The following is a 144179-nucleotide window of genomic DNA, read 5'->3' as shown; positions in this document are numbered from 1 at the left end:
TTTGGACGTCCTCCACTAGCTGTTTTATTGTAGAGATCACTACAGTATCTTCTTGATATTTTCTATTCTATATTTCTATCATTGACCTTCTACCTTCCCCCTATTTTGTATGTACGCTACTCTTAATATTTAAATGTTTTCATCAAATAAAATATATTCAACAAAAAAATTCAATAACGTGCTTTAACCACTAGGCGGTGCGGGTTAAAAAACTGTCAAATTTACAGTGTTAACACAATAAATTATACTTTGCAGTATAAGTTTAGTTTATGACGGATTTATTTTGTCATCCAAAGATATATTGTTTTGATATTTGTAACACCAAACATGACCCAGTGGTCTAGTTAATAAAACATAATAATATCAAACATAATATTACTATTAACTTTATTGTGAAATGAAAACAGAACGGTAATAAAAAATACAGTTTCAGTCTCTCAATTTGAAGCTTATGCATTGTACCATGAACCTGTATACACCTGTAACAGTCAACTGCATGAGGAGTTGGAAAGGTAGTTTCTGAAGATGTTACAAATAACACACAGCATACAATGTCATAATAACTTTGTATTATTAGTGTAGGACACATATGTATAACATCTGAAGATGTGTAGTTTTATTCATGTTTTCACATAATTTTACAGGATATTGCTACTTTATTTCACATATTTTAGTTCTACAGTACACATTAATATCTGATTTGTAAAACATCACAGACAGAAAGGTATATCCGTCATTTAATGGTAAGCTATTGAAATTCTGATTCCATAGACGACAAGTCCTTTTCTATCAGCTGTGCACCGTTATGGGGTAAATATAACCTATCTACCAATTGGATCAAATATAAAAGTCAGCCGAATTAGTGTTGATACTGCAAGGAGACGTATTGTGTGAAGAGAAATTGAAGATGTTGTTTAATTGCTGATATATTTATGATCCACATCACATATTCAGTTTTGGCGGCAGTGCTTCCTGTTTGTCCAGAAGTCTTCTCATCAGGGCTCTATAAATAGAGAACTACGGCAGATGTGTAATATTTAATGCAGCCGAACCGTGTATTACAATGCCGTTATGTGATGACTTCCAAAGAGAAAAGCAAGCGCACTCGGAATAAAGTATTAACTTATTTTCTTTTTTATGTTTTCGGATTTCATATCGCATAAACACCATATCCCAACGTGCATTGCGGCTAAAACATCCAATCACCGAGCTTCAACGATAGCTGAGGATTATGGGTAGTTCGATGTTTTAGCCTATCAAAACCTCGCAAAAAATAAATGTGTCTCTCAGAATCGAAAGGGAAAAACCTATGGGAAAAACACTAAAGCTGTGTACACAATTTAAACCAATTAACGTTGTGTAATTAACAAGGATAAACTGATGTGTTTTAGTGGATGAGTATGGCAGATATCACTTTAAAATCATTTGACAGTGAGGGGAATACGGTATTATTATGAAAGCTTCGAGACCGGAAATACTGTTTTCACCCCGTGAGGGTTGACGCTAACTTTACATGGACGCTGCCGTTACACGTTCTTCTGGCGAGACCTCAAATCATCTTCGGAATATCTATCAAACTATAGATCCTACACATCCACTGGACGTGGATTCTAAAAGTACAATAAACACTTCTCGCTAGAAATCGAATCAAAAAGCATTTTAATGGCCAAACTATCCTACAATTTATTTCATATCAAACTAATATAGGCTGGTGATTTCTTCTTTCACAAAATAGTTAATTGTAACATCAACAATGCAAGTCAATGGATTGATTCCTTATCACAGATTTAATAATAGGATAGCTACTTAATTTGATGTATGATATGTCTAATACTGGTAGAGAAGCAAAGATTCAGTTGACTAATAAAATAAATCTGCGGCCTGTATGCACCATGAGCTATCAATCAACACCTAGCGGAACTTAGCTCTTGAATGCTACGCATTTTGCCAAGAAAAGTAGCTGGAATTACAATCAAGCCACATTCCCAGGTTCCTTCCAATGTGTATTACATTCAATCATACATATTGGGGGTGCACTCAATTCATTAGCTGAAAAGCAAGAAGACATGATTGGATACCGATAATTCCCTGTTGAAAAAAATGCATTAGGTGACGCAACGTCATACGAATCTCAAAAATCCCACAGTTAGATAAAAATGTTTGTATATAAATTGTCGATATTTTTTAGATTTTTATAAAGCAAGAAGTGTATTTGTGTGCATCAGAAATATAATGATGTGAAAATGTGTCCATCTAGAATTGAAAAGTGGGTAGAGGCTGAGTGGATCGTACTAGGCTTATCTTAGTGGCGCTGTATGAAAGTTTGCTTTATGACCGGAAAACACAGAGAGGACAAACAAATTCTGCTTATTTGATTGTTTGCTGTTGTGTGTATGGTTTGTTCCACAGCAACGACACCGATTACTTACAGGCTTGTTAGCTGGCACCACAGCTGTTAAGCTCACCTCCCTTCCAGATATAGTGGGATGCTTATAGCTTCAACAGAAATGTAGGCTATTATCTGCTGTTACTTTGTCAACCATCCACTATTGTGCTTGTAGGGCTAAAACCCTGAAGCACATTGGTGCTATTAGCTGTATTGCTAGTTTAACTTGACATGATGAGGAAATTGTTTAACGCATAGCTGAATTTGTGTTCATTTTGTGTGTGTTTGTCCCTGTTAGTTATTTTTGCATGCTTATGAAAGCAAAGCCTTGCTATCAGCAAAGCTGCAGGGAGCTGGAGGTCTGTGGGATTGTTTGTGACGGCTGCTGCTTTTTTTTCTCTTAACTCAAAACATTAGTGTAGTTGGCTGACTGTATTTCATCGTTTCAAACATTGGCATGAATGTGCTAGATAGTTCACTGATGGATTGTCATGTTTAGGATACCATGCTAATCCTTAAATACTCACAATGCTGATGTGTGAACTGTGTACAAGCAACAAATCAAAGATCAAAAAGATTAAATACACAGAAATATGCCCCTTAAAAAAAGCTTGACATATATCGTATACATTTTGCCGGGAGTGTTTATACTAAAAGCTCAATTATGTAACATTTTGTCATATTAAAAGTACATACAATGAGTGTGTGAGGAGAACAGTTGCTGTACTCTCAAACCCACAGCTTATTACACACCACAATTTAGCTCCATGGAGCTTTTGGGCACTTCTATTTTACTGTTGGTTTTTCAGCCCACACACTTTATAGTTGGCTCCCAAAAGCTCTAACCAACTGTAACTTTGGTTCGGAAGATTTAATAAACTTGTGATGCCGTACATTGCCAACTGCTATAAACTGCACCCTCCTGCTGACTAGAGAAAGGAGCTACATGTAGAATGGCATAGCTGTTGGTAAATGAGAACTTTAAAGATACTTGAAATCGATAAGCAGCATACATGTTCAACGCAATGTAATACAAGCTTACTGCTGTACCCCTCCTTTTTTGCAATAAATTAGACCCTAAAAGGCCTCACAGATGGATGTGAGAGGTAATGTGTCTGAATGCCTTCCCTTCCCTTTTATCTTGAGTACATTTGAATGTGCAATATTCCACATTTCTGAATTTTGCATAATTTAGCTGATCTAAGACTTTTTAATAAACTGATTAAGTGCATGCTGAGAATCCACTGCCTATGGTGCTTGCCTTTTTAACTAGGAATCATTAGATTAAATGGCCAAATTACCATCTGGTGGGTGGATGTGCTGGAGTTGTCTTATCAGCAGTGACAGCCGACCAAAAGATGACACATGCCCTTAAAGCCAGCAGCTTTACTCAGTCAGCAAACATAATGCTTTTAATTACAGTAACATATCTGAAATGGGCCAATACTGTTTGATTGTTGCTTCCATTTCTCTATTCATTTATCAAATTAATTGTTCAATTGAATGAAAAACACAAAAAACACTGACTGTTGTTTCCTATAATGTGCACCATCCGAGTATGCAATGGACCATATTAATTGCACAATGCTTATTCCAGTGTTAGTTAACTCAATATACAGGACTATAAAGGGTGCATAGGATTGTGCCTAAAAGTAATACAACAAAAGGAAATAAAGGCTAATTAGTTGAGCTGCCAGTCAAGAGCTCACACAAAGGAGGCTTTCCATGTTGGTGCCCATGTTAAATGTGCATGTGTATGCGCATATGCATATTCTTGTCATGAGCGAAAGGGTATTAAATGTATTTCAATTCCACACTTCACTATCCAGTCCAACAGATGGTATCAACACATTGTGAAAAGACGGGCTTTTATGAAAACAGAAATAACTTGTGTTTAAATATTTTTATTAAGATGTAGACATATTCAACTTGATGTCAAGATGTTCTTTTGTGGACTGCAATTTTAAAGCCTCGAGTTCGACAATTTGGTCTTCAACACCTTGGCTTTTTTCAATTATATGGAAGGGTGGTCACTGAACAAAACTTGTTAAGAAGGCAAAATTAACTTTCTGAGATGAAAACACAGACAACTCGGTGGTAGTGACTTATTAATCACGCAGTAGGCACGCCCTAAAACATTTCTTTATTTTGTTCTATTTTACTAGATGCACCTGAATTAGCAATCAATTCGGACCATACATTCATTAGAAAATGGCAAATAGGGTACTATTTTCATAGACTTTTGTACAATCTGACATCATTGTGCAAGCACTCTGCAGAATGTTAAGGAAGATGCAAGTTTAAGTCACTTAATTCACTGCTTGGTATACAATTGCACTTCTTATATTTTTTTAGCTCAGCCCAACAATATGTTAACACACAGTTGACATAATTATGACCAGTTAAACTTTTGACCAGGTCCATCTGTTTGTTTAAACTGCCTAAAACACCTGGTTATGGTTTTCAAACTACTACTGCATTTTTTATGTTACACGACTTAGATCGGAGATCAAAATCAGCGTCACTCTATGTTTCTTTTAACAGTCTTTTCCTGGTATGATAATGATCTTTTACAAACAAAAAATAGAAACCACATTTTGATTGTACAACCCACAAAATCAAATAGCTTTTAGTACATTGAGCACATTTACATAAGGCAAACAAGATGTTAATTAAATGAAAATGATATGCCGCCAAATCACAAAATAACAGATAGTCCTCTGTGATACTTATTAGCGAGTAAGAAGTGTTGCACATTGGCATTCATGCATGAGATGGAAAACTTTGAAGACCATATACAGTTCAAGCCTTTTTATTGACAATGTTTTTGAACCCTGCATAGACTTTTCAGGGTCAAAACATCAGCTGCTTTGCTGTCCTTGAAAAATCCTAGCAACATCAACAGAGAAAGTGTCCTTCATCTATCTTATTACAGTTAAGATTTTTTTTCTAGTTTTTGAACTTAAACAGTCAAATCTTATTTTTTTTTCAGCTTTAGCAGCAGTATAAAGTTGCAGCCAGCATAAGGGAAAGTGAACTCTGGTGTGTAAATGAGCACGTAAAAGGACCAGCTAGTTTTTACAGTGTTTCCACTAGACAGCGTACAATTTTATTCCAGTTGTTAGACTAGTCCCTTGCGAAGTTGCTTCAAATGATACAGTACCTGTCACCTGTGGACGCTCATTAGTGACAGAACAATTAAGCAAGTCCGTAACACATTTTAATTGACTTTAGCCTTCGCGTCAAGATTTGAGAGAAGTGACATATTAGCAAACACAGATCAAGTTTTGACAGAGAGCCAGGATCAAATGTGAGAGTAAATCATGAGTTGCAAGATACATTGAGGCAAGTTTGAACATTTGAACTGCCAGCTATCTTCAAAGATGCATATTGCACAGTGCAAGTATTTTAGTTTGTGTTCCCCACATGAAAACTCTGGCTGAGAGATGAGAAAATCCATTTGGGTTGACCTTGAAGTATCGCCCTACACCCCTGGTTTTACAGTAAGTAACATCAGACTTGGCGCTCCCTCAACATATTCCGTCAATAAGACGTGCTGAAAGAGATGTGTATAGGGTTTGTTGAAATCAAAATGTGTTGAAAGGCACCTTCTCAGATTCCCAAGTACTCAAAAGGACTGCTGCTGATATTGACTTCTGCCAAGGAGGATTTGTTTGCTTCTCTGTGTGTCCTATAGGCTGTTTGTCTATTTGTCAGCTTGATAAATGAAAAACTACTGGACCACTTTCCTGAAACTTTGTGGAATGGTGTAACATGGGACAAAGAAGAACCCATTACATTTGGGAATGGATCCCAATCAAAGGGAGGATGCACAAAAGTTCTGCAAGTTAGAACAACAACTCGGATCTGCTTCATTTGCCTCTTCGTGGTCAAGCAAATACTGGAACCTTTTGTGTGTTCAAGTTGTTTTTACACTACGACTTAAAGCTCATGAACACACCAAAGTTAGAAGAACAACTTCCCAAGTCGGGAGATGGTACCAGTCGAGACGCTTGTGAATGCACCGTTGGCCTTGGATCTCTGAGTGCTATTCTTGTTGTTTTTGCTTTGTGAGTTCTCAGGCAATTTTCACCTACAGTAACACTGCCTACAGTATAATCACAACAAAAGGTGAGGCATTGCTTAAAAGCCAGCACAAGTGTGACATTGTTATTGCTTACATTTGCGGTGTTAATTTAAAGGAACAAGCTTATAAAGTTGGAAACAAGGAAGAATAGTAAAGGCTTGAGAGGAACGGGCAAATGAGGCGCAGGATTAGGAGCATAGTAATGAACACAAAGAGAGCTGGGGGACAGGAATAAATTAGAGGAGCAGAGGAACACAAAAGGAGCAGGGAGGATGGAGCGGAGAATTACAAGAGTAAAAGGAAAAGAGCGGAGAAACAAGTGAAAGAATAAACCAGGAGGAAAACAAAAGAGAGCAGAGAAGAAAATTCAAAAAGGGAGCAGGGGCAAAATATTACAATTAACAGAGTAAGCATAAGGTGGGAAGACTAACAACCAGCACATACTGTATTAGGACATGTGTTAGTTAAAATATAGACAAGATAATCCACAAGACAGAACTGAAAGGAAGTTCGTGAGTGGCATGAAGTTATTTTACACTTGTGGATGTCATTATACACAAACCCAGGAGCACATATGATCAGTAAATTAGTGTGGTTATTAGCCTCATGTGCTGGATGTACAATTCCTGTTCCATCATTTGACAATTGTTTGACACTTAGACGTATAGGACCCATATGGTGCTATACTGAAATGAATAAACAGCATGTTCTGTGTTTATACTTTTAGTTTTTCACACGTGAGGTCTCTCCATTCTGGGTGTAGACTTTGATGTTGATGAACGTGAAAAGAAAGCTATTTGAAGTCTTTGTCAATTCAAATAATGGTGGGTAGATTTGAAGTCGAGTTGTACCATGACTTTCCTCAATACGATCATTTTAAGCCTCTGGTTCAATAGTTGGACATTTCCCATCTGACACAGCTGGAAAACGCCCATTTGACTGATACAATTCAAAATTGGTGCGTCTGACAGTAAGGTTGGAGGATTTCTTCAGTCACTTTTAAAACATTGTTTATGAAACTTTTTTTATTGATTGTTGATGGAACACAAGAGTTCAGAGTTGCTTCCTCAATGTCAGCCTACCATTTTTAATTATTTATGTATGGATAATGGAATAACATCATTGTAGTGATAGCCAATTGAAATTCATGGAGATTGGCTTTGTCATTGTTGTCTCTATTTTCTCCAACTGTATAACCCAACACAATTCTGCTGCTGTCAACCTTGTCTTACTCACTCGTGTTTTAACATTTGATTATTTACCTTTTCTTCATCCAGAATTGTTTAACTTTGAAGGTATCACTGCTGTAACGGTGAGATTACTGTGAGCTTGTCCAATTGGACGTACATAAAGGATGATGATATACCAATCACGCATGAAACCGAAGTGTCCAAAATATGCTGTGTCAGTGTGAATTATATCCCCTCTTTGTAGATGAAGGTTATTTTTTGATAAAAAACTAAATGTCAAAGCAATTTGGAGCACTTTGGTGAGTCCAGGCCATTTCTTCCACTTTGCTCTCAGTTGGTTTGGTTAGACACACACAGTTGAAAATAGCTGGCACAAGGAAGTGGTTAAGTGTGATTCAACTCCTTCTGGAGGAAGGTGAAGTTGGATTTGTCTCGAGTATAGTGTTAAAGTTGGAGCATCAAAGCTGTGGATGTGTTGATCATTACTGTATGTGCTGAGGATGATTGATCGCCCACCAATATTCTCTGAATACCAGAATGTCCAAATTAAGCCTTTTCATGTTTCTGGTAATTCAAGCAGACTTTTGATATCCTGGGCTGGCCAATACAAATTTGATCAACTGAAACATCTGAGATTGAATCCGCTGTTATAACTCAGAGTTAGCATGCCACTCCATGTGTGTCTGTCTTGGTCGGAAGTTTCTTAATTACGGGCCTCTGAGGTTGCTGAAAGGCAGCATAAAGTACCCAGTATTCTGTCTTCTCCAACGCTGTAGGCCATGACTGCTGGTTGAATTAATGATTGGGCTCACGCATGAAAACGAATCCGGCTCACCCAAAGGGTACACCATCCTGTCAGCTGGAATAATGACTGGAGCGGAGCAGATCACTAATGAGAACAGTAAACAGTCAATTGTTTCATAGTATGGCCAAGAGATAAAAGAGGTTATATCTCTCACAGGCTCCGCCCTCTACTGGACTCTATGGGTACTACCCCTTGATCATATCATGCAAGCATTCATCCACTGAGACTTCTATAAACGTAGCTGCCCCCGGGGCGGGCCTACCTGAATGCGTGTACATCTCAACGTATAAGTAGAGGGCTCCGCCTGTGCTTATATAACAAGAGTTACTATACGTAACCCCTCGTTATATCTCTCACAGGCTCCGCCCTCTACTGGACTCTATGGGTACACCCTCCTTTACCTCGGTTGTGACCGTGGAGAATGCGTGCGCATCTCACCGTATAAAAGGAGGCCTCGCCTCCCGACTGTCATCCTTTTCTCTTCAGTGAGCAGGAGTGAACAACCTGAGCATAGACGAGAAGAAAAGAAATAGAAAGAGCATGGAACCACTCCTCGATCACCGGACTTGTCCGACATGCCCTGGCCTAATCGCGGGGGCTGATCCGCACCGCCTGTGTTTTCAGTGCCTGGGGCCGAGGACGGCCTAAGCCAGTCGCCGGCCTGTAACGCCTGCAGAATGATCCCTCGGCTAAGCCGCCGACATCGTGGCGATCATTTCCGGGTGAAATTCGGCCCGCAGGAGGAAGCAGAGGATCAGGACCTCGAGGTGGTGGAGATGGCTGAACAGGATGACGAGGTACCATTTGTGTTCACCCTCCCGAGGGGCCGGGTGGCCACGTGCACGGAGGAGGAAGACGACGAGGACGCCTCATTGTCTGGTTATTTTGGGTCCGGCGGCCAGGAGGGTCCAGCACAGGTCTGCACGTCTGGACTTCCCGGCGGTAATGACCCTGGCGCTGCCACCGAGGCCAGTAAGCCGCCTTCAGCAGGGGTGTTACGGCGCGGTGCATCCGGCGCAGCCGGCCTTCGTCTCGCCCCCGTTGCCAGATATCTGGCAGTGTGTGGAGGCGACGTGGCGGCAGTCATTGAGGACGAAGGCCCCAATAGCAGCCATGGCGGGTATCATCAGGGTGCAGGGCCGCTCGGACACGGTGTGTCCCGGTGTGCCCCCTCTCGATGAGAGCCTGGCGGCCCATCTGCTTCCGCAGGCAGCTGGTTGGGCGGAGGGAAAGAAACCTCTGCCCCGGCTGCCGCGGGACCGAGGCACCTTGGAATATTTGGACAAAATGTTCAGGCTCGGAGCACAGATGGCGGCTGCGGCTAATAATCTCGGCGTGTTGGGTGTCTCCCTGATTACCACTCAGGCGGACACCCTCGCCCTCCCGCTTCAGGACGGGAGCGATTATCCGGACCGCTGCATTGGTCAGATGAATAATCTGATCCTTGGAGTGGCCGCCGCAGCGGGGCGGGTGTTGTCCTTGGCCACAGTGGCGTCGCGTCACGTGTGGCTAGGACTCACCGCCCTATCCAAGAAGGACCAAGAGGATCTCCTTGGAGCCCCCGTGTCCACGGAGGGGCTCTTCAGGTCGATATCCTCGGTTACCCAGCGCTCTTTCTCATCGTCTGTGCTTGCTGGGACAACACAGGACTGGTGAGGAGGGGGGGGGGCTGTGGGTCAGTGGACATCTGACCCCCTCCCCGGGCGTAATGCGCTTACGCTTTTCCGGGCCCCCTGGAGGGTCCCGGGGGACGTAGTGCGCGCTGGGCCCATACGGGGATGGAGGGCTCTCCTCGCCTGCCTAGGGGCAGGAGGGGAGAGCCCTCCACACTATAGTCCACATACACTCTGCGGGGTCAGTATCTGAGTGTGGGGGACATGGGGCACTTGCGCTCTCCCTGTGCTCCTTAGGGACTCGGGAGAGGTGGTGCACAGTGAGCCCATACGGGGCTGGGGACTCTCTCCGTCTGCCTATAGGCGGGGGGGGGAGAGCCCTGAGCACTGTTTTCCGAGCACACTTTTCGCGAGGTAAGCGTGTCGGAGTGTGCTCTGTCAGCCGCGGCCCAGATTTCTCCACGGTCACAACCGAGGTAAAGGAGGGTGTACCCATAGAGTCCAGTAGAGGGCGGAGCCTGTGAGAGATATAACGAGGGGTTACGTATAGTAACTCTTGTTATATAAGCACAGGCGGAGCCCTCTACTTATACGTTGAGATGCACGCGCATTCAGGTAGGCCCGCCCCGGGGCCGGCTACGTTTATAGAAGTCTCAGTGGATGAATGCATGCATGATATGATGACAAGGGGTAGTACCCATAGAGTCCAGTAGAGGGCTCCGCCTGTGCTTATATAACAAGGGTTACCATACGTAACCCCTCGTTTTGTTACAGCCTGGTTCAATTGCAACACAGTGCTAGCATGGTAAAAAAAGAAAAGCATTGAGACGACAAGCCAGTGAGCCATTTAGGGAAAAGGGAGAAAATTAAACACCAGAACACCGCGTAGAAACAATGAATTGTCAGACAATGCTTCACACTCCAACAAGCTAGTATTAGGGACACTATAAAAGCAGAGAAAACTAAAGGGGTTGACACACTACAACAAACACAGACAAAAGAAGAACATATTGATTTAACTTGATGGAAAAATTGAATAATGATAGTTGTTGGTTGAAAATTCATAATTAGAAACAACAATAACAATGGGGAAACCATCTGCAGGTAGTTGACTGGTATTCGGAGAGACGGACACATTGAAAATGAAAATAAAAGAGAAGTCTGAAGGGAAAAAGACAATGCAAATGTTTATACTGTCCATTATTGTCAGCTCTAAAGAGGAAGACAAACAGAAACAAATTATATGCCATGCGCTTTACAATTATTACAGTTTTTTATCAATTGCTTTGATCATGTTTTGAAACATTACAGACTCTGGACTGAAAAGGGTGGTAACTCCCCAAGACATTCAATTCATGCTCTAAAAGCAAACACATGCAACAGAATACATTTTGTGGTAGTACGAGTATATCCTGTTGTTTTTGTTTTTATTGTCAATGGTAGACACTGGCCCTTTCTCATGTCATCAAATGTCCCTCCTCGACTCCTCGACTCCTCGGTCCTCCGGTAGTGACCCGGAAATGAATTTTAGCGCGCCATGTTGAAGGACATCTCATTTCTCGAAATGCACATCGAGGACCGAGCATCGAGCGTCGAGGAGGCTCTCTGGAGGAGCTATAACCGAGGATACACTGATGGGTCCTCCACGGTCCTCCACGGCTCCTTCGTGGATGCATTTCCGGCAACAGTGATGTTTCAAAGAGTCGAGACGCACGGCCGGACTTATCTCAGCCAATGACAGCTCTGCATGCATCCCCTGGATATTATTTTATTAACTGCTTTCATCGCGACGCGATGTTTACAGTGAGAACAGCTGTGAGGTCCGTGCAGAAAGCAGAGCAGTGTGTATCATATATATCACTCAGTATAACAGGCCTACTCTCTTTATTTGCTTTAGTTTAGTAGATATCTACAAACAAAGTCGATATTTTTCTAAAACCATTTAGTGCTTCTCATAATAAAATACACAACGGCTGTAGCCTGATTATATGCTTTAGGAGCTGTAGGTGCATGTGTGTGGTGTAGGTGTGTGGTACAGTGTGTGCGTAGATGCAGCGGACAGACAGGTCTCAGTTGGTTTGGTGTCCTCTGCTTACTTGTAATACTTGTAAATAAAACTTTTGGCCCGTCATTTATTTCCCTCATTGTAGCGACCAGAGAGGGGGGGGGGATATATCCAGTCTCTGATAGTGTTACGTTATTATGAGAGTGCTCTGTTTGATTCTGAAATTGTATATACATATATATGTGTGTGTGTGTGTGTGTGTGTGTGTGTGTCTGTGTGTATGTCCGCATCTGTAGCCTGTTATTGTCTAATTATACCGCACTGTGAATGAATCAAAGTAAATATATAAGTCGTCATGAACACATCTGTCCATCAGACAGAGGGCTGCTGTGCCTCCTGTCATCATTAATGGACGTCTCTTTAAAATGACCACTCAGAGGAGAGGAGTTCTCATTTCTCTAACCGCCTGCTGCTTCCCCTCCTCTCTCCTCGGCTCCCCTCCTCGGCTCCTCCGCTCGCATCTCCTGTGGGCGGGACTAAGTCTCGAGGATAGGAGTCGAGGAGGGGAGTCGAGGAGGGACATTTGATGACATGAGAAAGGGCCACTGTGTTACTGTGTTGCACCATGTACCAAAACACAGGCAATTTGTTTGACTGAATGAGATGAGTCAATTGAACAGAGATCTGAACCACTTGCTTAACATAACAAATATTATTTTTCAAGAATTGAGCCAATGCAAATAACAAAAACTCTAACCTCAAAAGTGAATTTGACTACTTGATATTTTACTAAAATATATAATATACCACAGTAGTACTTGTAAAATGTGATTGTGCATGATGTTGAGCGGTCAGGGTCAATGTGAGACTGAAGTGCATTGCATAGAGTGTGTTTGTGTTCGCACTGTTGGCCTTTGGAGGGTGTGAACAAGTGATGAAGGCATGGAGAAACATTAGCCGCTTCTTCTCATCTGACTGTGAGAAGCTTTACTGGGAAGACCTAATCCACACAGAGCTTCATGGCACACTTTCCACCCCGAAGAACCCACTCTGTTTAAACAGTAGGAGTTGTGACTGCAATGAAGAGGATCCCTCACTGACTTCTCACATTCGCACACTGCAAATATTTTTAGTTTTGGCGTCTTAACCAAGCCTGAACCGTGGTATCTGCAGTAGTGAAGAGGGCTTTAGTTTGCTTGTTTTCAGTATATGGATGGTAATGTCCATTGGTAGGCCAGTCCTCGGTCATGCTGAAATATCTGAAACACTATTGGATGGAATCCCATGAAATCTTGTATAAACATTGAATGTTCCATGGCAATGTGTTCTACTGACTTTCTACCCTGACCTTTCCTTTAGTGCCAGAATTAGGTTCACTGCTGAAAGAAGATTGGGTGGTTTGGCACTCAAAACCTTAACAAATAAATAAGGATTGTCAAAAAACAGGTCGGAAAAACAGGAGTCTTGCGAAAATGTGTCAAGTGTTAACATAAAGGTCACTAAAACGAAGGGCAAACATGAAACTCAGAATTCTAATGAAAGTAAAGAAAAAGAACACCAGACAAAATAGAGCTGCATCCTCACAGTAACCTTTTTCTTTCCCTTTACTCCAGGCATGGCATTTTACCTTCCCAGCCTCACCGGGGTGGAACCTACCACCTGCCTAGGTAATAGGTAAGGTATTTAACAAAAGGTTTAGAAACAGTTTAGCCAACCATAATTAAGAACCAGTATGTCTTTTAAAATAAGGCAAGGCATGCTTTTGAGCTTTGCTACGTTGGGTGTTTGCCTTTCACGGTTGAATTGCTAAAAGAAAGTCTTGTTTAACATGTATTTTACAGCCAACAATCCAGATGGCAATTGTGAAAATGCTATATTTAAGGCTTTAAATTGTAGTCCACAAACCAATGGGTGACGTCTCCTTACACTCCTTACACAAAGTCTTACATATGAGTCAGACCTATAATCAGTCAACCAACCATTTAGGCAATGGAAAAAGAACATCTCCAGGTTCAGCCTACAAAAATATCTTATTTGAAACAGGAATGTTTCCATGGCCAATGATATTACTTGTACCAAATATTCCATCATATTTGTTGATAAAGGAGTGAAAGCTGAATTTTATATTCATAAAAGGGGGTGTTTTAAAACGGATACAAGTTTTAAATGTGCATGTCGGATTAAATGATATTGTGTATTATGTTGTGCTTAAGAGGAGACGCTCTGGGTTGTTTTGTATAGTGTATGTGAGTCTCTTAAAGAAAGGTTCTCATTTTATCAGTCCTTATGAGACTGGTCCTGTTAGGCAAACCTTGCTGCTCTTTCATGCCTCGCTCATATCACCATGGCAACACACCAGCCCCTGCAGGCGTCTGCCAAATTGACAGTGTAAAACAGAGCGCACACATCCACCCATTCATCCAACCCCCTCTCTTTCTTCAGAACAGAGACACTGCTTATGTAGTTAATTAGTTGATGTAAACCTTTTTATACTGGTAAATCATCAACTGGTTTAAACTGTCATATGTAAGATATAAAATAAGGATTCCTTTTTTCCCTTTTTCAAGACTTAATTTGTTGGAATTCAAGAGAAGTAAATTGCAATGACTGTTGCTGACCAAAAGCCTTGCAGGGTGAGATAGAATCAGGCGTAGGAGCAGGATCACGGTGTAGGAGGATTTAATAGACCCTTACCTGCAGGGTATACAGGCATTTTCAACAATTGAGCTGTGATGTTAGTAAGCTGTTAGAAAGCAGGAGATGACACACACTGCGACAGTTCACCACTGTCTCTCTACATAAAACCCATCCATGTACTTTCATCACACTGTGTGCCTCAATGGATGTGCTTTATAGCATTACAAATCTATTATTTTTGACGTTTTGCATTCAGATGAAAGCGCAGAAAACCCCAATGTGGATAATGGGCATGACTGAAATTGCATATAATAATACAAAAATACGTGTTTGCAAATGTCCTTTCTGTGATGTGATTCAGTGAACAACAGATGTACAGCGCCAGCTTGTTTGAAGATTTCTTTTTTCCAGACCTGTAAGCTGTGAACTTATAGCCTGCAGACAGCGAGGTCTTTTTAATAGACAGTCCCACAGGATCATAGAATGCCCAAATGTTCTGAGGCTATGCATGATGCATCTGTTAGTCTCGACTCATTTTCACAGCAGCAAATAAGTCATTAAAATTAAAATATGTTAGAGTGCAAAATATTTAACCTCAGAGATACCTCATTATATTCAAAATGTTATTTGGAAACACAAAATATAATTTAGAATGTGACGGAAAGATTGCAAAATTGAAAATCTGTTTTCTCATTCATGATTTATGTCCCAATTGCAATCTGAGCTAATAACATTTAATTTGAATTTCGAATACTTAATTAATCAACAATTCATTTTAAGTATTTGATTAAAAACATTAATGCAGAATATACAAATCATTTTATTCATGTATAAAATGTGCTTCTATTCATGTATGTATGTATGTACATTTCTATAATTACAATTGTATTTTTTTAACAAGGCAATGGTTGTAGCTAGGTTTTTGTGTCAATAATTTTAGGATAGTGTAGAGTGATTTTTATGTGAAGAATTCAATAAAAAGTATATTCAAAACAAATCTGACTTCATCTGTTTTGTTTAAATAAGTATCGATTTTAGCTTTTTAACGAACAAGTCAATGAATTACCAGTGACGTGTTCTGTTTGAAAATATAGTCGAGATTGAGTCACACCTTATGCTGCATACAAACATATGAAAAATAGATTTCCGCATACATGGTCATAGGCGGTTGGTGGGGGCCTGCTGTGCTAAAGATTGAAGTGATCTATGCTCATTAACAGTCCCTAGTGCAGTCTAATTAGCATGTTATTACATGGACAGCAAATCCAGCACAGGAGGCTTGTTATTTAAGGATAAAGCTCATCTCTCATTTGAATGCATTTTTCATAAGCTGCTCTAATTAAGTTTCATTAGCATTATTAATTAAACATGAAAAGCTTCTCATTTCCTCTGTATCTTGGCGTCTACTTCAAAAACAGCACAGTGACATTTCTCATGGTAATGACAATCTCAATCATGTATCGTATGAATCAAAGTGTGATCTTGTACGATTCTTTAAAAATATTCTGTTTATAGTGACTGCTTGTGTCTGCCTGCGTCCTTATAGGTTCACCAGGCTCGGTATGTTCATTGTCATTTTAAAGATGAAGTACCATCATCCGTACCTTCCTGAAGAAACCTCGTGAAACCATCTTTATTCTGTTTCTCTGTCACTCGTAAATCATGCATAGTTACAGTTGTCGAGCCCATCTGGCGTTCTGGCAATAGCTGGCCTTGGTTTCAGGAAGAACTCATTCTTTCTTTGTCACTTGAACTAGCCATTTGACTCATTTCACAGATGATATCATTACAGTATTTGCAATAGTATTTCAATTAAGGAATCTTATTTGTCAAAAGTACACTGATGCTATGACATAAATACAATTAAAACATAAGTAGAAATTAAAGGATTGATTGTCAATCATCTGTGTCAATATTGTCCGTGTTGATGGCATATACGATGACATTCACTGAGGGCAGTGGCTGATGTTAATGCATTGTTTTGCATACATTTTCCACCAGATAAATGTTGTGTATGTTAGTTACTCAGAGCTAAAAGATTGCCATGTTTCTAATCGGTTTAAAATGTACAATGTTTGTGGGTCTACATGTAAGAACTGAAACATTGTTCTTGTTGAGTATTGTTTAGCAGGCTAAAAATACTTTTGAAGCAGCTATTTAAAAAAAAAAGGAAATGTGTCATGTACAGTAGGAGTTTATTTATGTTTCATGAATATGTGCTAATTCAAAGATATGTATTACATGAATGAATGCATAGAGTACACCATTTAATAGTTCACACAAAAAGAGAGATGAATAAAACAAACAAAACAACTACCAATATCGGAATCAGCCGGAGTTCCAGAATTAGTACATCTATTGACAAAACAAATATATATTACAAAAATTGATACTTTTCTGTTTTATGTCAGCATTTGAGGAAAACAACCTGCCATGATCAGATGAGATGAGCAAATGAATTTGGCAAACAAGTGTGATGTTTCACTGCTCCACTTTCATAACATAAAAATGATACCACTGTGCATTAAAGAAACAGTGTTCACATTGCAAATTCTCCATGAGTCCAAAATTGTACTTACATTTTCATGTATCACAAACATGCATTCTTCCCTGAGTCCAGTGAATATGATCTGGTCAGTTTCCATTGAGGTTCAGTTATCAAAAGCACAGTTATTTCCCTGATTCTTTCTGCATTACATGTAAAACGATACACATTTTGGTTCAAGTGAAGGTTGTTTGTAGTATGCAAATTAATTAGGTTGTAATTTTTGCTGAAAGGGGAAGTGAAGCATCCCTCCACATCAAATTGCAAACTATAAAAGTGTTCAGTGTACCTATAAGCACATTTCCAATAGTCCTTTCAGTTCAAACATGGACGTTCTTTCAGGTCAAATTCTGATCTAATGCCCTGAAAACAATCTGCAATGAGTAGTGGAATGGCATACAAGTGACGGCAAAACAAAAATAAGTGATTGAAGCTAAATTGGGACAAATAATGAACAAGGCAAACATTTTGTGGTTTGATACATTCAAATCAAATCAAATCAAATCAAGGTTTATTTATAAAGCACATTTAAAAGCGATTTTTGGTCGGGCCAAAGTGCTGTACATGTAATAAATACTACAATCACATAAAAACACATTACTACAATCACAATAAAAGACAATAAATTACAACAGATATATAAAAAACACAGGGAAAAGTCAGGAGTCGTGCTCCGCTCTGACTAAAAGGCCAGGGAGAAGAAGTGAGTTTTAAGAGTAGATTTAAAAACCCCTAGGGTCTGGGCCGACCTCACATGGAGGGGCAGAGTGTTCCAGAGCCTAGGGCCAGCTGCTGCGAAGGCTCGGTGCCCTCGGGTTTTGAGCCTGGTCTTGGGCACTATCAGCAGCAGCTGGTCAGCAGACCTTAAAGCTCTGGCTGGGGTGTAGCGATGGAGTAGTTCAGCTATCTAGGCCGGAGCCAGCCCATTTAGTGCTTTAAAAACAAATAAAAGGATTTTAAAATCAATTCTGAACCGAATTGGAAGCCAGTGAGGCCAGAATTGAGGTGATGTGGTCACGCTTTTTGTGGCCAGTGAGTAGACGTGCAGCTGCGTTCTGCACTAGCTGCAGGCGTCTAATTGACGCCTGGTCCATACCCACGTACAGAGCGTTGCAGTAGTCCAACCTTGTGGTTACAAAGGCGTTTATAACCCTTTCCAGGTCTTTAACCTGTTAAGCCCGAGAGACCCCGGTACCGGGGTACTGCCGCAACATCTTGCAGGAAACAGTGTCTGAGGGCATGTTCATTTAATAAAACTATGAATGTTTTATATCCATGTAACGGGAAGAAACTCATCTAACTGATCTTTTTTTTTTTTTTTCAAAAGAAAACCCACAATGCTAACACTGAGCCTCTGAATTAGCAACGAGCGAAAAATGCTAACACCTTATTGCACCGAAAATCACTCACAAAACCTTATTATTTATCTTTTCACCACATCTAACACATCGATTCACATCGTGAGGTGACACAGAATCTATTGACATGCTAATTTGCTAATTTGCTAATGCTAACATTTTTACCTTGGCTCTGTAGTCTCTCCAAAGTGGTCTTCAATGGCATTAAAACGATAAAAACGCTGCTGAAGTTAATCCATAGGTTAATCTAATGTGTCTGTGTCCCTTTGAAATGATTTCTGATAATCCATGCATTAAAACTGCTTTTCCGTTTCCAGATGTCAAAGCTAGAGATAGGTTCACTCTGATTGAAAATAACATGCGCGAAGCCCCCACCTTTTCTCTTCACAACGTGTGTGTGGGGGACTCCCCCTTCGATTCTATTGGCTCTAATGGTCAGAAAGAGGTGTCAACCATCAAAATCGAGCAAGGGGGGCCAGAGATATGGAAAATCCACCCAAATGACCCCAGAAGTGGTTTCTTTTTGCTAAATCTCTCTAAAAAGGTCAAATGTCACTTGTTTTGCATCAATCTTGATACAGGGTACTTATTATATGTTGTACTTTGGATTCATAAAGCTTTTAGTCTACTAACCCATCATCCAAGGGTGGTTTTCACTATAAGTAAAAAATAATTTTTGGACGGACACTATAATTTACAGTTTTTTACTATGTAAAATCTGAATTTTCTTTAAAATAAAAAACATCTATATTGATTCTGACTTTTCTACATCCAACTCACATGTTTATCATTACTTTGAGAAAAAAGATTATTAATTTAACCCTTTTAGAAGGGAAGATATGGTCATTTGTTCTGGGAATGTCCTTTTCGAGCCTGAGACCTGAAAAACAGGCTCAGGGCTTAACAGGTTAAAAGATAAAAACGACTTCAAGGTTCAAGGTTCAAGGTTCAAGGTTCTTTATTGTCAATCTGACATAGCTACAGAGTAATTATGCAGTTGAAAATCTTATGTCACAGGCTTCTCCAACAATGCAACATAATAACATAACATAATAACAATAAGAGCAAGAGCAATACAAAAATAATAATAGTTATAAAAATGAAATAAAGTTATGATGTGGAATAGTGCAGTATGAGTCTATATACAAGTTATTGGAATGATATATATATATTAGGTATTAGATACATACTACTGAGTAGCAGTTGAATGTTTGAAGTTGTTTCAACAGTTCAATTTTTTAACAGTCTCACTGCCTGCGGGAAGAAACTGTCTCCGAATCTTCTTGTCCTTGCCAGGATGCTGCGGTAACGTCTGCCAGACGGCAACAGAAAGAACAGTTTGTGGCTGGGGTGATGGGGGTCTTTGATAATCCGTAGTGATTTCTTCCTGAGCCGCTGGGAGTAAAGGTCCTCCATGGATGGCAGCTCCGTCCTGGTGATGTGCTGTGCAGTTTTCACCACCCTCTGTAAAGCCTTACGATCGAGGTCGGTGCAGCTGCCGTACCAGGCCGTCATGCTGCCAGTGAGGATACTCTCTATCGTGCACCTGTAGAAGTTGCAGAGTATCCTGGAATCCATTTTGAACCTCCTCAGCCTGCGGAGGAAGAAGAGCCGCTGTCGAGCTTTCTTGGTGATGGTGGTGGTGTGAAGAGACCATGTCAGGTCCTCAGTGATGTGGACCCCAAGGAACCTGAAGCTTTTGACTCTCTCCACCGTAGTCCCATTGATGGCGATGGGGGCGTGTCCCTCTCCCTGCTGCTTCCTGTAATCCACAATCAGCTCCTTTGTTTTGCTGATGTTGAGATGGAGGTTGTTCTCCTGGCACCAAGATGTCAGGTTTTCGACCTCCTCTCTGTATGCCGTCTCATCATCGTCTGTGATCTGGCCGATGACGGTCGTGTCATCAGCAAACTTCACGATGGTGTTGGAGCTGTGTGTGGCCACGCAGTCGTGGGTGAACAGGGAGTAGAGGAGAGGGCTGAGCACGCAGCCTTGAGGGGCACCGGTGTTAAGAATCAGGGTGGAGGATGTGATGTTTCCCACCCGCACTGCCTGGGGTCTGCCCGTCAGGAAGTTCAGGATCCAGTCGCAGAGGGCGCTGTTGAGCCCGAGGTCTCTGAGCTTGATGGCCAGCTTGGAGGGCACAATGGTGTTGAATGCTGAACTGTAGTCAATGAACAGCATTCTCACATATGTGTTCCTGTTCTTCGGGTCCAGGTGTGAGAGGGCAGTGTGGAGGGTGAGGGCTATGGCGTCGTCTGTGGACCTGTTTGCTCTGTAGGCAAACTGCAGGGGGTCCAGAGATTCAGGGAGGGAGGAGGTGATGAATAATTTGACTAACCGCTCAAAGCACTTCATTATGATGGAGGTGAGTGCTACTGGGCGGTAGTCGTTGGGGCAGGTGATGATTGTCTTTTTGGGGACAGGAATGATGGTGGAGTGTTTAAGACATGTGGGGACTACAGACTGCAGCAGGGACCTGTTGAAGATGTCTGTGAACACCTCTGCCAGCTGAACTGCACACACCCTGAGAACACGGCCAGGGATGCCATCAGGTCCAGGAGCCTTGTGTGGGTTAACCCTTTTAAAGGATTTACACACATCTGCCCTATTTAAAACAAAAGGGCAGTGTAGCTCCTGGTCCCTCTGTACCTCCACAGCCTGGCTGCTCTCAAAGCGTGCAAAAAAACTGTTTAGCTCATCTGGGAGAGATGCGCACGCAGACACTCCCGCAGCACCCCCCGCTGCTCCTTTGTAGTCAGTCATTGTCCTTAGTCCCGCCCACATATTCCTAGTGTTACAGCCTTTGAAGTCAGATTCCACCTTCTCTTTGTACTGTCTCTTTGCATTTTTTATTGCTCTCCGGAGATCATACCTAGACTTCCTGTACTCCTCCAAATCTCCCGCTGTGTGCGCGAGAGTGCGCGCTTTCAGTTTGCCGCGCACCTCACCGTTTACCCAGGGCTTTTGATTTGGGAATGTCCGTACAGAAACCTTCGGTACCACGTCATCGATGCATTTCCCAATGTAGCAGATGACAGTGTCCGTGTGTGTGTTGATGTTATTGTCCTCAAACACACTCCAATCCGTAGATGCAAAGCAATCCTGCAGTGCTGAATCTGACTCCTCGCTCCATCGTTGTACTGTCCTTGTTATCGGTCTGTCCCTTTTAAGTTTCTGCTTGTAAGCAGGCAACAACAGTAGTGAGATATGGTCTGATTTGCCGAAGGGAGGGCGAGGGAGAGCCTTATATCCATTCCGGAAAGGGGAATAAACATGGTCCAGTATGTTTCCCCCGCGCGTCGGGAAGTTGATGTGTTGGTAATATTTTGGCAAAACCTTCTTCATGTTGGCGGTGTTGAAATCTCCGGCCACAACGAACGCCGCATCTGGCCGTGAAGTCTCGGTTTTATCAATAAACCCAAACAGCTGATCGAGTGCCGTGTTGTTGTCGGCGAGTGGCTGCGGCGGGATATACACTGCTGTTATCACAACAGATGTGAATTCCCTCGGCAGATGGAAGGCCCGACATGAGATCATGAGGTGCTCTAGCTGTGCGGAACAGTCCGATGAAATAATCTTCACATCTGAGCACCAGTTGTTGTTAGTCATTACACACACACCGCCTCCCTTACTTTTCCCCGAGTTTGCAGTCCGGTCCTGACGAAAAATAGAGAATCCGTCAGGGACAATAGCGGAGTCCGGGATAGCGGGGTTGAGCCAAGTCTCAGTGAGAATTAACACGTTACAGTTCTTAATGTCCCGTTGAAAAGCAATCCGGCTTCTGAGTTCATCTAGCTTATTTTCAATGGATTGAACATTAGCCAGAAGAATACTCGGAAGAGGGGGCCGATTCTCACGTTTTCTCAGTCTGACCAGCAACCCGGCCCGGCATCCTCGCTTTGTCTTCTTCTTGCGTCTCTCAGGTAGAACAGCAACAGGTAGCCATGGTGAATCTCCATTGTCTGTCGGAGGGTTAATATTGTCCACGAAGTTTCGCAATTGGAAAAGTTCCTCTCTGCTATATTGTATGGCAGAGTAGGTGCGGTCGGCTAGCATGTTGCGAACCATGTTAAAAGTAAAACGGCAAAAGTAAAAGAAATATGCACAAAATACGAAAATGGGCAAAGTTGGAGAGGAGCACAAAGACAATGCGGCCATCTTCACCGGCGCATCTCAACATCAGACTTGGTCTTGGCCAATAGTCGTATTTAAAGGTTTTGACTACGCTGCTGACCTGCTTATCGAATTTAAAAGCGCTATTGAAGGTCACTCCAAGGTTCGTGACAGAGGGGAGGATATCATTTTTGAGGGAGCCCAGAATATCAACCTGGGAGGCTGGAGGTTGGGGTCCAAAAAAGATAACCTCAGTCTTGCTCTCGTTGAGGTTGAGGACATTTTGGCTCAGCCAGGATTTGATCTCTGCTAAGCAGTCCATCAATAGCTGTAATGAGTTGACATTTGAATTGAGTGGCAGATAGATCTGTACATCGTCGGTGTAGCAGTGGAAGGGGATGTTGTGTTTTGTGAGAATTGAACCTAGGGGCAGTATGTACAGTAGAAAAAGGATGGGGCCCAGAATAGAGCCTTGGGGAACCCCACATGTAAGAGGGGCTTTGGCAGAGGAGAAGGCACCTAGCTGCACTGAGAAGCTACGGTCTGTCAGGTAGGACCTGAACCATGCAAGGGCAGAGCCTGTGATGCCAGCGGACTGTTCAAGCCGTGACAACAGGATGCTATGGTCCACAGTGTCGAAGGCAGCTGTTAGGTCAGGTTAACAGCACCAGGACAGCTGGGCTACCTGAGTCGGCGGCTAGGAGCAGATCATTAAAAACTCTTAAAAGGGCTGTTTCAGTGCTGTGCATGGGTTTGAAGCCAGACTGAAACTTTTCATGGATTCCATGCGTGATTAAGAAAGACTGCAGCTGGGCGTAGACTACTCGCTCCAGGGCTTTCGATAAAAAAGGTAGATGGGAGATGGGCCTAAAATTTGCGAGAATGGAAGGGTCGAGATTTTTCTTTTTAAGTAGTGAAGTAAAGTCATTAATAAACACCCTAACAATTTTTACTTTTAAACGCTGTTTAACACTTCATATATCTGCACACATTAAGGTGTAATGTTTTATTACAAATGTGTTTTTTCAAGTCTTCGTGGTGCAATTATAAGCACTAATTGCACCTTATCTCTATTCAGAAACGCATTCAAAATAAATGAGTATGTTTTCATAACAAGAAAGCTGACAGGAACAATTAAAGGGAACATATGGTTTCAAGATGTTTTGATAATTTTTCTAAATTTCTATTCATCCCAAACTGCATCTCATAATTAGGGAGATATACTACCTTTATTTCAGCTTCTCTGGTCTCTGTGTGTATGTTTTCGCTGTAGGAGTTACATATTTGAGTACTTTATGCTGATTTTGTTACTTTGTACTGATCACTTTTCACACTCTGGTATATTTGAGTGAAGCTGTCTCAGATCTTAAAACATGTCAAGTATATAACCTGACAACCTTAGGAGCCCTTTGGCCATTCTGTAGTCTAGACTAAAGACCAAAGGTTGTTCAGTCTTTTCCAGACCCTCAGGCTTTGAGAAGATCCCACCTGGGGAGTTTGAATCTGTGAGGTAAATGCACCTCATGGTTTCTTATCTGTGCACCAAAACATTTATAACTTTTCTAAAAAATACATGTTTGTGTTGGTTGTCTTATATATTTTTTGAATGTAGCTTTAAATTGTAACATTTAAAGGAGCTTTATTGTGTTGTTTTTTTCTGGTTTCATATTTCTATTTTCTGCTTCTTTGACAGGTTTGTGACATGTGATTTGTTAGCGGGCTGGCACTGTTATGATTGGTCGACCGCTTAGATATATCATGTCCTTTAGCCTATCACCTACAATGGGTTGGAGTGTTAGCCAATAGGAGCGTGAGTATAAGGTTTTATTTTACCTTTATTTAACCAGGATAGGTCTCATTGAGATTTAAAAAAGAGAGTCCTGGCCCAAGATAGGTAACAGCACAGTTACAGACAAAGGTATTGATGCCACTTTGTTATGGAAGTAAACAAAGGAGTCCAATGGAGGCGTTTCAGGCAGGGGGGGAGTGTGCGTGAAAGAAACTCCCTCTGGAGGGAACTTTGGGATGTTAGCCTTTGTATTGAGCATTTATATAGAATGATGAAATACAACTTTAATATTAAAAGTTCTACCTCTTTTATTCTATTCTATTGTAGTATGTGTGTATCTTCTCCTCAATGACATATGAAATAGAATGAAGGCAATATACTCAAATGGATGGAAATCAGTAGTACTTCTACCTCACATCACCATAAGTTAACACATGATCGGAATCATGATATGGAGTAATACAGGGACTAAGCAACCGTTAGCAAGGCCGGCCCCCTAACTGGTGAATTGCCTGTGGGAAATGAATCATATAACAAACTATTTTTAGTGCCTGCCCACATATCACACCAATCAAGCACATTGGCGGTTGGAACTAACATTTCACAAGCTTTGGAGATCAGAAATATAAGGGACCGGTGACACCAGTGTCCGGTGAAATGAATGCATTATTCATATGTGTAAGTCAGCAGAAAAAGACTCATGACTTTGCACTACTGAGCATTATAACCTCGATAGTAAGGCTTACCACGCCAGTGAACTCAAGGCACGGCTGGCTAGTCCTGGAATTCACTGTACAATGGTGACTGAGGAATGCTTGGAATGGAGAGAGATCTTCAAACTTCCAGGGCAGTGATGCAGTCGCTTTCCTCCCTAAATGATATGAAGTCACGCTGGGGTGTTCTTTATAGAAATCAGTACATTTTCTGCTTTAGTGCCAGTTACACTTCGGTTGTACCATGTTTTTTAAGCATAACAAATCTTGAATCAAACAAACAAACAAACTGACAAAATAACACTGCTTGTTTAAAGTGTAGCTTCAAATATTACAGTATTGTCCCAGTCTCTGTCAGCAATGACCTGGAGTAAAATGCTTCAACAGTCATTATTAAATCAAATGCAGGTTTTTTCGATTTGCTGTTGTAGATTGTTCTTGAGACGGAATCCTAAATAAAGGGTGTTTCACTTTAAATGAATAGTTTCATTGATTTCCCCATCATGTGTTCAAGTATACCTCAAGGAAAAGATCGAGTACCCTCATACGTAATATGAAAGAAATCCCAATGAGGTCTTATTAAAATGTGGAGGCCAGATGTTTTGCCTTTTCTCTTTTCCCCAAAGTATTCTATTGGCAGCCTCCAGCCTCTCGATTTTCAAGAAGCTATTTGGATGCACAATAAAACAAGAAGAATGTATTTCATTTTCAGCCAGTGGATATTCTTATATAGATGGCATTTGCTGAATGTTTTTCATCCAAAATGCCCTTTAAGACAACAAGGGTATAAAGGCTTGCTCTCTTATTATGTATTTGTGCTTTATTACCAACATGGTCAACAACAATGAAAACAATGAATTTGTGTCTCTTCTTTTGGATATCGGCCATCTTGGTTGAAGAGAGAAAAACAGATGGTATAACCCTCAGTGACACTAGATTACATACCAAGGCTTCTATTCACTGTGCTATTATGTTCAAGAATAGCTAGAGCAATTATGTTTCACCTTTTTGAAATCATAAAGACTTTAACACATTAAAGGTCAGGACTGATTGAGCTTACATTTAGAAAAACAACAGCCTCAGAGATGTTCATAGAATATAAACTAGAAATTAGAATAACACTTTCCAAGATGGTGTGCATTGAAAGGTAATGAGATGGCATTATGCTGTTATCTTTATTGTGTCCAGCCTTTGAAAATAATCAGTCTGCAACACAGTTTTAGTTCATGTTCAACATTAGACAACAATGACCTTATTAGTAGTCAAGAAAGCGATGCCGGTATTGTAATCTGTGTGTTATCATGGAGAAATGTGCTCCTGGAGGGCTATTATGTAAGAGGGAAATACCACAGAGAAGGTTTTCTGTTTGTGTTTTTGTAATTTGAGCAGACTGGGCTCTGGTTTCAGACAGAGGGTGAAAAGAGGTTCTGCAGCACAGGCAGTATGTGAAAGACCTTTTTGAACATTAAAGCATGTATAGGGCCCTTTTAAGAGCATGTCAGTATGGACATAATATGTCCTCTTTGACAGGTGTGTAGTGAAATGAATAGCAAAAACAATCGACAATGTAAAGCCAAGGACTTAAGCTTTCAAAACAAATTGTTATGAAAGTGGATAACCATGATGATGATGTGCTTAAAGCCATAAGATGTTAATACATTTAAAAACATATTTTGACGGATTATTCATTATAAGGATACCAGTGTCTTTGATATGAATGAAGTACTTATAAAACAAATTCAATTGATCAGATGAGAACAGTTTTTATATGTAAAAGGCTAACATGAATACCAATTTAAACTGAACCTGGTGACCTGGACACAACTTGATGCATGTTTTAGTACAGTGGTAGTTCACTGTAGCATATAGGAATATTACTTGTGTTGCATTATCAACAACTAATCTATTTCAAAAGACCTCTGGGATAAGTATTATTAAAGAATTTAATTCACACCTAACCTGAGTTGGAGTAAAAAGCAGTCGTATATGTAGGTGCCTTTTGAGGTCAAGATCAAGTTTTTAAAAATAATGTTTGAAATAATTATGCCTTAACCTTGCTACAATGGCTTTGAATAAAGTTGCGTGGGTATGCTTCAGATATTTCAGATAATTTATTCTCACAAAAGCCAATATCTACAGCCAGCTGAGGCAATAAGTGGATGTAGCATTTTTAAAACCAATGAACCAGGGAATGAACTTCTTTCATCGGTGGGGTCTAAGGATGCTATTCCTAAGGAGACGCCTCATCTGTTCCTGTTTAAGTGCAAGCAGCGGGGTCTGTGTGACAGGCAGGCTGACTGACAGACACACACACACACACACACACACACACACACACACACACACACACACACACACACACACACACACACACACACACACACACACACACACACACACACACACACACACACACACACACACACACACACACACACACTCTGCCATTTTGTCATTGTGCATCCAAATAGGAACACATATTGTATTGTATGTATTATAGATATGGTGTCATTAGGTTGGCTTTAATGATAAAAAAAAGAAGAATGATTTCCTGCTGGAGCCCTTTCCCAAAGTTCTTTAGAAGCCTGAATCAGATTCTGACGTTATTAAACTCATGGAAAAAAAGATTCCTTTTCCAACATCCAATATTGAAAATAACAATACAGTTAATACAAACACATTTCTTCTGCTTATTGGAGTCTTTTGCCTTTCAACCCTTATATTTCCCAGACATATTACAGGTTTATAAAGAATATATTGCTTTAATATATCGCTTTTACACATGTTCAAATATTTAATATAAAAAGTATATCATTCCTGCATTCCTCACTTAAAGGAAGATGCATTTTGGCAAGGGGATGCAGATCTTCTATATTTTATTATTTTCCGACTGCCAGCTGGATCTTGCCTTTTTTTTCTCATTACCGTTATACCAATATGAGCGAATAGACTTTTGATGAAATGTGTCGAGTCTGTTACCTCCTTGAACACTTGAACCTTTATTTTCCTTTATTCAATCATCCTTTTGGACTATGAAGTTACCCAGTGAGGATCGGGCCAAGTGGATGATACTGCACTTATATTGAACATCAGTCTGCAGCTAAGAGCCTAGAGAACTCTGTTATTTTCCTGAAATTACATCAACTAAGGGATAAAAACCTTGGATCCTTTCGACTGCCATTAGAGTGAGTCTGTAATCAGCTAAACGGTTTGGCACAATACAGTAAACAATGAAAGTTTGGAAAATAAGACAGAATAACTTCACTTTCCACAGATCAACAACACAGTGCAGCCCCTGAATCAGACTGCAAACCTAGAGGAATGCCACCATTTGCTAATCCACTCCCATCTATAGAATGTATTTATTACTTTTTATATAATTTAATCTTTTTAAAGAGCAGGACCAAAATGCTAAGTGGCTCTATTTGCTCTCCGTCTCTCTCTGGTGTATAGGGTTTGCAGCTGTGCAGTGCAGAAAATGACTGCAGGAGTGTTTAAAACCTACTGTTTCTCTATCACACATGTTGTTGTGGCTGCTATTGCGTGCCTAACTGTCAGGATCATGTGGATATAATCCCAACCCAGTGGCAAACATAAACAATAAACTGAAAACGGGAAATGCAAACGGTAGCTCCTGGCATGGTTAAGCCCATACCCCCCCCCTCCCAAACCCTTTAAGCACAATACTGACAACCCTGCACTGCTGCATATGATCAATGTACTGAATATCATAACAAGCAGTGGCGTTTTTATATGTACAAAAGTGGTGGGGCACAAAAAACGTAGATGTCTATATATAAGCTTCTGCAGTGACGTGCAGTGAGGTTCATGGCTGGTGAGGCACTGGCACTGACTCTTCAGGTTTACAAATATTATATTTTGACCTAAACCAAAATATAATATTATTTTCAAAAGCTTTTTTTGTCTGATGCTTCGATTAATTTTAAACAGACAGTTCAACAAAAGGATACCCAAAAAATGTAATTTTATCATTTAAATATTGAATTGTTCTCTCTTAGTAAGATCCCATTTTCAATCAAATTGCGGTCTTACCTTGACTTGAAGATGAAGTCCATTTGCCTATCCTTCTGGACAAAAATGTCTATAACTTTTTTGTAAAAGTCCTCCTTATGTTCTTGTAGTTTCAAAAGTCTATCATAAATCTAATCCATAGATTTATGATAAAAAAATTATAAAAGTAGGGTAGACATGTGGATGTTATCCGGCTAATCAAAACGTGCATTTATCTAACAGGTACGTTTCCCACAGATCTTATTTCCAGCTATTTTCTAAAATCCTCTGGAGAAATCTCATTGCTTTTTTGTCGAGGGAAGCCATGCGCAGCTTACTTCCTGGTTTTAGGACGCGTCACTGCAGCTCTCTCGTCTCCTCTTCACACACCACACTTTTCGCGGCACACGTACTTACAGCCAATCAGCTCTGAATGATTTGAGATGACGTATGGTGGGGATGGTAGCTCCATGCCCCTCTGGTCATTATTTTTTTGCCACACACATTTCATTACAAAATACTCTGAGCATGCGCAGTGTAGTTTTTACAGTCACCGTTGACTTCACAGCGAGAGGGAGGGGCATAATCAGGTTTTGTCCCACATGGCTCTAAACAGCTCAATAGGCACACACTGTGACTGTAGACACACTAATTAGAAGAACACAGACTAAAACAGCAATGTACAGACGAATCAGATGATTAAACATGATCTTAAAATATATTTTATATATTTTTTTATTTATTTTTTTGCATTTTTGTAATCATTATTTGTAATACTTTCTGCTGACACTAGGTGGGGCTGTGCCCCACCTGCCCCTAATGACCAGTCGCCACTGATAACAAGGCACGAGTTTAAGACATAGAGGCATGTTTACATGACATTAACAGGATTACCTAGCACAATGTACACAGTGTGTCAAATTAATATTCTTTTAAAAATTGCTTGATTGTAGACCAGTATTATTGAAGATGAAGGGACGTTTTCAAAGCACCTTTTCTTCCCATGTTCTGATATTGCATTTCCTACAAGAGGGAGGAGTGATGCGGATCCTCCCACCTCTTAACGCTCTCTGCTTCCTAGAGAACCCTTTCTGTTAATTAACTAAACCACATGGGGCCAAACACAAGTCCAAATGCCTCCTTGTTTTGATTTAAGTTCACCGTATTCTCTTCCAGTGAAAAAGAGAAGGGGGCAGAGGCTGCTTCTAGAAAACAGTTCTATATATATTTCTATATATACCATTAAGTGGGAAGCTAAGGGGAATATAGGGTCAGACCAGACGTCAGAAGACTAAAAAAACCTTTATCAGGTTAAAAACATATCGTTTAAAACAAGTAAGATCCTGTGAAAATGTGGCTGTAAACTTGATAATATGTCTTTGATCCAGAATCATGCCATGGTTGTGAATACATGTTGAGTAAAGTTCGCGTAATAGCTAAAAAAAATAATGAAACAATATACTGTAGCTTCCAAGACTATCAATAATTTTGATAGTATTGAATTGAGAGGTATTGAAAGTAGTAACCGCTAACAACAAAAAAAATGGGTACATGTAAACAAAGCAATAGATGGTGTTGGAACTGGGTTGGTCACCATTAAAGGCAATATTTAATATAATATATTTTATACAACCACCCATGTCTCAACCCAGTCTCACGGCATTTCGTGTTATAGTCACGACATTTAATCTATTGATTCGTGTTCATCAACACGATTTTCCCCTTTTTTCCTTCTAATTTGTTATTCTTTTCTAAATAACACACTGTTATTTACTCAACAATAAAGTTAAAGTTAAAGCCTTTTATTGTCATTGTACACAGAGTACAACGAGATTCAGAGTGCAACTCTGTCCCGGTGTGCAAAAAATACAAACACATAAAGAACACTAAAAAACACGGCCATAGGACAGACACCATAAACAATCATACGGGGGAATAAATAGTTACAAATATTGATATAAAAATAGTATATAAAGTGCATTAAAAGTGTGTGTATGTGTGAGACTGGTTACGGTTATTGCATTATGTGTGGTGGTTAAGCAGCCTGACGGCCCAGGGGTAGAAACTGTTTTTGAGTCTGTTTGTCCGTGAGTCGAAGCTCCTGTATCTTCTCCCAGAAGGCAGGAGAAAGAACAGACTGTGACCTGGGTGAGAGCTGTCCTTTATTATTTTGTTAGCTCTGTTGCGGCAGCGGGAGGTGGAGATGTGTTCCAGAGAGGGCAGGGGGCAGCCGATGGTTTTCTCTGCCATCCTGATCACTCTCTGCAGGGCTTTCTTGTCCGCAGCTGAGCATCCTGCATACCACCCAGAGATGGAGTATGACAGCACGCTCTCGATGGTCGCCCGGTAGAAGGACACCAGCAGCTTCTTGTTCAGTCGGTTTCTCCGAAGCACCCTCAGGAAGTGTAGTCGCTGCTGGGCCTTCTTAACTGCTGCAGTGGTGTGTGCTGTCCAGCTAAGGCTCTCCGAGATGTGAACCCCCAGGAACTTAAAAGTGGAGACCCTCTCCACTCTCTCTCCGTTGAGGTGAAGGGGGGCGTGTTCTGGACGGTGCTTTCTGAAGTCTATGATGATTTATTTTGTTTTGCTTGTGTTCAGATGTAGGTTGTTAGCAACACCACGCAGACAGCTTCAGGATCTCGTCTCTGTATGCCGACTCGTCGGCTCCCTTGTATATTTGGCCGACCACCGTGGCGTCATCTGCACATTTTATAATGGAGTTGGAGGGGTGGGTGGGAGAGCAGTCGTGTGTGTAGAGTGTGTAGAGTAGCGGGCTCAGCACGCAGCCCTGCGGGGAGCCAGTGCTGAGGGTGCGGGTGGAGGAGCAATAAGGGCCTATTTTCACTGTCTGAGGACGGTCTGTTAGGAAATTATTAATCCAGGCGCATTAGATGGAGGGGAAACCTAGGCTTGACAGTTTTTCCACTAGTATGTCAGGTATGATGGTGTTAAAAGCTGAGCTAAAATCGACAAACAGCATCCTTATATAGTTGCCTGGGCCTTCTAGGTGGCTCACAGCTGTGTGAAGGACCGTGGCGATGGCATCATCCGTGGATCTGTTGGCTCTATAGGCAAACTGATGAGGGTCGAGGGAGGGTGGGAGGCTGGCTTTGATGTAGTCGGCTATCAGTCTTTGGAAACATTTCATCACCGCCGATGTTAGGGCTATGGGCCTGTAGTCGTTGAGCTCTGTGACTGGTGTCTTTTTGGGGACAGGAATGATGGTAGCCGTTTTCAGACAGGATGGGATGCAAGCTTGTGACAGGGACAGGTTGAATATCCTGGTCAGGACCCCTTAAAGCTGGTCAGCACAAGTTTTGAGTACTTTGCCGAGTACTCCATCGGGTCCTGCGGCTTTTCCAGGATTCACAGACCTCAGCGTCTGCTTCACCTGATGTTCTTTGAGAGTGGGAGGTGGTATGGAGCTGGTAGTTTGCAGGGACAGAGGCAGAGTAGAAAAGTGGGGGGGTCTGCTGGCCTCAAAGCGGGCAAAGAAGTGGTTTAGCTCCTCTGCGAGGTGGGCGTCAGCTCTAGTAGTGCCAGGTGTTTTGCCCTTATAGTTGGTTAGCTGTTGAAGGCCCTGCCAAACGCACCGCGCGTTGTTATGAGCAAAATTCTCCTCCACTTTTCCCTTGTAGTCCTCCTTCGCAGCCTTGAAGCCTCTCCTCAGGTTCGCCCTTGCCGTGCTGTACTGGGCTGCGTCCCCTGACCTGAAGGCTGTGTCACGGGAGCTCAGGAGAGACCGCACCGCTCTTGTCATCCATGGTTTTTGGTTTGGGTAGACCCGAATGCGTTTTTCCACAGTTACAGTGTCTGTGCAGAACTTGATGTAGGATAAGACAGCCTCTGTGTGTTCCTCCAAGTCTGTCGGTTCAAATATGTCCCACGCTGTATGTTCAAAGCAGTCTTGCAGTTGTGAGAGTGCCCCCTCGGGCCAGGTTCTGATATATTTGACCACCGGCTTGGTGTTACTTCTGAGGGGGGTGTAAGCTGGGATGAGAAGTGAGAGGTGATCAGATAGACCTAAATGGGGGAGTGGTACCGCTCTGTAGGCATGCTTCAGGTTAGAATACACCCGGTCCAGTGTATTCTTTCCTCTGGTGGTACATCGTACATATTGTACAAATTTGGGAAGCACCTTTTTTAGACATGCATGATTGAAGTCTCCAGCTACAATATGAACTCCGTCGGGATGGGACCTCTGTTGATTATTTATTAAGCTCTGGAGGTGGTGAAGTGCAATGCTGGCGTTAGCATCAGGTGGGATATAAACAGTGTTAATTATCACCCCCGTCAGCTCTCTGGGCAGGTAAAAGGGTCTGCACAGGATAGACATTACTTCCAGGTCAGGAGAGCAATGTGTATGTGTAACCCTGCTGTCCATGCACCAGTCGTTGTGAATGTAAACACACAGACCACCCCCTCGGGTAGAGCGGCCTGGTAGCTGCACTGCTGCGTCCGGAATCCGCGAGTGTAGCCAGGATTCTGTGATGATCAACACACAGCAGTCGCGTATGTTCGAGTTAGCAGCTAGTAGTATCTCCAGTTCGTCAATTTTATGGACGATGGACCTGGCATTTGCGAGGAAGAGGCTTGGTAGTGCTGGTCGGTGCGGCCGCTTCCTTAGCCTAGCAAGCAGGCCCGCACGGCATCCACGCTTCTGCTTCCTCTCCCTCCGGCGCCTGCGTTGCTTCACAGGCCCGAAAACAATCCAAGGAGACCCGAGCGGTCTCGCTATGTCCTCCGGGATGTTGTTAGTCCGGTGGAAATCGGCTGTGATGTCAGAGCGACAACTCATCCCTATGTCAAATAAGTCCATGCGACTGTATATGAAATTGGCCTGTTCTAGGGTGTTCACGCACACGAACAAAAAACAAACAGTTCACAACCAAAACAGAGAGCCGTGAGCCGCAGCATCTGAGCGCGCCGCCATCTTGCCCGTTTTAGTCTGCAAACACACAATTATCCTTGTTTTTATTTATTTGTTTAATTCTATAATCTCTGGCTTTTTTGCCGTCCGTCAGGAACTGAATTTCAAAATAAAGTCACCGGAAACAGACGTAGGCGATACACACCCACTGAACTGATTACCCAAGATCCTATATGGTTGAAGCTCGGTGATTGGATGTTTTAGCCGCAATGCACGTTGGGATATGGTGTTAATGCGATATGAAATCCAAAAAACATAAAAAAAAAAAGAAAATAATACTTTAATCCGAGTGTTCTTGCTTTTCTCTTTGCAAGTCATCACATAACGGCATTGTAATACACGGTTCGGCTGCATTAAATATTACATATCTGCCGTAGTTCTTTATTTATAAAGACTGGGTTGCATGTCTTCGTACTTGGGCTGGCTTTGTGCCAAGTGTCTTCTTCTTCTTCTTTCAGATTTGTAATACATCAGTTCCCGTCTCACCGCTGAGCTCCCCACCTTTCTCATGTATGATTGTGTTTGCAAAAGATAAACAAGTGTTGAAGAGTCAACTGATAACGGGAATGGACAGCTGCTGGTGGGAATATTAGCCGGTAAATTGTTCAGCCTTTGTAACTGCCAATCAGAAATGCACACATACACACACGGAGCTAAATCATGACAGGGATGACGGGAAGTTGCGCTGACAGCTTTATAAACACACCTCTTTAAATCTCCTCAGATGCCAGGGCCATTAGAAAATCAGTTGTCCATTAAGACGTCTCGTTTCGTCGGCATGTCAACCTTCAGAGAATGATGTTGTTATTTCTTCTCTGTCTTTGTTTTTCTCATTGACATGACGAAATGACAGAATCATTAGGCGTACTGAAAGTTGTGCTATCATAACAATACAAACTACATGTTAACATACTTAAGGTAGAAAATAGAATCGAAAGTATGTACGAAACGTTTGTGTAACAGAGCATACAGTAAGTCCCATTTAAGACATAATGTAATATATTGCATTCTTATAGTGGTATTAATACCTCTATTATTATGTATCAACATGTTCATTATGAAGGTTTACAAACCTGCTTTACACCCAATATAATGTAAATATTGGTGGTAAATCTGCTCTGATTGTATAGCTCTGCTGTCCTCTATTAAAGAGACCTTAAAATGATGAGTGACACCAAAATAAAATCAGCTTTATGTTGATATCATGAGTTTTAGGACCAGGCACAAATAGAAAATTGAGTTGAAAATTCAGATTTAGTTTGTTTTCCATTTTGAGAATCATTTTGAAATGTCGAGAATGAAGTTGAAATGTCAAGAATGAGGGTGAACTTTCAGTTTTATTGCCAAGCATGAATTAATCAGATTTTTGTTCAAAGTCGAAAACGTGTTCATTCGTGGAGAATAAAGTTGCAACACAAGTTCTTCCTCTTAATTTCTTCAACTTTTACCTGCACCTACAGTAATACTTATGTACTCAAATATTTTCTTAGAGGAGAAGAATAATGTTTGTATTAGACCATGGATGAACACGTACATGGGGTTATTTCATCAAATTCGGATCAGAAAGCACAACCTTAAAGTGGACCTATCATGCAAGATGCACTTTTGTACGTCTTTTATACATGAATATGTGTCCCCGGTGTTCCAGGGAACTCACCAAGTGTCAGAAAACACAACCCTCTCTATTTTCCTCCATACTCAAATCTCTAAAAAAGGGGCTGCAACGGATCTGATAAAAACTGATCCAGATTTGAACACTTTACTGACGTCAGGACAGTGGCGCTACGGCTATTGGGCCAACTCCACCAATCAGGAGGAGACAGCCACGGCCATTGCCGTTCGAAAGCGCTGGAGACGCTGTAGTACATATGCCAGGCCAGTAGATGGTGCTGTTCTCACTGAATCTGCCCTTGCTAAAACAGCTAGAAATTGTCAAATTGAGCAAAATGAGGCATGGCTAAAATGCATGATCTGTTTGGTATTTTGAAAAAAGAAAAAGTATAAATATGCCTTACAGTATATAGGTATGGTCCTACACTATATTATTCAAATATAGCATGATAGGTCCACTTTAAGTTTAACTGAATTGGGCCGTGTACAAAAGGGAGTTGCTTTTATGATCAAACTTATAATTCATATGGAACACGATAAATACAAAATAAAGATGATGACTGGCTCTGAATTCAACAGTTTTAAAGTTTTCATTTATAGCCGACCACTTTGGCAGAAACTGGACATTTCAACCATTTATGTGTTACTTTTAGCTTTTTCTCTATTTTGTTGTTGACCTTTTTGCTGCTTGCCTGCAAGCCAGTTTTCACACTCTCTCAATTTCATAACAAACTGTTCAGGTGTTAGACTCAATAAGTGGATTTATTTTTTTCTGGTGAAAATGTATTTTACGACTTACTCAAACGAGTTCGATATCGTTCCATGTACACCCTGGCAACTGTTGAAGTACCCCATCGGGTAAAATCACTACTCCACAGTTTAATGTCTCATTAAATGTGTATAAACTTCTTATATTTTAAAATATAAATTCAGCACTTTTTTTGCATCTTACTAGTTTTTATATTGGCGGTTGTTTACTTTGATGTATTCCCACACTGTCATTTTAATATACACTTAGAACTCCCTACTCCCATTACAGAATCAATGCCTGCATTTAGAAATATGAAATGATTAGATATTCTTTTTAATATGTATAGATTCACAAGCAAATGGAAAACCTAATTCCAGTCGTGATGAAAACTATTCACTGATCACATTTACAGAGCATCAGTGCCAACTCTTCTTCACAAACTGCTGACTCCGTGGCTTGGCTTTGCCTCGGGACTGAACAGTTCAGGAATCATAAAGTTTTCTTTTCGCATCACTGCTCTGTCTTTTCCTCGCTTGACCCATCTGTAACAGCTCCTGCTCCACAAGTGGATGTGCTCCAAATTTAAATGCAACATGTTCTTCAACTCTGTGTCTGTGTCTCTTCATATCTGAGGATGATATATTGCAGACTCTGTTTTTTATTGTGGTGATGTTTAAAGATTATATCCGGACCAAATCACATATGGCAGAACGATGCTGCTGCACTGACTGATGACTGCGGAGCTTAAATGCTGTTTTATGTCTTTCTACACCGCGTGATGTCACAGTTGGCATTTTAAAGCAGACGACAAAATACAGTTTCTAAAAGTTAAGCCAAAATGTGAGTGCTTTAAACTTCCCTCCTCTCTAATAGCTAGCTCTCTACTAGTTGCTAAAATAAGTCTTATTGTATAGAAGTCTAAGAAAAAATGACCATACTTCTAAGTTAATGTATTACCCTCTTAGACATTTAATTATTGAGTTAATGGTCTCAATAGCTAGTTTCAAGCCATCTTTAGTACAGCATTGTGTTCATTTTGTAAATTATCTTCCAATTTAGACTAAAACAAGACAATGTCCTTGAACCGTTTTAGATCTGTGACCCATTCACAGTGTGGTTTCAGTTCAAAAAAGTAAATTGTAAGATTTTAATTGGCTTAAAATGTCTTGCTCATTTGGTTATACTAAACTCACCTCTTGAGTAATTGTACAAAATAGCAACAACTAAATTGAGGTTTTCAAAATGTTGCCCACACACCAATGGGTGACTCGTGGTGACTACATCCAATACTATTCTTCTGTATTGCTTGTACAAAATGCCAGATAGTAGTCACCAACTCAACAAAATAAGTAAATATATAAATAATTACATAAATGAGGACAATTAAACACCTAAAAAGACATAAATGAACTTCATAAAAATCCAATTAAAAAGATAAAAAGGATAAATGCTTCTTCTTTTCGTCCACTTCCGTGTGTCAAAGGCGAAACACCAGCTGTGACATCAGTGACAGGGATGTGAATCGAGCCTTTGAGTAGAGCCTTTGTTAACATTTCATCCTATAGAGAGCAGTGCAGCAGCAGGAATCTCTCCTATTTTCCATTCAGTGTGGAGTTGCTCTTCAAAGTGTCGAATATTGCTGCAGCTTTTTCTATATTCCCTCATTTCCCTCTCCTTAGATGTATCCCCATTTCTGATTTGTATGTGTGCGCGTCTGTATGTGGTAGAGTCTGTACGCCTCCTGTGAAAGTGTGTCTGTTTGTCGAGGGGGGGACCTTCTCCAGGTGTGGTATGTGATAAGAGAATAGATGTAAATGTATACAGATCACATTCACAAGCCGTGTTGCCGCAACAGTAAACAAACCATGAGCTTAGAATTAAACAGCCTGTCTGCCTACAGAGTATTCAGGCAGCTTTAAAGTCTTCAGCGTCAATTGATGAAAATAGAGATGGGTCTCAAACATATTTTTTATTTAAGAAAACTTGCTTAATTGATGCTCTTGACTGTGATTATACAACTAAATTAGGAATTTGGAAAAGGACATCTGTAAATATGAGGCTATAATATTCAGGGCACCGGCCATGAAAATGTGCTGGATAGATACCGCATGGTGGGAAGAGTCTTTTGGGGAATTTGGGAGGGTTTGAGGGCATTTTCTACCTTTGTTCTGATGCACCGGTTACTCTTGCTTTGTCCTCATTTTACCTCTCTCATATTCAAATATGGCCAACAGGAAAAGGTGAGTGGGAATCAAACAGGCCTGTCATCTTTGAACTGAATAAAGAGATCAAATGAAGCAGTATTTCTGCTCACTCAGTCATATCAGAAACGGACGTAGCTGCTACATTGTACTGCCATGTGGTAAATGCTTGTGTATGCTGCTCTTGCTCTTTTTACATATCATGTATTTATTTGTTGCTATGTTTATAAATGTCATGTTCTTATATGTTATATGTCAGGGACTACGGATGGAAATGAGCTCAAAGCTCAAATCCGGCATGTTTACACTTGAAGCATTATTTGTCTTAAGTGTTCATTATTGTGCATTGTCCCTATTCAAATAAACTATTAAATGAAACGATTAAATGACAACACACTGAACGTTGACCCAGACTGTCTGTGCTGTTTGGTTTAGGACAAGCACACATTTCAATGAATTCATTCTATGAGAGCCAAAAACCGATGACAATACTTGTAAGTCAGTATAAGTGTTGTTAAAACTGCTTTAAATTCTCATTTTGTATTAATTGACATGATTAAAAAGAGATACTCAAGGCATAAAACATTAATTTTTTTCATGCACTGGTCAATGTTGACAGTTTGGGCATTTTGCAACCATAACATGTTCCAAATATCCCATATACTCTAGACATTTGTAAACATCACATTTTAGAAAAATGCCAAACTAAACTGGGAAAGTTTAATCCTGGTATTTATTAGTCAAGTTATTTTACCCAATTTTTCTGTAATGTTTTGCACAATCTATTGAATTTTACAATACACATCTCGGAAGGCTGTTTTTCTCAAAAATAATTGCTCATATATCATTTATAGCCTGATTAACAGAGTTGTTTATTCCTCAAACATGACAAAAATGGCCTGCTAACAATATTTTCAGATTTATGAAGTGATACAGAGATATATCCATAATCCCCTGTAGCAAAACCTTTGACTTATATTTCAACAACTAATGCATTAACATAATATTAATAAGCAAAAATCTATGAAAGCAAATGTATTCAGAAGCAACATATTGTCAAATGTTGTTCTAGAGCAACAAAAAGCCGTATAACATGTACACAAATCAAAATGATCTTGCTGCAAATAATTTGTTGTAACATTGACTTGCTTTATGGTTTTGACCCAATAATAGTTTTCTAGTATAGTATTTGTATATACTAATACAACTTTGTTCCTCTCACATTGTGTTCTTCTCTCTTTCTAAGTGACTCATGAGCCACCTGTAAAATAATACACTTAAATCGTTATTAGTATGGCTGCAGAAGAGCAACATAGCAGTGGCAGTGCGTGGGCGGGAGCTCTAATATGATTGGCTGAGGGACACTGTAAGCCTGAGTGGCAGCTCTTAATGGGAGCCCTGGAGAGGTAACCCAACAGCTGTGTGTTTGCAGCTAATGAGAGATGGGGGAGGAGTAAAGGATCACAGACGGGAAACACTGTGATAAACTCTTGCCTCAGAATGGCTGGGGAAGATAGGAAATCAAGTTTTCTCCGGAGGGGACGTTGCTCAAGGCTTTCCTTTGTTACAAAACCCGCGTTTGACTCATTGCTCCTGGTCCATTGCTTGTGTTTTAAGCAGTTATGATCACTGGCATCATCGTTGTGGAAGAAAGGAGGAGAATAACTGTGGCGTGGGATGGGTTTGCTCCCTGCTGAGCCATGCTGATTTATAGCCCACAGCAAAACCATTGTTTTTTCGTTTTTTTTGTAATTACACTGTTGCAATTTTTAAACAGATGATGTTAGTTAATCCAAATGTACACCAACAGCATTTCCATTGTCTCCAATCGCAGAAAAAAGGAAGAAGCAACAATAGGCCTATAATGTGCTTTCCTCAGACTTCAATGTTATCATTCAATTTCCCTCCTAATTCCCTCAGCTAAACAGTGTTATTTCCCCTCCTTATTATAACCGCCTGAGGGTGGCGCCAAATGAATAAATAGTGGCAGCACCAGCTTCCATTTTAGGGCCATTCATTTTGCTACATGGAATGCATATCAACAAGTAAACTGTCAGTGCTACCTGTTACATCACGTTTGGACACCTTTGTGTATGTTTTGTAGCAGGGGTTGGTTTTTGCAGCAGCAGTGTAACACACGCACACAGACTGCAGGAATATTCTCCAAGGTTGCATTGAATTCGCCCCATTTGAGGTGACCCAGTTTGATGAGATCTTAAACTGTTGGAAATCACACAATTTCGTGGTAGGCAGCCCGGGCATAATGTGATGTTGAGTGTGAAGTTGCTGTGTGCTGCGGTGGATGAGAGCCCCACCTCCTCCCACGCTCTGATGAGTAGGAAGAGAGATAGGGAGAGAGGGGAGAAACTAACGGAGCCACAGCATCTCCACACTTGCTCTCTGGAAATGCTTCAGATTGGCTTCTTGTTTTAGGGTTGGTAAGCTTATTCCGTTGCACAAGAAAATAAATACAAATAACAGTCGTTCAGACATCCAGTGCGTCCTTAGTTCTCACATCAGAGGAAGCGCTCTGGAAACTTGGAGCAAAGCGATGCGCCACCGGGTGCGTATCTTGGCAGGAATCAGTTCTTAAGGATTGGGAAATAGCACACAGCGGGCTATCCCTGTGGAATGATTGACCCCGCGTTTTCCAGTTCTATCTTAATATTAAAAAATATATCGATCAGCTCATAACTTCTAATATTTTCCACGGACAGAATTCTACCGGGACGACACGGAATCCGGTGATTTTTTTGGAAGTTGCAAATTGCTGTGAGTGGATTTTGATGCTGCTGAAGTTATTCTGATGTGACGGAGGTTTGAGGGTGAGACACCTGCCTCTGGGATCACCGGCGGACACATCGACTGCGGACAGATCGGCGACGCGCTCATAGAGAAGTCTCTGGCTCAGGTAATGACTGCGAATTAACGGAGAAAGTTGTCGCGATTAGTCGATTTTGTCTAGAATTTTTGCACCAGGGAAGTTTCCTTCTGAAAAGACTCCTAATACAACGCAGCCCATTATGTCAAACGGACTGTTTTTTTCCTACAACAAGTTGTCACAGGCGAGCTCTGTGTTACAGGTTGATGGACAGATATATGTCAGCCACAGTAACGATGCCCTGCTTGATTAAAAACGCATATAAATCGAGTAGAGTTCTAGCCTCCTTGCGTAATGGCATTAAGTCATTATCATATATCATTGCACTTCACCCACGCTTTAATATGATGTGTGCTGGCAATCGTCTAATTGCATCTCATATCATGATTCCTTGAACAATCTGATCCATTCGCATCATTCCTTCTTCGCAAACATCACTAATTATCTTCTTTATTTGGAGTATTTTGTTTTCCATTCTGACGCACAGGCAACTCATCGCCCGTATTTTCTGTATGGAGAGACACTCGCGCATATAATTGAAGTGGGGGGTGAAAAAATAAATCTTTGATCAGCGCATCCGCACGGGTAATCTCTCCCCCCCACCCACCCACATCCGCTGAGAGTCTGGGGTGTTGTTTCTCGCCACTCCATCGACCACCAGGCACATTTGTAATAGTCTGCTCCGCGTACTGATGCAGGTCTAAGTTCCCCCACACACTGGAGGCTAAGTTGCCGGTAAAACAGAGCATCAAAACAGGCCTAAATTACCCAATTGTGCCCCGTATCTGACAGCCTGCCTATGAGACATAAAACTGATAAATGTGAGGGTGGAAGTCGGTCGATTATGAAGCAGTCGTGGGAGATGGGAGTTTGGAAAAAGACAGACTTAATTGTTAGTTCTGCCAATAATTCTTACGGACAAGTAGCCTTCTATCTATCTAAAAAAAGTGCAAGATTATGCCTTTAAATGTCCTGTTGTGAAACCAAAAGATAATCATTTTAATATGATATAAAACAGAGAAATTCAGAAACATCCATATGTGAAAGGCAGAAACCAGCATTTTCTGCAATTTTTCATGAAAAATATCTTATCTATCTATCTATCTATCTATCTATCTATCTATCTATGGCTGTCAGTTCCATTTCCTCTATTTTCCCCCTTTTTCTAATTTTGTTTCCCTTGCCATAGTTGATCAATGGTGAACTTTACACATGTCCTTTCCTCTAGTAAAGGAACATGGTTCAATTACATGCATTGTGTCATGTAAGCCCATCTGTTTGGTAAACAATTCATCGAAAGGTCACCAGCAGGGTTTTCTGACATGACTGATCAAACTGTTATTTGAACTTGAGAGCGTAGACCTGTTACAAATAATTCAAAAGCAGAGAATACTGAATCAGGTTATAATGAAATGCATAGCCTGAAAAGGAATACAAAGTATAGGACCTACATCTATAGTTGTAAGAATAAGACAATAGTTGATCAGTGGGCATTTCAATGAAAAGTTACTACATATTTCATTAACTTGGCAGAAAATCCTGGTTACAGCCTGTCTAATGTGGATATTTTTTTATTTCTCTATCATACCAAACGGATTATCTTCTGGTTCCACAACAAGACATGTAAAGGCATCAACTTGGATTTGCACTTTCTGACAATTTATAGATTAATCTAGAAAATAATAAGTCTGCAGTAAGTTGAGTCAACTGTTGCAGGTCTATACATTTCCCTCTTATGTCGTAATGTCTGAATGCAACCTCCTTGATCTAAGTGCATTTAATGGCATTCTTTGTGGAGCAACCCACATGAATAGCTAAAGACTCCTGCCCTTAGCAGGTGTTTCCACCCAAAGGCTATTCCTTTCTCATTACCAACAGCCAGGGTTTACTGTCTCTAGGAGTGCGCAGTGTAACATTTTGCAGTAAATTCTTTTGGAAGATCAGCTGTAAGGGGACCTAAGCTGTGATACTAGCCATCATAAATCATGCTGGTGGGAGGGTAATGGGTTTTACCTGTTATACTAGCTAAAGGCGCAGAGTCAGCCAATACATCAAATCACCTCAGTTGAGAAAATCATTAAATCATCCGTTATCTTTTCGCACACTACCACAGCTCGGAAGAGCAGATCTTACAGACATTCATGAGCTTGATCTGTGACCAAGTAACAGGTGACAGTTCAGATTCTACAGAGGAACAAAAAGCTGCTGCCGCACTCTAATCATTTTCTTTGACATTATTATTAATTTGCAATTATACCTCAGTTGATTCTACCCGTGAGTCATTTCCGATGTACCTGTGGAGCGGCCAACTTAAAGAGCAAGTGTCACCCAGTCAGTCACTGAGTTGACTCAGTCAGTAGATAGTCTGTCTCTATGGTAACCAGGATGGGCGCACATGCTCTGCAACACAATTATACCGTTCATTCTTTTTAGTTACCTTAAATTATGACAATATACTAACATGTATGCAGCCACACACAAATATTGAGTTACTTATTATGTAACTATTCTAAATATCTGATGGATCTTATTATCATTATTTTATCCCCTTCAGCACCTAAACATATGGATTGCAAATCATTTAGCTTTACAAAAAAATTGTGAAATGCTCATAAAATAAATATACAATGTTGTGGCAGTAAAATAACTGTATAAATACAGGATGCTTGCCAACTTAGACACACAACATTACTTTTAAATAAATAATCAGTTTTCAACTTTTCATAACTGAGCAAATATCATGTTAAAATTGCACTTTGGTTTTTGACAACACCCGAGTGCCTGCATCCAAGAATGTAGCCAAGGAATATAAAACAAACTGCATATTTGTTTATAGCTGTAAATATTTATCATTTTCATATATATTTCATGTCACTTTAAACTTGTTCATGTTCAAGTTGCTAATGAAAAGAGAAAATACTTTACCTATATCGTAATATTTTGGCCATATTGTGCTATTCTTAATTATTAACATTAATAATTGATGTCATATCAAAACTGTATCTGGTCAATACAACTAGTAAGTAGCAAGACATGATAACCAAACTGCTATAAAGATTCAATGAATTCATGTATCCAACAACTTCATCAATCATAGCATTAAATGATTAAAATGCAACGTCAACCTCATTTTTCTTGTTCCTTCTAACTTTTAAAAGTCAACATACCCAAAGACTGTTTGAAAACTGCCGGTGGTGCAAAAGGATTTTTTGCAAAACACATGTGGAGCAGTTTTGGAGGGAAGTTTTGAAATTTAGAGTGAATGAAAATGACCCTGCAGGTGCAGATATTTCTGAGTCGTACACTGACCAACATGCAAACAGATGGTGGAGGAGTGTGTTTGTAAGCCAAGACGGAACTAGTTTTTCAGAGGTCATTCTTATGGCTGGGTTCAGCCCCCCTTGCTTCATTAAGTCAGAAAACGTTTCTCTCTTGGGAATGGCAAAATGTGTAGGGTCAGTGATTGTAGACTTGTAGAAATTGAAATGTTCCCTTCCACCGTGGGGTCAGCTGGGTGGTGTACTGTGTGTGGGCTCCAGGTGAGAGTCAATCAGACCTTGCCGTTTGACTGATGTTTAGCTGCCAGAGAAGTCTTTCACCATCTCCTCTGTGAGGAGCACAGCACTGGCACTGAGCCTTCGGGGAGAGCTGGGGGGATAGAGGATAGCAGGCAGTTGCTAGCAGGAATTTGGGAGATCAATGTCATTCAAAATGGCAGTGGAGGAAATGAATAGATATGAGGTGACGTCCTTATTTCTGCTTCCGCCGGTGAACCTCCCAAATGTTCTGATTGTGAATTCTTATTTTGTCCAAAAAGAACCCCAAAATGTATATAAACAACATTAATCCCAGCAAGTAATGTTGGTAAAGGTGGAAAAAGCTCTGTTAGGATTAGGGTTAGTTTCAGAACTTCTGAATAATTGGGATGTTGCAATATACCTTTATTATTATGATATTGGTCTTATTACAAACATTACATTATGATATAATTTAAATAATAAACATGGTAATATCATGTAAATAATCAAGATTAAAAAATGAAAAAGCACATAATAAACCAAGATTAAGATGAATTTGACTGAGCAGAGTATTTTTCTATACATATCCCGGTAATATTGTCACCATGAATTCTATTAGCCTCGATAAGGGTGTAGTATACATCTGTAATTTGTCCTGGTTTTAATGGTAAACCCGGCCAGTAAACACATTGTTTTCCCTTAAATAAAACAGTTGAACAGTTGTTGTCAATCACATCACTATATTTCAGTGAAATTTGACAGTGACAGCAATCTTCCAGGCACAGTATGCAGGAGTGGGAATAATTTCCCCCGCTCTCTTATAGCCGTGCTTATCTATAGAGGTCGATGGCAGGTGAAGGGGTATGCTCGGGTAAATTTCTCCCGCAGGTTGTAAGTCTGTAGGGTGATGGCCATGCTGAGAAGGAGCGATGACCCACAGACTCTCTGGTCTAGTCTTGCATTAGACCTGTGTCCCCAGATGGTCTTTATAGGCTTGGTTTTGGCAAGGGAAGAGTTCTTTCCGCGTGGCGGCCCGTAGGGGTCGTAAACTTCATTGTTGAGTAGTTTTGCTTTGACTGCATTCTTTGTTTCAAAGTTTTCAGAGAAGATACAGCAAATGGAGGACCCATCAGACAGTTTGAGTCTTTGAAAGTCCACCTCCATACTGTGGTACAGGCTGCCTTTAGTTTTCCTCTAGGTTGGAACCATCTGGACCATTGCATGATCACAGCGTGAGGCATGGTGTGAATGCTGCTTCACTGGTAGAGTTAAAGTGTTCTCCTCAGTACGAGTGGATGCGTTGATTTTATTTAGATCGAATTTTCCTCAGAATATCTGTTGCTCTTTTCTGTGCAGCTCAGTGTGTTTGTGCAGGAGGTTTTTTGCAGTGCACAGAGCTTATAGGAATTACAGTATGAGCCCTTTAGGCCGTGCAGAGCCCTAATAGCTCTGCGTAAAGGAAGTACAGTGTGCTGCACTCATTCAACTAGTAGTACAGCGGGGGTCATCCAAGAATTAGCCAAGTAGATTGTCCTGTGGTGTAGCTACCACAAAGTACATTAGCTGGAAGTTTTTGTTATAATTATATTGTGTTTATTATTTATAATTCAATTTACGAACAGAGAGGTTTCTGCAGTGATTCTGTCAGCAGAGTAAGTTTATAATAGACAAGGGGATTTTACTTAGCAATTCCTGAGGATTTCAGTGTTGGGATGCCTGATCCAGTGCAAGTATCTGCACCACACTGGTATTCTAAAGCCCCTTTCCCATTAGATAAAAAAACTCTCTGACACCCACTAACATCTGTTCAGTGGGAAAGGTTGTAATCGACATCCTATCCCAGTAGTCACTGGTATGTATCGGCTCCAGCTACAATCGACAGTGATGGATTTTCACACTTTTTCCCGCTCAATGCAATGATGCACTTTTAAATTAATATATAATAGAACTTAAGGCAATCATTATAATATAGTTGCATACAAAAACTACAGAAAGCATGCTTTCCTGAAAGCCACCAGAATCCATTGTTGGAAACAGTATTTTTACCACGCTGTTTATCGTAAAACGCACTTTCAACCATATATACTGTAACTCATAGGAAACTAATCCAAACGTTCATTTTTAGTCTTACAGCTGTTAAGGAAAAGCTAAGAGAATGTTGCAATTGGCATACTCATCTACTGGCAATGGGAAAGGAGTTTACTGCCTAATTTAAGTGGGTTTTCAATGTTTATGCACACATTTTGGTCGAAAAGGAGTATAGTTGTACAGTTAAGTCCTTACAAAAGGAGTGTTTGGAGTGGTTAAGCAGAACTGATATATCAAAGACACATTGAACACACTGGAAAAGCTAACTTCTTCTCATTTTATGCTGAGTTATGTTTTGTGATTTGCCTGAATCAGCTAGTAGTCTTGTGGGTCTACCACACCATCTGGGATGGCAGATGATAACCAGGTTTTTTTGAGGATAAAACGCTGAGATGCAGGAAATGACATTCCTTGTTGTATTCAGCTGCTTTCATTCATCCATTTTGCTGCTCAGGTAGGGGACTCTTGCGAGACTTGCAGTAGTCAATGTTGAGAAATCTCAGCACATCATATGTTCCCCTTCGCCACCGCCATGCTTTGAGATGAAGGAAAACATGCTGTCAAGCTTTTGATAAAATATTTGTGAGATAGAAGCCCATGTGCACGGTGTCAGTAATATTCACCCGATAAGAGATGCTCACTGGGTGATGGCAAAATGCGTATTTCACAGATAACATTCATTTTAATGTCAATGTAAACAAAGAAAAAAGAACACCAATTCACCGTGGCTGCCAGGCACGGTGCCATCTGGAAGACAGGCATGAGGCCAACTGGAAGACATTAAGTCATGAGTGTCATCAACCATAACAATCATGTCACTATCAAAGCACGCCTATTCATTCTAGAAGTGGCTGTAATGGTAGGGGGACAGTTACAGCAAAACAAATGTTACAACCTTTATTAAGGTTTTCATATAGAAATGGTCATTTTATGGGTAAAACATTTAGCAATCTTGAAATCAGTATACAAAAAGAGACAGGGAAAATATAATAAGTGATCATTGTCCAATGTTAACTTTCAGTTTTTTAGTAGCACTTGGATGTATCCCCTGATTATGTTTTTACTCCTGCCTGCCTTTTTTTCCCGTTTACACTTGAACACACAGAATGCACACTCACCGTTCACGGCACATTGACTCGAGGCTCCCCCTGCAAATGTAAAAAGGGACACATCGATAACTGGACAATTAGTGCATCAATAACCTGCACTTCCAATTTTAATGTATTCAAAAGGAATTGGATTTCTCATTGGTTTTCTGTATATTTGTTTTCTGCTGTCTCGCTTAGTACACATTTGCTTTGCTCCTCTCTGCAACATTGTTTCATGTGAGGAGATGCAGAATGTATTTGAGCTCACAATAACACCATCTGACCATGTGTATTTCTATCTTTCTCACAAGCACACAAACTAAGGCTGCACTGATCTTCGCTTATCTTTCCCCAAGGGTCCCTCAGGGAACTGGCTGATTTTCGATCCAGAACCTGTACTCCTTTTTATTCTCTTTAAATTATTCTATGTGAACTGCAACACACATGTATTTGTATCTACGTGGTGATGTAGACGCTCACAAACGTGCCCAAACACACACTATAAACTGGTGGCCATTACTACGCTTTCCTGAGAACCCAAACGTCTGCTCTCTTTTAAATTAACAATAGAACTCTACACACAGGGAGACAAAAATAATTGTATTCTAAAATCGACGTAGCATGAACACACCCCGTATTCTTTAGCTGGAGGGAATACAGATCAAAGAAGACGCTAAAATAATGGGTTGTAATTACGGCGTTGAAAGGTTCAAAATCAAACATAATGATACAATGTTTGAGTTAGCCAGTAGCAATAGAGCGCAGATGGAGAATTCTGCATTGTTTCAACCTGCATGTGATAGTAGTTGCTTAGTCTACACACAAATACCTGTTCTCTATACCTCTCTTAGAAGGCAAGCCCTCGTTGTTAGAGGCCTCCTGTAATGAAAACGATCAATCGCCTTCATCAATGGACACTATATTGGCAAGTTTGTAAGGTTTCATGTGTGAGGGTTTTTTTTTTTACCATCGGTTCCTTTTAAGCAACATTTCTTCCCCGCTCAATGTCTACAGTAGGAGTGTAATACCAAAATAATGAGTCTCTTAGGCAATTTGATTTTGTAGTACACTTTTATTTGATTACGCAGCTGAAACAATGCAATCCACACCGGCCCTCGAGTTTGTTGTGTGTGTGTAAGCTCACAAGATACAATTTCTTGTTCCTACTGTAATTTACACGGAATTTTTTTAAGGCTGAGATATTCATTGAAGTTATTGAAGCTCTGGGACAGAAATGAAACCAAGCCGGGAAATAGTCATCATGCCTCTTTTCCCTTTCTTGTTATTATTGTCTAATTATTATAAATCTGTTGCAGATTTTTCTGTTATAATAAAGAAAATACACTAAATATATTTTTTCTTTACCGACCGCATGTATCTGTCTGGTTTTAATAACCTGTTGATGTGAGTTCCTTGCCTTTATGTAAATATAAAAGTTCAGCAAATGTTTCACCAGGTATTTAATAGCTTAATCCGAACCAAAAGAGACAACATTTTGACCGAAATACTCTTTGTCATTTTACAGGCAGATCTTCTGATGACCTAATGGAACCAAATGTACGACTAGTGCTGTTGTGGGTCCTGGTGCTGCACTGTGGTTCTGCTGAGGGTGGCATCATGTACAGGGTCCAGGAGGAGCAGCCCCCCAACACTCTGATTGGTAGCCTGGCAGCAGACCAGGGCCTACCAGACTCAGGCCATCTCTACAAGCTGGAGGTCGGGGCACCCTACCTACGTGTTGATGGGAAGACGGGGGACATTTTCACCACCGAGATACCCATAGACAGAGAGACCCTGAGGGACTGTCGAACCCTGGTTAAGGGTAAGCCTTGCTACCTTGAATTTGAAGTATCGGTGACGGACCTGATACAAAACCAGAGCCCACGACTGATTGAAGGACGCATTGAGGTACAGGACATAAATGACAACACTCCACAATTTCCCTCTTCTGTCCTCACCATCTCAGTCCCTGAAAACACAATCATGGGGGCGCTATTCTCCATACCTCTGGCTACTGACAGGGACTCAGACAGGAATGGGGTGGCGGATTATGCTCTGACTGCAGGGCCAGATGCAGCAACCCTATTTGGCTTACAGGTGGCTGACGACAGGGGGGGGAAGCTCCCGCAGCTTATTGTCCTGGGCAACCTAGATCGCGAGTTAAAGGATTCCTATGACCTCACCATCAAGGCAATGGATGGAGGAAATCCACAGCGCTACAGCAGTGCTCTGCTGAGAGTGGTAGTCACTGATGCCAACGACAACTCTCCCAAGTTTGAAAGGTCCACGTATGAGGCGGAAGTGTCCGAAAACAGTCCACCGGGGCACTCTGTGTTGCAGGTAAGATTTGGCAGCATATAAACTTGACTTCAAGAACTTATTTTCTTTCAAATAAGAAATTGAAATTGCAAAGAAAATTGTTTTTGCTGCTTGATGTACTATATTCAGCAACTAAGAAACACAGACTCAAAGAAAGAAACACTCAATAATACATAATGAAATACACAATTTATCAAGATGTTTTTGAAAAATGAGTCTGTGCGTCATGTTTCTGCAGTGCTTATTCCTCAGATACAGAACTCTATTGAACATTCTATTCAAAGAGAGATATTGTATTCTGCCATTGTGCTTTAAAATACTTAAAAGTAGCCCTACAACTCTGAATGTTCAAAATGTTCTTGGGAATCAAAGGTCCAAACTTAGTTCTTGTCAACAGATAATCATATTCACATTTAACAAATATGTTATTTATAAGTTGTTTCAATCCCATTACTCGTATGTGCATTTTGATATTTGTATAACACAATATACAATTATGTATATACAGGTAATTAAGCTGCATATTGTTTTTTGTGCTATTATACTTACATGAAAATAATTAGAGATACACAATGACTGTACTCAAAGAGTGTATGATTTGTTCTGCTTACCACTGGGAACTTGTACCAACTGTCATGAAAGAAAAAGCAGCCCTTATATTTGGTAACACTTTATTTTGATAGTCCAGAGTTAACACTCTATAAGTCATCAGTTGACATTCAACAACACTGTTTCAACAGACAAGTAACATGCATTCAACTAACTGCCAGTAGAATGTAAGGTACATCTCAAGTGTTGATCTATAGATTTTACAAAAAGTCTCTGTTGACTGTCAACATGTTTTTTGCAACAGGTTATTAACTGATATTCAACCTTACTATCTGTAGATTGTGTCAACATCTTCAAAATTGACAATCAACTACTCAAAATCAATCTGTCAGTTGAAAGTCAACAGGGTCATGTCGACTATCTGTTGAGAGTCAAGATGTCAACTAAAGATGACATTAACCATTAGTTGATGATCAACAGAAAAGCAACTTTAGAGTTTAGTTGATTATTACATTAAGCATTAATAATAGTAATACATTTAATTTCAAAGCGCTTTTTCAGGTGCTCAAAGACGCTTTACAGTGGTGATAAAACAAGATAAAATAGAATAAAACATATTAAAACAGCAACACAACATAATTCACAAATTAAAAGCCAATCTGAAGAGGTGTGTTTTGGTCAGTGTTTTGAAAGTGGGGGGGTCTTTTCTATTCCCTATTTCTGTAATAAAGGGAAGGGTGGGGGGGTTGGAAGACCCATCAAAAGCACAGAGGAAGGGCAATAATAAAACATGCCTAAATAAAGCTGTTCACTTGCTGTGCTTTGAAGTGATCAGGCACCTGTTGATTAATTTATTCATTCATTCATTGACCAATGATTAGTAGAGAAAATCCTACACGGACTTCCTTTAATTCAACCACACAGCGCTGCACATTAATCACGCCTTTAACCACAGAATTCCTTTCATTTCAGGTCAAAGCAAATGACTCTGACATGGGCCCTAATGGAGAAATTGAGTACACCCTTCACCAAGCACTAGACCCAGTGTCGACACTCTTACGAATTGACCGGTCCACCGGCATTATCTACGTTAAAGGATCCCTTGACAGGGAAGAAATCAGCAGCTTGTCTTTCTATGTGGTGGCGAGGGATAAGGGTCCACAACCTAAAAGCTCAAAGACATTTGTTACAATTGAGGTGACTGACCAAAATGACAACGCCCCAGTTGTGGAGATTCGTGGAATTGGTCTTGTGACACACAGCGAAGGAGTGGCCAACATTTCAGAGGACATGCCAGTTGGAACCGCTGTTGCTTTAGTGCAAGTGTCTGACAAGGATGAGGGAGAAAACGCTATGGTCACTTGTGTAGTCGCAGGAGATGTGCCGTTCCAGCTTCGCCCTGCCAGCGACTCATCCATTGACAGTAAGAGGAAGTATTTCCTACAGACAACCACTCCCCTGGACTACGAGAGGATTAGGGATTACCGAGTCGAGATTGTCGCTGTTGATTCTGGAAATCCGGCCCTCTCTAGCCAAAATTCTCTGAAGGTGCAGGTGACTGATGTGAACGACAACTCTCCAATATTCTCCCCAACATTGTTTGAGGTCGATTTTGCCGAAGAAAACCAACCAGGGGAGAAGGTTTTGGATGTTATAGCTTCAGATGCTGACAGTGGCACTAACGCTGAACTCCTTTATAGTATTGTGGCAGACTCATCCATCAAAGGTCTGTTTGAGATTGATCCAAATACGGGCACAGTAAGAGCCCGAAGCCCCCTTGATCGTGAGCATAAAGAACGCTACGAGTTCCGGGTCACGGCAGCCGATAAAGGGTCACCTGTTCATAAAGGGACAGCAACTGTTGTAATAAACGTCCTTGACCGCAACGACAATGACCCCAAGTTCATGCTGAGTGGCTACAGCTTTTCTGTTTTGGAGAACATGCCTCCTCTCAGTCCAGTTGGCATGGTGACAGTCCTGGATGTGGACAAAGGGGAGAACGCCCTAATTGATCTGTCTGTAGAGCCTGATGGAGGAAAGTTTGTCGTTCAAAATGGAACAGGCACCATTCTTTCAAGCATCTCGTTTGACAGGGAGAAAGAAAGCAGCTATACTTTCCGTCTTAAAGCAGTGGATGGAGGAGAGCCCCCTCGGTCTTCATATGTGGCCGTCACGATCAATGTACTGGATGAAAATGACAACAACCCTGTGGTTACCAAACCCTCCAATTCCTCCTTCAGGCGTTTGTCACCTCTAGCTTCCCCAGATAGCCACGTTGAGATAGTGGAAGCCGAAGACCTGGATAGTGGGCCCAATGCCGAGCTGGTGTTCAGTATTTCTGGCGGAAACCCTTACCAGTTATTCCGCATTTCACCGTCCAGTGGGGAGATCACTCTAGCAAAAGAAATGACCCGAAAACATGGCGGCCTACATCGCCTAGTAGTGCGAGTGAGTGACAGGGGGAAGCCTGCACGTCATGCCACTGCCCTGGTCCACATTTATGTCAATGACACCATCTCAAATGTCAGCTTAGTGGAGGCTCTAGTAGGACACAGTCTTTACACTCCACTGGAAAGGGACATTGCTGGTGATCCTGACTATGGTTTCGCTGCACAGCGTAGTAATATTTTGTTTGGAAGCCTTGCCGGAGTGGCAGGTGTTGTCATGTTGATCCTGGTGGTGGTATTTATCCGACACCGCATCCAGAGAGAAACTAAGAGTGGGTATCAGGCTGGCAAGAAGGAAACAAAAGACTTATATGCGCCCAAACAAGCACCAAAAAATGCCAAAGGCAAACGAGGAAGGAAAGGAAAGCCCCAAAAGTCCCCAAAACCACTCGGGGAAGATGAAGAAGTCAGCCTTCAAAAGAGTCTCAAGTTCAACCTCGATGGAGTGAATGATAGCCCCAGGATACACCTGCCCTTAACATATTCTCCAGGAAGCCCTGATATAGGCAGGCACTACCGCTCCAACTCCCCCTTACCCTCCATCCAGCTGCAGGCCCAATCCCCTTCAGCCTCACAGAAGCACCAGGCTGTCCAGGACCTTCCTGCCGCCAACACCTTTGTAGGAACCGGAGGAGACGACAACTCTACCGGCTCCGACCAGTACTCAGACTACAGCTACAAGACCAGCCAGATGAAGTACAGCAACAAACAGGTAAGAACATGACTCACAAAAGCTGCTGTGTAAGTGTTAGAAAGTGTGTCTTATTGTGTTAGGATTTGACGAGAGATAATTAACTTTAAGAAATCACAAACATTAATCATCTTGTTGCAAACATTGTAATACATCTGATAGAATGAACAACTTATACTATATGAAATGCTATACAGTAACATGTCAAGATCTACTTGAAAAGACAATAACATGATCTCATACATGAAATGTGTTACCGTCCTTTCATCCTAATTAAAAAAATGTGTTCTCTGCAGAACAGTACATACTGTGTGTCGTGGCAGATTAAGGAACATATATACTCCCATTAAAAAAATATACAACTTGTTAAAAATTAATTAAATACTTCCCTTTTGAGTTGGCAGAAAGGGAAGTATGGACGACCATAGTATTCTTTAGGGAAGAATGTTATTATGATCCAGTTATAGATATAATGATCAATTTGTTCTCTTATATTAAGTGCAGTGAAAGGCTGCCATAATAGTTTTTACTGTTTTTGCTCCAATGTAACATCTCTGGAGGGTGACATTTGATACACTGGAAAGAGTAAGTTGCTGCACATATTAACTTCAAGTTTGTGGTCAAATGTTGCACTTCGACAGAAAACTTTGATGGCCCTCCATATTTGTTTGCATGGGGTTGTCAGTGCAGTTGAGCAGGGATGGTCCATTTCTCAGTAGCTTGCTTCGGCTCTTCTGCCTGACCTCTGGTGCTCTGATCTCAGCGGGTCACTTGCTACACTTATCTCTCTGCTCCTTATGCTCTTATCTCCTCTTATCTGGACAACATTTGGCAAGACCCGAATCGCCATGGAAACAGAAATATTAATAGACTCAGAGGGGATTATGAGAGAAAAAATGGTGGAGTCTAGGGATACAAAGCTATTGTGTCTCTAGGTTTCTGTGTCATCTGCAAGTGCGTGCATGTGCGTCTTGGACTAGACACGTGTAGATTTGTATTGGTGTGTGTTTCTTAAAGCAGACTGCCGTCATACTATTATCTTTAAATAATAAATATTGTTATTCCATCAGTTTTTTCAGATAGCTATACACTATTGACATTTAGCTCCCTTTTTCCCGTAATTACTGTATTAAACTTCCAATTTACTTAAGAAAATAATCCAGTAGGTAAAAAGGAGGTAGTTTAAAACAACTTCAAAGAACACCCAAATCCAAAGACTGCCTACTTCAAAGGCATTCATTCTCAAACAAACATGCTGCATCCACAATCAGTATCCTAATGTGACTGATAGTTCTCGCCACCGCTGAGTGAAAACTGAATTATTTGTGAATCACACAATAATGACAAGCTCTAACAGTGCAATATTCTTGTTGCTACAGGGCCACATTTTATGGAAAGAAATATTTGACAGTGATGTAAACAATTCATTTTCATCCAAGACAAGTTGACATCGGCTTTCAAGATGCTTTCATATATCAAATCACAGTGTCATGCACACAAAACTGTTTGACATTCTCCTAGGGCTTTGCAGATAAAGTTTGACACATGGAAAAAAATTAGCAAAAATAGAAGTGGAAAATATGCCACCGGGTGCTGAACATGTGTAGGTGACACTTTTTTTTTGGAGATATCTTCAGAGCCACTATCACAGTTGGCTGGTTGGTGATTTCAGCAGATGCTTGCTGACAGCTTAGGTGATCACAAGCCTTTGTGGGTGGAGTCAGTTTATAGAACAGTCACCACTGTCTCCTTGATGGACAACATAAGGGACCAAAATGACTGCAAGCCACGGGGTGTGTCTGGGTATTTGTGTGTAGTGCCAATCTCTGTGTTTGTGTGTAGATTCACCGCTCAGTAATAGACTGTTAATTGTAACTGTGGCACAGATGTACGCTCGCAGCTCTTGACAGTGTTTGTGGTTTCTCAATATGATAACATTAATGCGTATGAGACAGATCTCAAGTGATTGACAGGCAGTGTAAAAAACATGGACAGATGTTGAAGCTCATGTGACACACCTCAGCAGATGCTGTCTCATGTATGGCATCCCCTCTTACATCAGGAAGAACAGATTGACCAAAATATATAATTAAAGTTTCTGCCAAGTGATGTGACAGATGTAGAGTGGTGCCCTTGCTTTAATTAACTGTGCTACACTTGACAATGGCTTTTCATTGGGAATTTGGTCAGGTGTCTGTGTTTCTACTAAACCGCTTCATGTCTAAATGTATCTGCCAGAATGTTTATAGATTATGTTCACATGGAATATAAATAGCCTTTCTAGTCAAACTTTTTTGTACTTTACCGTTTAGCTTTGTAACTATCTGCAGCCTTGGCTTTACTCCAACTCCCTAAATAGTAATCCATAAATGGGTGGAAAGAAGTTTAAATTAAAGGTGGGGTAGGTAATTTTGGAGAAACCAGCTCGAGTTCGCTAGAATTTGAAAATACACAGCCGGAAAAAATCTGCCACTTCCTTACAGAGCCCCTCCTCCAACACACAAGAACGTGCACATGACCAATGAGGGCATGAGATAAGTTTGTGCCCAGATGGAAGGCTGACAGGCAGGTAGGCTGTTAAGAGCATTCCATGGAATATAACAAAAAGTGTATCTCGAGCTGGTTTCTCAAACTTACCTACCCCATCTTTAAGACACTTATATTTTGTACATTATTAAAGATGGGGATGTTTTGCACAATGATGCACCTACGGGTGTAGGTTCAACTGAAAATAGGTTCAGGGTTAGGGTTGGACATGATTTAATTAGGGCTTAGGTTAAGTGTACGGACTAGTGCAACACACTTTACAAAAAGAACCCTCTTTGCAGGGTTGTAGTATTTAAGATCCGGCTTGGTCTGGAGAACCTCTTTTTGCTGGGATATTCCTAAATTGCCTTTGCATTGATTTATATGTTAACACCATTACTGTGATTGGATGAAAAACTTTGCTTCAAACCAATTACTTGACTAATTTATCATTTTAAAATGTGGTTACTGTTATCGGCTGTCAGCACTCCCGCCCCCCCCCCCAACACACACCACAATACAGAAAATAGCATTGTTTTAAGTGGGTGGTAAAAAATAGAAAAGGAGTGTTGAGGAAAAATGGTTAAGTATATTTTTGCTTCTTAGGGCTTGTTAGTATTTGTTTGCTTGTTGAAAATGAAACATAACACCTGCACCAACCCCTTTGCAATGCCTTTTGATTATTTTACTTACATTTAAGTAAACATTTTTTACTTGAAATGTTGCAAGGTACACTCATACCTATATACATATGTATTAATAGCAATAATGAATATTTGTTTTGGGTGCTTTTTGGAGAATGTTGGTTATTTGATCAGGTCAATTTGAAGAGTTCCTTTGGTTTGCATGTTCCCTATTGATTGTAAGTTTGTCATGCATGATCTTTTCAAGGTCTTGACTCTCTCTGCTTTGGTCTTTTTCAGTCTAAAAACATCCAATGAATTAATTAATTAATCGGAGGACCTTTTCTTATTAGAGGAACATCCACACCTCTAAATGGTAGCCTTGATACCAGACTGGCTGAACAGCAGAACATATAAATATTGTATGATGTATGTCATGAAGAGTGGAGCAGGTGCACCCAAATGCAGGATGCTGCAGGCAACATGAATTTGAAGACATTACTTTGAAATAAAGGTTTGGTGAAGGCACGGCACAACTGAACAGCATTGAACACAACCAAAGCAGGTGTTTAGATGGGAAAAGGAGGGAGAATACAGAAAAAGAACAAAAAGTATCATCAAAAAGTCTGAGGAACTATGGATATAAATCCACAATGTGACACTGTAAACTAAAGAATGGTTTGCTGAGAGTGCCAAACCCAAATAGATGTTTCAAATGTCCTATTTATATCCCAACATTATTTGTATAAGTCTGTGTCAGCTATATTTGTTTTGTTTACAGTATGGGCTAATACTGCTATCAATTCAGAAACATTTTGATCGCCCTCCCCCAGAGAGATTTTTCAGCCCTCTAATTGATTTAGATTAACCCACTTTCAAAAAGAATTCTTGAAATGCAGTTTCCTGCGTATAGTGTATTACAACAGCCTCTAAACATAGTTGTGCACGAAAATAAACATTGCCTCACAAGAAATCCGACATAAATCTTTTTCTTCCTAAATTACTTGTTCTAAAAACAAACCAGTCAAATGCCTAGAATAGACACATGCATCCAAAAACAGTAACCACAACTGTAACCAATGCTTTCATGTTCTGTCTGTGTCTAAATCCAATGAAATTCGAAAACAATGGATCGAGATTTCTTCAGTGCAGATGGAGTACAATTTCATGATGAGCAGAGAGTAAGACGGACTGTTTAAGGCTTATTGAAAGACTCCGTTCACAACCACTAGCCACACTAAATGTTTACAATTCTAAATTTAAGTGGATAAAGCCCACCAACACCTAGAAAATAAATACCTGAGCCAGTTTCTCTGTCTGATAGGAACAACTATTTCTTCTTGGCAAGAAGAAACAACATAACAAGTGCAATTGTACCAACAAACAAACCCAAACTGTTTTTATTCTAGGTTTGAACACACAGGATGAGCTCTCTGCATGAATGCTGTAGCTTCCCTGTGCACGAACAAGGCTCCTTACAATTGCTTTCATTCCGCTTGCACCTGTTTGGGTAATATTATAATTAAAGTGGGGACATTGGGAATTTTCCTCAGGGTCTTGGCAAGTCAAACCACTCTCATGTGTATGTCACACTTTTGTTATATAGCCTGTTAGGCTTTCACATACAGAGAAGTAGGGATATGTCAAAGGAATATTCATTAATATGGGAATATATGTTTACGTGGATAATGCATGCTTGTGTAGTGTATCAATTCCAGTAGAAATTGCAGGTAATAGTTGTGTTTTAAATGTAACACCATTCACAATATAATATATACATATGAACAGTATGGTCACACAAACATGCACTAAATTGCTGTTTCAAAATAAAAAAAGTATAATTAACCAATAAAGTTTCCACACTGCTGCTTTAAAATCTTATCTAGAAAAATCTTTTTCTAACAGGACTGCTGAAGGTTTTGGCACTCTTTACAGTTTTTCGTTCCCCCATTTCATCACCTTTGAATGTGTGATATTGCATGATGGTTGCTGGAGAAACCAGAGCCTCACATAGTCCATTAGAGCCGATAATTAGCCCTTTTGGGTACAAGAGCTGGCACCTTTGTTCACACTTTACTTAATGAGAATCCTGCTATTGAACAAAACACAATGCAAGGGGTATGAAATGCGGATATTCTGTGTAAACTGGCAATCATGACTTCCTGAAAAGCTGTAAACGCACCCGTTATACACACGCACGCGGTTTATATACGTTATTTATCACACAGATGAGTGTTGTCCCCCTGAGGCCTGTCGTTCATCTCCCTTCCTGTCTGCATGTAACCTAAAGCCATTCTTTAAGCAGGAAAGGGGACAGAATGAGTCACTGCGAGTCTTAATTAACCTGCTTCTTTGTTAAGCAGGGCCCACACTTTGTGAACTTTAGGCATCCCTTTGAGCTGGGATTAGCCCAATTTAGCCCAATGCTGCTGTTTGAACTCAGCAGAGGTGCATTACAGACGAGGCCGGAGGCAACATTAATTGTTCTCCAAGACTGTGACACATTATTCTCTCTAGCCTGCACTCAAGACCAGTGAAACCTTGAAATCTTCGAAAATATGTCATCTGCATAGTGAGTAGTTGGCCAAACAAGGAGTGCAGCTGACTTATTTTCCCCATGTTTTCCTATCTTGGTTTCCAATCTGCCTTCCAGTATTTCTCAAACAGGCACGACACACAAATATATACAGACAAACACACACACACGGCTCTCCGCGCACCACATATTTGCCCTAGCTTATTACACAGAAAAAGAAGGCTAGAAGGAAATTGAGGTGAAAAGCATTGTAGAAGCTGGAATAATTCACCCTGCCTGTACTGTACGTTTTTCCTGCTGTTTTATAGCATACAAGCGTGATTCAATACATTGTGTCGCATGTTGCTGCATTATTTTGAACGTACTATGTATATCGTTAAAGTCCCCATTGTTGTTGCCATTATATATCTTAACAGCACCCTTTCAAAGGTTTGCCCATTGTATGTTTTGGTTGTGTTCCAAAGAATAGTGACATTAGTTCATAAAAGAGTACATAATATGCAACACATTTGTAGTATTACAACATTACCTGTAAGAAATGCTTAGTTACAGTTATATAACCTAACATCCTAGAAAACAGTGCAAATATTTATAGGTTTTTCTTTTCTTCACCTTTTGCACATAAGACAGCATAAAGTCCAGATAATAAAACAAGAAATGTGGCAGGGGAGGTCAAAAGCCCCAGGCTTATCCAACAGAACAAAACTATAACAAAAAGAACAAAAAAAGGAAACAAAGCTAACATAAATCAGAAAAAACACAAACACATTATGAGAAATACTACGAGTAAACAACATACTATCAGCTGATGAATCTGCATCCAATGGTTGGTTCATGATGCAGTGCAGTCTATTTCAGAATGTTTTTCAGCCGCATTTACATATTTTAATTTATTTGAAAAGTAAATAAATAAATAAATCTATTTCATCAAATTTTTTTATGAAGCAAGTGTATATTATAGGTTACATGAGCATGTTAACAGTACCATTATTTATCTACAAAAAAAAAAAAAGAAGATATTATTTTAGCTTCTGATGAGGGAGTATTTTGACATGGAACCGACCCTGAAAGGCTGCTTTAAGAGCAGGAAATAGTAATGAATGTATGGTACTTTGATCCCTACATGATGCAGCCAAGGCATGGCTGGATCAAACAGAGTCATGAAGATGACAAGAGCAGATTCTCCGGAGGAAGGTTTCTTGGCTTGGGTACGTAATTGGGAACCTTGCATGATGGGAAAAATAATGCAAGGGCAGAAAAATAATTACTGGACTTGTTTATGTGCTTCACATCCACCACCATGCTGTCATCGTTCAGGTAACTGACACATAAAGTTGGACTCAAAAGTAGACAACAATGTACAGCAGAGTTGTTAAAGGGCAATTTACTAGCTGCAAGAAAATTGGCGAGTAAGACAGGATATCAACAACTGGATGTCAGGCATTCGGGTAACAAGAGAAATGGCTGGACAGAGAGGTAGTGTTACCAGGCAGTGAATACAAATCCCATATAGGCTTTGACAAGAGAGAGTCGCTCATATGGCTTTGTCTGAATGTGAACCTGAAATGGAAGAGAGATGATGAAGGCACAAGGACTTTGGCTACATGTGTGTGTGTACGTGCTGAGCTGAGATTTCATTTATCCTTTTCAAATAAAATATAAGCAATACGATTGTTTGTGAATCAGAGATACTTGGTGTTGAGTTGCCTGTGAAGGACTCTGCTACAGGTCGCAAAAGAGGCAGATACAAGTTAGAACATAACGTACGTTTGACTGAACAAGACCGTGGTGCTTTTATTGTCATCCACTGAAAAGGTAAAAAAGAACGGCTCCACATTGAACTGTTTCATCATTCTGTTATGTGTATACTTCTGGTTTGTTAGTGTTTCAGCTGCTGCCCTCCACACTTTCTTTCACAGTAGAAAATGAAGCCGTCCACTCCAGAGACTTTTCATTATTTTCCATTGAAGCATCGTCTTTAAACACAGGGTGCCTCTCATTTCATCAGTTTAGGATGGCTGAACACGAAGACCAAACTGGAAACTTTCCCTTGGGACAAATACAGTTAAAGCTTAATAAAATATTCCTTACCCATACGTTAATTATGTGGGCTAATATGAACATGAACATATTACCTAAAACGAAGATAAAGTAATTTATTTAAATACTTTTAAAAGTGTTTCGATGTTGGTCTTCGTGGCAAGTATATACATTTTGGGCATTTAGAAAAAAAAGAAAGCATTCCCTATTACCATATCTACACCAAGTTAATATTCAGAGAAAAGGCCAGATGCAAGCTTAAAAAATAATTGGCTTGAAAATCTTGCTAATCTTGAAAATAAAATATTCTGTAACCATGCAGCACTGTTTTATTTAAACGCCAGATTAAACTCTGTTTGTGAATTGATTGCATTCAATTGTAGTTAATTCTGCAGGCCGCATTAAGATGGAAGGACTTTGGCTGACATGTACTGTACCTAGTTGGCTCAATAACTATTTGAATTCACCTGAGCAGACATCAATCCGAGTGGAGTTTAAGTCATGTTTTTTGTTACAAAATCAATAATAAGAGAAAGTGCCTTTGCTAAATCTTTTTGGCATTGGTCTGTAGATTACGCTTTTGGTTAGTTGCACAGTTGTCTTCGAAATATCCTTTAATCTCCTATTGCTCATTAGTTCGTTTGTAGAGATTAGTTTGCAGTAATCCACAACCCCTTACATTTCGATTGTCCAACAAATGAGTCTTGTTGATATTCACAGGGTTTGTCGCTGACCTGCCTGTTGGAACTGCTGCCATACCTGCAGCAGCCAAGCTTGTGAAATTGCATTAGAGGCAGGCAGCATTATGGACATTTAGCTCATTGACTACTTAACATAACAACACCAGAAGCAACACTATGAGCAAATGACATCCAAAATCTACATGTATTCATTTTTCGCATAAACATACAAATACCTCTGGAAAATAAACTGTCACCTAAATGTAATAAGGGAAACACAGTGGGGTTGTATTTGGATTAGCAGAAGCCTGGGATAGACTTGGAGCCCGATTTAAACGATCTATGCATGGTCCAAAGTGAATTGCTCAAGTGTATTCCGGGCGTGTCCGACTCCACTTTTGCTGATTAAATCGTGCATAATCCGGGCGCAAAGGAAACAAGGGGTAAAAAGGTTGTCTTTAGTCTCTTAATCAATCACAGCAGTGTTTTGGACGTAAAATAGATGAAACAAAAAAAAAACAATGTCATTTCCCAGTCCTATTAAAAGCAAGACTATGTACATTGAAAATGTGGCAAATGTAGAAGCGAGCAGTATTTCGCACGGACAGACTTGTGGACTCCTGATCAGTTACTTATTTAACTGAGAGGGATGAGCCATGTTGTGCATCCCTGTGTCTGGGTTACACTTAGATTGTACGTTCATCTTTAAATAGCAGGAAAATACTGTTCAATGCTGCCAACCCTGCAGCTTCAATGCCACTGCCCAAACTTCTTTTTGAAACCAACACACAGATGAGCGCAAGTACTTAAAGAACATGAAACTGCATAATAGGGGCCCCCAAGTGTACAATATCAAATTATGTCCTCCTTTGGTTCAGCGTAATATACAAACAAGTCAACAGACATCAAAGGTCCAATGTCTAAGCCCGTAAATAAAAAGAATACAGCCACAACAAACGGATCTGCCTTGAATATTACTTTCATTTTAAGGCTCTAGTAATTCCACTGCATAAGTCGAGTGGGCTAGAGTCTCAAATCCTCAAACTCCACCCCTTCATATCTTCTTTGGTGTTGCTGCTCATTGCTATTAAAAACTGCGGTAGGCAGGTGGAGATTGGGGCCAAAAACATTCACATAACATCCCCAGACATCCTTTGAAGTATCTTGCCAGGGTAGAGAGGGTGCACGTTACCTTGAGTTACAGTAGACGGAGACGGATGTCAGCTGTGCGATCTGGCTCTGCACGTTATAAAAGATGGCACGGCTCAATAATCAAGGCTTATGCGGAAACGCTGGGTGCACAGGCCGCCTGCTGTACTCAGCACATTTACAATTTCTTGGCACCTTCGGAGTACCCCTCTGATGCTGCCTTGATTCATGTTCACTTAAAGACTGGAGCGCCTAAATATAAAGATACATCCTAATTATTCAGAGGCCAATCAGCTGTCTAAACTTGGCAGGGGAAACATTTTCTTCAAGTTCTTGTGACTAAACAAGTCAAAGTTTATTTAAGGCATGTGATGCTCATTGGCATGCAGATATCTGGTTTTACACCATTAAACCAATTGGGGAGCAAGACTAGTGAAGGGTTACAGGTAGGGATGTAACGATATATCGAATATCGCGATAAATAAATGTCTCGATACCGTTGTGAGACTGACAAAATCTTTTCTTTTTTTTTTTAAACCTTTATTTAACCAGATAGTCCCATTGAGATCATCGATCTCTTTTTCAAGGGAGACCTGTCCAACATGGCAGCAAGTAGGTTACAACATGAACATAAAACAACAGATAACACAAAAGGACATCGTATTTACAGGGCTACATTTACATACCTAGAGACATTGACAAGTACCAACAGTATATTTATATCTCGCCCTGTCAATAAGGCGCCGTTTACACGAGGAGAAAACTGCTTGTATCTGCATAGTTTCGCGTGCGTATAGCCCTATTATTTACACGAGGCCGATAGAAACTGACCCCACAAACAATAACGGGTCCCAAGGTGGATAGATTTGCAAACGAAACGCTCTGGGGGGTCAACCGAGTCCGTGTAATCACCTCTATACGAATATTTCCTGGAAAAATAGGATAGCCCCGCCTCTCCTGCTCACTGCTGTAGCAACTATCAAAAATAGCTGTGTTAATTAAACGCACAAGGGGTTCTTGAATGAAATAATATTATAAAAGGCAAACCAGAATTGTTAACGCCCAATATACTCCTTAAACAAAATAAACAGAGTCAGATTTCATGCATTGATCCATTATATTGACAAAGGTGCATCTCACCCGGTGTTTGTAGAGAATATCTCTCTTTCTGAGCCGTCCTCTCGATGCAATATCCACAGAGACGTGCTTCTTGGTTTCTTTCAGTTAACTTCCCCGTTGCATTTATCCATGCTGAGGAAATTACTATATCCCGCTGAATACCAGCAATCGCCACACACACTGACTTCCTCCTGTCAGTAGCTACTGCTAGTGCTACTGCTACTGACCATGCTACAGATATTAGTGCAAAAATATACAGCTCCTCTACCACAACCATCAGCAACAACAGATTCGGTTTCTTTCAGTTTCTTTCAGTTTCAGTTTCAGTTTCAGGGCTTAAACAGAAGGGTAGCCATGGCAACATTGCTGCAGGGCTGCTCCAGGCTGCTCTTCTTCGCGGCTTTTGGTGTATTTTGGCGGAAGTTACAGCGCCACTTACAGTCCCAGCATATGTACTACAGCGTTTCCAGCGGCCTCGTTTAAACAGACACGTTAAATGAAACAAATGCATGTGAACGGAAGACTTTTTTGAATACGCATACTGTGCATAAACGCAAACGGTCCCGTGTGAGCGGGGCCTAAGCCTCACCTTCTTGGCAAAAACTGTATTGTTTTTGAAGTGGTGGAGAGACAATGCACAATGTTACCCACTGCTGTCACCCATGGCCAAAGCATATCTCTCTGTCACAGCAACATCAGTACCAAGCAAGAGAGTTTTTTCCACCGCAGGGGATATTGTAAATACCCAAACATCCCAGCTTCTACCTGGAAATGTGGGCATGCTCATATTCCTAAAACAATAACCTATCTGATGATGCTGAGTGAGTTAGTGAGTTTGAGTTGAGTTACTTGAAAAACTAAAGTGAAACTTGATTTATTTTATTGCAGGGTCTGATTATTATATTTTTGACCCTTTAAAATACTGCTATCCTACTAAAATGCTGTACAAATCAGATGTATTATTTAATAAAGAACCTTTTTTTCAAGTAAAAAACAAAATGAATTTCCCAAAAGAAATTCAAAAACATTCTCATTTTTTGTTTCTTTATTTTTCAATATCACGATAAATATCGTACCGTGGACTTGTAATCGCGATATTATCGTACCGTGAGTTTTTGGTATCGTTACATCCCTAGTTACAGGTATTTATATTAAAACGTGAATTAAGTCAGAGTCCATGGATCATGAAGTTAGACACGCCTGGGTTCACATATTCAGGAAATGATGTGTATATCCAGCAGAAGGCTATTCATCATAAGGATTAACATTTTAAATGACAAATAACTTAGATATTGTGCTTCTATTGGCTAGTGCTCCAACACATTGTACATGATTGAAAATGTCCCGCCCATTAGCCTAAGTGGTTGACCAATCACAACAGAGCCGACCGGCTAACCAGTCAGCTCTGCTGCAGCACAGGCAGTATGAGAAGAGTAAAGCACGTTTTGAACATTAAAGCACAAAAAACAAATATGAACCTTCAAAATAGTATAATAGGGCCCCATTAAAACCTGTAAACATGTCACAGAAGAGGCACACAAAACAAATATGAACCTAACAATGTGTATAATAGGGCCCCATTAAAGCCTGTAAACATGTCACAGAAGAAGCACAAAAAACAAATATGAACCTAACAATTAGTATAATAGGGCCCCTTTAAACCATGTTGCCAATAAACTCCAAGTAACATTGGTAGCAGAGCAGTAAAATAGTTCCTTCAGTAATTGTATCAAAAACCATCTCCTATTTATTGTAAGTTCCTGCTATTTTTCTACCATTGTGAACTGAAATCCCATTAAAACATGAATAAGAAAACCCATTTTATCATTAGAAGTCGGATATAGGAGACAATACTTGCAAACACAGCAGATAATACTAAGAGTTTTCCAACCACTCTCTGTAACAGAGGAAGTATTGATCCAAAATGCTCCCAATAAAATAAAACCTCTAACTAGACGGGATGATCAACATGGTGAGGGCAAGAGAGACAGCAGAGAGGCAAATGACTTCAATTAACTGCCTTGCCCTAATGAGAGAACCATCCTTTGAACTCGGACATAAGGATTGATTCCAGTTGCACCTCACTCTTGAATGATTAGGATTGGCCCTCAGAGATTGCTCGGCCCAGCTTCAGTGTGGCAGGACTGACAGGCGTAGATAACAGGCTAAGACCATGCACAGGAGGGAGTGTTCTACCCTTCAGTATATGGAGCATAATTAGCATACATGTCTGTTGCTATCTGGAGAGTCTTTACACCCGGGGACCTGCAGAAAGCTGTGGCAAGATGTTATTTTCCGACTTAAAAAAACAACAAAACTTGGAGAATGTGTCAGCGAAGTGTGATACCACTGGGCTTATGCTGATGATTTCAGTGCTCAAGAACATATATATATATAGTATGCAACTTGTTACTTTTGGTCCGCTTGTTGTTTGGAACAGATGTAATTTGCACTGTGGTGTGAAATTGCATGTTGATTAACGTTTCAACATAAGGATAAAGAGTGTCTCCAGTAAAGTATTTTTCTTTATCGGACTCAAATGCACTAACAAATACAAGTTCTTCAGTCATGCAGTTTAGCTTTGATTATTTGCAAGTAACTGAAATCATAAGCTTGAACTCTCATGTCCAGTATTTTTGGACTGGTAGCTAGAAATGTGCAAGTTTTTAGCTTTGGCTTGTACAATAATCAACATTTAAAACAAATAAACTAGCCTAATTTACAATATTTCCATAACTTGAAACTACAATACAATGTTGATTGATATTGACTGGGATTGTTCTGACTAACTACTGTAGTTGATCCAAATAATGGAGGTGCCTGTCTTTGAACAGTTGTTACTACTCTCCATTTGTTATCTGTTGAAGTGCCACGAAAAGTAATATTCTCACTCAAGAGAATAGTCACCACTATAAAAAAAGACCTTTCATTCAATAATAGTGTGGTTACAGAGTAATGTTCTTTTTGCATTAAATCATTACCTAACACGCATTGAACATTGGTGGCTGCCAATCAAAATTAACGAGGAGAGATAAAAGGTATAGAGATTTGTTCGAGTCAGAGCTTGACATATCCTAAACCAAGGCCAAAGTCTCCAACACACAAGCATTCTGAATAGTAGTTAAAAGAACATTTTAACCATAGCCAAAGACCCTCAATACAATTTTTTAATAATGTAACAATCTAATGTCTCCCGATGAATGGACTGTACCTGAACTTTCTGTGCAGCTCACCCTAACTGCCAGCTATGAGCCCTCGTGATATCATCAACATGCCCGGCAATGCTGACTTGCTCTTTGATGTAGAGGGAAAATAATTAAAGGGATGCTGGTGATCTATATACGTATTAAAAAGTGATGGTCTCTCCCTATCGATCACGACCACATGCCATTCTGATGAAAAGCCTGTGGTTCATAATGATCTGTTCTCAATGTTCCTCCGGCGCATATGCATTCTGCGAGTGGCACATGGACAGATTCCGTCTTTTATGTAAAAAAATAAAAATAAAACCAGTAACTCCTTTAGGTAAAGCTGTGTGGAGGCTCAGCTCCCTGATGGCATTGCCTTTAGCTGAGATATTATATCACCACACACCCCATCCTCCTTACCTTCTGCCAGGCAGATTAGTGCTTTTATCAATAAGCAGCTTAGCACCAAAGTGTCCCTCAATAATATGCCATGCTATTTTTTCTCCTGCTGCTTTAACTCCAGGGCTTCTCTTCCCCTGTCTTTTGCTCCTGCACATTTCACTGTTTTCACCCCCCAAAAATTCTCCACTTTCTTTAAGTCTGGGTATTAACCTCTGACTAAGAGACACAGTGATACATAATGTATTCTTCTCTTCAGGTCACATTAGGAACCTAGACAGGGCCCAGGAGGACCAGAGTGCAGCATCCCCATCAGACATACTACCCCATTAGAAGCCTGCATAGCCCCATAAAAGCCATTAAGGTCCATTAGGGAAGTGCTCTGGCCCTCAGACACCTTTAAGGCCGGTTGGCCACAAAGGTGCACAGTTACAGATGGTGTAAAACTTATTTGATTTGTCATTCAGAGCCATGTGTCAACATAATGCACCACAAGAAGCATCAGTCTGGGTGTCAAGCATGTTTGCTACGTGGTTGCAAAATTAATGTAATTGCAAAAGTCATATGTCAGTGTCAATTATCTACAAATTCCAACACGGCCTCATAACAGAACAACGGCATAAATGGATTGCCAGTGAAGGCCAAGAAATACAAATAAATAATCCTTCTAATTAGCATTATAAAAGGTTGCACGCAGTTTATACATGCAAACGTTATGCATTTGGCCGTTCCATGTAGCAGCAATTGGGTAGGTTTTGGCAGCAAACTTACTTGGTTAGCTTAAGGACATTTTTGTGGTTTGGTTACTAAGAACGGGACAAAATAACACTTGTGACTTACTGTATAGTGTAGTTACATGCTCGCATAGTAATGAAAAACCAGCCCATATTGTAACATGAGCACAATAAACATGGATTGACATAAGTGTTATTTAGGTTCTCAGAAAGTCCCTTGGTCCTTTCATCATTACTACAACAGCTTAAGGTCGCTGTTGAGGAACAGACAAAATATGGGTCGTAATAAGCTGGTTTTAAATGAAACTACAAATCTTTCCCAAATGTAGTGATGACTGGTAACATTTCTTCTGGTTTTTGTATAATATTTATTGTTAGAAAACCAGCTCACAATGCAACATGTGCACTAAAAACATAAATTGACATAAGCGTTATTGTGCTCAAACAGATTCCAGCTGAGATTTTCCCCTCAGTGTTTTGTGGCTGCCTGAACAGGCTCTTCAGCAAATGGCAGCTCTTTCACGCTCCTTCGATTGGAACAATTGCGTACAGCTGAGAGGTCTCAGCGTTCTCCCTCTCATGTGATCAGAGCACTGCCTATTACGTTTGATGAGCCTGACCCAAATCTTCCAGTGGCAGACACATTTCTCACAGCGAAGGTTTGAAATTCTAAATCCTAGATCAAGTCAGAGGTGAATCCTTGACTTTGCCATAATTGCGGTGCATTGATGTTCCTACCATTTTCCGGGACATTTTCCTGATGTTTAAAACCGGGGCGACACATTTTTAGTGGTTGACATGTTTACGAAAGCAACACAAGGTGTCAAGCAACACGCCCCCGTCAAAGCAAGAGCTTGCCACACATCATTTTTGGGAGCACTGCCTAATGAGAGGTTTTTAATTAGCTGTGGGGAGGCATTTCTCCTTGTGACAAACTGTTGTTCATTTGTTAGTTAATTTATGTGTTCCATGCCCTTTATTCTGACAAGTTAACAGCATCAAGTGGGGATCTCAAATGTTCCTTTTTTAAATATCACTCACAAGTGCATGTTGTTGTTGTATTGCTTTAAGAAAACTACTTGATTAAATGCATTCTTTTGAATTATATGTATGTACTTTAAACACATTATAGAAGACTCGACTAGAACGTTTTTCTTTTTGCCAATTGGCACTTCTATTGCTTTGGTTTTGCATTTTTTGACAGTGCCTCTGAACAATTGAGATATTTGTTATGTAGGATTAAGCTCTATACTGAGGACAAGATGTTATACATTTTATAAAGTCGGCCACAAACGATATTTAAAGATATGCTTAGTATTTATTTCAACTGAAACGTTATTTTAATAAAAACTAGGATACATTTCCTAAGAAAAGAAAGCTCTTGAAACACATTGACTGAAGTGTGGCAGGTAGGTACACATTCCTCTTTTCACATTCCAACTGGATATGCTCTCAATATTTTGTTTTCTCCTTTTCATATACCCACAATGTATCTTTGTCATTGCAGACACATTTTGTTTTACAGCTCTTCAACCCTTTTAACCCATGAATATTTCTATACATTCAAAGTATTATGAATCTGCAATATGATATTTAATGCAATATCATATTTATTTCACAGTATCTATCTTATAATTTGTAACACAGAGTTCTTTGGCCAAGGATCTGCTCTGAGCCCCAGTGTGTTTGTGTGTGTCATAATAAAGAGGAATGGCTCAGAGAAAAGTGTGATGACAGGTTTTACTTTTTACCAACATCTAATTCAAAAATCAGAGTAATTAGTGTTATGAATAAGACTTTGACATGTATTGTTAGTTTGTGAAAGCCCCTTGAGTGGTACTAACACCATTAACATTTCTGATTGGAAGACCTTCTGCCTTTTAACGGCAGAGAGAAAAGACAGAGTAAGAAAAGAAAAATTGTGGAAAAAGAAATCATCTTATTCAATTTGATGTGCTTAACATTTTAAATGTGATTCAAAAGACTGCAAAAAAGGTTTTACTTCATCAGCTGAACAGCCACAATTCTCATTTACATTTCTAATTCACATTTAGGGCACAACGTTTTGACACTTGACGCTTTAAGCAATAACTTTTGGTTGCAGATACAACTTTAAGTAGTTCACTTACCACTGCCAGAGAATCACCTGTGCAGATTATCACACTACAGCGTCCCACCTGTGAACAGATAAGTGTGACTTCCATGTATTTCTAACAGAGGAAGCTCTTTAATTGTGTTACCTTAGCTTAGCAAAATCATCGGAAGCAGCGAAAAAAACAACCCACAGATGTGCACATTTTCACATCTAGAAAAGTTGCTCAAGTTTACTTTGGAACTATTTATCAACCCATGCAGGGCCGGCCCTTGGCACTGGCGAACTAGGCGGTCGCCAAGGGCGCCAGATCTGGAGGGGCGCTGCGCTGGGAGAAAAAAATAAATAATTACAAAAATATTAAAATGTATTTATGTTTTATTTTTATTATGCCTAATTTTCTGCCCTTGATGTAATACATTTACATTAATAATTGAATAAAGTAAACACCCTTTGCACCCCGGGCCGGCAACATTTTGCATTTGCCCTGTACGATGGGCGCTGTAAGTGATGAAAGTGGGGGATGTTGACTTATCAGGCGCCCGCAGCTCACAGCCAAAGTGCGAGCGAGCCTCCAAGCGAGCAAGAGAGAGAGAGAGAGGGCGCACATCGGTACCGCGGATTGTTGTTGGATTGAGGCTGATAACTACGGCTCAGTGAGGTAAAGGACTCTGAGTGTTTAGATAGTTCACTTTAGTCTAAGTTATCTCAGTGGGTCTCAAACGGTTTGGTCACAATTTATGTAAACAAATATTTCCAAGGCACTCCTTTATAATTATTAGGATAAATAACAACAGAACATTGGAACATCATTCCAATGTATACTATAGGACAGTAAACCAAAAATATCGTTTAAAACTGGAGATATTAAAAAAAATGCATAAATAAATAAATGTTAACTAAGTAAAATAAGATATGAATGAACAACAAAAATAAAATATGTTACATTCATTTGTTATTGGCTATGGGTTATTGGTTATGTTCACATAATTATTTGATTATTAAAATGTAAACCGATCTTTTTCATATGGGTGTTTTAGAGTTATACCCCCTAGATCTAGTCTCTAGTAATTCTGCTCAAAGTGCACCAGATTGAAGCATTTTACTTTAAAATATTAACACAAATCTTTAACCATATTCCTTTATTATTAATTTGTTCTCATTGACATTGATGTGTTCATTTTAACACAAAGTATCGATAGTAATTTTTACGAAAGAAAAGTCAACAAAAAATGAGGGAATGTATAGCTTGTATGCTATAAGGCCAAGAGGGAAACAGCTCTGGTAAAAAGTTAGACTCCAAAGTAAAGAATGATATCCCTATGACCATTCTCTTCGTTTGGAAACTGAATTGCTTGTCAGGTAACTGCATGAGCAGCAAAAACATCTCGTATTTCTGTTCAGTAATTGCAGACTTACCTACAAAGTGCAGACAATTCAGGTTAATTACACCTGGTGACGGATGCATCTGCGCATTACCCACCGGGGGCTGAACATGCGATATGATTGCCAAACGCGTCGCGCTTCTAGAGGCAATGAAAGTGTTTTTTAACCTCCAGCTGAGAGATTTTTTACAGTGAAAGCACTGCCATAGCGCTCATTACGGGGCTCAGGTTGGCTCAGCCAATAAAAGTTTGTCCAATTCTGCCTGTGATGCATCCAGGAGTGCAATATCAGCATGCCGGCTCCGCTTCATCGCAGGAGGTACATGTAGAGAAGAAAGAAGGGCCATGGTCAAACTGAGCTATGAGCAGCTGTTCTGTATTCCTGTGAAATTCAAAATCAACATTAATCTTCTATTAAGAATGTGAGCTTTGGAAAAGACGATTGCGCGGGTTATTAATTTAGCTTCCAAAGGAAACGCTAATACCGTGGAGACATGCCTTTGGATAGATGATTTTACTCCAGGCTATAGGTTGCTACTGTTACTGGGACATACATTTGATGAGGCTCACTGAGCATGTCCACGCAGGCAGACACAATGGTGTGTGTGTGGAGCGCAGCGTGGCATGGGTTGCCTCCTCATCTCCAGCGACTGGAGCGGGGGCAGGTGCTGGCGGAGGTTGGAGGATAGATGCTGATGGGGGGTTGGCTGGAGAATGGGGAGGATCGGGGGCTGGGTTGCGGGCCAGTTCTCGTCCTTGCAGTTATGAAGGAGAAACAAACTGATCTGACAGTGACAAATGAACCGTCTCCTCTTCCCCAACTGCCAGTTTTGTTTCTCAAACTCCTTTCTCGTCCTCCGACTCTTCCCCATACCCTCCCACCATTAACTCTCCCTGCCCTCAAACCCTATCGTCTTTGTTCTCACCCACCAAGCTCTTTTTTTCCCCTGTCCTACATTTTTTGCTCTCCTTTTATTTTCCCTGTGATGCTCCTTCACTTCTTCCCACTTTCACCTTCCACTATTCTCTTTGTTGCTTCTGAAGAGGTCCTGCTACATTCTATCATATCGCTGTTTTTAGTGGATTATTTAGTCGTCAATATATTCCAGCAGACAATAATTACGTCCCCGCTTCTGTTTCATGTCACTGATGCGACTAACATGGCATTTAAATGCTATAAATTGCCTTGCATGTATCAACATTTTATTGCTTTTGAGGGGAAATTGTCATAGCCGGATGCCATTAAGCAGGAGACACTGAAGTAGCACGAAGGATAGCTCAGCAGTGATTATTGTTGAAGTTTAATGACTGTCTCGCTCCTGTAATAGACCTTCTGGGGTGTTGGAATGAGATGCCAAGCAGAGAAGACAATTAATTGCTCGGCTTCCTTTTGTCCCCGCCCCCATTCCCCTGTGTATTGGACTGAAACCTGATAAGATAAAGGCTTAGGGCCACCCTAATACCTTAAGAGACTCTTGTGATCATGCTTTCATTGTGTGAGTTAAGTTGCCTTGCGTTGGTTTTTCAGGTGTAGCCTTCTTTTCATTGATAACAAGCAGAGTCTAAGCATGTCTAAGATGTTATTTGCTTAAGCCCAATTTACTAATATAATACACTGTAATATGACTGGTTGGTTTTGTGTTTTTGCTGCTTTTCCCTTCAGTCCCTGACATAGTCTGTTCTGAATATAAATGTAGGAAGGAAGTAGAAGAGGAATGTATCTTGCCTTCCTTGTGCAATCTTTAGATATTTCAGTGGCAGGTTGTCAGCATGTTGTAACCAAATGGCAGGCAAAGCAACCACTTTGGACCTATTTATCTTCATTTTCCTCAGAAACGGCTCAAATTAAGTGTTTAAGTGCATCATTTCGCTCAGTTTTCTAAAAGAAACAAATCAATCAGTGCTATCTGATTTACGGTGCACTGCCCCCTTGAGCTTATCAGTTTAAAATAAAAATGCAAAACAAATACCCTCAAGTGTAGTCAAAAGCTGATCCATAACGAAACACGTCTCCGAAAGTATAAGAGACACATCATTAATTAGGAGTTTCTCTTAAAGGCAAGCTTACATTCACGGCTATGAACAAAGTCGGTGTAGTTTTAACGCCGCAGCTCAACTCACATTCTCATTAAATGTCTTTGTGTTTCAGCTAAGACACATTTTCATCACACAAAAGAGCTAAGAGCAATTTTACACCAAGGAGTTGCTACAAAATTGCACGAACATACACACAGTTAAATGGTGGAGTAAACATATTCCGTGAAAAAAGAAAGCCACAGTGCACACTCTTGTTTTTGAGCATTAAAAATGCATTGGTGTTCTAAATCATTATAATGCAAATTCTCAGTCTGTAAAGCAGCAGTACACTGCGCACATTAGATGAGTGCAAATCCATCAGGCAGAGCTAAAAAATACTGTGTACCGAATGTAATTGGAATAACAAATAGTAGGCTGTATTATTCAACATATGGTCAATACCGTACAGATTGGAGTCGGGAGTGAAATAAAAGCAAAATGTGCACGTTCACCGTGGCGTTTCCTTTGGGCAGGCACAATATGCAGCGCCATTAAGAGAACAGTTCGCCACGGGTAATGGAAAAGGTGATGAATTATACAATCTCAAATAAATACTGTCAATCAGTTGGAGGTAAAGATTAATCGCTGACACCGCCAGCCTTAATGCCTTTATAAAATGTCTATATTGTGTTTACATATTTATACAATTGCAGCACATTTTACTGGAGAAAATCTGGCAAACATTGATTAAAAAAATCTTATTTCTGTCTTCTCTTCCTCTCCGCTAAGTGCCAGTACAAACAAAGCACTTAGACTGAGGACTAAAGCATGGCAGTGTGGAATTTCAGCTCTCAACATAATGACTCTCGGAGGCTGCAGCAGCTCATAGAGAGAAGGGCTGTTTCTGGTTTGCAGTCATACGAAATGTCATCTGGAATTTGACAAGATATGAAGAAGCAATCCCCTCCGAGGCCTCCACTGAACCGCACTTTTTCTTATATTGTTCTCTTGTTATAATCAAGCCCTTACGGGTGACCCGTGTCAATGTGTGATAAAACTAATTATTTGCCACAAGAATTACTGTGGGCTCTGCTATCTCGGGCGTTCTTAAACTATTACAATTATTATGCTATTTTAATGGCCAAGAATTTGCACTGTTGATGAAATAAAGCCAAACAAACGCTATACTTTTATTTATGTTTTAATTTCAGCTCAATATTTTCGTTGTTTAATATGATGAAAAACTATTTTATGCTTCTGTATTTCTTCTCTCGTGTGTGCCAACGACAACTAACCAAATTATAATATCTTGTTAGCAAGAAAGCTAAATAAATCTAATTTCAAACCATTATTTAGAGGGGCCCTGTTATGACATGTTCCCCTGCTTTAATGTTCAAAAAGCTCTTTATTTTCCTCATACTGCCTGTGCTGCAGCACCTCTTTTCACCCTCTGTCTGAAACCAGAGCCCAGTCTGCTCTGATTGGTTAGCTGGTCGGCTCTGTTGTGATTCGTCAACCGCCTAGATATGTCCCGCCCCTTAGCGTATCACGTACAATGTGTTGGAGCGCTAGCCAATAGAAGCACGAGTGGTAAGTAGTGATGTCACTATGTTATGGAAGTAAACAAAGGAGTCCAATGGAGGTGTTTCAGGCTGGGGTGGGGGGGGGTGTGTGGGGGAGAAACTCCCTCGGGAGAGAACTTATTGGGCCCCTTTAACAAATAAAAATGTCAGCATGAAACTTTTTTCCACTTCTCCCAAGACCTCTGCACATGTATTTATTTATTTGCACACATCTGGATTGGATGTGTCCTCTTTTTTTTTGGTTCACTCCCCTTAGGCGCTCCGCAGAAACAAAAACAAAACACAAAGTAAAGTAAAAAGACCCTAAACTTTTGCTACATTCTGTACTTTGGAGTTAGTTTTCCAGACCCCTTTAAAACAGAAAAAGGATCAGCAGCTTTCACTTGTCCATTTATATTTCTAACTTTATATCATCCCCTTTGTTACTGCAGGTTAGCTACAGTAGTTCAATCTAATTAGAGCTGGCTAACAACCAGAATAGTTAAACATTCCTTTTTTTCCCCGCCTTTGAAGTCTTGCTCACAGTTGCGCTTTCCATTTGAGCTTGAGCCCTGATCACAGTGTCCTGATCAGATCCAAGCATTAATCAGATGTCTTTGATAAACGCATCAATAGCATTCTCTTCATGGTTCATGGACCAAAGATCAATAGTTTGCACTGTACCATATCTTTCTTTGTTTTTTAAAAATAATTCATACTGCTGCAAGTGCTCACAAACCACAATGCCTCTATATAGCAAATCATAATAAAGGAGGCCAGCTAAGGCTGCTGGGTTACATCTGGGGAGAGGTTGGGTGGCACAGCTGGAGTGACTTTGTCTCAAAGTCTTATTTTGCCCAGCACATTGGTATTTCCATGGTTGCACAGTTTGAGCTCCAGGGCATCCCACAGTAGGGCGATTGTCCGGCTTCCACTAAACAATATGCAGCTGCAGTCACTGTGGCGGAATGAAATATACATTTGTGAACAATACTGTTGTCATCCTATAAATATGCATCTTGTATTGTCAAATTGAGATTCTAATCACATTTCAAGCCTATGTGTTCTTTTTTTGTATGTGTGTGGCAAGTGGTTAACATGATAAAGCGTACTATTCCTGTCTTTTGACTTCAGAACTGCATCTTCATTTATTCATTACATTACATGTCACTTGTTAGACGCTTTTATCCAAAGCGACTTACATACTCAATACTGTGAGCAATCCCCACAGGAGCAATGTGGGGTGAAGTGTCTTGCCCAGGGACACAACGACATGCTGACTGCAGTGGGGTTTGACCCCCTGATCCGAACACCAACGCACAACCCACTGCACCACACGTCTCCCTCATCTTAAGTTCAAATCCAAATTCTAGTTAAAAGACTCACCAGGAGAAAGAGATCCTTACCACGAAACAGCTTGCTTCATCGGCAGTTTTCTGCTTCTTTTGTAGTGTGATTAAAAAAAGGGCACTTTATACTTTCCCACTAAAGGGCTATCCACATTTTAGTTAGTTGTAGTAGTTGTGTTTAAAATCTATAAGCCAAAAACGTCACCTCATCAAGGATCAATATGTAAAAACCCTTAGCATTGAGACAATACAGTACCTTTGGCACAATGCATTCACTGATAAATGAAATGAAGTTGAAAGAGTATATCATTATGTTAAATGTAATTGTCAAGTGTTTTTATCATACTTCACCCTGAACTCAGTCTCTCAGGCATTGCTAACTTTCCGTTTTGCACACCATGTGCTCATAGGGGGTTCAAGTAGTGCTTCAGAGCAATCCCTTTCCATTAAAGTAGGCCCAGTGCTCTTAAGGTGGAACATACAGTATTTCAGGTGGGATGAATATAGACTTGATGGACTTTATATGCGTCAGCCATTCATTTTGTCAGACCAAATAAATACATATGCTGTTAATCCTTAAAGAGACCCGATTATGTTTTTTGGTGTTTTCCATTTCCTGTAGTGTGTTATAGGGCTGTGCGATTATGGCAAAAATCATAATCACGATTATTTGGGTCAATAATTGATATCACGATTATTAAATACGATTATTCATTGACTTTGAAAACATCCATTTATTGAACTTTAAAACAAATACAAATAATAATTTGAACAGTATCTTTTTAACTGTTGATTACCCTGAACGTATAATTCAACTGAAAAACCAATACAAAAATAAATTAAATAAATGATACATTTGTATTACATTTAAATAAATAATATCAAAATAATAAATACCAATAAACAAGATCAACTAATATTTTGGAGCGCACTTCAACAAGCTACTAAACATATGTAAATATGATAAATACAAATAAATTAGACTAAATTAAATTAGATCAAATATGTTGCAGTGCACTGTCACAACCTAGCAAATCAAAATAATGTTTTTTTTCGATTATGTTGTTTTCGTAATTGTGGCAGGCCAAAATCGTAATTGCGATTAAAATACGATTAATTGCACAGCCCTAGTGTGTTATATTGGTTTTTGTGAATGCAAAGGCTACAATCCCAAAGATCCTCACACACACACTCCCCCAAAAAGTATTTTGTATGGGTCACAATGAAAATACAAAAGGCTTTTATGATTATTTAGCTTATTTTAACTTCATTCTAAATGTCGTCCATCAATTATGGAAGCTAATTGTGTGACTCAACCTGCCAGAAAACCAGTCAAGTCAAATAAAGCAGTTTGCAGTAATAGTGGGGACATCATTTTGTTATTTATTGCTGCTCGGGCATGCAGTGCACACGGAAGAAGAGTTGGATTTTGGTAAATAGATTTTAATACATAATAGGTGTGTGTGCAAGGTTTGTTTAGTGGCCTTAACAACTGTGGCCAATCACATTTGCTCCTTTATCCCCTTTAAAAGTAGTGCCCTCCCACCGTGACACATTGACAGAGTGCAGAGTCGGAAGCAACCTCCCTATTGTTCTCTTATAGAACACGCAGGGGCACACACACTGCGCTCTGAATATGCTGGCACGGGCAGATAATGTGTCTCTTTACGTTTGCATTTGTGGAAATACTGAATGCTGGCAGTCCGTTTTTTTTACATGAGTAATGATGCAATAGTATGTGGGGTGACAGTCAGCTCAGGTGGTGGAGCAGGCCAACACCTGGCACCGTTGCATGAATGCCTGTTCAGAGTGCATGTAATGTAGAGAAAAGCACTGTGGGTATATCATTTAATTACAGTTTCCATCTCAAAAATAGAAAATAACACATGACATGCATAATTATAACTATGTACACAATGTCTGATACATATAATTGCCTCGTTTCTCTCAGTAAGTTGTGATATATAGCCTATGTTGGTATGTTATATTGCTTATGTTTCTTAGAAAAATAGAATAGTGTGCTTTGAATACATTTCCTTAGTTGCCCTTTTCAATGTTGCCAAAAATAACAGTCATGTAGGGAAAATAAGAAAAATGGTTAGAACCTCATTTCACCAATTACAGTTGTTTGGCCATTCATGCTGACTGCACTCAGACTGAACCGTAGTTTTACTGAATGTTTGAAGGTATCACCAGTCATCAGGTGTTATGTTACCCCACAAGGGGCCGTTTCAATCAGCCTTTTGATGATTACCAAACCTTATAGAAAGGTTCCCACACAAGCAGGTATTGCTGTTCTCCCCATGCGGCTTTTTGAAGCCCCAAATATTTGAAATGAAGAAAGTAATCTGCTTTTGGGCTTGTGGTGAATAAAAAAAAAATAGATCCATCATTACTTGATTTGCAGAGGTGATACTCTGTGTCAAGAATACACTCTCACCTAAGCATATTTGTTATCTGACAGAAGCTCCTTATATCCTCCCTCCGTTATGTGCTTCTTTTTGACTATTTCCACCTTGTTAACTGTGTAGCAGACAGCCTGCAGAGATGGATAAGCTCCAATACAATATGTCAGAAGCCTGAACATTTCAGGGTCTGTTTGAGAAAGTCCAAACCCAAGAATATGTTGGAAAGAGCCCGGGCATTTAATAGTGTTTCTGTATGTGCTTGATAAGCATACGTCTTAAAATCAATGTGCTGCAATTGTGTGATAAGCCTTACATTTGACTATAGCCCACTGTAAAGCCTCGGCTCTTGATCTCGTGTTCTCTGTGCATTCAACACTATGTTTTTGATCCTAACTCTGTGTAAATGGTTTTAAGCTGATGGATTATTGTTTGTAGCACAGTATAATGACTTTGCTTTGTACTGAGGAGGGACATTTTAGACAGTACAGCAGGGCTCAACAATAAGATACGCTCATTTGCCCGGTGCAAGTAAAATGCCTTGAGGGATATTCAACTAATTTGCTAAAGAATATTTTAAAACACCAGCAGCTGATGTTGGAAGAAGCTAAGGAGTTAGCCAACTTGCTTGCTTCTTTCTCATCTGTGGAGTTGAAGATGCGCAGTCCTAATTGGGCATTAATACAAAATCAAGTGAAACTCCAGATCATTTACTTTGATGTTATTTAAAAGCTTCTAATAAATGAAAACCAGGGACCTTCTTGTGATAGGATTATACCGGTCACAAAGCCAAAATCATGCTAGTTGCGTAAATTGTGGCTAATATCGGCTTTGATTGCCTCTTAAGTAGGGATGGGTATCGTTTGAAATGTATCGATTCCGATTCTGATTCCGGTTCTTATCGATTCCCCATTTCGATTCCAAAATTGTAAAAGAAAGAGGTCAAACGTTTAGATAATAAAAATATCTTTATTCTTTTAAGCTTTAACTGAAATGTTTACAAATAAAAAATATACATGCAATACAAATGTATTGCACAATAGCTGTGCTTTATTTTAACTGAGCTATGCCTGTGGCAAGCTATTAACAGGCATTACACTGTGCCTTGTCTTTTTCTTTTTTAGTTTAGTGGAGCCTCACTTTAGAGCGTTTACCGCGATCCATCTTTGGTGTTATGAAGTGACTGAGCTCGTGAACCGTCGACAGGAGGGCGGGGGGAGCCTCGCTGCGGGGCAATGTGGACCTCTGTCGCCTGTCAGCGCAACTTACATGATGCCGTTTAAAAAAATGAAGGGCGGTGCCGGCCGTCAGCATACCGAGCCGGTCGTCAACGGCCCGCTGACGACCGGCCGTTCTGTGATTCTCCAGAACACACAGATGGCCAGTCCGCCCTTACCCTGTATTCCACCGGGTCCGTCTGCGCCACGGCGCGCGGTGACCCGGCATTTAGGAACAGCGTTTAGGAACCGTTAAGCAGAACCGAAATTGTGTATTTTGTATGGGTACCCGGTACCCGGCATTTTCTTATCGGTTCTCATCTGGAACCGAGTTTCGGTTCCCAACCCTACTCTTAAATTCTTGGGTCCTTGCTTTGACCAAACCCATCTTCCAACTCATTTTGGTCTCATCTACACACCTGCAACGTTTGGGCACGCTTAATTGGGCCCGGGTCGTAAGGTGTTTGTGGGGGTCGCGATGGCCCCTTTGCCCCCCCTTGCTTTTTCAAACTCAACCTTTATCTCAACTTAACTTCTGTCTGACTGCCTCTTGCACCTTTCAGAGGCTATTGAAATTCTAGGAAAAAAGACAATGAGTGGAACATCTCTGACCTTCTTAATTGGTTGGGAGAAAAGCAGTATTGTTGAACCCTGTACAGCTGTCTAGCCTGAACCTATCCTCCCTGTGGCATAACAAATCAGACCAAAGTTGTTAAAGCAGGGAAATAATGCACCCTTATGTACTCTGTGTGTCACCTGCAATGCCTGTGTGACGAGCCAACTCTAATTGAAGAAAGTTTTCCCATGTGAGTCATGCCCTTGTCTCAGCACTGTAAACTGCATATTTTATTCCTTCAAGGGGAAAGCTAAGGTTATGATAATAACTGTTCCTTTTCCTTCCCTCCTGTATTTATATCTGGTTAAGCCAAAATGTCAACTTGCTGCACAGGTGTACAAGATGTCTGAAAGCGATAATAGGGTCTTGATTATTTCATTGGGTTTATGGTTTAGATTCCAAAATATGATCTGATAAAAGCACAGAGATAGTTGGAGCTCAGCGTGAGTTTAATACCATCAGGGTATGCATTTGATTATAGCCATTTGCAATTTACTTGACTCGAAATGTGTGCATGCGTCTCTCCAGCTGGGAGCTTGTTTGTGTCTTTAAGCTTGTCTGCCTCACTGTCGGAAACAGTCATTGACTCAGAAACAATTACCCTTATGACTTGAATATAATTCAATTAATTCCCTTCATTTCACAAGTAATAACGCATAGCGCAGTTCCTATGAAGGACATAAGGTTTTCACAAGAGAATAACATTTGCCGTCGGCTTCTGTTTTTCTGCTTTCTTGGACATGCAGTTCCATGAAAGTCCCTAATCTTCTCAACTCATTTGAGATGATTTATGGGTCTGTAGTGAGACCTTACTTTGTTTATCAAAACGTCCTGTGAAGAGCTGGATGACAAAATGAGCGTACTCTGAATCCTCTCTTCTTTTCCTCCTGTCTCCATATTTGAAAGCCTTTTCCTCTTGCCAGTCACAGTAGTGATGATGGAATAGTTTAGGGAAAAGAAAGCGCCTCACACATTCAGTTTCAATGTGACATCCTTTTAATAATATGCCACAACCCCATTGCAGACAACTTGACATCTCCAATCTACATTTGGTTGACATTTGCTGCTGTATAAAGAATCCTAAACCTCCTAAATATTTTTGAAGAGTCACTTTTAGGATGCAATTCAGGGCTTTGTGACAATACTCTATGCAACAAAGACCATCTGCGTTGTCTTTACTGTTTCTTAAATCAGCCACTTCTTCTTATCAAAATGGACCTTTGGTAAGTCATTTTCTGTAGGATAAGATCAGAGCTCGGCTGATGTCGATATGCCCTCCAGTTTTCGCAGTTTCTTTATTAAGTGTGCCCTTTGTAACAAATCCTGCAGAGGATTCTGGTCTCAATTGTTCCTTGAGCATTTCAGGACTGATTCCAGTACTTCCTTGGGCGAGGCTTTTTCTCTGATAATTAAGGGTTTCTGTAATGTTTTAGCAGACAGGGTAAAGATTCTAATGCACCATGAGCTTCAGGAGATGCATAAAACTCACAGACAATTCAAACAATACAAAAATACTCTAAAGGTAATCTGCCTTATTCCTCCTGCAAATGTCAGTGAATCATTAAGTACATTCAACTTTTTGGAAACTTGCCTGACTCAGTCAAGGCTGAATGTAGATTGGCAGTATGTTGCTGCTGCAACAATGTTTCTTATACACTTTATTGAAAGCATAGGCTTTAGCTTATTTATGAGATATTCAACCAAATACCTAGGTTGTACATGTTAGTTGACACTGACATTTAGGTTGTAGAAATCAAGTCAAACTAAGTATTGACCTACGTTAGCTATCAACATCTTCTGCTGAAAACAATGACGCACTTTGTATAATGTGTCATTACGACTAATACCGAATTATAAAAATTCTGTCTGAATTTTTTACTTAAAGGTGGGGTAGGTAATTTTGGAGAAACCAGCTCGAGTGCGCTAGAATTTGAAAATACACAACCGGAAAAAATCTGCCACTTCCTTACAGAGCCCCTCCTCCAACACACACGAACGCGCACATGACCAATGAGGGCACGAGATAAGTTTGTGCACAGATGGAAGGCTGACAGGCAGGTAGGCCATCCAGTTATTTTAGCCGGGCCGGCTAAAATGATTGGTCGTGCTTTTTACAGTACTACAGCTTCCACAGATGACATTTTTGTATGGATTTTTTGTCAAAGCACTTCAGATATTCATTGCTATCGGGATGTTAAGACAGGGTTCCCGCGGGGTCTTAAAAAGTCTTAAAAAGTCTTAAATTTGATAATCTGAATTTAAGGCCTTAAAAAGGTCTTAAATATGACCAAAAAAATAAGAAAGGTCTTAAATATGATTTAGAAGGTCTTAAAAATGATGGGATTTGAAAGGTACTTCTGTGTTGCGATCACGTCTAAAATGTGTTTTGGGGGAAATGTCCGGGCTGCAAAGTAACGGTAATAGCCTTTCAGTTCCCCCCAACAATTTGTATTGAAATAAATCAACATGGAACCAGTAATCACTAACTCTGTTTCCCCCGGCCCCTTAACGGAGAACACCCAGCTAGTAACCTAGCAACCAAGCTTCAGCAAGCGGCAGTCAGAAACTCATGTCTCTTCGAATCTACTTACAAATAAATATGGGGAAGTGTAAGTTCAACCGTATTTGGTTGGAAAACATCGAATTTAGTGCTTGGTTGAAACCAGTGGAGGGGAACGTGTTTGAAGCCTGCTGCACCTTTTGCAAAATAAATTAGCGTTTGTTTGGCTAATGTAGCGTTAGCTAGTGCAGCGTTAGCTAGTGCAGCAGCTCCCGCAACAACACCGTTGGACCTCCGGGCGACGTTTGGGTCTTCGACGTCAACCCTAAAAGCGGAGGTGCTGTAGTGTATACGCTAAATACCGTAGTTAAACACCAATCATACAACAGCAACGATGAAAGATTGTAGCCAAGGCAGCAGAGCTCTGAATATAGCTCTTGTTACTCTCTCACACACCACACACACACACACACACACACACACACACACACACACACACACACACACACACACACACACACACACACACACACACACACACACACACACACACACACACACACACACACACACACACACACACACACACACACACACACACACACACACACACACACACACACGGGCTGCTCGATTATGGCAAAAATCATAATCACGATTATTTAGGTCAATAATTGATATCACGATTATTAAATAAGATTATTCATTGACTTTGAAAACATCCATTTATTGAACTTTAAAACAAATAATAATTTGAACAGTATCTTTTTAACTGTTGATTACCCTGAACGTATAATTCAACTGAAAAACCAATACAAAAATAAATTAAATAAATTATATATTTAAATAAATAATATCAAAATAATAAATACCAATAAACAAGATCAACAAATATTTTGGAGCGCACTTCCACAAGCTACTAAACATATATAAATATGATAAATAAAAATAAATTAGACTAAAATTAATTAGATCAAATATGTCGTAGTGCACTGTCACAACCTAGCAAAGCTAAATAATAGGTTTTTTCGATTATGTTTTTGTAATTGTGGCAGGCCAAAATCGTAATTGCGATTAAAATACGATTAATTGCACAGCCCTAACACACACACAAGCACACACAGAGACACATACACACTTTTTGGCTAACACAGTTCTGTACTGTTATGCTGTTATGTTCAGTCATTGTTCTTATGTTGAACATGAATACATTTGATTTGTAAGTAATTATGGGACGTATTTCTTCTTTCATAGCAATTTTCCTTCATACTTTCTTGCCGTGAAATAGGTCTTAAATTCTATTCGAAGTGGTCTTAAAAAGGTCTTAAAAAGTCTTAAATTTGAGTTGGCGAAACCTGCAGGAACCCTGTAAGAGCATTCCATGGAATATAACAAAAAGTGTATCTCGAGCCGGTTTCTCAAACTTACCTACCCCACCTTTAACTTTAACTTGATTTAAAATAATTAGCTAGTTTTTTGTTGACGGTTGCAATCTCCCTTTTGTGTATATGCTGCAAGTAAATCAAAGCAATTTGGTGTTGTAAAATGGCTCTGTGGTTAAGCCACAACTTAATTCTAGGAACAATAACTAATAACATATATTTACAATTGAGGGCTGCTTGGACATATATGATATGCATCCATATTTCTTTTTTGTATGGTTTTATTTTTTTAGTGCTGAATCTGAGAAATCTTGATCTTGATTCTCTTTTTTGGATTTAATGCCCTAGCTTCTCATTGCCGACGACACAGTGCCTGCTGTATCAACATTCTATGTGGGGACAGAGAGATAAAATCTCACTAAGCTTTTCTCTGGGTATCAATTAACTGTATATTTGCATTATTGATCAAATCTTCCTAAGCGCTTTTTGGATTAAGATCGCCTCAGTTAATTCTATAATTAGTAAAATTAGACCTGTTGATGACATTATAACAATTTCAATATGTTTAATTCTTGAAGCAACACTTTTTGGAGGGACATACATGGCTGGCTACAGGAAGGAAACATATCAGTAACAGAGTTTAATTATGTAGTGATACCTTGTTTCAAAGCTAAAGGGATTCATGGTATTGAGGGGAAGCAGTACACATTCAAATGATTTGCTGTTAGTTAAAGATGACATATAATGGTAATTTCCAGGTTTATATGTATTTTGTGCCTCTACTGTGACATGTTTAGATGCTATAATGTTCAAAAAGGGCTTTATTTTCCTCATACTGCCTGTGCTGCAGCACCTCTTTTCACTCTCTGTCTGCAACCAGAGCCCAGTCTGCTCTGATTGGTTAGCGGGCCGGTTCTGTTGTGATTGGTTAACCGCTAAGAGATGTGTTGCAAATGTGAAGCCCCTTAGCCTATCATGTACAATTTGTTCAGAGCGCTAGCAAATAGAAGCCTGAGTGTTACATGGTGAGGTCAAATGGAGGCGTTTCAGGCAGGGGGGGAGTGTTTTCTTTAAGACACATAGCTTAGAAACTTGTCGAAAGGTATTGTATAGCAATTTCATCCCATTGACCATAGAGCTTTAGAGTCTCAGCTACCATGGAAACGTGGGTCTAACTCTAAAGCAAATCCTCTGTAACTTTGACCCATGCCTTCAACCCTTTGTGTATAACTTTTCAGTTTGTCTTTCATTTCCACAGCACATACAGCCTTGAACTCTTATCAGTGGGTGGGCAGATTCGGCTATCAACCAGTATTTTTCATGCATCTTCATCCTCCAATTTAATGACAGGGTGGCCGTTTCTTCTCAAGTATGAAAGTAAGGGAGGTTTTTTTAAAGCAGGAAGGGAGAGGAGTGCATGGTAGCTTGCCGGCATGACTTTACTGTCAAAGTGTAATGCAGAACTATGAAGCTGATGTATACAATACAGTTAGAGAACTGTGAGAAAAGCAGAGGGGCATTGAGGTTTGGGTTTACTATCTTATTTATGTGCCTGTGCAGAAAAAGGCGCAACAATGAGTGGGTTGGGGTTGAAGTTGAAGAAAAAGTCTAGAAGAATATTGGAGGTAGCTGCTCACCTGGGGATTGGGTCAGGTGAAAAGGGCAGAAACAGAGGAATGTGTGCCGAGTAGGAGGATGTGTGAACGCTACTGTATCCTTTGAAATGGTGGGGGGTTGCTAGGATACCAGGGATGAGATCAGATGCTCTCGGTGAGCACACACAATTTGTCGACTGGGTCTGGCATGGGGAAAATTAAATCCAATGATGTTTACTTGTTTAAGATTTCCAGCAAGCGTTGCAATTTCACACAAACTGATGCAAAATCAGCAGTTTACCACCCAAACAAATGTGACTTTTATTGTAAATCCTTCCAAATGGGACAAAGGCCACCAACACTTGTCGAAACAAGCTACATATGTCCAATATGAGTGTGAAATCCAAAGTGAGTGGATGTGTGATAAGCAAGTAGCTTTCTCTAACTCTCGGAAGAAGCAAATCTGACACAGCAGAACACACTGCAACGTGTCAAAAGGAGAAATCACTACACACAACCTTATCAGCTCTGTGTATGCATAATTTAAAGGGGAGATGTTCAGTAATTGGCAAGGTTTAAATATCTTGAGCTATGGTAATTGAATAGTCTCCCCACTAATGGAAATGTGTCAGACATGCTCTTACACCCGGCAGACCGCAGACATTGAGTGACGGAGCACCAGGGCCAGAGAGTGAGACATTGAAAGAAGAGGAAAGGAAAATCTGTCTTATTATTTGCTTTGCTGTAGAATCAGATGTCATGAGGAGAAAGAGTGTCTGGGTCATGTTGTTCAGCTGCCATTGAATAATTCCATCTCTTTCCTCTAATATTTATCTTTTGATAAACCCACTGTTAGCTCCAGGGCTATCTGAGTTCTGCTGGTTATGTTCTCATCATAACCCTCCTGGCTATTTAGTTAGGTCTGACTGCAGACTGAGGAAAGACACTTTCCAGTGGGAGTTATCTTTCTCAAATGAACATTGCACAAGCCTATTTTAGGGATACTAATCCGACTTTTTCTTTCAGAATAAGCAACTGTAGCTACGTGTCTGAGGCTGAGATTTGGGAACTGGAACGCAGTGAGATGTTGTGCTGTAACTCACAAACAAAAGCTTTGTCTATTTGCCCATTTGTTTGTCCGTCTGCTTGCCCGATTTTCATGAAACTTGTTTGAAGAGTGCAGCATGGACCAAAAACTAACCCATTTAATTTTGGAGCAAATCCAAATCAGGGTGCAGAGGGGCAAGTAGCAACACTTCAAGACAAGACATCCTTGTGGTGTCGGAGTTATCTGAAACATTAGTTTCTAATGGAAAAGTATTCAGCTCCTTGCTCCCTCAAGTCGTGACATCAACTCTAAAAGTCTTGAGCTCAGGAACACAATATATTCAGAAGACTAACTACAGACCTTGGCAAATAAGGGCATCTGAGTAGCACTGGAATGCAGCATTGAGTTTAATACTTATTGTGCTCAAGACTAGACAACTTTTATATTGATATTCTAGTGACATTTTGGCCATTATCTGCTGCATCATTGCTACAAACCAGCAGCCACAATAATAATGTGATGAGAGTTTGGAAGTACAATTGCTTTTCAGAGTTATTTCTAGTGGTGTTTTGTATGTTGCATTGTATTCTCTAATATTTCCGTTATACCTATTTTAAAAAATCGTATTATTCCTTTTCACAGCATAACAAAAGATACACAAGTCATTTTGTAAGGGTTGTTAGTTCCAGCTTCTTGAAAGCCAGTAGCTCATCAGTGCCAGAGAGATGTACTGTATCTAAAAACTCAAATGACTTTTTTCTTTCATAACTGAGTTCCAATTCCTGGCAGTTTGAAATATATACATTTTTTCTAGGAAATCACTGTTCACTTTTTCATGTCCGAACTGACAACAGTAAGCAGATGTGAACAACTTTGATCTGCTGACATTTCGGATTTACTTGAAATGATATTTCCTGCTCTTGAGTACAAACGGCAATACTTGACAATGACTGTTGAACCATTACAGGACTATGAGAGAACAGATTATCCCACAAAATGGGATTAGGTTGTGAAGATTGCACCAATTCGGCATCTAACAGATCAAAGCTACGCTGTGACACAGAATGGGTGTTTTTCTAGGTGTGCATGGAGCTTCTCTGCATTCATTGTGTGCCTCCCTTAGTAATTGCCAGGTTCAATACATCTTGTTCTTTATAAATCAAATTAACACATTGATCAGTGAGGAAACTGCCTAATAACAACACTAAGTGAGCCAGGAGAAAATGGAGTCATGTTTTTTTATAGTAAATGGAAATAGGTTTGTGGCCCTTTAGAAACCTTTGTATGGGTTTCCCTGTAGCTCAGTTAGAGGAGCAGTTGCCCATGTACTAAAGATGAGCCATTACTGCAGTTTCCTGTTAAAATGTGACCACAAGGCATTAGCTGAATTGTGTCCCCTCTCTCTCCCCCTTTCCTGTCTTTCGGAACTATACAATGAAGCCAAAATACCCAGAAAATAAATATATTTGAAAAATGCCAGATGTCATTGGTAAACACATAACTCATACAGCATTATATACATCTTTCAAAAAGATATTTCTTAAATCTTTTCATACGATTGTACGAAACGACATGTCAACTTTAGCTTGTTACAGCTTCGTCAAAGTCATCTTCAAAGGAAACAACCTGGCTACAGTAGATTCCAGAAAATACTTGGATATGATAAGGATATCAAAGCTGTTCACAAATAAGCCTATATGTGGGGTAAATAAGTGTAAGTAATGGCGAGACCTAAATACTTCAAGAACTTCAACTTTAAGAAGTAAATAAAATACGGCTTCACACGGGGCACCAACAATGCTTTCCTGTTTCAACGTTTTACACTTCCTTGTTCAAAATCACAGAGGACTGGATTTCATTGGACATCCACCCTTTCTACATGTTGTAGCTATAGCTATGAACAGTACATGAGAACAGCCTGCATTGGTTGAGTCCAACACAATAAACTCTTGATGCCCGTCTATACGCGTTTAACTGCGTCAAAATGAAGGCGAAAGTAAACAAAGTTGTACTTGCACCTTAAAAAGGTTAACATTTCTATTTCAAATGTTTGTAGAGATTCACTTACTGAACGAAAATAACCCTTGACGTTGTTATTTCTGGCTAGGGATAAGTAGCCTAAGTTTGAACTAAAGCTAAAAGAATTCTAGCTGGAGGTCTTTGTTGAACAATTCATCTTTGGTGAGGTGAAATGCAAAATGTCAGCAATCTCTCCCGTCAGACAGCAGGAATTTGATTCAGAATCAATGTAGGTAGGACGGTTCAAACTATTTATGTTGTGATTGACTGGCATGTCAGCAGCTGAGCAGCCATCAACAGCTGCAGAAGAAGGCCCACATGGGGTTATGGCTGTTTGTTTTATGGTTTGATTTTTGTGGGTCAGGATGCAGAAGGAACATTACATAGAGAGGAATATTTAACAATCTGCCAAAAACTGAATACCTAGGGACACATACTGTTGAAACCGGGACATATTCATCTATTTTCAAAGATTCCCGTGGACACCAACTGTGTCACTGAGACTAGAGACAAGGGGCTACATTTCAAGTTAACTTTGACAAGAAGTGGCAGGGTTTTTGTCATGAAGGCCAATCAAACCGGTGGACATTCCCCATTTGGTCGCCAAGACAATGCAGTTTAGACAGTGAGCAAGAAAATGCCCAGATCCTGCTTTAGCCAGGAAATAATTGAGCTTAGATGCATTAGCCCCTTAGATATTCTGTTTCATTCAGTCTTTGAACCTTCGATTGCAGCGGAATATATAAAAGGCCCACCGTTCTCTGCCTTAGTGCAAGTAATGAAACCCTATATGCGCCTGGAAAACAAGCAAAAATGTGACTAGTGGTGCATAAATCATTACCACCAACAACAACATCATATATATACCACAGTATATCATAGGGTTGCCCAATCGTAATATTCGGACCATTTGTCAGGCAGTGGACAAATAATTGCGCTTCACTCTATTAAACTAAGAAATGGGAAAGTCATTGAAGATGGAGAGCAAGAGAGAGATGGATTTGATGGGGGTTGGGAATAACAGTCTGACACGAAAGAAATTAATCCTCAATATCCACTGCTCCCAATGCACCTCCACAATTGCAGGCTCAGGCTGTCTAGTCCATTCATGAATCACTGGGCCTAGGAGACACGCTGGAGAAAACCACCAGCTCTCATAAATAAAGCAGAAACCTACTACTGTAGTGCCAATGAGTCATCCAGGTCTGCTCTCATTCAGTTTTGGAAGGTGGCATGACAAACCACCTCCAACACTTGTGAAAGCCTGCCATGACTGTATTTACTCTAGAACTTAACCTCCCTGCTACTGCTTTCATCAGCACAGGATCCAGCAATATGTGAAAAACACACAAGTTATGAGAAGGGCTGTGAAGATTAGATAAAGATGAAACATTTAATTTCCTCCTATTGATTCAGGGTGGTCATCTGGATTTTGGCTCAAGCGGTCGATCTGATAGATGATACAAGGTGCTTATCAGACACAGACGATTCTTTATATGAACATATATACAACATTTCTTTCCAACTCACCAGAGACGCTTCACATCAAAATGTCAGTAAAATGCCACCAGGGAAATAGAGCTATTTTTTCCCTCATGTGCCTCTAATGTCTAAAGGAAGAAAAAAACAGCTAGATTTCTGGAGTGGTTGTTCATTATCTCCATCAAATAACATGCTTATCAACCCAGGCTTATCTGATGATCCACAGTGTTTGAATTCCCGTGCATCAGTTTAGATTTAAAGGGAAATGTAGCGTTATTGTCTGTCTAGCTGAAGATTTTTCCAAGTGGGAGATGTATCATAACATTGTGGCAGCCTCTGCATGATTTGAAAACCCATATCTAACACTTAACTCCAAGAAAACTGAAGATAGGCTTTTTCTTTTTACACATGGGCTGATCCTCGCCTGAAACTAATATGAAAAATTGACTGTGAAAGGACAATCTAGAAAACTGGTTTCCGTTAAGCAAATATCTTTGTGTTGTTACATTCTCAGTCCAAAACATGTAGAAACCAAGTGGCAAGACAATGGATTGTATACAGGTATTAGATACCCTTAATAGTCAATAGGAGCTTTAAACATGATCACACGGTATAGGGGGCCATCTCTCAAAACAAAACAGATCATGTGTGCCTAACAGTATTGCACTGCTAAACAAACACTGAAAAAGAATGAGCATGTGGATGCTGTAGTGAACACGTCTATGACGAGCTGTACTGTGTTTGTTGTTAGTGTGTTGTTGTCGTTGGCAGCATCAGAAATGTCTTTCCACTGGATACATTTCTGAAAATCACTAATAGATCAGAGTGAAATTTAATATTTCTATTTCTATTTTGTCTGTTTGGGTTTCCCAGTACACAAATCGATTTGAATATCAAGAGCACAAATAAATCAGTAACTGAGGAACATATATAGCAGAATATGCAGGATACATGTTTTGTGATTCTGTCTGTATTGGTGATTCTTGTTCCTTACACTCCTTGTATTTTACCTGTCGTTCACCATTGTCTGTCCCAAAAAATGCCCAAGAAGTCAGTCTATAATCCCCTGCATGTGTTTTCACTGCAATGGTACGCACTAGGGTTTGTTTGGAACCACCCCTCGAAAAAGACTCGTTATGTTCCGCATCAGAGTACAATTACTCCATCCTCAAGTACCCAAGAAAAAGAACACCAGCAATTGTAATTGCCTTTTTTTGCATTTCATTTGGTTGTTTAAAGTGTACAATAATCAAGACTCTTAAGACAGTCAGAGGTTTGCTCATCTCATACTGTAAAGATTTCGGATGGTATCCAACAAAAAAAACCTAATTACTTCAATGTTGTCCAGACATGTTAAACACGACACCTACACTGACTTTGGCATTTTAAACTCACTGTATCTCTAAATGTTTCTAAAACGTGTGTGTGCTCAGCAACAGGGATCTGGATTAGTGATTAAAGGAATGTTCTTGTATTCATTGGGTAAATATGTGAAACTCCTTAGTAGCAGGGACTATTTTAAAGCTAATATGATAATAATATGCTTCTGATACATAACCCGGGAACAATTCTAAGATTGTTTACACTTTTCTGTTACTTTCATTGTCATTTGTATATTCTATACAACTTTAATGTTCTGCGCAGTATTTTTGTTGTCATCTAGGGACAATAGTCGCAAACTTGTGTCTGTCGGTCTGTACTCTTTACAGGGAATGTTCTATGCTCTGTATGTGTCACATACACATAATATGAACCATGGCATGTCAGATGTTTTCCCATCCAATTTAATTATTTAACTCCCCCCTGACAAGCTAATGTGGGTCTCTATGATAAGAAGTACTGATGCAACTGTGTCCTTGCATACAGTATAGATATACATGTGTTGATAGGAGTCTCTGGTGTTGGAGTTTGGGGAAGTTTTGTGTGTGTGTGTGTGGGGGGGGGGGTGTGTGTGTGCTCTCTGCAACCTTCAGTTTGGGTGATACAGGACGTTAGGATCATTTTTTGGGGATATTCTGTTCAAATGTTTGTTTCTTTTCATTCATTTCCTAGTCTTTAATAATATTTCATTTTTTCATATTTAGTATTGTTTTGTCCATTATTCAAATTGTGGTGGGAGGATGGAATCATGTCTGATTCAGTTTGTATTTATCTTACTGTCATTTCTTGTCGTGGGGACAATGGAAACATTTTGGTTGGATTTATAAATGATGCCAGATCATTTTATTTTGAAAATGCTAAGTTATGAGATGCTTATTTAGTCAAAGCAGATCCAATAATGTGCATTTTGAAGGGATAGACAGACAGTTAGGAGCCAATCTGCAATCTGTATTCCCTTTCTTGTTAGGATAATCAAATATTTATAATCAATGAAAGTCCAATCTTGATAAAACCCAAACCCACCCTTAAAAGATAATGTCCACAGCCATGAATTATATTCATTACAGCTTTGAGAGTGTTATTTCCAAGAAAACAGAACTATGAATTAATGAACAGCCATACACATGTAGCCCTCTGTAGGGACACATATCAATAAATATAAACCAATATATTCTACAAGATTTTATTAAACTGCAGGTTATTTTTTCTGTGCAAAGGAAGCTAAATTACACAGTTGGTTTCTTGATATATTAACTTTAACGTCTAGTGTGACACATTAGCCTATTAAAGGTCACAGTTTTCTTATTACCGTAGGAATGTCTTGGGTTGCTATTGGTTTTGTCACGAACTTGGAAACACAAGGTAAATAACTCAAATGCACGACCCGGGAGACAGAGGTAAAGTATGAGTAAAATACTTTATTTCCAAAATAGTTATACAAAAAATGATCGACACTCTTAACGAGGTCAAAAAAGGCTCAAAAAAGGCACAAAGAAAATCGCTCACTAAGTGAGGAACAAAACTTACAAAGTAATTCAGGAGCAGGAATCAGGCTTGAGGTAAGATACGTGATCACTGGTAAGCAGACTACTGACATGGAGATAGGACAAGACGAACTGACACAAGACAAAGGAAGGCTGGGGAATTTAAACAAAAGGTAACTGGCACAGGTGGAAACAATCAGGGGCGGGGCTGACGCTGATGAGAGCGGGAGACACACACAAGGATAGGGAGTGAAGGGTCCTGGAATGAAACACAAAAGGTGAGTACCAAAATAAAACAGGAAGTGGGAGACAAGACAACAAATGATTAAACTGAAACATGACTGAACTCAACACTGTTGACGGGACACAACAGGTTTAGGATATTGGATTCGTCATGTACAAAACGTCCATGGCCAGAGAAACAAGCTCCTGCTGCCATTGGATTCCTGTTATATTGTGAAGTTAATTCCTTTCAGGTAGTACAGAAAATGTCTAGCAGATGGTGATCAGTATTGACATTTAAGGTTGTTGTAGAGTGTTATGAGAGAAGAAAATATGGTACGTTGGCTTTTAGGGAGAATATCGATTCGTGGCACATAAAACATATTTCACAAAAGGCTCTGCTTTCTTGTGCTTTTCAAAAAAACAATCTGAGGGTTAAAATCAAAACAATGTTTTTCATTTAACGCATCAAATACAAAGGTCAAAGAACTGAACGGGGTTCTAGAAAAAGCTAAAAGAGTCATAGTTGACTTGCCCCCAGTTAGTCTTGCAATCTGCCTGTGTTATTTAGAGTTATCAAAGTGCTGCCCCGTGTCTGTGAGTGACAAAGCCTGGTTTGTGATTCCAGAGAGTAGAAGCCTTTCTGTGTGCTGATGGACAGGGTCAAATACCATGATCTGTATTTATCTGCGGGATGCTGCTCCTGTGCTGTAAATGTGATTCTAAAGCCTTTTCATCCTCTTTCTGAGGATTTGCAGTATAGCGGGCCACATGTGAGTCTCCCTGCACTTAAGCTACACTATCAGCAGCTCAGTAGGCTTTCCATAACACACACAACCTATTTTCATTTACTTTTTGTGTTTATCGAAGAGCTGTACTCATTGGATACCATTCAAAATTATGAAGCAATCTGCTAAGTGCCTTAACGTTACTACTTTAGGCCAATGGAATTATTGCGGACAAATGACATTGCTGCTTCCGTCTTTGAAGAAGCTCATGCGTAAATCACTTGTTCGTAAAAAACACAATTTTACATATAACAGCAAGGCTTGGTTCGTATTCGTTAAAAGGTAAAGGGTTTTAAACTGCAAGGCTTTCGGATATGTTATGCCATTCTGTGATAATACACAGTCAGTAGGGTGAAATGAACACATTGACGGAACAGGATGTTTATTCATTTGCCGTTGCACGCATCACACAAACTGGCATTTTGTTGATACTATTGGGGGGGATATACTATGACTTATACTCCCTTTGTGGTTAAGGATCATTACAGGAAATATTCTTGTTTATTCAGTTAGACTTGAGACTCTACTGCTTGGATCTTTAAAATCAAGTTTAAATCAATAACATGCTGAAAGCATCGTAAAATCAAATGGAGATCATATGCAGGACCGCATTATAAAGACTCAGGCCTCTCATGTAATTACAGAGCACTTAATGCTAAAGATAAGTGTCTTAGTCTTAGTAGACCGTGACCCAATGCGCCAACTGCTCATTGATGTTACTGTACAGCTGGCCAACAAAACAGAGCATATTGTAAAGGTTAGATTTGAATACATTTATTCTGATCTAGGACTCCATTTTATGTTCACGAACCGTTGAAACAAAAGCAACCCGTGGATACACGCGGTTATAAATACCTGCTTATGTCAAAATAATATGGAAATCTTACGAAATAAAGAGTTTGTTGATCAGGGCTTGCGGTTATTATTGTTACGTCTCCCGAGTCTCTAAAGCTCCTCGGCAGTGTCATCTTATTGTAGAGATGGCTTTCTAACATTACATTATACAAGCTTACAAAAGCAAAAGGTAATGTAAGTGAATCTATTTTGGCAGCATGTTCTGTAACCACCCAAAGAGACTTCATAGGGAATAAAGAAAGTGGGGAAGCTAGAGGGGAAGGAAGCCAGTGAGGAATCATTGGCTGTCAGAACCATGTCTGTCTAAGCTTCAGAAATCCAGGAAGCTAATGCTGTTTGATGTATTAACCATGATGGAAGGGGCAGGGCCTGTGTGTTCATGCTCAGTCCTGGAAGGATTTGGGTACATTCTGTGTGTGTGTGTGTGTGTGTGTGTGTGTGTGTGTGTGTGTGTGTGTGTGTGTGTGTGTGTGTGTGTGTGTGTGTGTGTGGTGTGTGTGTGTGTGTGTGTGTGTGTGTGTGTGTGTGTGTGTGTGTGTGTGTGTGTGTGTGTGTGTGTGTGTGTGTGTGTGTGTGTGTGTGTGTGTGTGTGTGTGTGAGAGAGAGTGTGCTCATTGACAAGTGGAAAAGGAAGGAGAATTGATGTTGTTTGATGTATTAATCATGCATATGTGGGATTGAGAGGCTCTGTGATGGGTCACTTGGGCACTGATTCTATCTTCAATCAGGCTCATTTGGGTCCCTTTGTGTAAATGCTTAACATTGTTTAGCAGAAAATAAGCATTCTGCTCATGAAACATTTGCGTTTGTTTGTGTGTGCAGCGAGACAGAAGGGGACTTTGGGGGAAGATAGCAAGAGTGTTTCTCAGATTTTTTGAAAGCATATTGGAAGCATTATTTTCCCTTTTTTGATGTAGTACTTATGAAGCGGCTTTTAGTGGTCAAGCTCGAGCAGGAAATGTTTTCAAACAGCAGCTCTGCCTATGGGGTAATCAATAATTCAGAGGAAAAAAGGTATGACACTGATCCATATGCGATCAGGATTTATCAGCATCACGTCCACCCACTTGATATTTCACAGCCCCCTGTAGAAGGTGGATGAATAACGGTGTCCATTAAGGAAAGCACTTTTTCTTTTTTTGAAACGACACAGTTAATTAGTTGTGCTTATTTTGTGCTCGTTCAACCTTTCCTTTTCAGGCACGAGCCGGCGTTCCGACAGTTATTAAGGTGCAGAAAATGATTTGCCTTTCCCAATTCACTTGGCCCACCTCAGCTATTGAAATTGTGTCCAAGAGGCAATCCTACTGTCCAAAATGTAATCCATGTTGCCTTTAGATTACAAATGTATCTCGTTTGACACCTAAATTCACTGCAGAGCTCAAGTGCTGTTGCCAGGCAACTCTGACCGGTGCACACAAAGGATCATTATAGATTTCTCGGGTGCAAACGTTTAACGTGTACTTCTTTAAACATATATTGTATACCTTTTTATCCAGATAAGGCTCAGGTTTGTTACATTTCACATCTGTGACCTGCATGTAGTCAATTCAAAAGGCCTTTTTCTTCAAGCCAGTAAACGCACCAAGTCTTGGGTTTAAGCTTTTCTTCAGCACTTTGGAAGAATCCAGTTGAGTGCCTCTTCTTATGCATCTATCAGACATATGTTGCTAAAAGGAGATGACAGCATGGCCCACAGTACTTAAATGGTTCATGGTGCTTGTACTCTGATGGCTACGATAGGACATGATGAGACATAAATATGTCAGATATGACTCAAATGAGTTCTGAAAGGATATGGCAATAGAGAATTCATACTGGATATTGTGCTTTGGGGCTCTGTCTAAAGCCCATTGTGGAGCTCTCGCACCAAAATTCCATCAGTAGATTAATCAAATCTGTCATCAATATCATACCATATCTGCATCAACTGTGTCTAGTGTATCCCCCCACAGTGATACCGAAGCTGCAGTGGGACCCTCACAAACATATCATACAGTAAATGCTCATAGTTTCAAGATTTCGAAATGAGAATTCCCTACTCTGTTGTATAAGGCAGTTTGTTTAGATATCTTAATAGCTCTCTAATGCAAGGGTGGGGGGGAAACATATCTAAATGCAATAAAAGAGGTTATATCTTCAAAGAGTCTTTATAAAATCAATATTTAATCAAATGTTCCTTCCTACAAAAGGACCTAGATATTGCCACTGATGGACAGTAAACCTACACACACAAAACTAAAACAAAAGAAAACACAAAATATAGACTTTTTTTAATTTTACCCTAGCAATTTTATTTATATAACAGGCAGCATTATTCGTTTTTTTGTACATTTTGCATTAGGTTTGCCTTTGTGTTAACAATATTTGTATCAGTTGATGTACCCTGAAAGAAAATATTAAACTCCATAATCATATTCATTCTTTGGTCGACAGTTGAATAGTGACCAAGAATCAAAATTGAATCATGAGATACCAAAAGATTCACACCCCTACTCTTATTGTGTTTTGTAAATGTGAAATTGATGCAGTTTCAAAATCTGTGAGCAATCACTCCCCTGGAAATGCCGGATCACTATGCATCGTCTTCATCAGCAAAGCATCTATTTTTTCACCCGGATGGAACTTGTAAAACCATCTTTTGTCTACAGCCTGCAGGGAGATCATTGCTCAGTGGCAGACTGCTGTTTCAGGAAGAGGGAAAGCAGCATGGTGGGATGCAAAAAGGGAGGAAGCTAGTGGAGGTAGGATCTAAGAAGCAACAAGAAAGGCAGTTAGACATGTGCATGTCTGGCGAATGGGCGTTGAGACAGAGGGCAGGGACTAGATACTTGTGTGTGAGTTTGTTTGCACTATGATTGAGAAGCAGTAGGTGGATTACAGAAGCGCTTCCCACAGAAACACGCTAGCTCCTAAATGCCTCCACACACACAGAGCTTCTCACTCAAACAAAGTAATCTCTTCATCTGATGATTTTTGATATGCTGTTTTTTTCTGCCTCGTTTCACTGCGCCGGGCTCGTCTCAATCTCCAGGTCTGCAGAAAGATCAATGTTGAGAACACATCTTGCTTCGGCAGTGACTGGGCGCTTGTAGCCTGAGATGAAAAAGGTCACTATGAATCTAATTAAGCATGATTTTTCTGTTCCTTGAAAATATGGTTGAACATGAGGGCTCCCAATCCAGTTCCATCCAAAGGATTACTTTAAGTGCAAGAACGAGATGCAGACACACTTCCCAAATCATCCAGCTCTCTGGAATGTATTGCCAATCGGGACATCTCAGATGCAGGGTAACAAATCAAGACAAGCGAGACCATGAGAGATGCTATTAATAGCCACGCATACGTGTGAATGCACATGCACATACTCGCAACGCACATATTAGAGGACAGCCAGAAAAGGAAAAAAAAAAGGGAAGTTTTAAGTATGGTTGAAGGCTTTTTCATCCCTCTCCCCAATCCAATTATGTTGCAGTTCAAACAAATGGAAGTATATGCATGCTTCTCAGCCAGATGCTACAGCAATAGAGATATTAACTCTGAAGATGGGAAGTTTGAGAGGCAATAAGGAACCCAGCAGGGAGTGGATATTGGGGATTAATTTTTCCTCATGTCGGATTCTATACTTCCTACCATCAGCCCATCTTCTTCCCTATTCAGTCTTCGTCTTACGGTGTTATTAAATCCTCATGCCTCTTTCTGAGAGACACTTGGGTCTATGCTTATTTCAACAGGAATGGATCAAGGAAATAAAATAAACTTGAACATCTACATTATTCTAAGGGATTCAAGAAGTATAAGAACATTTAAGTTGGAATGTGATGTAAACCTTGTTCAATTGAGCCTACCACCTCGTGCTGACATGGATACACTGACAAAGTGTAATACTAGCCCACAGACAGCTATAAGGTGTGGTGACTGTGCAACTTCTTCATTGGCTTAAGAACAGTAAATATTGATTTGTTTCAGAGTACTCTGAGCAACTGCTTGCAAGCTAAACAAATACAAAATGTTTGTAGAGATTGGCCACATCAGGCAAGGCTGTGAATTGATATGAAAACAATCCCTACTTTTCTACTTTAATTGAATATATAAAAAGTCTAAATGAGCCAGCTCTCTTGGCCTCTTTCGACCTTCCATCAACATGGTGGGAATTCGCTCTATTGACTTTACTCCTTCGTTTTGTTAAAATATAGCCTCAAAGTTCTACTTGCCTTTAATTCAGTTCTGTTTAGGAGCGCAGCTGTTGGAGATTGGATTGGAAACTTGCCCCAGGGACATTATTTAGATAGAAAACATAGTTGCAATTGACCATTGGAGACCTCAGAACTCTAACAGGCCAAACACACACAGATATCGCAATTTGCAAAGCTGCCAAGGCGTCTGCTCAGCAGCATTATAGAGCATGACCAGATGTGATCTGACAAACGTAAGGGCCAATTCCAGACATTAATGTAAAATGTGATGTCTCTCGCATTGGCACAGAAATATCATGGACTTCACTTTCCCAGGCCCAGATGCTGGCTCAAGTTACTGTGTGTGATATCGTTTGGGCTTGAACAAAATATGTTTTACCTGCAGTGCAGTAATAGGTGCCAGATTAGGATAAATTACATATCATATTTGAAGTAAAAGCCGGCTGCCACAGTTTCAGAGCCAATTAAATCAGATCCTTTTTACTCCCATAAAAAGCAGTGATCTCTACACCAGTGTGCCACTGACTGTTTATCACCGGAGGAGCTTGTGATGTTCGTGTTTCAGAGGCACTGAGCGCACAGTGAAAATATATGCCACCTAAAATATCCTGCCGAGGTCAGACTGTGTTGGGTTTTAAGTTGAAACCACATCTCTGGAAGTATTAACATCACTGTCACCATGATTTTCTTGTGTTGTGATGATGGTGTTATTGAGCATGGTTTGAAGTGTGAGTGGGAAGAATGGACTAGCTTGCAGCCGTTTTTGAAGACCAGCAACAAAAAGGAGAAACAAAACATTTAATTAGTCTTTTTGCTAAGGCTCCTTTTGCAGACAGTTATTTAAAAAGAAACTTCCAGAACACAAAACAGTGGCCTTCCTCCTTTAGCACAGACAGTTTGCTGTCCTCCAAAAATGTTTATACCCTATCACCTGATATCTGTAGCCAATCAGGGAGGAGCTCTGGAATTTCAGCCATTTTAACCCAGGTGGTATCAATCTCTCATTTCAAGCTAATTAGTACCCATTTGCGCAAAATAAGTGAATCAAATGTGCCTTCTAAAAAGTCACAAACAAAACACAACTTACATTATTGACGGTTTATAAACAACTGCGGTGTATTTTCGGAATACACCAACATTTTAATACAATTCAAATTACCCACATACATCCTAAAGGGGAAGAACACTCTTTATTGAAGTCCAAAGCAGGTCACGGAGTTAAAGTCCCACAGCGTTAACATGTGTGGGCAGAAAGACATGAACCAAGTGAAAATTACATTTGTGAGCTGAGATAATAAGATCCATGACAGATGGGAATCCAGAGTTCAAGTGTGAGACACACTGAGATAATAATTTATATCTTTTTTTTATCTTTCAGCCATAATTTATTAGAATGCACATTTATTTATGTATTGTTTAAAAATCATTGCCTGTGTGATGTGGATTGACTCACATGCTGGTGGAAGAAAAATACACTTGTCACTTTTATTACCGCCACTTTGTCACTAATATTTTAAAATGCAGTATTGCTTTGTCTTGTCATGTGTCGTTATGCATTGTGTGTGTTCAAAGACATATTTCCTTTTTGTGCTAATCTATTGGACAATAAAGTATTCTGAATCTAAAATAAAACAACACATTATTATGAATGTATATAATAGTGAAACAGGCAAACATATCCAAGATGGAGAACCACAGCTCAGTACTCATAACACGGTCATAGACTGTCTGTCTACTGAGCTGGAATGTATTCATCTGTCTACCTCAAGTCTTTCTTGCTCCTCAATTTCCCTGCATCTTGCTGGAAGGACTCCAGGATCCAAAATAGTCTCATTTATAAAAATTCTCCGCAACTGTTGGTATTGCTGCTGGAATTTAACCTTCAAATATACTTTTGCCACCAAGGGAGTATTAATGTCTGGGTTTAAGGAGCAACTGAAAATAAACCTGATTGGTCGACATGAATGTGAACTTTTTACATTTGGAAAATAAAGCAATACACTTATATAATCCTTTATTCAGTATATGTGATAATAAAAACACAAACTGTGAGAATGAGGAATGTACATTTGAGCTCCTAATCTCATTGCTCATCATTCTAATGTATTTTTAAAATAAAAAATAAGAATGCAACCAAATTTAAATAATGTCGATGATGTTTAACCCTGTATGAAGTATATCTCAAGGGGGGCTGTTGCTTGCTTAAATCAATTTAACATTTAAAAAAAATAGTTGGAGAATTCATATTTTCTTGTACTTTCTTTGGATCTGTCATATACAGTAGTATGATGGCGATTAACTCTATCAATCAATTACCCAAAGTTAAACCGCATGACAAAGCCTTGGCATCAAAAACTTAAAGAATTTACATAGTTATAATTATTTATCTTTTAGTAAGACTTTAAAATATATTGGATATTCACTTTGTCTTGAGTGTTTATTTAGTAAAATGTGATGATCATATTTTATTTGTTCTTCTTTCATAAAAAAAAAATCAATAACAAGGTTTTGACTTCCCTGTGCGTTAGCTTAGGTTGTACATATTTGAGATATATTAGGCATTTAAAAAAATAAAAACATCACTATGAACAACCGTTATAGGCACTGGCGGACCATATTGCAGCGTTCTTAGTGGTAAACCTGATGACGAGTCATGGATGCATAACATTTAACAGCCATTCAGTCTTTTAAAACCAATGATGTTATTGTATCAAAGGTCAGTTACAGTAAATATGTCAAAGGTCGGATTTTTAATGTGGACAAATCTTGGTCAGTTGAATGGCCCAGAAGAGACCATAAAGCTTGTTTTAGGGTTAGGATTGTGTTATTTTTGTGTAATTTCACTCTCCTGTTTTCACTTGTACAGTAAGTCTGTCTGTATTGGAAACAATTGTGGCAGATAATAGCTTCTGCAGTTCCTTTCCATCTAAACTGTATTTTCCTTTGACTCCCATTTCTCTTTTTTCTCTACACTCTGTTCTCCATTTCTCCTACAGTGTGTACTTCTCGCTTCTCTATTGGGAGCTCCTTCCCACAATGTCTAGTAGCACATCACTTGCAAACCCCCAACTCTTCAAACATGTGCTCATTCTATAAGTTTTCTTCTGACCCTTTGAGCTCATATTAGCATATTTAGTCCCCACAGTTTAAGACAATGAAAGTGTCGGTAGAAAGACATCACCATCTAAACCCTAAACCAATCAAATGTTTAATCCTGTGCCATTCCCAATTAAGTTTAACCACTGATCCTTCCTCAGCTTCCCCGGAGCTGATCCCTCCCCTCGAAAATCTCTCTCGACACCAAAGAATATTACATTTGTGTTTCCCCAGCCACCATTGTATTTCATTATGCCAGGAAAAAATGATAATCAAGGAAAATATATTGTGTGTTATTAATTAACCGTTCACTTGTTATATTAACAGTTACATTACACCTGCGCAAAAGTAAACACAGATTATTTGAACATAAGATGGTTTTGTAAATGTGAAATAAAAGTCTGTCGCACAGATAAGAATGACAGATGTGTTTTATTTATTTTGCATTCCAACACTTCGTTCCTCACTGTGGCTTGAAAACAGTTGCACAAATGACACTTTTTTGACTATGTTTATGCGATTATAGTGTGCCTCCCTTAACTGATACCATTAAACTGCACACGATCAGTCTTAACAGAGGAGAGTTGAACACTTCGTACCGCATACACACTACTCTCATATTCTCACACTCCTCTGTCAGAACAAAAGATGTCACGGCATTCCCCAAAATTGCCAAACGGATGCAGGCAGCGGGGAACACTTTTGTTCACACAAGTACCCATCTTTCACAATAACCACATTTTTTCTCGAGAAGAGTTGCGCAGTGAGAGGAAGATTACTTTTCGGATTCTGATTTGTTTTCGACATTGTGTGTAAGGAGCATTTATACGCTCTCATCGTGAGGCGTTTAGTTGGAAACGGGTCAGTGATGGTGGGAGGTTCACGTTCACCAGTGGGACAGAATCATTGCCGAGTGATGCCCTGCAGCTGACAGCAGTGAACCCACCAGAATCAGTTTCATACACTGACTTGAAATGTGTTTCTACAGTGAAAGGTGTTCCTGTAATGGAGGGGAAAAAGAGACATCCATAGCTCATTGCGGGACAGAGGGGCTGACGGAGAGCTTTTTGTCGAAGGCTGATGCATTCACCCCCGCACCCCCCACATCATGTCATATGGAATGGCGTGAACAGTCAGATTTGTCATTAGATGTGGCAGCAATATTCACACATGGTGTCTCCAGCTGCAGTAATACTTGGTTTGACTGTGACAACATTATGGTATTTCAAGGCCAGTGCGCCCATTGAAAATGAAATACACGGAAAAAGGAAAAAGTCCAGAATAGGCGGCGGCGCAGACAGTGAAGAATGTGAATTCAGTCTTGCTTATCAAGACCATTAAGGTCTATATGATTGTTTTTTAATGCATTCACTTCGACCTTTTTCTCTCTCCATTTACAGTATGCGAACAAAGGGGCTTCTGGTCTTTATCCTTCCCTCGCCCCCCACCCCTCCCCTGTCTGATCACTTCATCCTCCACCCAAACCCATGCTGACTCCTCTGCACTCTTTCCCCCTCCCCGCCTCCCGCTTATGTTTCTCCCTCCCCCTCTCCAGCGTGTCCCCTAGTTTTCTGGTAGCTGTGTCTCTTTGATAATCCAAGACTCTTTGAAGACTCCAATTCCACGCTGCTTGCCTTGGAGCTATTGCACCTACAAAAACAACTGTGTATGTGTGTGTGTGTGCCTGTAGAGAAAGAAGGAGAGAAAAGAGAGAGAGAGAGAGCAGTGGGTAGGATGAGAATGGAAGACATAATGGTGGAGTGGAAAATAAAAACAGTTCCATATGCATTTCCTTTGCAACTGCTCCAGTCTGTATGGTTTTATGCGTGCTGCATACACTGAGAGGTGCACTTCTTCATTGTCATATTTGTTGGTGCAGCTCATTTTTTCTCTGCCTTCAGAGGCAGCAGCTCATTGATTCCTGCATACACGCCCAAAATGCCAGAGCCAGGATGTACTCACACAGATTGTTTCTAAATGGAAAACCAAACTAGGGGAACTTGTGCAAGTTATCAGAGTTGATATGCACATTTTGTAACTAATTATATGGTTAGAATAAGAGAAAATGAGTATAATATTCAATTTCACTCCACAATAGTCAGTCAGTCTGAACACTAGTTTTTACTGTTAAATCTCAGCAATAATTGTTTTCTCTTTTTCTGTCAGACACTGCAGAGAGGCAATTAGAGACAATTAGTTGTCTCTCCTTAAAATGCCACACTGATCAAAATGAGTCATTACTAAAACATTTTTCTCCCACTTGGCTTTGTATTGCTGTCCCTGCGACTCCATCTCTATCCCTCCATTGTTTTAGTCTCAATCTTTAGTCCCTCTTCTTCCATCTCCGTCTCCGGCCCTATACCTTTTTGTCTCTGTCAGACTGCCTCGCTTTGGCAGAGGAGCTTGCCATTGGGATTTAGACGAAATTGAATTGAATTATGAAGGAATTTCTCTGCAGTACGATTGGCATCATTTCCTCCACACAACAGAACATCATTCTCATATCTCTCACTGTGAGGGAATGAAAATAGGCCGTGCACCATTCTTTCTCTCATCCTTTTAAATTGAATTTTTCATATCACAGGGGCACTGAGACATCAGCCGTTTCCTTTAACATGGGCAGAAAACCCATTCCGTAATATCTGAGAGACACATGGCTGTGAGTCAATGGGAAAAGTTTGGCTTCCAGCACACACATGATATACTTCAGCTCAGGATTGATAAACAGGGCCACATAGGTTTCCAGCAGCTTGAAAAGTTGAGTGTATTCCAGTTGAGTATACTATAGCTGTTTGGCTTAACAACCCGGTTGAAAGCACTCCATTGTGCACCCAATGAAATGATTCATACCCTCACAGATTCCATCCTCTCTACCTTCCTCTGTGTGAAACATATATACATTATTTATCTTCTGGAGCTGACTAGTTTACCAGTTTAATTGTATTCCTGTCTTTTTCCCAGTCATTTTTTTCCAGCAAATTGCATCTAAGTTGCTTACTACCCCCATTCATGTGTTTTCTTCAAAGGTATGAAACGTGCGGCTGTTGTAATTTGCATGTTTCAAAGGTCACAGTGACACATCCTTAGCAATACCTCTGTGTAATAAAAAATGCAACAAAAACATTTGGCAACAAACTAGCTGTGACAAATACACAGTTACCCATTGGACTTGAACACAAACATATTTTATTTAAATACAGTGTTGCTATGTTGTTTTCTTTCAGCTTTTGGGAAAATATGATTTTTCTCTTTAAAGCATTGAATAAAGCAAATCTAGATTGCTGAAGGAATTTATTATTTGTAATTGCTCTACACACCAATTTAGCATATTGTTTTATTTATCCCTGGAATATAATAGATAACTGGATTGATTAAACATTGTGAATAATTCAAAATAAATATTGCGATATTTGATTGGATTTGGATATTTCACATGCAGTAAAATATATGGAGATGTAATCAAAGACCTATGGGGTATCAACCACTTAATTTAACATAATCCCTCAGAGATTAGAGGCTTTCTAAAGCTTTTAAGGGAACATACAGTATCATACAACAAACAAAACGATTTTAGTTCCTATATACACATATTATTTCAGTATCTGGAGTGCCCATCAACCAACCAACTGTGAGAACTACTCACAGCAGGCTTAGCTTTTTTGGGAGTGGCTTTTAAAGGAACAGGGCCTTAAAAATTGAGCGTTTCAGACATCATTTGTAATTATTCATTTATTTAACAGGGACAGTGCACATGAATTAACATTTCTGTAAATGTGCCAGAGTTAGCCAAGAGGCTATTTTTCATCCGTAGTGCCTGGACAGATTTTGTAAGTCAACCTAAAACAACAAATGAAAAAAGAATGCAATCATGTTCTTCTGTTAACACAAAAGACAAATATGATCCTGAAAATAAACATAATATGTCCCCTTTAAATATCAGGTTAGATGTTACATGAGGTACTGTAGTATTCAAATGAAGGTACCTTGTCAAAGAACCACTAGAGTACTATTCTACAATAATAAAATCCTTGTTTGAGTTGTTTCTATAAAATATGCTGGAAGATTATTATTATTATTATTATATGTTACATCCTGCTTCCAGTGCACTTTATGGATTGTAGTCTGACCAAATGTAACAACCATTAAGCCGCCACTTGCAGCATGCCATGGAACCAGTTCTACAAGGTAGTTAGAGTACCTACAATGCTAACGCTTGATCACCAAATGTTCACATACAGATCAGTCAAACGTAAACTTGGACGCAGGAGAGTCATTCACTAAAGCGAACTCACCTGCAACTCTTTTGGAAATCTGCTCGAAAGAAGTGGCGATGGAAAAGCTTTCCCATCTGCATGAGCACCAGCATCCTGTTCACTGGCAGTCAGCGAGGCTTGGCCGGATGACAGGGGACCTGACATGGGAGTGGTGTCAGGTAGCTCCCGGGTATTCACAGTGGACTTGATGCTATGGGAGAGAACAACAGCAGAGGGGTCTGCTGTCCTATCAGGGATCAGTGGTGCAAATCAGCAATGGCATTATTGATGCTCCATAGTCACCAAAATGCTATCCTGGTGCCTTAGCCACAGCCATTGGCCTCAGGAAGCCCTTTCTATTCCTTCATTCAAGGCTGCAGGCAAATCAACTAGTTTTCTTATTTCAAATCCAATCTTTAGGACAGACTTTCCAGACTGTTATTTGCGAGTGATTAGATATAACCATTAACAATAACCCATCTGCGTCAGTTGCTGTGGAAACGATATAGGCAAGGGGTACATTTGCAAACTGGTGATGCATTTTTTTTCCGCAATACAGACACATAACAGCAAGCTGGAGGCTGGGTGAATAATGGAGACGTATCCCCTCACTCTTCACACCATAGCAATATCTAGGCTCGGTGCAGAAGTCTTCCATCATACCAGACAATATTAGCGACAGAGGTGCTTGATATATGTTTTTTCGCAGCAGTAGCAAACCAGCTAACAGGCCTACTAGCTCTCCGAAAGGGAAGTCACTGTTGTGTGTCAAATTGCAGATGGTAAAGGGAATTTAAACCATCAATAAATGCTGTTTGAATCAGATTAAATACATTAAATAATTAAGTTTGATGAATCAGATATGAGCTTCCAGTCTCGATTATTACTTAAAAGTAATTTAGCCATAAGTTCATGATTAAACTCAAAAATATCTTCCCTTAGAAAATGTCACTTGTTTAAGCTAAGTTTTATGTCACCTTCTGTTTTGGTATTCCGCTGCTTTAATATATAATAAGAAGTTGTCTTTGAAGTTGTAAAATTCACCAATAACTGACGTGTAGTCCTTAAAATTAACCTTACTAAATGTATATGCAAATTGGAGGATGAAAGGGAAAGAAGGCGTAGTGCTTATGAAGTCAAATGTCTTTTCTTGTAAAGGTTTGTACATATTTCTTCAATAGTTATGGTAATTAACATTGAGGACCCTCAGCTTACATAACAGATAGAAATACAAGCACATCAAACGGCTTTGAATGTACCTTTTTCTCCTTGATGTGACAAGGCTTTTTAATATGACATTTAAACATTTTTGCAGAGCAATATTTATGCCATTACATTGTCCACATACAGTCAAGTTCTAGTGCAAACATGTTAATGATAAGTAATAAAAATGATTCATTTTGATGGCTCCTTAAAAATAAATAAACCGAAATAAAAACAACAAACAAAGCTGAAAAATTGAAACAATTGCAAGTATGCAATTTCAAATGGAAATACCTCAAAGTAACAAATAAATCACGTATATATTTAAACTTTTTTTTAAATTAATTAATAAAAAAACACACCTTTTGAAAAAATATGTTTAAATGGCAATTACAAATATGTTTCAATCTGGTGTGTCAGATGCTGGTGTTGAAATTGCTCATGAACTTGATTCATATGGTAAACATCGTCATAAAAAGTTTATTAGCAGGTGATGAACCTATTATCTTTCCTAAATACTTCGGTTGAGGTTTCAATATGTTGGAAAATGAAGGCTCATGTTACCATTCAGTATAGAGTAGATGTACGGTGCAGTACGCTCTTTGTCTCAACATTATGTTTAAGACATTAAAGCCATGTAGTTTCAGCTCAAGGGTAATGAGGTAGTTTGAGTGAACATAAATATAAGACCTATGTCACTGAATAACTTGAAGGAAAAATTGGTGGACAAACAGCAGTTGCCATTTATACTTTTTGCCGGCAACCAGCAACGTTTTCATCACTCTTTCGACTCCAGCTTTGTGAAAATGTGGCATGTACAGTTGGTCAAGTGTTTGTTTGCACATGTTCTACTTTTATGTAGTGGAGGGCAGCTGAAAAAGGTAGAATTCCGTTTTGTACATAATGAAACACTGTACTTGATCACTTTTCATTTTACACTTGACCATAAAATACCCTTGATACATCATGCAAAGTGTAATGAATTGCAGAAATAACTACATTTGTGTGTAACTAGCGGATTCCCTTTCTGGTTTCTTGGCATAAGAGTGTATCGGTGGAACTTTTCGGCTGTGTCCGTGTGTAGCTTGGAGTCATTCCGAGGCAGTAGGTTGTATATAATATGTCTTGCAGTCTGACAGAAAAAAAAAAGTGTCTCCGAAGGGCTACAGGAGCTCCAGGAAGGGATTGGACGAGTGCTGTTTATTGCTACTTTAAAATGTGCCTTGGTTCCCTTGTAAAGTCTGAATCCTACTCTATCATTTCATCTGCATTGGGATTGTAATATTAGGCGTATAAATGAGGCCATTTTAGCCCAATCTAGGGGGTTGTGAATTCAGATGTCATCGTAAATGTCCCCTCTTTTTCATTCTCAGCCCCACAGCTTCTTACTCCTACCACAATGCCCAAACAATCCCCTTCTCCCAGAATCTAATCCTTCTGCTTGTCCCCTCCAGCCAAAGCGCCGTCCGTGTCTGCCTGACCAACTCCCCTCTCCTGCCCAGCCCCCTCTTCCATCCTTCCGTCTTGCCATCCCAGCAGCCCCCCAAGGCCTGGCAAAGGATTTGTGCTCTGACTAAAAGGAGGAATCTATTTCCCATCTCTGCAGCCTTAGCTAGTTATCATAGGGAACATGCTGACTCTCTGGAGTGATGGCTCGAGGAGAGGTTTAAGCAAGAATCCATATTTAAACAACTGAATGCCCCCCTAACATTTAAACAGTCATGGAGCCTCAGCGACCTCCAATCATATTTCAAGCACGCATCATTGATGTATATCATGTCTGGTCCAGCCTCACGAATCAATAGCAATTGTATTGAAGTACTGCAGAAACAATGGTTAAAAGACTAACTGGTGTTATGGAAGAGTTCTTTATTGAGACTTCCTAAATATGGTCTGTTTTCACACTGGTGATGTATATTAGATCAAAGAATGTACTTTTCTTTCTTTATGGGTTATGATAAACTGCATGTTGGATGCACCAATCAACAAGCATTTTGAAAAAGGCCCTATTATGCTTCATGGGGTTTTCCCTTTCCATGTGTTATAGGTTTGTGTGCATGTAAATGGTCTGCAAAGGCTCAAATCCCAACGTTCCTTCGAGATGGAGTATCTTTTTTTTTACCATTTGTGCATCAAGAATACAAATCACTATACCATAACAAAGTCTTTAGGATTTTAGAATATTAGATTAGATTAGATATTATTTAATGATCCAAAATTGGTAGAAAACACATCACTGGAGCATGTTGGTAAAGTATTGCACATGAGTTAAAAAAAAAAAAAAGAAATAAGAAAAGAAACACAACCCTAACCCTAATAGTAAATACAGAATAAGTTATTACAATATAATAGACCAATTTAAACTATAATATCAAATATAAACATAGGATACATTATAAAAGTGTGCAACATTTTGTTATAAACATTAGTAGATTTTCATTCAATAACAGGAAAGACCAATTTCTTACTGTATACCGTGATATACTATATTGATATAGCAATGTAGCAGCACTGCTGGAGGGAGAATAAAATGGTTCACCCCACAATTCAAATAATCACTATTTAGATGAATGGCCGAGAGCTACATCTGCCAAGTGAGAAAAAAAAGTGACGGTTGGATATGATTGGGGGATGAACAGGTTTCTGGAAACATTTTGAAGCCTGCTAAAGGTATTAAGGACACAGTGTTGATAGCACTTACCTAAGCTCTAAAAGCATTTCTCAGTATCAGGTGTGCGTGGACTAAAAGGCTGATGGTTCGAATGATTTCTGGCATGGATTTGTTTGCCAGAAAAGCGGTCGAATGGTAGAAAGCAAAGACCCGCGGTATTGATCTGGGCTGACTCGTGCAGCAGAGGCAGCCCTGTTCTGCTGTATCAGTGCTTTCCTGACTTTTACGAGAGGCGCTCATGTGTGGGGGTGGGGGCGGGCGCGGGCGCGGGGGATGGGTGGGCTGGGGGAAGAGTGTGATTGCACATGCACCGTAAGGAGTCATCTTTCTGTTTTGGACTGGTGGAAAGTAGAGCCATTAGTAAACTGATCTTCGGAAGAGGAAATGTAATGGTCTCCTAACTGTATTTACAAGCCATTCAATTTGATAAAGGGTGTGATGTTGAATGATTAATTTTGTTGCCACTCGGCTCCTCTTCACAGTATCAAATTCAGTGTTTCATCAGTATTTTTATTTATTCTTTCATCAAATCGAACAGTGAAGGCAGATCTGATGATTTATTTTGATGCTGCTAAAATAGTTACTGTAACTGTGTTTCCAAAACTGTTTTGCTCTTTTTTGTTAGCATTATTTAGATCTTCTTGGGATTCCCTTTTCACTGCGAAATATCGTCTAGCTTTCCATTTGGTTAGACATCAAAAGATGTGGAGATATTTAAATATTGAGATAGGAAGTCGCTCACTGGGGCTAATGAAAAGTGAACCAATAATTGTCAGCAGAATTCATTTGTCAGAGGAAGATTTGGAAAATAAACTTTTGTCTGACAAATAAGGTTAAAGGTGGGGTAGGTAAGTTTGAGAAACCGGCTCAAGATCGCTAGAATTTGAAAATACACAACCGGAGAAAATCTGCCACTTCCTTATAGAGCCCCTCCTCCAACACACACATGACCAATGAGGGCACGAGATAAGTTTGTGCACAGATGGAAGGCTGACAGGCAGGTAGCTGGCCAGCTCCATTATGATTGCTCACCCGCTTATATATGTCCCGCCCCTTAGCATACCACACAATGTGTTGGAGCCCTAGCCAATAGAAGCAAGAGTGGTACGTTGTGATGTCACTATGCTGCAGGTCTCCCTTGAAAAAGAGATCAATGATCTCAATGGGACCTACCTGGTTAAATAAAGGTTTGAAATGAAATGAAATGCGGAAGTAAACGAAAGAGGCTAATGGAGGAGTTTCAGACAGTGGGGGAGTATATGGGAGATACACTCCCTCTTAAGGGCCTTTGGGATTTGAGCCTTTTCAGACCATTACATGCACAAAAAACAATTTAACAGACTAGAGGAAAGGGAAAACCCCAACAGGCATAATTGGTCCCCTTTAAAGTTCTTCCTCTGTTCATATATTTCCACCTTATATAGACTGCATAATAGTAACAGTGCAAAAGGGCTGCTTAATGTTTTAGGAGTGTTCAATATTTAATGCTATTTTCTGACTTTTGAAGAGTGAACTTTATAAGGCCAGCACAATTCAGACAGTATTCTGATCATTGGTGGATTTTAGAGGTGCAACTTCTACTGTACTGTACCACCTGCTGGGTGTCTACATGGAAGCCCTCAGAAAAAAAGGAAAAAGTGTTGTTGAAAAATACTTTCCCTTTTGTTGAAGATGTTAAATTATTGTCCCTTTTTTTCATTTTTTCTTAGCATACCCATCGACGAGTGACCTTCTCCACCACCAACCCTGTGCAGGACCTGCAGGACGCCTCTCAGCACAGCTACTATGACAGCGGCTTGGAGGAATCGGAGACTCCCAGCAGCAAGTCGTCGTCTGGTCCCCGCATCGGACCCCTGACCCTGCCCGAGGATCACTATGAGAGAACCACTCCAGATGGCAGCATCGGAGAGACCGAGCACCCTGAAAACGGTACCTTGACAATCCCTTCCACTCTGTCGTGTGCCCCATGAATATGCATTTGCATGTAAATGACTCTAATAAGCTCTTTTTGTGTGTTGGTGATGGGGAGGCATTTGTGGAAGATTTGTTGTGGTTTTTCCAGTGGAAATGTTGTGACTTGCTGTGTTTGCCGATGACTGTGAAGATGTTATTGGTTTTTAAGCAGATCTATGTGGGAGGATGTGTGTGCATATAGAGAGGGGGGGGGGGGGGGATCAAGGCTGGAGTTAGCAGTGTCTCCATCCTCCTCATCAGCAGGTCCTCTGTCAGACATCCTTAATGACCCTCTCTCACAAGTGTGCTAATTAAAAAGCCCAACTAATGGAGCATTTGCCCTCTAAATAAATCTGAACCATGGCATCTGTGCAGACAACACTGTATTTACTCGCAGCGTTTCCTTCCCGCAAGTTACAACGCAGCTTAGGTGTGCATAATTCCTAAGGACTGCAATCAATCCACAGGCTGAGCAGCGATGGTCTCAGCATAGGTCCATATAAAAAGAAAAAATAGCCAAAGCTGTAACTGCTATTCTGTGAACTGTGCATCATAATAATAATGTTGCCGCCTTAAGCTGCCAAACATAATCCATTACCTGTCTTGTAACATACTATGATAAGTGATTCACATGGTGCATTTCCACTCATTATAGTGTTTTGCATTGCACTGCTCTCTTAGCCGCTCTTACGGTGGATGTTCGCCACTCACAATAACAAATCACCTTGCTTCGTATGTTTTTATATAACTATTTGCTGTGTTAATGTATGGTTCTATATCAAGATATGGTTATCGTTTCATGCTAATGTATAAGGATTTATTTGTACTGCCCCCATACAAAGTGAGACATGGTGGCGCTGTTGATCAGCATTGACAGTCAGTTTGTCACAGTGTCAGAGCAAAATATACCTTTTGTCTACGGGACTGGCTCTGAGTGTGGAATATATATATATATCTATATTTTTTTTTAACGAGGGAAAGAAACAGTTTCAACCTCAAGCGCTCTCAGTTGCAAAACAGCAGGATCAAAGGCTAAAAAGTGTCACCGTCACACCATAACAGCAGATGACAAACTTCTATTATTAGCATGGTAGCTTGCGTTGTGATGCATCGCCAGACAACTGTGTTGGCTCTCATTAGCTAGTTTATTCATCTGTATTGCAAATGTTTATTGTTTATTTATTTATGTGAATTAGTGACACCATTATTCGAGGGTATAGGGAGGGGGTGGTGGATGTGCAGTGGAGGATGAATCCAGCCAATACTGCAGTTCCCTCAGGCCCTATAGAGGTCAGAGATTGCTTAACATCCCATTTAATAGATAGATAGATAGATAGATCGTACTTTATTGATCCCAAATTGGGAAATTGTTTTTGTTACAGCAGCATAAAAGGCATTTTACAATAAAACAAAATATACAAGAATAGAAATAAAATAAAATAAAATATAAAATAAAATATAAAATATACATGTCAAAATACAAAATAGAAAATATACATACAGATATTATATATATATATATATATATACAAATATATATATATTCAAAATATATGGAATTATGGAGTATTAAATATGAAACAGATTATGTGTGAGTAAAATATACAAGGTGGTTTTATTTCTCGAGAAACTATGGAGCAGAGAGTTCTCTTCCAGCCAGAGGTGATTTATTGTACAGTGTTATTGCAGTGGGCAGGAATGTTTTCCAGTATCTGTCCTTGTGACAGGGGAGCTGCAGCATTCTGTTGGAGAAGGAGCTCCGTTGACTGTCCAGCTGCAGGTGGAGAGGATGGGTGGGGTTAATAGATAGATGTAATCACCCTATATACAGTATACAGGCTTGGTGTTTACAGGGCAACAGTTAACCATTTCCATTTGCTCTTTGCACTTAGAAGATGTAATATATGCATTTTCTTTCCTTTTTTTCTCTTTTCTTTTTTTTGTTGTAACTGATTATTGTGTTTCTCCCATCTGCGGAAAACAGCTTTTGTCAGATAGGGCGGTCTTTGTTGTCAGCAGCAGGAGAGCAAGATTGTGAGTGGAGATGGAGCAGTTAAAGAATGAAAGGATGGCACAAGATGGTGGAGATGTTAGATTGTGACAGGGAGCGGGGACTTAGAGTCTCTGACGAGGAAGCAAAGCCCATAGGATGAGCACATAGGACAGGGAGATGCAAAGATGAACGGCTCACCGAGGATAGACCTAATTAAAATGTGATTCCCACTTCAGGGAGATAACTTAGAGCTGACATAAAATGAAGGATTAGACAGAAAAATCAAACAAGACTGAGGAATTTCTCCCCAGCTTCCACCTGAATTGTGACGTGAAATCCTTTTTTTTGTTGCATTTGAGTGACAGAGTGACAGGTTGTACTGGTGCAGAGCTTTATTCATTGCAGGAGTGATGAGTGACAGGCAAAAAATGGGGAGGTGAGCATGATGTGTCACTCCATTTAAGTTGGATAAAAACGCAATATATGAACTCCAGACTGTCAGACTTTGCATCACTGGGCCCCAGAAATATCGACATGGATGTGTTTTGTATAACAAGTTGAACTTTGACAGTGGAGAATCTACATTGTGAGAGAGTGTCAGTGGTCTACAGCAGAGAATGATGTGGTTCATGTTCTATTTTAGATTCACATTTGGAAAAGTGATGGTGTCAGGTCAGACCTTTACTGACATTAGCCTGCACTTGGTGGGTATTCCAGTGTGAAGCGATCTAAGGCCATGCAACATCTTTATTAAATGCTCGTCCCTTTCAGGATATATATTCCAAAGATAGGTCAATAGCGAATAATACATGATTGTTATGAGTTGGTTTGCATTAGTTGGTCAATGTTGTGTTAAATCTTCTATCTATTACCACCTTAACTCCTTGAAATGAAATATGTTTGGGGTGCAGGTGGATAGTGACGACATAAAAAGCATAGTTAGGCTTAAATGCACTCAAACAGACTGTGAACCGATTGGCTAAATCACCTTCAGTGATGCATTGTGACATCATTAAACACGATTGTTAATCAGGTGGCAACGACCGTGATTGAAACCTGAACAGGAATTGCCTTATTGCATTCTCCCGAATAGGCAGCAGGGGAGAAGAATGTATACTGTAGAAGTCTATGACAAATTGCGTAAACATTTTAGCTTATTTATTTCCTCCGCAGACATTGTTTTGGTCTTAATTGCTAAATTCCAGTCTTCTTCTATACATCATGATGTTCATTTTGTAAATGATGTACCCATTTAGAGTAGAATATACGATAGCATATCCACATTTGGGGGCCCTCTCAACCTCAACAGCGGTTCCTGCTAGCCGTGCGTAATGCAGCCTTCAGAGGCTTCCGCTCAGCCCTTTCAGATTGAGCAATCGGATCTCAATTAGGTCTCAATGTGGACACTGGAGACACATATTAATACCAGGTGTAAATGCAATCAGGTTCAATCATATCAGGAGACAATCTGGATATGAGAGGAATGTTAATGCAAGGTGTAAGGGAAGTCTAAGTGTGCTGCCTTTTGAAGAGTCGTGCAGACTAAAGTAATACGACCTTGGTTCATTGGGCTGGGTGGCAGAGAGGAAGGAGAGTGTGTGGTCCGTAATAGTCTCTGGTTCACTAGAGTAGACAGCAACATATTCCCTCATGGCTCTTGGCGTTGGAATTAAGAGTAGATTCAAACTACAGTAATATCATTTCTGATATATGACATGTATGCTGCCCGATCTGCAGCAATTCATTTCTGGAGTTCCTTTTTTTCCTATGCCTGAGCAGCTGCTTCCTCCTCCCATTTATTTTCTAATTCTTGCCTCCGAGCTGTGTTAGAGTGCACTGCATTTCATTTCCCCGTGTGTATTTTCCACTCTTATGTTCATGCATGTGGAGTGCACATCATTCACTCCGTTGGTTAATCTCGGCAAAATTGTTTATCCATCGGTGTGTCTGTGTGTTCGCACCTGCATGCATGAGCGTATTTGTTTGCATTGGAGATTGTGCATCACACCTTGCATCTCTAAATCAGTTTGATTGCTGTGCCATTTTACTTTATCCGACTCTCACCATAATCACTTAGCCCTTTAATTCTTCTTAAATTGATTGCTTCAGACAAAATGGAAACTGCTTATCTTGTATGTCTGGTTGCTTTCAAGATACATGATTTGTCCTCCACAATGAAATCAAAGGAAGACAGAGGAATGGTTTCTGTATGTCAAATCTGTCCGTCCATCTATCTCCTACGCTGCTGATCAGAGTGGTGGAATCAAAGAGATTGAAGGTGCTCGGAAATATGGACAACATATTTGATCAAGATATAAGGAATTTCATATCTTCACCAGGATATATAGCATGAAACATTAACTTTCCAAGTGAAACCTTAGAGAAGAATACATTGACATTCTAGCCATACTATGTTTTCATGCATGCACACATAGTAATGAGATTAAGACAATAGTTTGATTGAACTAAACTGGCATTTACCCATAAGCATAATTATGTGGTGTGGTTATTTTAGCCATAACCAAAAATATTCCCTTAATTCTCACTATGAATATCAGATTCTCTGAGAAATTTGAGTAATGTTGGCCCAATATAGGATTTAGTCACAATATCATTCGGTTGAAAAACGCTTAAATTATGATATTGAATTATTGCCCAGCTGTTGTTTTTATTTGTAATGTTTTGGAGCAGAGCAGGGTTGACCCAAAGGCAGGACAACAAGTATTGAACAACAAAAATACCTTTAATTCCAGGTTTTAACAGGCAAATCAGGGCAAGTCAAAACACAAAATAACAAAGCTCTCCAACACAAGAAACAAGACACAGCTGGGGAGAGAAGAAAAAACACCAAGGCACCAGGTGAACACAATCAGATAATCAAACAGGAGGGAAAACACAGAGACAGGAAGTTAAAACAGACATAACTCAGGGGGTGAAGGCTTTTCAAAATAAAACAGGAAACTGGTGTGACAGAGCATGACACTATTACTGATTGATTAACGCAAATAATTTGAATCCACAAAAAAGGAAAAATGTCAAAAACCAAAAAACAACTTTTGTTATCTTCAGTCTTTGAGCTGACTTTTTTATAATACCAAAAAAACAAACAGTTGACAGTTTCTTTTATCTCATCGACGCGAGCTATTAAGTGTATTCTGAGCCCCAGTGCAAAATTGGAGTCCCTGAACAGAAATGATTTAACCTCCTGTTGCCCAGGAACCCTGGACATGAGTCATCTGGGGCCCGTTACAGGCCCCCTTCTCTTCTTGGGACACAGGTTTGACTGGCAATCCCGTCATGTCCTGTCCAACCCAGACAATAATCACTCTTCCGGGGATCGGTGGTCAGGCGTCTTGGCTGTGATATGAGGGCTAGCACCAATAGGACACAGGTAGAGTGAAGACTGGTCCCAGCATGCAGGCACACACACACGAGCACACACACCCAATTGACCACAGATGGAGGAATTTAGATGTGGCCGCTTGCCCAGCGTGAGGTCTCCCCGTGTCTTCCTCTGTGCGGACCCGCTGCCATATGGGCGATTGAGCAGGGTGAGATAAAATGGAATAAATGGCATTTGCATGATAATGAGGTGCTTTAGTGATGCTGTCTGATTTCTCCCCGCCTTAGATCTCTCGGATGATGCTTGTAGCGTCGAATATATTTGTTCCTTTTGAACTCCTGTCAGGGATTTTCCTCTGCTTTCATTGCTTGCCATATCAGTATCATACAGGGGGTGCCACCGTTTTAGCCATTACTTATTTTCATAAGCTCCCTGTGGATATCTGGTTAGTGGCTTGTTTGTGCACAAAGCATGAGAAATATTTAAAACAAAGAAAGATGTGGAAGAAGACGTTGAGCAGACAGAGACGGAGACTGGCAGCCTGATGGGGCTTGTTTGTCCTATGAGTGCCATATTGGGCTCCTGCCCGGGTGCCAGTATTAAGTGCTGATGCAGGGGTGTGGGTTTCCTCAGACAGATGCCATTGAGCCTTGTCAGAGTCCCTGCCTGTTAGCACTCCTGAGTAGAGTAGCCTGTACCAGTGCATTAGCTTATGCCAGCCACTGTTGGAAGTAGCACCACCAGAGCAGGGACAGGTCATGGGACTGGCACTTTTGTGGAAGCTTCTGAGGAAAAAAAGTCCTTACAAGTGCTCCCCTGAGGCAAGTTGTCATGAGTAATACGCTTATAATCCCAAGCTCATCCTTGCACACGCATTATGTTCTGCTCACATCATCTGCAGCTGTTTGTTACCCCCTGATTGTTTGTAATTTTATTTCTGAGCAAAGAGGTCACTGGAAGAGCCTAACTGGAGCAGAAGTAAACTCTCCAACCTGCATTAGGCGCTGACACGATGGACAATGGTTAACTATGGCCCTTTTTACAAATGAGTTCATGGGAGAATGCAGCTGAATCCAAAATGGAACAGATTATGTGTCAACACGTCACAGTTTTGAATATGTCCACGATATCCCTTCGCCCAATTTGATATTGAAAATGTGCTTCCGCTTGTGTGATCGCTCACAATGAGACACTCCACAAACGTTGGCCACAGCACACATTGCAGTGTTTGTCAAATGACTGCAGACAGGCTGGACCTTTGAAAAAGTCCATGTTAGAGGAAGGACATGGTATCACAGCGCAGATCATTAACTGAAGCAAAGTGTGTAATTGGCTTGGTAACTTTCAGAGTGAACTGACATATAATTTGGTGGCGGAGATCACAGCCGCATGAGAAATCTAGATGGAACCAGAATAGAAGTGCCATTATTCCAATAAATCTAGCCCTTGCATTCACCTTCTATTAAACAAAAAAATAGATTTCTCTGTGGTTTCATCATTGTGTCATTGTGTTCAAATGACTGGATGACTTTTTCTTAACATCATGTTTTTTTCATAACCTTAAACTCTCATGAACTGTGGTTCTTAGAGTTGCAATATGTGTCATACATTTGTATAAGAAAGAAAAGATAAACACGTTTTTTTTATTTTGGGTATTGAGTACGTTCTACAAAATAGAGCAAAATAATACAGAAAAACTAAGAAATTGCTGTTAAAATAGCACAAAAATATGTCAAAATCTCGTCTAAATAATAATAATTTAAAAAAAAAGAAATCAAAAGGGATTTTGTGGAAAACATTTTTGGGAAAGATATCCATTATTTCAGATCCACACAAGCAACTCAATATGAATGAAAACCCAGATGGGTGTTCTGAATGATCCTCAGAAAAAAGAAAAAAACGACACACATATAAGCACACATTAGGTCCACATGAATGATGCTTTTAACACCATGCTGCCGCTGAATATGTGTGGTTTTAGCACTAAGCTTGTAAAATGTGTGAGCCAGTTTGCCTAAGCCAGTATCCCTAAGCTTTAGATGTGCTCATGTATTACTCTAACAAAAGTGGATGGCTCTCTGTACTTAGGCAAAAATTGGATAGCACGCTGCCCGCTATGGCTTAACAGTGAGTCTGGGCAACAGCATGCTGAAGCAGCAGGTCTGGAGGTGGCAAAATGTGTGTAAACACTGGCTTGAAAGTACAGGTTAATACAAAACACATGGAGAAAGATTTCTTAATTAGTGGCTCGCGGCTATAAGAGATGTCCGTGTCCACTAGCAGTTCCTGGAGACCCTGAGTTTGAACTGAAGGATAATTATGGAGGCAGAGATAGAAAGAGGAGTTGGGTCTCAGTGGGTCTTACCTAGACCAACCCCAGATGTTATTCATAAAGCACGTAGAGCTGTGAGTAGAAGAGGGGATGCTGGCTAGGGGCCAGATCCACTTCAACCTCAGCTGGTCGAGCAGCTCAAGCCGCCATCAGAGAGAGGCCCCGGGGGTCATCTCTCCATCATAGTGTGATGGGGACCGAGAGCCGCTGAACCCCCCTCTAACTAGTGGTCTGCCCTTCAATGATGGATGGCACTTGAGGGACTGGAGTTGTACTGTATAGGTTCGACATGTATTTCCTTATTTCCAGTGAGTTGCAGGGGAATGAAGTCGCCTGCGCTTGAAGGCACAGTCTGTTGAAGATATCTCAGAATTCAGCGGGACCTTACAATGAGGACTGCATCCAGTGGAACTGAAAACGGAAAGCAGTAGTGCAATTTATTTTGTTGATTTCTTTCACAAATGATAACATCCTACTGGTGGAAGGATCAATTCTTAATTTGCAGTCCTGTGTTAACATGGTTTATTATGCAGTCAATATTCTACATGCCTTAAGCTAAATAGAAATTACTTGAATTTGTCTTGCTTTACCTCGTAGGCCAAGCATATCACATTGCTATGCATTCATTGCGACGTAACTAACATTTTACAGGCCTATTACACAGCATCATCCGTATTTTTTTATAGATTTTCTGGCTTCAAAAACCCACTACCATGCCATCCCTAAAGAGCCCTTGCACAAAGTAGAGTAATTCTTCATTTTTTTTGCATGATAATATAGCTTGTTTCTATCACTTCAACTGGATTGGTGCTGTAATTACTGAGAATACTTAACTTTATTGTAAATGATCAGAGATTTTCGCTAGTTCCAAACTGCCAAGCTGTAACACAGACGTATATTTTCATGTGATCCTTTGGTCTCCGAACAAAGGTCCATTTTACTCAAAGCAATTTTTCCATCTTGTTCCCTTTGGCTAGCTCCCTCTCAGACGGTCATGTTGCAAGGTCCCAACACTTGTCACTCATCTTGATGAGCTGTCCAGTATCTAGCCTGGAGATGAGGTACCCATCAAACATGCAGCCACCACAGGCTCGGAAAAAAACAGATGGCGAGGGCAGCCACTTTAATAAAAAAAGGGACAGCGATGTTTACTGTTGTTGTGCATTTGCTGTATGTCTTTTTATTCCGTTTCTTCCTGCATTATTGTAGTTATTGCAATGGCTCCCTAGCTCATCTGAAGCCACATTCATAAGACACAAAGGTATAGTGGCTAGCTCAACATTATTAAAAAACCTTCACTGAGAGCCTTCCACGTTTCAGCCACATACGGAGGTTTAGTCGTGCACCCGGGGTCACAGCCAGTCTAAGGCAAGTGCACTGACTACATGACCCACTGCACCCACCGGCTCATTAAATGTTCATCTTATTGTCTCATAATGTAGTGGATGTCCTGTCCATTTATACAATAATGTGATAAAACATTTATATTGCTTTTTAATGCCCCTCTAATACACAAGGCAGCACTAAAGTGCAGGTGTGGTCTTCATTCAATTAACCCAAAATACTTAGCCTCCCACATATTGTTTCCAGCTTCCCCCCTGCACATATACTCTGAGCAATGAGGTCACCATGTGTTTATGCTTTAGATTGTTATTTTCGCTGTGAGATTCAGTAACATCAGAGGACACGAACATTGACCCTCTTCACTATGTCGAAGCTTGTAAAAGTCAATCAAACACAAGCAGCTGAATGCAAAGGATCAGGAAGGAACAACAGGGGGGGTGGAATCACGCTGGCCTTTAAAGTCGATATGATCACCCCCTGCTGCCTTCTGCGTTTTCTCTTGAACTCCAGATTTAAAGACATAAATGTGCTGTTTCCTTTAATAATTATGCTGTTTATTCGATCGCATTCTTAATATCATGTGATTTTTCTCCCGCTCGCCTTAATCAAAGGCTTAATCGGAGAAGCGAGGGCCTTGCACCGGGTAAAGATGGGCACAGAGCAGCTTTGGGAGATTGCTGCAGTTATTTTCCTTTTGCCTCTATGCAACACAAAAGGCAATATTTATATTTCATCAAGTAATACATTTGAATTGTTCTCCTCTGAACACATAGCTGTGTTTTTCAAAGCAATGTGAGAGCAGAGCTTTCCATCTGACTGCGTTAGTATTTTGTTTTCCCAGAGACTTGTCAGTCATGCAGCAACTCAGTATCTACAGTATACGGTCAAATAAAGCACTGCCTCTCTGGGGTTGTTATTTAGCCGCGGCATGAACTGCTTACATGATTCTAAAGATGGGATTTTGTGAGATTATGTTGGTGTTTGTCCATACTTGGCATTTAACTGGTGTACATCCTGTGACTGTGTCGATAATAAACACAGATTTAACTAATGCAGTTATCTCTTCATATCACGTGGGCTGATGTGCCTGGAATGCATCCAAGACTCTCTGATAGTAACCCAGAGCATGACCACTCGGTTAAAGGATATAATGTTTGATCAAATGATAAAAAGTTGTTCTGCAACAACCATGGCCATTGGCAAGGCTAAGAAAGCACACAAGACATAGAACAACGTCAATAAAGAGTGCAAAAATAAGTCTGTGTTCAATTTATACCACTTTATTTCTACTTTCTGTTGGCAGCTTATGTTATCTCTCCCTGGTTTACCATGTCTCACATTGCAGACTGTGGAAATCAAAGGCAGAATTAGTGGAGAGATAACATCTTGTTGGAAACGGGAAGGAAAACAGCAAATGGATACTGGACACCATCCGTTTTATATGTCAATGAGATCAATGAGTGAAAGATAGTGAGCGATGCACAGGAATTAACTCCACGTGTCCAGGGAGGGAAATAATTCCCCCTTTGATAATTGGGGTTGTAAATCACACGAAACCTTTGATTTTCTTATTGATACAAAAAAAAGAAAAAATACTGACTGAGACCGACATTATTTGGATTAATTGAATCATTAAAACAGTAAATCCAGTCAACATGCTGGGTGTATATTGGAACCTTTTTTAACCTCTCTCTTGGTATAAAAAAAAAGATTTCTTCTACTCAAAGAATCTTTAATGGTTTAAATGGAGGCTCTTAGAGACAGGTTAGTGTGTAGGTGGCAAACAAAGATAAAAGCGTGACATAACATATTGGGGCCTGAAAAGAAAAAGCCATTACAGTAAGTGTTTTCTCTGAAAATGTGCTCCAAGGAAATAAACAGCCTAAATGCAAAATACGTTTTTACAGCAAGACTGAATGTTTCTTTCTCTGCTGTTGCAAAATTATCTCCTACCTGCTAGTATGAGGCCATTAGGCGCTTGCGCCCGGGTATAAAGGGCCATAGAGTGCAAATGTGAAAGCCGAAAGCATGAAGAAAGCTTCAAAGGTCCGGGCCAAGAAAGAGACATTCAGACAAGAAGAAGAAAGAACGTTTAGGGTAGGAGACAGGAATAGACAAGTGACTCTTAAAGTAAATGTCAGAGAAGGGGTGGGCAATAAAACAGCCTGTCTAATTGCCATGACAATAGTTTTCATTAAAAGCCCTACAACTTCACAACAATGTATTTTTATTCTCAGCTTCTAACCTCAAAGCTGTCAACAATTATTAAGCAAGTCTTGCATGTTTATTTTTCCAACTAATTTGCACTAGTAGCGAGACTTCTGGTGCTTTTCTCAACACGCACATCCCCTAGCAGCAGGAAAGAGCACAGAGTCAATCAAGTTGTTCAGACAGAAATCTAATCTTGACATTTTTCTAACCAAGTTTGGTTAAAGCTTTTTTGACCTGTGCAGACTTTGTAATGGAGTTAAACTTTGTAGCACAAAAAAAAGGAAAAGCCTCAGCATATTGAGCGTCCAGTCACAACCCCACACCACAGGGATTTAGTCTACATTTCTTTGAGCTTTTCTAATTAAATTGCACAGAAAACTGAATGGGATATGTGAGGTATCCTATTTCAGGGTTGGAGAGAAAGAGGGAGACGGAGCAGCAGAGTGGAGCTCAATGTAATTATTCAAGCAGGTTATCACATATGATAAGATTATAAACATTTGCTGACCCTTTTTTCCAATAAACCCATGGCATCCAAAATGTCTATGCAGTAATGTGCTTCATTATTCAGTTGTGCATACAGTGTAAAAACGATTATTACATTTGCACACCAAAATGTGTTTCGAACACGTGAAGTCTATATTTGAATGCCTAATCAGCATACCTGTGTTTGTTATTACACCCTACACCAACTGCAGTCCAAATCAGCAATAACAATTTAAATGAGCAGCGTTAATAAAATACCTGTATTGGCCTAAAGAACAAATGCAAATGTCTAAATGTAGGCATTGAAGTCTTACTAATGCCTTTCAAACTCAACATGCACATTCTGCTCTCCCTGAAGCCCTCTGTGCATGCATATGAGATTGAATACAGCATATAGAGGACTGCTGTTTATTATCCAGGCTGACTGCACTGATAAAAGATTTAAGCAAAACGATGTAGGCATCCTTACTTCTCGATGCAAAGTTGAGTAACCGTAGGTTTATGGTCAAGACATAATTTGCTGTAGGTTGTGTAAGATATTCTCTGGAGACCTACTTTTTTATTTGTTAACTTTTCTTAACATAACTGGTAACGTTCAACAGTCGAAGAAGTCATACAACTGGAAACTAGAGCCGTATGATAATCATAAACCTGCATCTCGGATCTCCCTGATGAATAATTTGTTCTGTTTTATTTCGCATTGGCAGCTGCTGCAGATCAATATAGTGTTGTCAAGGTTCAGAATGCAATTTCCAGTCTGTAATTGGCCAGCCAGCCAAACATATTGTTGTGGGCAGGGGCATGAAGCTGTTCTCCATGCAACCATTTCACTAACACCTCTGTGCACCAACAGAGGAACGATTATGTTACTTGCAACAGCAACTACATCATCATTTAGAACCGCTTCCTCCCTCTTCTCAAACCGATGTATGAAATCTCTTCTATTCAGTGATGCCTTACGCTTGTCACAGTTTGATAAAAGCCTTGGTATTGGTTGACATATCACACCGCATATCAACTTCTCAATTGGAGGAGCCGGTGCATGGTGTGATCTGTCAGCAGGTGCTAAGGCTTTGTCAAATGTGCGGAAACAAAAGGGAGTCTTCAAATAAAGGAACCGTAAGACAAAATGGTGGATGGTGAGAGGGCTGACAGGAAGTGCACCATCGCCCACTGAACCATCGAGGGCTTCTGCTAACGTGCCTCTGGACAACACGTCCACTCATCACACTCTGTCAGCAAGAGGCTCGTCTACCTTACCCGGAGTGGGTGAAATGTGCCTCAAACTTCAATACCGATTCTCATCTTGGCTTTACCTTCTCTGGACAATTTGACCTATGATTGATTAACCATTTAAGCATAAGTCCTTTTCACATGGGACTAGTACTACCAGCAGACCTCATGAAGTTATAACCCTCCACGTGTGTGTTTTGTGAATTTACACTGGAAAATAATTCTATATTTTACTCAAAATTATTGATAATATACCCTAAATATGATGTCAATACACATACACATTATTAAACTATATATTATTTATATTATAATTATAAGGTTTATTATATTAAATGGGCCTATTTATGTTTATATAACATTAACATAAAATGTATTAAAATAAAAAGCAGCCTTTTGGAATGGATGTGTCAAACTCAAGTCCCGGGGGCCAAATCAGGCCCTTGGTGGATTTAATTTCGGCCCACAGGATCATTTCTAATTACTATTAGATCTGGCCCGCCGGTATATTGCACGCACACCTTCACTCCATCCTGAGGATTTCCTCAGCTCAGAGCCTGAGCCCAAACATTGATGAACTTGCACCCAAGATGAGATGCCAAGTATCTGGCTCAAACTAGCATCACAGAGCAGCACACTGAGTTTCAATGGATGTTTCCTTCTGCACTTTCTTTCTTGCGATAACAGGGCATGTTTGTTTTTTCTTTGAGGGAAATTGTTTTTTCGAAGCTGTTGTTGACCTGTGGAAAAATGTAATCATAAGAAATGAGCTGCAGATAGAGCCATAAGAAATGAATGCAAATGATTATTTAATGTTTAATGTTGTTTTGATAGGCAATAAATTAAGCTTTGTTAGTTCCAGGTTTAATATGTGCAATACGTTCATTTCAATAAGTTTTGCAATAAACATTGAACCAGTCTGGCCCTCGACTAGTACTGATTTTTTAATTTTGGCCCACTGTTTATTTGAGTTTGACACCCCTGATCTAGATGATGTATAGTTAGCAGAGGTGGAAGAAGCATATAGATCTAGATAGTACCTACAGTAAGTAAAAGTAGAAATAACAGAGTGTAGTAATACTCTGTAACAATTAAAAAGTTCTTCATTCAAATTGTTTCTCAAGTTAAAGTACATAATTATGAGCATCTAAATATACTTAAAGTAACATAAATTAAAGTACTATGCAGATAAGCACATTTCAGAATAATATATATCATATCGATTGATTATAATTATTGATGTATTAATGTGTTTATCATAGCTGGAAAAGGTGGAACTGATTTGAATGACTTTATTTGCTGCTGGGTAGCTTGTAAATGAAATCTAAGTGTAACTAATGTCTTAAGTAAGTGTTGATTATATGTTGTATCATAAATCCATATCTGCAAAGTAAGTGAGGTATTAAATACATTTAAGGGAGAAAAAGTAAATGATTTACCTTTTAATTGTAGTGGAGTACAAATACAAAGTTGCAGAAAATGGAGATACTCAAGTAAACTCAAAATTGTATTTAAGTACAGTACTTGAGTGAACTCAGTAAACTAAGAGTGTACTCATTTACTTTACACCACTGATAGTGATCTTCCTAAAATGTGCTTATTTTCCCTTTCAGAAAACAAATAACATGGCGAAAAATCCCCAAATCAATCCCAAATCACATATGCCGAAAGCAAAGGACTACTTTTATCACATGACCTCCATGTTTGGTGAATTATGAGGTAATTTGCGACAACTGCAATTATCACAAATTATTAGAGGTCCCCCTCAGGTTTCAGTGCAAACAGAGCTTTAGAGACAAAACAGAATGGAACGAATGCCCACCATGGCTGCATAAAGGGATGCATTGGCTTGTTTTCAAAATAGTTAGAAAATAAAACTTTTCCAACAATGCAGGTATATAAACTGCATGCTGTAAAAAATGAATGCACTGCAATTATCTACAGGAAATCAGCACAGTATTGTGACTTAAATGGTTAGCTCCAGCCTCATTTTACTTTCTGTACAGGCAAGGTGACAAAGCCTTCAAGACTACACATTCGAATTCTTGCAAAAGTGCACGTCTGAGGGTACAAGTTCCACCATTGTTCTTTTGTATTCCAATACAATGAGCAAGGAAAATGTGCGCGTCAACACTATGGTTGCTTGCTTGTAGCAACTTTCCCCTCCTGTTCAAAATGCTCCCCTCTGGAGAAAAATAAATTTAAAAAAGACTGTTTTTTGGTAGCTTCTGCTTACTGCGAAAAACTGTTGTGAACACTTGAATAACAAGACTTGACATGTCACAGCTAAAGAAACACAAAACCCTGGTATCTTGTTGTTTTTCTTCACAAAGTATGACAAGCACAGAATGCCTTCACACCCAGTTATTACACTGATAGCCCGCACCAGACACTAATGTCTGCTCCAATGTGGGATATTTCTTATTTTTTCTTCCCTGAATCTTAGTCATTTACCACTGTAAACTGTTTGCAGGGACCACAAATATACCATTAATAACACTCGCGCACACAATAGTAGCTGTTTTCCCCCGTTATCCCTCCATGAGCTGTGGGCCTCTCATATTTGTTCGCCATCGATCATAGCGGTGTGGCGCACACGCTGGATAGCAGCCGGTGGGGAGAGGCAGCATTTGCAATCAAACAGAGAGGAGCGGTGTGAAATCTCAGGAAGAGGCAGCTTCCCCCATGCCCGTGGGCAGGGGATCAGACGATGTGGAAGCCTGCCTCAGACACTCAACACCTCCCACTGGCACCCTGATGCAAGCCGCATGCAAACCCACCCCTCACATGTATCTGTCAGCCTAGGGAAAGGGAGGGGGGGTTAAGCTATGTGTGTACCCTTACTCTGGAACTGCACTGTGCATGTTATACTACTGCAGTGGAGGTGTTTTTAAGAAAGATTTTTGCTAAGGTTGACTGTGAGTGTGGCAGTGAAGGTTGGAAGTGGAAATGACTGTTTTTCTTTCGTTTTTTTCATGCTATTGCTTTAAGCAAGCAGATGGGGCTAACCTAATATAAAAGAGCTCTACAGGTGCAATCTATCTCCCAGTCTAGAGGAAAGGACTGCTGTGCGGGGAGTCAGAAATGTCATTGAGTCACCACTCTTCAAAAACCAAATCAAAAGCTCTCTAAATCCAGTCAGCCTGTTGCAGCCACTGGCATAACAGTGCTGTGCTTTGCCCATGTCCACCTTACAGTCCATACATGACATACAAGACTGGAGAGGGGTTTGTTCTAGACTGCAGATTTATTTCAGGTACAGTACACCTACGGAAGGAGACAGGCCTGAGTGGGCGGGAACATTTGTAGTTTCTCACCCCCTTTGGCTGCTCTGGTCGCCCTAATGGTTGACTCATCTCATTTCATCGCGTCCACTAAAATATTCAGACAATGGTCGAGTGTGGGAGTGTGTTTTTAGATGTGCGGAGCAGATGGAATTCTGCCACGCTGTGAGCCGCTTACAGATGGCTAGTGTGGCCACAGCGGAAGGCAGACACAAAAGTATAATTATCCGTATTGATTTTTGTAGAGATAGATTTGAGTGCGAGAGAAAGGTCAGCACGAGCAAGTGTAAAAATGTGTGCTTTCACAAATGATACACACCATCATAACACATAAGTACTGTACTAGGTTTATTATTATTACTACATGTTGAAATACTTGAAGGGAAATAACATGCATTATGGAAGGCTCGTGGCAGCATGCAGAAACACATTCACTCCAACCTGACAGCTTCCTGTTAAATATAGGCCTCCCATTGTATCTATTTGTATGGAAAACAGACAAGTATGTCATACTTTATAAATAAAACCACATATAATTTTGATGAAACACCAACAGACAAGGTAACGGCCTACTAAAATAGCTGGCATTAGAGCATCTATGTTCTCTGTCGATGGCGTGCGATGTGTGCTTTGGCACTGTTGGAAGAAAATGGCAGACTTTGGCAAGCTTTAGCTGTCATTGCTGATTTTCTGGCCCTGGATGATGATGAGCATGCTTCATAATGCGCTTTCATTCCTGTCACCGGTGCATGGCATCATTTTCCTCTTACATGTTTTCTTTTAGCTGGTGTTTTATATCATTAAGAGCAAATTATATTTTCTAAACCTAGCAACCTGACAATCAGTAAATATGTGGCAATCAGTGTTAACCTCTATGTCATTTTATTCCGTGAATGATTTAAAAGAGAGATTATATAACACATATGAAATATGAGACATATCGGACAAAATGTATGTTCTATGTTTATGTCTATGATTTTTACATGCACATATAAAGCCAAATTCATTAAGAAGAAACATTGCCCACCGTGTGTTAGAAGACCGGTGTAAATGTACCTTTTTTCGCTCCACAAACAGATTTTTCGGTTGTGCAGCTCTGCAGACTTTTATACACAAGGCCGCTTGGTGTGGCATAAACCTCCTGGAAGCTGTGGAGAGGTTTTAATCAAGTGTGAAATCCTTTCGGAGTAGATGCCTACACGACTGTGCTTGTGCTTAGAAGCGTACTCCTCAACCCTCTCCCCAAACTCTCTTCCCATGAACATCTTTTGTATCAAGAGTCCATTTCGCAGCAGTGATGCATACAGACAACGCTCTTAGCGGCGCTCAGAAAAATGAAACTCCCAATCATCATGCATGAGGCACACAGGCACGCTCTCGCCTTGTCCTTTTCTTGGAGCACCACATTCAGTTTTCTTCTTTGTTAATCAGGCATAGTGCTGCTCATTCATTTGCAAAGAATCATTGACATTGGTCTTGTAAACAGGGAGAATAATTTGCCACTTAAGCACAATAATATAATTAAGCATGGATAAGGCAGAACGTTGCTCAATTGTAAAGTAAACGTATTAAATAGCCTGAACATCTAGCAATTTAGGATTATTGGAACAATGAGATTAACGGCAACAATAGATTGCGCTATGCATTCATTATAAACAATGGAATTGTATATGGATTAACCATGAGAAATGAATCTTTAGACACACATAAGGAAAACGAAATGAGAACAAATACACTCCACTACTTTTCATAAAGCATTTTTAAATATTAAAGCATGCCTTGCCATTACGAAAGCTCTTTCTGTCTGGGATCTGATTGATTGAAGCCTCAGTGGGCCGGATGCTGTTTTTTTCAGGCCTTAGAGGTCTGACATTTTGTGAAGATAATTATCTATAGCCACTGGTCATGAGTACAAAACTGATGGAACGTCTCAAAGGCACACTGCGAAGATGGCATTTGCTCTATTAGCTGTGAACCCTCACTCCTGCCTCTAATACGTCATCTCTTGTGGTTGCATCATTCTCATGCAGCAACGTCTTCTCTTTGTGTGAAGCACCCTCCACATTCTCCACGAATACATTGACTCTCTTTTACACACTGTGCTGGATCCACAAAACAAGATGTCCCGTGATGGACGGGTGCTTTCATGGTGTGGACGGCGCCAAGGCATTACAGTAATGCATTTATCACGGCAATCAAAAGTTTACATGGAGGGTGACATCGCACTCTCACAGATCTTAGTTGTCTGCTCTTTTTCTTCAGAGACATCGATTGGGCTGTCCTAGTCTGAGTCTGACGGCATAACAAAGATAAATTGAGCGGTATTTCCATTAAATCTGGGCTCTGTGTGTCTAGCTTGTCAACAGGTGGGCTGCTTAACAAGTCTATTAGGTGCCAGCTGCACATTTCTAGTAAACAAGTACATGGGTTCTTCTTCATGGTGGCTCTACAGTGAGTTCAGAAAGCGTGTTATACTCTGGAGTGATGTTTGAGGCAAACTTTTTTTGGAGCTTTTACAGCTTGTACATTTAAATGAGGTCACTAGGTCATAGACCCATTTATTTAATTAGGAGCAGTTGAATAAAAAATGGGTAGAAATCAAGGGCAGGGAACTCATTTTAGCACTGTCAATCAATACCTCATTCAATGCTTTCGCCTCCAGCTATTGTAGCCAAACACTGCCTCTCTACAGTATGTGTGTCGGTATTTCCGTGGTGTGTTATCTTTTTCTTGCTGTCTTTTTATGTGGACATGTATATGGAGCACCATTTAAAGTCCACACATACCATGTGATAGAAGTCAATGCACGCTGTATTGAACTCGTTAACAATGCAGTGATATATTCCAAACATTTCAGACAAACTGCTGTTGGACACTTCTAAATGACAGAGACACAGCACCCCATCTCCTGAATGCATCACATCAGCTAGTGGACTACACACACCAAAGTGCTCATTACACAGTGCATAGCAACAGCTACATAGCAACTGCTGCTGACTGCTTAGCAACAGCTGCAAAGACACCGAGGAGGGGGTATAGTGGGCTTCATGGGGTGTTTCAGATGACACCATTTCTGTTCACAAATGCCTTTTTACAACTTTTTTTCAATGAATGTTTACCACTGTGAAGCTGTCTCTTATAGTTTTTCTCTCTTCCGCCCACAGATATCCGCTCGCTCCCTGATGTGGCCATGACCGGAAACTGTACGAACGAGTGCAGCGAGCTGGGCCACTCAGACGCCTGCTGGATGCCCGGGCATCCCTCCCCCGTTCGCAAGGCCAGGAACCCCCCGAAACTCTCCACCTTCGTGCCTTACCAGGAGAGAGGGAGCCTGGGACGCCTGGCCAACGGGAGCGCCAGGCTGGGGGGGGAGGAGCCCCGGTCGCGCCTCCCGCCCTCCCGCAGTGCCTACTCCAACAGCGGTAACGACGCCAGTCAGGACTGCCCCTTAGAGGAGATGCCCCTGAGCGTGGCCTCTGAGTTCCCGCCCACCCCCCCCTCGGCCCACACTCCAAAAAGGGAAATTTACCTGTGAGGAATGCCGTCATCCGATTGGTGCACAAATGAGGAAAAAGCTACACCCACGTCAGAAGGAGAAACAGGCTGTACACATGCTAAAGCCAATGCCCGTTTTGTAGGTAACAATTGGCTGTGAAGCATTCAATCACTGGCATGAACACTTGTTTTCTGTCATTTCCTCCTTCAATTATTAATTTATTAGCATATTTATTAAGAATTCCACAAAGTAGATCGATGCACTCACTCATTAATTTATACAAAATCCGGATGGATTAGATTCTAACAAATCAAAAGGAAGTGCAGATGGCAAATGCTACTTTAGTAGTAACTAATTATTGTTGTAGTTAGCCAAGTACCATTCTGTGAAGTGATCTCTTGAATTTGAAAGTTGTGGTCAGTGCTCTTGTGCCATTATTAGATATCATTCAATAGACAGACAGTCAGGCCCTATCAGAAGGCATTACACTTTTGACTAACATCAAATGAAACGGTCTATATTAATGTACAGTGCTGTAAATACATTTGAATGGTGTGTTCTACATATATTTTTGTCCGGCATACGCTAAAAAAAGAAATTGCCTCAGAATTTTTTGCATATTTAAGCTTTTCTTTGCTGCTGCTGTTTAAACTTGATTGAAACCATCTCCTGAAGTGGAGCTCGATATTGTGGTGGGCATTTATCCGCTCCACAAAATCACACACACACACACACACACACACACGCACACACACACACACACACACACATTTCAGACCCCTAATCATAGTAGAATGGCCTTTACCTCTGCTCCCTACAGAGCTCTGCCACTGGTGAAGAAAGCTGTGTGGCAACATTTAAACTGACATTATGTTCCACTGACTCTCGGCACTGTGACCTATCGTTCATCATGAAAACGGTTGACTTGGCCACAGTACCCCGGAGTCAAAATGACCGCAGAGTACTCACTGGACATATTCTGATTGGCTTTTCATATTAAACCATGTGACGCACTCTGTTGATGAAAGTGTTTCAGCCCGAAAAGCTCATCTCTGTCGTGACAATCAGACGAGCTCTCGCAATCCCGTCCCCCCTTTACGCTCATAGTCCTTTACCCCTCAAGATCCATAAGAACTTCTCTAGATCTATTGAATGCATAAGGAGGTATTCACATAAAAAGGCACTTGAGCTTAGAGAAACACTGCAAAACATTGAGCACTTATTGAAGTTAATATCACTACACGAGTGCTTGATGTTGAGAATACTTTCTTTGTTTTTTTAGAGTATCAGTTGTCAATAGATATGTACTTCTTCAAAGGTGGAAACAATACAGAGCACACAATGAAATGAGGGAATAAAAGGATATTGAATGAAAAGACATCTTTGAAGTTATTGTTACTAAAATGAGGGAAACAAATATTTGATTGCAAACGCAGAATATTGTTGAGCTTAAACAGAGAATACAGTCAAACTGGAATCACTCCAACTCCTGTTAATTATGAGTTCCCCTCTATTGAGGACAACATGCTTAATAAATTATTAGGCATTTTTTCCTCCTCTGGCTATTGAACAGAGAATAAAAAATAGGGCATGCCCGTGGGCTTCATTTATCTCTACAAAGATTTTCCAAGTTAATCTGAAGGATATGTCTGAAGGACACTGTGTATTAGTCAGTAATTGGATGTTAATGATGACAACACTAGCCTGTCTTACAGCATTGTAGGGCCGACCGGTGTCTTTGATTTAAACATTGATTTGATTAGATTTGTAGATACCTTTCACCTCTGCAGAGTATTTCCATCGTGAGATTCTGTCTCTGAGTAAGGGTGGAAGAGCCTTGAATGGACATTTCCTAATTAGGGTGAGTAATGAGTCCTGAGCTAGGGCATGCGTGAGCACACCCCCAGGACAAGGCACCCACCAGATAATGCAAATCCACCCGCAGAGCTACAATCAGTTAAAAGGGGTATTTTTATCAGCACTTACCTCATCACACTGCCATTGTAAGCTGCGTTCAGAATAATTAAACTGGAAACATATGGAAATTACTGGACATGGCCATGATTAAATAAGGTGGGCGATTATCCTGCCTTGAGGGGGAGAAAGCACATTATGCCGTTTTCAAAGCCATTTAGCAACTGAAATAAAATTCAAACAACAGCCATGATACACTGTGATTAAACCCCCACGGCTGCCCCCAGCACCCTTCTCGGAGCTGCGGATAGCCGCTTCACGAACTCAAAGCAGTGGGTAAGATCGCTGACCTGGAATTGATGATAAGTTAGAAAGATAGCAGTGAGTGATAAAACCAATGTCACATAGCCTCCATCACAACTATGTCTATTTAAAAGCTTTGACTCAATTCCTATTATGCTTCATATCCAAATCTATCTCCGGGGTTAACCTGATTCCAGCCAAAGTACACTTATCGCTTTTGGGAATCTGGTATCTTCAGATTTGCCTCTTTGATCGCTAATACATGAAATAAATGGCGTGGCTTTTAGCAGATAAGTCGTAATCAGCGGTTGTTGCTCTGAACGGAATGACGGGAGTTTGATTTAGGTGCTCTGCAAAATAAAAAACAAGCCCTGGCCTCTCTTAATGAGTTGGATTCTTTCTCTCGAGCCGGTAATGACCTCCTGCTACTCACCCCAGGAACGATATATCACCAGGTTTGACCTTTCTTTTGAACTCATGCTGAATGAACTGTGTTTCCCTCTCTCGCAAACACAGACAGTTCCTCTTGATTAAAGTAGGAGGACATCATGAAGCACCTAAATACACTGAATAATGTTTAATTTGTACCTAACATTGATTTAATGTTCACTTGAGTATATTTTGCCTCTCTGTGGTGTATATCGTATGGTGATCATTTCTGTAGAAAGATGGAGAAATTACTGAACTGAAATTGGCAAGATGGAATTCTGTTTTCTTACTGATCAAAGACTCTTAGAAAAACTGGTTGTGTGAAAAAAATAATGACATCTTTTGGTGGTATAGTGTACATAGATCTCCACCACCCTGCGTCTGCTGTCGAACAGACAGCGATTTTAGCATGAATTCCAAAGATAATTGGTAGAAACTGTTTACTCTTTTTCTTTTTCCTTTCTGAAATGTCAGTGCTGGTTCATATTCAAAAGGCCCTCTCCCAAAACGAACTGAAATTAACTGAACATTTCATCTTTTTTCACACAAGACAATTGCCTTGAAAATATGTCTTTGCAAAAGAGAATCTAGTTGTTATCCTAATTGTTGGTATATTTATATAGGATAAAATGCTTGTGATGCCATGTTTTTGTACAGTTTTATGTACATACAAGTGAAGCTTTCTAAAAGTTCTGAGAAAAGCCGATGGCATATAAAAATTGTAACATGTTTTCCTGAGATGTGCACATCTTGCCTTGGTTGGATTGACCTTTGCTGAGTCAGTGTGAATGTGGCCGTTCTATGCCTGCACTGTAGTCATTCACCGGCTCCCACCTCCTGAGGACTTAATCAGTTTTTATGTTTATCGTGAACAGTGGATCGTCTTATCTTACCAGTTTGTTAAACTCCTGTGTTCTGCTTTGTTCTGTTTTCGCATGTTGATAAATTTTCTTGTAATACTGTAAGTCCTCATGAACTTTGTAATAAAATCACTTCAGGGAAAAAATGAATGCTGTCAGTGTTTTCCCTGTTTTTCTGTTATTATTCATCGCTTTTGACTGTTAAACAAGGACTTGGCTGTTACATTCTTATAAGAGCTTTTGCAGCCTCGGAGCTACATTGTGTAAAATGTCTCTCACTCTAGGACCCAGGCTCATTAGGAAGAACTAGTATTCTGGTCATGTGGGGCCCAGCGCCTCATTTCTAAGTCAGGAAGCCCCAGAATGTTGAGAGGGAAGCATTCCAGAGCTTGAAGTAGGAGAGTCCCAGGACCTGTGTTCTCTACTTCAACGAGAAAAATGTGCCAGAAATACACAGCCCCCATCATGCACTTAGCTCCACACAGAACATATCTTTAAAGCATTGATGAGCTTGCTACACATTCAGTGCAAGGCTTACAAGACCGCTGTCTTGTGATGTTAATTTTGAACTGTCTATGTGTCTTTTTTTAAAGGGAGAATATAATAGTTTTAATGGACAATGATCCACGGTTGAAAGCATTCAGAGAAAGGGAAACTCTTTCTATGCGAGATGTTCACGCTCTGTGCACTTCTGCTGTGTTTGATCATTAGCATATACGCTTAATTGACTTAATCATTGTTGCACAGATACCATATTATTTAATAATGTGTGAACTACAGTAATGTAACATGAGTGGTTAAGGCTTCCTTCACAATCGGTCGCCAGGACCAAGTCTTGAGTCATTCCTTCATAATGTAGTCCTCTCTCACATTTATGCTGTTTACTCCTCACTGCCCCCCGTTTCTGCGCTCAAGGAATTTTAAGACAGCACACGTTTTTTGTTCACTGTTGGTATAAAAATGGGAGGAAAAAGCCTTCTTCTCTATAATAAAATTGTTAAAATGGAAAACGATGCATATATTTTCTTAACACTGCAAACTGTATTAGTCAAGGTTAAAGTCAGGGGTGGACAGAACATTGGGTAACTAATATCGTGGTAATTTCCAAATTCTAGCGCCAAATAACAAAGGGTAGTGTAAGCAGAAACATTAAGCCACTTAAGAGATTCATTCTATTATTTCAAAGCAAGTGTCAAGTCAGCAAAGATGTGAACATTGAGCTGTAGAAATGTACTTAACACATCTCAAGTCCTTTTACAATTCGTGCTACTGGTTGTACTTTATGTACATTTTCAAATATCAGCTGTTCATGAATTTGTCGTACACCAATAAACCATCGACCTGATGAAGGTGGTTGATCAAATATCAGGGGATCACGAGTGTTTGCAAAGACCTTGAATATCCAAATGGCAAGATAATCTGTCCAGTATTTATCTCTGAAAGACAAATGTCAACCTGCTGTTGGCGCTAGAGGATAGAAGTCTCGGAATCATCCCCAAAAAAGTGAATGGTAATGGAAAAGATTACTTGTATGTGTAAACTAACTTGGCAATAAACCTGATTTGGATCCAAAAATGGTGGATAGACCAACGCACATTGCTATCTAATGCATTAAACTATTCAAAAGTGTAGGATACTCAGCCCTAAGAGGCCATGAAATTGCCTTGCAATGCCCTTTAAGTTGGATCAGCGTATACCTACATTATATATTTGCTTCAAAGATCAAACAGCTACAGGCCCCCATGTACAGTACTGCTGGGCAACTGCACTGGCCAACACAACTGTTTAAAAAAAGTGTATTAATTATTCTGAAGGTATAAGAAGGCCGAAATCTCTCTTGTATAAGCCTTTTAATCTACACTCAGTAGTTACAACATCCTCAGTAATAACCGACATGAAGCATTATGGCTGAGACCAGTAACTGTAAAGCTTTGTTACATAAAGGTTTATGTCTAGCCAATAATTGTGCTTTTCAGGCATTAGCGCAGTGGCTAATAGCGTTCTTGAGTTCAAAACGGTTATAGAAAAATAGCTCACCACAGTTAAATGGCTCCTGCAGTTGGATCACTGTTTTTCTACATAAAAATGAAGATATTCCAATAACAATATCAGCTCAGAATAAGATACAGTTTTGATTAAATGCAAAATATGCTAAATATAGTAGGAAGAGCCATGATGGTGACATCATTCTCCCTTTGTAATGCCAACGCCTCCCTAGACCCTTTTGACAGCATAACGGACAAAGAGTTGCTCCTCGTCCTTGTGCACCTGGTCATTTCACGTAACATGCTCAGGGCATTATTGTAATGCATGTTTTTCTCCCTGTAAGATGAGAGGCATCCAAGTGATAACTTCCAATGCTTTTAAGAACGAAGAATGGGTTCTGCCTCATTTTTTCCGGTCAAATCTGATGGGTTTGTGACATGGGTGAACAAAAAGAGCAAAGGTCTGTCACCCTCTTAACTGATTTTGAAGCTTGCAGTAGCCATGTGATAGACAACAGCCACTGCAAAAGATGGCATTTCTATACACCATCAAATCATTCCATGTTCAATTATGGAGTCATTAAGCAGGTTGAGTGTAATGTCACTGATGCCTAGAATATTGTAAAAGAAAAACTCTCTGACAAAGTATTCAGAACATATATCTTAATTTACCAGGTTGTGTTGTGGAAAAGGACTATAAGAGCTCAAACAATGTAATTCACAAAGCATTTGACAAGTTTGAAGCAATGACATACTGATTCGATTAAGGCATGGGTTGCAAACTCATCATTATATCTTAACATTGTGTAAGGTCATTGTGTAAAAAAACGTTCTCTTAACCTTTGGTAAATCAATGGTTGCTTACTCTTTAATCTCGTTACAAGGGACTGTCTAATGGTCTTTGGTCGATTTGATTTTAATGAACAATACGACATCGAATTCCAACACGACAAGTACTTCCCGCAGTTATGTGATTTAATGTTAACAAAGACAATTATAAATACTGAAACAAGGCTTTTTAATTCTACATTATCACAGATGCAGCAAAAGCAACAACTGGTACCTCATGTCTGTAGATCTGTGCATTTATAATACAGATCTACAGATGTTTTTTTATATTTGGATATCAGCAGGTTTTGGATGACATTTTTTGGAAAAAGTGAAATACTAGAATATTTTGAGCATGTATTAAGTGTAAATAAGGGACATGTTGACAGCATACTCAAATAAAAAGATACTGTATTTGAAGTGCCACACACACACACACACACACACACACACACACACACATAAACACGCATACTCGTGTTCTCTACTTGTGAGGCCCGTACTTTTTTCCCCATTTAGCCCATCCAGATCCAATCCTGTTGTTCTACAAGATAAAAACAGAATCCTCATCACAAATACCAATTTAATTAAGTAGAATTTGAAACATTTCTCTCAGTGCAAATTCTTTTCTCAATAATTTGTATATTTTGGCTGGGATCAAAGTTACTATCTAGATCAGGGATGGGCAATGCGGCCCCCACCTCCTCTATTTGCGGCCCTCAGATTAATTTATAAACAACGTAATTAATTAAAAAAAATATATATATATATTATTTTTTATTTTTTTACTTGTAGTACTGATACCGTCCACTAGACTCCTAGTTACAAATACCGCGAAATAATCTGTGACGTGTTTGTGTGTATTGTGTTTGTTTCCCGGGGAAATACTCACAATAAACACCGGCTGTTGTTATGCCTGCTGTGACGTTAAGTTACCGCTTGTAAATATGCCTTTACAAGCTTCAAAGTTGTGTTTATCATCTGAATTTGGCAAAACAAGTTTAATATTCTAAAAACCAAGACTTTGTTTATTTGAAATCAGATGAAAATAAACTGTCACGGTCCCTGCCGGAGGCACTGAGGAACAGCAGAGTGTGGGTTGACAGGTGCCTGTGTTGAGCAGAGACAGGCTACAAGTGTCTTACAGTAGGTTCAAGTTAGACAACTGTCTGGGTTAGTGTTCATGACTTCATGTTTATGTCATCTTAATGGTTAATCTCAATGCACACACATTTTCCGTGCTTTCCAATAGTTTAAAATAGTTGTATTCCACTGTTAAATAACCTGTTCAATACAAACATGCCACTTGTAAAAATTAAATAACATTTCTGTGAACTGATATTTGTTTAGTGAGCTTATTAGAGGATGTTCCTTGAAAAATTGTAAAATGTCAATGAAGATGTCAGACTTAGTATATTTGTTAATAATTATTACATACAATACATGGAATTTGTGTGTGTGTGTGTTCCAAGTGAATCTGCGGCCCCCTGGTGGCCAGTACATCAATTATGTGGCCCCCACCACCATCAAAGTTGCCCATCCCTGATCTAGATCAATTAAACTGCGGGACAGCATCAGGGATTTACATGCTACTTTTACATTCTCTGCACCAACAAATGTACATTGCAGTGGTTGGCATCATCTTAACATAAGAACATCATAGGTATTTGTTTTGTTTTTAAATTGTTTTATATTAATAATTTTAACTTAATTGAAACAAAAAAACTGAAGCAACACACAAGCACATATTAATTCACCCACACTCGGTCCTTGTGCTTTACAAGGACGCATTATCTGAAAAACCTTCAATCATTCCCTAACCTAAATTCATAAGCTTCAACATTACAGTCATCAGTATTCAGTCAATTGTCTTTGCTCACTGCAAATAGGACTTTCCATACTAATTCACAAGAAGGTCCCATCAACTCATATATCAAACATTACTGACCCAGAAGGATTCCTCATCAATAACAGCACATAACAACATCGTTTTTTTAATTGCTAATATTTATATCAAATCTTTCTCAAGTATTTGCCTTAAATGGTTTCACGTATTCTCAAACCAATATTGGAAGGGATAATCTAACACCCAACAATAGACCAATCAACAACAAGTGGCAGGAAATGGCAATCACTGAGTTAGGAGCAGTTGGTGTATAAATAATGCAACAGTGAATGAATATTCATACTTTTCACTGCCATTTCACACATTCTCCAGCATTGACTTTTCCCTCACTAGTAACTCAGTTATACAGGACATTACTGATAAATCAATCCCTTTGATTGTATTAAGTGACCATGCCCATATCTTCTAAGTTCTCCACTGTAAGCAGTTTTACTAACAGCCATATGGTGCTTTAATATTTCACTCCTCAGAGATCTAGTCTGACAAGTTCTTCAGGAGAGCGGGCATCCTTCATCGACACAAATAACTTTCTCTAACAGCTCACCAACATTGCTCTGAAAAACAGCAATGTAGGGGGAAAATAATCTCAGAAAAATCTCACAAGAAGAACAAAAAGAATATGAACCTAGAACAGGAAAAACAGATCAACAGCCAAAAAGTACTTGTGCAAAAACTCCCATAAAGGAAAAGCTAAACTAAGGTGATATAAATCAAAATTGACTGAAATAAAAAAAAGACAAAACAGATGAACAAAAGCAAAGAGAGAACACTATCTCAGCAAGAGTTGAAAGACTCACTGCAGACTTAGAGTTTTTGGCGAAACACATCATCCCAATTTTCAAAATGATCAAAGTAAAATGCTTGGATGGAAGATTAAAGATTCAGAAAATGTTATTATATCACATAATAAAAATGTTCCTAACTTAGGAGTTATATAACAATATCAAAATACCCATAAAGGAACCACTTTAGATTACAATGACAACAATATGGCCCCTAAAATAAATAAAAGCAGGGATTCAAAGCTGAATGAAAAAGTAGCGAAAGTCTATTTGGTCTTGTTTGAAATGCAGTGGAGTGGGAATGAAAGAGTTTTTGTTAGTTCTTTTCCCGGCCAAAGGTGCTCTAAAGCGGTTGTCTGATGGGAGTAGTTGAAAAGAGTGGTGAAGGGGGTTTGAAGGGTCCTTAGTGATGAAGTCGGCCTTTCTTTTCACTGCATGACTGTCTGATGCCCCTTTCCCGTTCTAGCTCCGTGCTAGAGCTTTTCTGGTTCGGAACCGGTTTTTCTTTTCAGCCCCCGCTTTGTTCACACCGCCCAGAGCCCGACTGGTGCTGCCGCTGCTGCGTCATGATGTCACCGTTTACGTCGCTGATTTTCTTCCCAACAGCGTCGGGTCGATGATCGTGTTGCTTTTAATCATACGAAGCCAGATTAAATTAAATAACTACTTCTCAACCCTTGTACTTTTCTCCAGAGTGCCGTGGTTCAATGTTTATTAATGTGTTTCAGCGGCATTTACCGACCGCTGCAGTGCTGCCCGCTGTTTGGCATCACAACGCTGTTATGAAAGTTTCTCTGGTATAAAATGGGTGATGTTAGCATAGCAACCAAAGCTAAACTGACTATCTTGACTACTTGTTGCTATCCCATTGTGGCATAAGCCGACACATTTTACCGGCGTATTTTTCATTATGATTCCACTGGTGATAGTCGGACATGAGTCATGACAACCTGTGCATCATGTATTGATTCCATCCGATAGCTGCTATAACACAAAACAAAACGTCTGCCTTCTCTCCACAATGATCAATGACAGCGAACGGATGGTCAAAGCAAGGTACAAATAAACAGAATCACACAAACCCTGGTTAGTGTTGCCTGACTTTATAAAGTGTGTTTTTTTTAATAAGTGTGTGGTTGCGTTCTAGTCACTTTGTTCAGTGCTACTGCTTGTTACAACTTTCATTTGCCGTACTCGCCATAAAGTGTTATTGCTCAGACAAAGTCTTGTGAGAATTCCCACTTTCTCTTGCTAACTATCAATTACCTTCTTAAATCAAGGTTATTTCCAGTAGATTATATACATTATTCAGGCTATTTAATGTAAGTGGCGTAATAAGGACTGTGCACCCACTGTGG

General features: G+C 40.0%; 1 protein-coding gene across 1 annotated transcript; it reads left to right on the top strand.

The window, feature by feature from the left end:
- Window positions 1-41477: 41477 nt before the first annotated feature.
- Window positions 41478-133978, top strand: pcdh1a (protocadherin 1a). The gene is made up of 5 exons (XM_034113814.1): window positions 41478-41659; window positions 49849-50663; window positions 52164-54350; window positions 113849-114068; window positions 133483-133978. Exons 2-5 carry the CDS (start codon window positions 49869-49871, stop codon window positions 133851-133853), a joined length of 3573 nt encoding a protein of 1190 aa, XP_033969705.1. The 5' UTR covers window positions 41478-41659; window positions 49849-49868; the 3' UTR covers window positions 133854-133978.
- The last annotated feature ends 10201 nt before the right edge of the window (window positions 133979-144179 follow it).

This window comes from Trematomus bernacchii, unplaced genomic scaffold (assembly GCF_902827165.1).
Source record: "Trematomus bernacchii unplaced genomic scaffold, fTreBer1.1, whole genome shotgun sequence".
In the NCBI taxonomy this organism is placed as follows: Eukaryota; Metazoa; Chordata; class Actinopteri; order Perciformes; family Nototheniidae; genus Trematomus; species Trematomus bernacchii.
The sequence above is the reverse complement of the archived record's forward strand: the minus strand, read 5'-3'. Positions and strand labels throughout refer to the sequence as shown.

What these genes read in the sequence shown, in the direction of transcription:
- pcdh1a (XM_034113814.1), top strand. Translation starts at nt 49,869, where the DNA reads ATGGAACCAAATGTACGACTAGTGCTGTTGTGGGTCCTGGTGCTGCAC. An exon ending in CGGGGCACTCTGTGTTGCAG is followed by an intron (nt 50,664 to 52,163) that starts GTAAGATTTGGC and finishes CTTTCATTTCAG; the next exon opens with GTCAAAGCAAATGACTCTGA. An exon ending in TGAAGTACAGCAACAAACAG is followed by an intron (nt 54,351 to 113,848) that starts GTAAGAACATGA and finishes ATTTTTTCTTAG; the next exon opens with CATACCCATCGACGAGTGAC.